General features: G+C 40.2%; 9 protein-coding genes across 15 annotated transcripts; 6 read left to right on the top strand and 3 right to left on the bottom strand.

The window, feature by feature from the left end:
* The first annotated feature begins 2,002 nt into the window (after positions 1 to 2,002).
* Positions 2,003 to 12,342, top strand: atcaya (ATCAY kinesin light chain interacting caytaxin a). Of its 3 annotated transcripts, none has more exons than XM_058639265.1 (14): positions 2,003 to 2,144; positions 2,268 to 2,647; positions 3,687 to 3,786; positions 7,164 to 7,222; positions 7,319 to 7,585; positions 8,041 to 8,214; positions 8,350 to 8,452; positions 8,565 to 8,696; positions 8,791 to 8,877; positions 9,191 to 9,289; positions 9,501 to 9,536; positions 9,632 to 9,703; positions 9,805 to 9,859; positions 11,546 to 12,342. In XM_058639265.1, exons 3-13 carry the CDS (start codon positions 3,710 to 3,712, stop codon positions 9,836 to 9,838), a joined length of 1,140 nt encoding a protein of 379 aa, XP_058495248.1. In that variant the 5' UTR covers positions 2,003 to 2,144; positions 2,268 to 2,647; positions 3,687 to 3,709; the 3' UTR covers positions 9,839 to 9,859; positions 11,546 to 12,342. The 3 variants fall into 3 exon arrangements, with proteins under 3 accessions (XP_058495248.1, XP_058495247.1, XP_058495250.1); XM_058639264.1 differs by having other exon boundaries at positions 2,003 to 2,164; XM_058639267.1 differs by lacking the exons at positions 2,003 to 2,144; positions 2,268 to 2,647; positions 3,687 to 3,786 and adding an exon at positions 4,778 to 5,074.
* Positions 12,343 to 16,580: 4,238 nt separating this feature from the next.
* Positions 16,581 to 21,139, top strand: mibp (muscle-specific beta 1 integrin binding protein). Its single transcript, XM_058639443.1, has 8 exons — positions 16,581 to 16,957; positions 18,057 to 18,147; positions 18,537 to 18,585; positions 18,879 to 19,053; positions 20,136 to 20,207; positions 20,315 to 20,421; positions 20,677 to 20,762; positions 20,860 to 21,139. Exons 1-7 carry the CDS (start codon positions 16,932 to 16,934, stop codon positions 20,760 to 20,762), a joined length of 606 nt encoding a protein of 201 aa, XP_058495426.1. The 5' UTR covers positions 16,581 to 16,931; the 3' UTR covers positions 20,860 to 21,139.
* Positions 21,140 to 25,772: 4,633 nt separating this feature from the next.
* Positions 25,773 to 29,086, top strand: loxl5a (lysyl oxidase-like 5a). Its single transcript, XM_058638763.1, has 7 exons — positions 25,773 to 26,892; positions 27,075 to 27,183; positions 27,696 to 27,833; positions 28,239 to 28,395; positions 28,557 to 28,652; positions 28,739 to 28,854; positions 28,937 to 29,086. Exons 1-7 carry the CDS (start codon positions 25,875 to 25,877, stop codon positions 28,941 to 28,943), a joined length of 1,641 nt encoding a protein of 546 aa, XP_058494746.1. The 5' UTR covers positions 25,773 to 25,874; the 3' UTR covers positions 28,944 to 29,086.
* Positions 29,087 to 34,926: 5,840 nt separating this feature from the next.
* mydgf (myeloid-derived growth factor) lies at positions 34,927 to 43,301 on the top strand. Its single transcript, XM_058638787.1, has 6 exons — positions 34,927 to 35,128; positions 36,364 to 36,414; positions 36,566 to 36,627; positions 36,900 to 36,981; positions 39,810 to 39,882; positions 41,991 to 43,301. Exons 1-6 carry the CDS (start codon positions 34,973 to 34,975, stop codon positions 42,068 to 42,070), a joined length of 504 nt encoding a protein of 167 aa, XP_058494770.1. The 5' UTR covers positions 34,927 to 34,972; the 3' UTR covers positions 42,071 to 43,301.
* On the bottom strand, positions 39,501 to 51,453 carry LOC131465844 (serine/arginine repetitive matrix protein 1). Of its 2 annotated transcripts, XM_058638785.1 has the most exons (5): positions 50,921 to 51,453; positions 47,289 to 48,412; positions 43,823 to 43,961; positions 43,688 to 43,749; positions 39,501 to 39,583 (listed from the first exon to the last, which is right to left on the bottom strand). In XM_058638785.1, the coding sequence occupies exons 1-2, from the start codon at positions 51,410 to 51,412 to the stop codon at positions 47,438 to 47,440; spliced, it is 1,467 nt and encodes a 488-aa protein (XP_058494768.1). In that variant the 5' UTR covers positions 51,413 to 51,453; the 3' UTR covers positions 39,501 to 39,583; positions 43,688 to 43,749; positions 43,823 to 43,961; positions 47,289 to 47,437. The 2 variants fall into 2 exon arrangements, with proteins under 2 accessions (XP_058494768.1, XP_058494769.1); XM_058638786.1 differs by lacking the exon at positions 43,688 to 43,749 and having other exon boundaries at positions 39,509 to 39,583.
* Positions 51,454 to 60,863: 9,410 nt separating this feature from the next.
* On the bottom strand, positions 60,864 to 80,215 carry tnfaip8l1 (tumor necrosis factor, alpha-induced protein 8-like 1). The gene is made up of 3 exons (XM_058639354.1): positions 79,821 to 80,215; positions 64,521 to 64,801; positions 60,864 to 63,450 (listed from the first exon to the last, which is right to left on the bottom strand). Exons 2-3 carry the CDS (start codon positions 64,790 to 64,792, stop codon positions 63,162 to 63,164), a joined length of 561 nt encoding a protein of 186 aa, XP_058495337.1. The 5' UTR covers positions 64,793 to 64,801; positions 79,821 to 80,215; the 3' UTR covers positions 60,864 to 63,161.
* A 2,315-nt stretch (positions 80,216 to 82,530) lies between these two features.
* On the top strand, positions 82,531 to 89,245 carry cope (COPI coat complex subunit epsilon). Its single transcript, XM_058637415.1, has 10 exons — positions 82,531 to 82,690; positions 82,895 to 82,957; positions 83,118 to 83,218; positions 84,123 to 84,275; positions 84,477 to 84,530; positions 85,318 to 85,399; positions 85,781 to 85,936; positions 87,796 to 87,864; positions 88,339 to 88,413; positions 88,675 to 89,245. Exons 1-10 carry the CDS (start codon positions 82,589 to 82,591, stop codon positions 88,726 to 88,728), a joined length of 909 nt encoding a protein of 302 aa, XP_058493398.1. The 5' UTR covers positions 82,531 to 82,588; the 3' UTR covers positions 88,729 to 89,245.
* Positions 89,246 to 89,778: 533 nt separating this feature from the next.
* Positions 89,779 to 113,525, top strand: cers1 (ceramide synthase 1). The gene is made up of 7 exons (XM_058637917.1): positions 89,779 to 90,946; positions 104,021 to 104,180; positions 106,056 to 106,236; positions 107,202 to 107,363; positions 107,974 to 108,121; positions 108,562 to 108,737; positions 110,739 to 113,525. The coding sequence occupies exons 1-7, from the start codon at positions 90,707 to 90,709 to the stop codon at positions 110,779 to 110,781; spliced, it is 1,110 nt and encodes a 369-aa protein (XP_058493900.1). The 5' UTR covers positions 89,779 to 90,706; the 3' UTR covers positions 110,782 to 113,525.
* Positions 113,526 to 114,367: 842 nt separating this feature from the next.
* Positions 114,368 to 124,088, bottom strand: ncln (nicalin). Of its 4 annotated transcripts, none has more exons than XM_058637912.1 (15): positions 123,782 to 124,088; positions 122,710 to 122,900; positions 122,101 to 122,245; positions 121,833 to 121,927; positions 121,468 to 121,548; positions 121,189 to 121,292; positions 119,458 to 119,546; positions 119,084 to 119,223; positions 118,522 to 118,748; positions 118,160 to 118,247; positions 118,023 to 118,064; positions 117,227 to 117,390; positions 116,712 to 116,765; positions 116,425 to 116,503; positions 114,368 to 116,331 (listed from the first exon to the last, which is right to left on the bottom strand). In XM_058637912.1, exons 1-15 carry the CDS (start codon positions 123,954 to 123,956, stop codon positions 116,269 to 116,271), a joined length of 1,737 nt encoding a protein of 578 aa, XP_058493895.1. In that variant the 5' UTR covers positions 123,957 to 124,088; the 3' UTR covers positions 114,368 to 116,268. The 4 variants fall into 4 exon arrangements, with proteins under 4 accessions (XP_058493895.1, XP_058493896.1, XP_058493897.1 ...); XM_058637913.1 differs by having other exon boundaries at positions 118,023 to 118,061; XM_058637914.1 differs by having other exon boundaries at positions 118,570 to 118,748.
* Positions 124,089 to 143,488: the final 19,400 nt, after the last annotated feature.

Here is a 143,488-nt window from a genome sequence, read left to right as displayed (position 1 = left end):
AAACGAATGGATGACTACCCTATATATATATATAAAACTTCTTTCTTGAAGTTCTCTAAATCATTCCCTCAATTTGTTCATTATTTGATGAAATGAACTGCATAATAAAACCATAAGATTTAACAGACGAAAGGTAATACCACCAGAGAAGTAACATGTTTCTATTGTTGTTTATTCATTTTTGTTTAGTTTTCTTTCCTTTTTTGGTTTTCTTATTTAAAAAATAATAATAATAATAAATGATTATTTATCAAAAGATCATTACCATATCAGTTATTTCAATAACAATTTCACAGAAGTTTCACAGAAAATATCAATATTTTCTAGTACAGTACATGTCATGTCAGATTGTACAGATTGACTGAATGTTTTATGTTACGTTATGTTTAATGTTTGTGAAGGTTTTGCTCATTATCATTTGTTGTGTTCTGCCATGAAATAATTTTAAAACCATGACCATTTTTTGTTTGTTTGTGTTTACTGAAATATGTCTTTAAATATCCAATATTAAATAAATATTAATAAAAAAATAAAAAAATACAAGTGTAAGCGAAGACGGAAGTAACTTGCAGTGAACCATCTTGTGCTCCAGTCTCCTGAGGTCTCTGCTGAATGTCAATCACGTTTGTATACAACATACATCAGAACGGCTAATGCTGTAGTTCATGGTTACGTGGTCAAACTACTGAATACTGTGTGCGCACGTGATTAAACGTTTACAGATCAACAGCACAAGGTGTGAGAGCTGTTATAGGAGTTTAGAATTCAGTCTGAAACAAAGGACATAAAGGGCAGTATGTGTGGATGGCAGTTTTCTATTACTTTCGTATAAGGAACAAAACTCATGATACAAAATCGTGTAAAAGGATGTGATTGAATTAATTCACAGAGGTAATAGTGTGGCCAACAGGTCACATGCAGCCCTCCAGTCGATTTCCTCTGGCCCACCACTTAATAGCTATTTAAATAATGAATTATTTCTGTATGTTTTTTAATACAAAGATTAATTTTACATCATTGATACATTTTTATTTTGAGTTATACAGTATATCTAGACTTTTGTTTTAAAATTCTCTGAAATATCATCAAAAATATTGTTATTGCAATATCAGAATATGGTGATATAATTGCTATATCGCCCACCCTTACTGGAGAACACTTCCTTTTACCCAAAATGCTGGACTTTTTTCACTTGACGGGCCCCCTCCTGACCACACTCAAAGCTCAGTGACCTCCATTTGAGTTTGCGACCCCTCCTGTACAGAGTACAGCCCACTGAGTCCTTTTAATTTATTAATGGTATTTTTAACACATCTTTTTTTGGCAATGCTTGTATAAGTATACAATGACTTTAAAATAAATAGCCTTTTATCATGTAAGGCGAACGCCTTGCTTCACAGAGGTTGCTATCTCGTGCTGTCAATACTACATTGGCCCTTATGGACAAACTGGCCAAAGGCAGCACTTTGTATTTTGTAGTACGGGAGCAATACTCATAATAATAAGAAGGACATCCTTTCTGGTATGTATAGGCCACTGTAGCTTCCTGATGGTGTGGGCAAGTTAATGCTTATATTTAATGATTTATGTTTATTTCATACTCCCATCACAAAAACTTGTAGTCTTTTATGATATATAATGATATTAAACAACATGCAGCAGGCTACTAATTCTTAAGGATCTTGTTTGAAAAGCTCCTCATTGTGTACAGCCCTTATCTGCAGTACCTACCATCAGACCCTTTAATTTCAGATTTCTCAAGAGTAAAAAGATAACTGTTACTACACAGCTTACTATTGCCACCAGAGAGACACAAAGCCCTTAAATAGAACGAGGCCCATGGCAGAAACATGCAGAGTAAATCATCGTGATATGGAGCAAAACTGTGAGCGAGCACAATTAACGTCTGTGCTGAGAGTTGGGGTATGGAGGGTATAAAATAAACTGGGGTGAGGAGACAGTAAGGGAGGGGAGGGGCTGTGAGATGCTGTTGCCAGGGAACTGCAGCCGTGTAGAGGACCAGTAACAGCTAATGGAGTGAAAGGACAGAGACTGGTGTTTGAATTTTCCCCCAAGTTGCTGTAGGGATTTCTTTTTAAGCCGCCTTCATGAAAGGATCTGGATGCAGACAAGAATCAAAGATGGTATTTAACTAAATGTTGAGGTGGGGAGGAAGGACACTCCAATCACGAGCAAAGAGAAGAAGAGATCGTGATGCACGAGCACATGCAGTCACATTTAAGGATTTTTGTGTCTCTGTGTTTTAGATGTAGGAGCTGAGACGCAGGCTGTCTTCTCACGCTTCACAGCCAGTCTTTCTCCGACAAAGGTGGACAGAGGCAGAGGGCAGGAGGAGGGGGGTTCCAGCACAGAGGTGCCCCCTGTCTTCAGACACCTGCTGCTGGCTACTGCTGACATTGAGGACAGTGTTCGACTGTGGCTGTGCATGAGTGTGTGTGCATGTGAATGAGTCAAAAGGACAGAGAGAGAGTGAGGAGAGGTTTCAGTGCCATGCCCATGCCTCTGTGTTAGTATCAGGGATCAGAACAGTCTTCACACCAACCGTTGCATCTGTAAGCGAGGAGGAGGGAGGACACGCTGTCACAGAGCAGCAAGACGTTTGTAGGGGAAGACTCACACCGCTCATGTGAGTATAATCTCTGCCTTTCTATTAACTGTTCCATTTGGGGGAAAGGTGTGTGACTACTTCCTTCGATTGTGGTAATGTGCTGCACATTTGAAATGTGAACATAATATAAGATGGAAGATGAGTGGTTTGTGGCGAGAACCATGGCATCAACTGGCTCTTTAAATGATGGAGATTATACACACTCATTTACATACACTACTATTTCCGAGTGTTTTTGTGGAAATGCTGTTAGACAATTTTACCCTCCAGGTCACATACACATCCTCCACCACCACCACCACCACCACACGTCTTCCAGTAATTAATTATTACACGCATGATTTTTCTCGCTGCCATCTTCTATATGCATCGCTGATAAACTTGTCATAATCATTCTCTGGTTGTCACATTACAGCATTTTGTGGCTATGCAGCCCATGTGTTTTGTTTCTAAGTATAACCTCCATCATAGACTAGGAATCCCCCGTCTCTTAGCAGAACCTGAGGATTTCACACATCATTAGATGATGAGAGGACAAGAGTGAAACTCAGAAACACTATTATTTATGCAAATCTGTGTGTAGCTGCTGTTGTGTACAAAAACAAAACAGAAACACTCATTATTATGTGAGTTCTCGAGCATAAATGAATGGATATTAGGTCTGGGCTGAGCTATTTGAACTATTTGTTCCATAAAACCTCTGTGCGAGTAGAGATCAAAAAGGCAGCAGCCACATCAGTGGGAGGATTAAGGAGCAGTGCGGGAGGATTAGGTTTTGAAAGTTGTCCCTGACACTTGTCTCCTGAATTCCACTAAGAATAAAATTTGTGTGTAATATTCGACTTTTAGGAGAGAACTCAGTCACATGCGTCTCACATGAGCTCCTGTGGGCAGGGGGAAAAAAGCCATGTGACCAGCAGTATCTGCCCTGAAACTGCATTAAAAAACTTAAACAAATTCAAACATGTGTGTCTGTGGTGCAGGCACTGAGCTCACTGTCTAGTGTTGTTTTATCTGACATTTTATAAATGGTCTTTATTCATGTTTTCACCTGCAGGCCCCTGATCTCCTCTCTGAGGGATGGGCACCACAGAGGCGACTCTACGAATGGAGAACATGGAAGTGAAAGATGAGTGGCAGGATGAAGACTTCCCCAGGTGGGTTCCTTTGCATTTCTATTGGTCATCATCAATCCTGCCAGATATCCATTTTAAATGTGGGCAGGAGATTAGACGTTGAAACTTAAACTGAGAAAAGAAGCTGTTCTTAAATAATCTCTTTGAGCTGTCTTGTGCTTCTTCTTCTTCTTTGTCTTTGGTGTTTTACGGCAGTTGGCATTACTGCCTCTTTCTCTTATCTCCTTAGTTTGTGTGGCTTTTAATGAGGGTAGGTAACTAATCATTTATTATTAAATGTATAATTAATTAATTACTGATTAATGTTTTGTTTTACATATACTGTTTTTGTCAAGGTGTATTCTTGAAATATAATAATTTAAGAAGGGTCCACACACTATTGCCTCATAATAAGACGAATCCCAGTTCGGCCAAGGGCTTTTCTGTTGTGCCCTCTGTGTGTTAAATCAATAAATCAATCAATGATTCATCCAAACTTTATTCATATACTGTTCACACAGTGTAATGCATCTCAAATTGCTTGTGGCAGATCTCAACAATAAGTGATGAGAAAACACCAGAGACTAGAAATACTATTATACCTGACCAAGAGACAGCAGGAATAGTAGAAGAGAAAATAAACAGTAAAACAGTAATTTAAAATGAAGATAATAAAAGGATATACTCACAGCTGTAAGCTCAATATGTAAAGATATGTATAGTCATGTTTGAGCAGTGACCTTCAGCGTCATGTTCACAGTGAGAGGCTCTAAAATAAGACGCGGGAAAGACGGATGAAGGAAAGACAAGTGATTCTTAGTAAACAGTAAAGAAAGCTGTAGAGACAGAGATGACAGCGTGTTGTTGATTGGATGTTAACAGGTTTAAATTGAATAGCTTGACAGGCAGAAAAAGAACAGAGGGGGTGTGAAGACAGTTTCTGCTGAGCTCCATCCTCCTCCCCCCCTCCCTCCCTCCTCCCTCCTCCCTTCCTCCTCCATGTGATGAGAATCAGGAAGCCAGGGAGCAGGTGCAACGCCTGTCTCCAAATGGTCTCAGTCCACGTCATGTGACGCAACAGCAGTCACAGATCAACAAAACAGCATTGCCAGGAAAATGGTGGGAGGTTTTGGTAGACGACGGAGGAATAGACAGCAGCATATGGATTATTAAGGAAGCGTCAGAGTGATGCTCTGCTCTAGCTTGTCTCCTATCAGCTGAGGAGACGGTGGATGATTAAGCAAACCAAACACAAAGATTTGTGAGATAAAAAAAAAAGCTTATTTGAATCGACTTTGACCAAAGCAGCCCCCTGTACTCTCTCCAGAAGGTAAGCGTCACTGCTTCATCCTGCTATTGATGTTGCAGAAAGACAATGCAGCTGCAAAAAAGGGGAAACCAAAGGGATTATCATGCTTTTGTTAAAAAGAGAGAAATCCTCATCAGTCTGTTGTGTCTGTAGAAAGCACTTCATTTGTGACAAAGGAAGCGTTAGACTATTAATCGCCGCAGGCTCCTCGGGGAATAGATTCAGACTGTTCACCAGTGCCTGTGTCTCTGGTCCAAAGCCAGTGTTTTTGGATCAGGAGGAGGCCACACTGTCACGCACTGTCCTCCTGCAGATGGGTGGGTGAAGCGGTTGGCTTTCACAGGAATGTAGCTATAAACCCACCTCTGCTGAAAAACACTGCACTGTCACTCTCTGCAGCTCCTTTTGTCCATTTAGCTGCGCATCACTGTTTACACTTGCTTGGTCTCATGTGGTGGTGTTGCTAATGGGGCACATGTGTGAGTGCGTCAGCCGTGTAATGTGCATGCATTCATCACTTATAAACAAACACACACACCATACACAAGTGAATTCACTGCTCCTTCTGTGCAGGTTGTCAACAGCAGAGCTGCTCAACTTAACTATATTCAAAGAGTAACTGATGACAGAAATTTGTGTCTCTTATTTCTTGTCCCCCTCCCCCCATTTCCCCCCCAGTCTCTGCTCTGCTTCACACCCCTGTCTGCCTGGCAGCTCTATAATCTTCATCTCTCCCCAGTGAGACATTAATTACCACCTCTATACTCCTCAGCTTGTGCTGTTCACTGCTTTGCCAGATCAGTGTCAACAATCGGTGCTCATGATCAAATGGACGCCATCCTAATCACAGTGTTTCTGTTTATTATGGGGCCAAATAAAGACCGTGTTTGAAGAAGAGCGTTCAGAGCTCGGAGAGTACAAAACTCTACCAAGGCTGCTCATTGTACAGTGTCAACAAACTCGAATTATGATCTCTATTTGCACCAAAAATCTAACAATGTCTGCCTTTGGCCATACATTGCTTACTATCCCCAGAAAATGTCATCAAAGTCTGCTCACAAACAGATGGACGGACATAACCAAAAACATAACCTCCTTGGGCGAGGTAATGGATTGAGTCAACCACATTTGAGGTTGCTTTTATTTGAAGAGCCAGAAAGTAGGTCAAGAGGCAGGTGCATGTTTGAATTGCTTTCCTGAACCTTGACTCTGACTTGATATATAGACCATCCAAGCACCCAGTGGAAAAAAACTGCACATACGGTCACCTTTTTACTGTAAAGATTGTATATTGTTATTATACATTGTATTTTTTATTATTCATTTTTTGTCTTATTTATCCTGTATTTTACCTACATTTTGTTTTTGTTTTCATTTCTATTCATATAATGTATTATCTTATCTTATCTTATCTTATCTTATCTTGGCTTATCTTATCTTATCTTACCTTATCTTATCCACAATACTCAATGCTTACATGTGTATGTCTGTGAAGGCAGACGCTTCAGTTGAAGCTAAACTTCAACTTAACACAAGCAAGTCCGGTTGCCCGTATCCAGTCCTGTATGAAATACCTAAAACATATCCAGAAAATGACTTTGGTAGAAGTTGAAGTCACTTTTTACTATATTACTTAAGTAGAAGTCTTAAAGTATCTGATATTTACTGTACTTAAGTATCAAAAGTAATGTTCTGTAGTAAACTTCTGAAGTAAATGTAAAAATATTAAAGAAAGAGAGGAGTAACTCATTGGTAGGGAGAGTTGTCTTTCAACTGGAAGGTTGTGGGTTCAATTCCTGGCTTTACTAGTCTATATGTGTCCTTGAGCAAGACACTGAACCCCATGTTGAAGCATGTGAATGGCTGAATGGCAAAACTAAAGCATAAAGCGGCTCATCAAGACTCACAAAGCACAATATAAATACAGAGACCATTACAGTGATATTAATAAGTAACAATGATAGGGGAAATGTAGTGGAATAAAAGTAAACGTTGCTGGAAATATAAAAACCAAAATAAAATACAGATAAGTGAATTTTCTACCTAAGTACAGTAACAAAGTATTTATACTTTCAACTTCAAGGACTTACCTGTGTATGTGTCTCTCCAGACCTCTGCCAGAGTACGAAGACATGGATGCCTCCTGTGGTCTCACAGACGACAGAGGCTGTAAGTATAACATCTTGATGATCACTGATGAGCCCAAAGTCCTGTTTCGTTAGTCGAGTCACAGTCTCACCTCCTCTCCTGGTCTTGCTGCTGTAGCCCCCCCTAACTCCCTGAATGTGAACCCACCTGGAGGAGGAGGAGGAGGAGGAGGAGGGTCTTCGTCCAGCCGTAAACGTCGTACGTTGCTGGCCCCAGACATGAACCTCTCCCTGGATCACAGCGAGGGATCTCTGCTGTCAGACTCTGCTGACGACTTCCTGGACACACCAGACGACCTGGACATTAATGTTGACGACATTGACACTCCGGATGAGACAGACTCACTGGAGTTCATCACCAATGGCAACGAACTAGAGTGGGAAGGTACAACACATCTATTTTATCCCCTGTGATCAAAATATTAAATACAACAAAGTTTTACTGCAGTTTTTAAGAACAAAAATCGGCCAGTGGCTAGAAAATTATATACAAATACAGGCAAAAAGTGCCTGGTCAATTAATAACTTGACCGATTAATCTGTGGATCACTATTCAAAGTTCTGTCTAATCTGACTCTAATGTTACAGGGTTCTACAGGATACTCTAAATGAATATGTAACATATTGTGCTATATGTTATTAGTCAGAGGCTTGCAGAATCAGAGGAATATCATATATTTATTACATGTTTCACTCTATTGTTGTATTCCATTCTATTCAATTTCTCCTTTTATGTAAAATATAAGTTAACTTGAAAGAAACTGCAAATATACTATGTCTTAAGTTAATTGTTTAATGTTTAGGAGGAGAATGTGTCTTTGTGTCTTTGTGTCTGTACAGATGACACACCGGTGGCCTCAGCCAAAGCAGGTCCATGTGACGGCTCAGCAGAAGTGGATGAAGATGGGAACCCCCACAACGGACGCCTCTGGAGAACAGTGATCATTGGAGAGCAGGAGCATCGTATTGACATGCAGGTCATCAGACCTTATATGCGGGTCATCACACATGGAGGTCAGTGAAGGGGCAGACTTTTATTTGATACCTCAAGGAAGACTCAGAACAGTATTCAGGGGAGTGAAATATTCACCACTGTCAGACATGAGTCTGCTAAAATAGTCATGTGTCATTTGTCCGTTCTCTCAACAGGTTATTATGGAGAAGGTCTCAATGCCATCATTGTGTTCTCTGCCTGTTACCTGCCTGACAGCAGCTGTCCAGACTATCACTACATGATGGAAAACCTCTTTCTGTGAGTTTTGCTTTTCAAATGCAGTTTGAACATGAAGTGGTGACTAAAAGTAAATAGTAAATACAGTATAGGCTGACAGAGGAAAGAACATACCTGTCCTCTTCTTCTCCAGGTATGTGGTGAGCAGTCTGGAGATGCTTGTGGCTGAAGATTACCTGATCATCTACATGAACGGAGCAACTCCTCGCAGTAAGATGCCTGGGATCAGCTGGCTTAAGAAATGTTACCAGATGATTGACAGAAGGTGATGAAAATTGTGGGTTTTTTTTTTACTTTGAATACTTTTGAAGCAACTCTCTGCTGAATAAATTCACTTGCTGTTTGTGTTGTGATGGCAGACTGAGGAAGAACCTGAAGTCTTTGGTCATCGCTCATCCCACATGGTTCATACGCACTGTCCTGGCTATATCCAGGCCTTTCATCAGGTGATACACACAAACACTAACACCTGTATGATTGTGTTTTAAAGCAGCAAATCCCCTATTCCTGGTGCACAATTTAATGTTTTACCTATTCCTGCCATTAATAATAATACGGAAATAGACTGTTATTGACTGAAAAGTATCCCATGTTTCTATAGATATTTCATTTGTTACCAGCTCTTAAAAAAATACATATTTGCTCCTAAATAATGTCACAAAAGAACATTTTTTTCCCCTCCAAAGCCTCTGTAGCCATGACGTCAGAACCATGAATCAAACTTTACTTGTGCTGTCATTCTCTCATAATTCTCCACAGTGTGAAGTTCATGAATAAGATCCAGTATGTCCACAGTCTGGATGAACTGGCAGAAATTGTCCCCATGGAGCATGTTCATGTCCCAGAGTGTGTGGTGCAGTAAGTACCTCTTACCACTAGATGGAGAAAATGAGCTGCTGTCAGCAGTTAACGCTGCTGTGATTAACATTGTGATGGTTCATGTAAATCTACTAGAGGACAAATTAACTTTCTTCTTATTTAAATAATGATTAAAAACATTATTAATGTTGACAGTAAAGTGGTTTAAATGAATTAAGAATGCAAATATTACACTGTCCCTTGTTTTCAGATTTGACGAGGAGAGGATTAAAGTCAGGAGGGAAAGGTAACTGAACAGTGGTTTTAACACACACTGGTTCTATACTGTTTATCTACACAAGTGTTTTAAATGTTTCCACCAAACAATAACTGTGTTTGCAGGATGGAGCAGGAGCAGAGACACCAGGAGCATCAGCAGTCAGTCCCACAGGAGACAATGAAAAAGTCTGCAAGGTGATGGTCCTCACTGATGTTCAGACTCACACATTTGTCATTGTCATGTATGTATCAAGCCTTTCATAAGATCTCTGTTCCTTTTGTTTTCTTGTTTCCAGGCCAAAGTCAGTGCTTGTGGATCAAGGCTTATGAGAAGAGGACAGAACTTTGCAGGTGAGGTGAAGGTTTTCTGCTTTTGTTTGCAACAAGGTGGCGCTGTGGTTTTACATTGACCAACTTCACGTGACATTTGTTTTCCCCTCTCCTAAATGGTTTCCACACTGCAGTGTATTCTTTTCATATTTATTCATTTTCATATTTTAGTACAGGAATGTGTATTAACTGCAATGCAGTATTCTAACTACATACAGTATCAAATGATACCTCAGATATTCTCTCTCATATGCCACAACAGACATTAAAGTGCAGCATATGCACAGGAAACACATGAATAGAAAAAGATCCACTAGAGTTTAGTTTAGTTATAGCCTAATCATCTTTATATTTCCCCATAATGAAATTTAGCTTACAACCTTTAACAACACAATTGGGTACATAGTTGATTCATCTCAAGTTATACAATTTCTCTTAATACATTCAGATGTAGTACATAATCTTCAAAACCAAACATATAACTTCTCTTGCCATTTCAAAAAGACTTGTGTCAAGTTAACACAAAACACTAACCAATAATACAATTGTCACACTCCTATCTGTTGCAAAACAAAACAACACCTTTGACTATCGACAAATGTCCTTACAGAAGCTGATGTCTCTAGATTGTTTCCTATCGGGTCTAAAATGAAGGTCAAACGATGTGAATAACACTTTCATAGACTAAACAACAACCACAAATGAGTCACAATAGGTTTTTATTGTCTGAGATGGCTGAAACCAGCTGGCCTGAGGATGTACATACAAGGTCATGGCAATGAAATGCCAACGATAATAGTTGTTTGTTGTTTTAAAAGCAATGATTCATGACCATGCAGTCCGTAAGACAGAATGAATAAACTTTCACATTTCTTTAGCATTAAATGTAGTCATGACAAAAGTCCTTTTTTCAATGTTATCACCAAGAGAATGACTCTTTTTTTGTGTCAGCTACATATTGATTCTATAAAATCAATAACTGGATCGCAACATGTATTTTTACCCATCCAGCCACCTTCTACTGTTTTATCTTCCACATGAGGTGTCGCAGAAAACCAGTAGAAAACCCACACACACGGGGAGAACATGCAAACTCCATGCAGAAAGGCCTTTGTTCTGACCAGGTCGCAAACCCAGGTCAAGGGCTACAGTGCTAACCACTACACCAACCGTGTGGCCCACGCACCATGTAATTGATTTCAAAACAGAAGAACTTCAGGCAGAGAGAAAGCTCATTAGATACTAATGACACCTCGTAAAGTCTCAGCTGTGGCACCTGGTGTGTGTTCAGAGATGGTTTTCTGCATTCACTGCTTGTAACAAGTGGTTTTTGAGTAACTGTTCACTCACTGGATATGTTCCCCTTTCACAGACATCTGCTCTGTAAATCCCAGTAAATCAGCAGTTTATGAAATACTCAGACCAACAACCATGCCATGTTCAAAGTCACTTAAGCCTTCAGCAGGTTGTCTTCACCATGTTTACATGCACTAAGATGCTGTCATGTGACTGACCGATTACATATTTGTAATAATGAGCAGTTGAACAGGTGTACCTCATAAAGTGGTCAGTGATTATACATCATTTTAGAAGTTTTAATTTGACTTGTGGACGCTATTTTAATGTTTTCATTTAACTTTATCCACTAGAGTTTAATAGTGCCATTTTGTTGTAATCGTCCACGATATTTTCCTTCTCTTGGTGCAGGGTGTGACAGAAGTCTGGAGCATGACATCTCTGATATATATACCTGTAAGAAGCAGATGGCCATCACGTCAACATGCACTCCCTCGTTTAATCAATATACCAACTGAAGATCACCGCTATCGTTTTTTCCAGTCAAAACGGTGAACGATCCATCTCTCTCCGTCCGCTCTGTCTGGACCCTTTGTCGTTCGTTCTTCCAGAGAGCTTCAGACATCACAATTTGAAGATCGTTAAGAGGAGATGCTGCTGCATTGAACTGTATCTTAGTGGAAACTGTTGCTGAGTAAATTCTGTTCATTACCTTGCTGTGTGTGCGGCACTGTGACCTTTTGACCAGACGTCATAACGTGATCCACATCATCATGAGGAGGCGGAGGCTCTGTAAGGACACAACATGGACATAAATGATCACTCTAGTCTACTAAAACTAAAAGGATGACACATTTTTTGCCGCATTAGATCGTTTTGTTTAATTATTCTACAGCTTGTCATTAATGCAAACGTAGATGTAAGTCCAAATTTTTTAACAACATTTATGACCTGACAAGAGGGAGCTGACATAACAGCTGATACTGAAGCTTGTGCCGGTGGGAGTGGTCACATGATGGTGGTGTTTGGTACATATCATTTACATGTTTGTCATTCTAATATATATATATACACAGTAATGATGGTTGTCAAACAGATCAGATGCCTTCCTCTTTATTATTGCGTTTTATTTGCCGTGACTCATTTTCAAATGCTGTCTTTTGCTGTATGAACATTCATCAACATATGAGCTATTCTGTCATGTTTCCTGAGACATGAACATCTAAAAGAATCCTATAGTGTGACACTGAGAAGCAATTACTCTTGTGTGTCATGAATTTGTGTCCACACAAACAGATGTCATACATCACAATGATGTTCTTTTTGAATGTGACAGTTGAGCATCACATTAAGAATACTTTCTATGCGTGGAAATTAGAGATACAAACCTAAAATATAATGAATAATGTGTGACCACAAAGTAACAAATGTTGCCCATTTGATTTTCAAATTCTAAAATGTAGTGCATATTTGAAAGAGAAAGTGTTTCTTGTTATATAGTTTGATCATTAAGGGGCAGCTGAGCTGTATTATACATTTAACTTTATCATCTTTTTTATTATTTTTTGTAGAAATGTGTTCTTACCACTAACCATATCAGCTCCAATAGAAAGGGCCCATACTAAGAGATTCTGATAGAAGTGCAGACAGACTATGTCAATGCAGCCGAAGCTGAGTCTCATTTTGCCATTTAAATTTTTGTTTGCATGCATAGTGTACATGGGACGGACCGTCCTTTATTTTTGTCACTCGACTTATTGTAGCAGCAGAGAAATTTTATTTTTGTAAAGAACTGCACACTGTGTTGCCTGTTAGCTGTTTTTTTCTTGCACTGTTGTCCCATAATGTGGGATGTACAGACTGTGGTAGATTTACGTTTAGGAGGTGATGAGTTATTTTTGTTGTAGAGAAGAATGACTCGTGTAGTTTATAGCTGTTAGCACAGCATGCACATGCGTATATGCATCTTTCATATAGAACAAATGAAACTCCGTCTTTTTTCTCCAGTTGTGATGTTTCTCTTGTTTTGTTGCCTTTTCATTGTGGGAAAAATACTTTGACGCCATTAAACAGAGCGACAGTTACATCAGACACTGCTTGTCATAGCGAGGGCTGCTCTGTCGTAGGTTTTTTGTTTTTGTTGTTGTTGTTTTGGCTGAACTGAGTGCCTATTTTTGAACCAAATGTTTAAAAGAAATCCATGAAGGAACTGAAGGAATTTAAAATGTAGCCTTTGTGTTTTTAGTGTTAGGATTTCATGGTTTAGTCTATCAAGTTATAGCCATTGTCAGTGACAAGGTTTGCATACAACTGAGGTTAACTTTCCAAAATTAAAATATGAATTCTCACTATTAAAGCACAATATGTACATTGCTACTAATTGTCTGCCTAGCATTTCTCTGCTGTAAAACATTTGCTCAGATTTAAGTGGATTCAAGATTATCAATAATTAGTGTTTCTGATGTTTATTCTGTTACCATGATTGATTCTTCCATGTAAATAAAAGCAAATAAACCATTCCTTCTGAATTCAGTTATGGAATCCGTTTTCATATTTCTAGTCTAAGTCTAATCTAAGATTTACAATCATCGTTTATTTTGATATATAATACAATCAAAGTAGCCAAGTTTGCAGTAACAAATCTACACAAAAATCATATTCTTTGACTTGAGAAAAACGTGCTTAAAATCACACCTTTTATCTGCTGTTGATTTATGGTTCCTTCAGAACAGACAAGGATGTAAGGAAGTTACAGCCTTTAAATGATATATTACTCAGATAATAAATAATAACGACATGCAGGTGTACTGCACGCCTTACACACAGACTTTCTTTCTTTTCATAGCTCATAAATCTACAGCAGTAAACATTTTCCTAAGTCCTTTTCCCCCATTCAAAATGAAAGGAACAGCTCTTTATTGTCATTATAAAGTTGCACAATGAAATTTCAAGGTCACATGGAGGTTTGATCAGAGCCGCCGCAACCGATGAGCCTAACCTGACCCCATATGTTTTGAGGAAAGCCAAAAAAGACACAGACATGAGCAGGAATCAAACCCAGACACCTTCTTGCCGTGGGGCATTAGTGCTAACCACTAACCCACCATACTGAAGTGCTGCTTTGGTGGATTTGTATGTGTGGAAAGGACCAAGGGCCATCTAATGGTGAGACTTCAAAGTGTTACAAACAGAGGAGTCCTCTGCTCACTCCTCCCTTCCTACGGTGTGTTAGGAAACTACGGTGGCCTTCACAGACTAATAAAGGATATCAACACATTCACAACTCCCTCCTCTCTTCACCATCACCGCCCTCACTTCCTTTACCTGGTTTTTGTGGGAGGATTAAACTCCCACTGAAAACACAAAACATACTTCTGTCTGAGGCATATTCATGTATAAAATAAGCTAAAGGGATTGTACACATATACAAACATATCTATGGGTAGTATATTCAATTTCTGCCAATCAATCCCACTAAATGTGACACACTGGGCATGTCATTACTGATTTTACACAGAATCTTCAATATTGTCACTAAATTAATAAGAGCATGATCAGTTCCTACAACAAAACAAAGTGAATGAATGACATGCAGTCATCTGTTCATGTTATCAATTTCCACAAAGATCCACATCTAAATGCAATGCATATGAAAAGTTGCTGCATCTTTTATAATCTTTTATAAAGGAAAGTGTGTATGTGCTTGAGGACAGGCTTCTGTTACTGTATGGCTGCATTTTTACACAATGCCAGAAATGCCCAAAGCTTAAGAGCTGTGACGGTGTTTAACATCAGGATGCACAAAGCAAATGTCCTTTTTTGGAATAAGACAGTCTTGTGACTTCAACCAATATAAGATTGTCAGCCGTCAGCCCTCTCACACTTCTCTCTTACAAACTAATGCTGACAGAGAGACCCAGACTATTGACCTCTGACGTCTGTGATGGGATTCACATTGCACATGCAGTCACACACACACAAATAGAACATCCATGCCACACACACACACCTACCTCTGTGGCATGAGAAACATACATTTACATTGCTAAAGCAAGTGTAAAAGTTTGTGTAGAGACAAACTGAAGACTGATTATTATATTTTTTTAAATGTATAAATATATATGTATAAAGTACATATAAAATAATATACATAAAAAGTAAAAACAAAATGCTGCTGTTTTAAAGAGAAAATATGAATAAGGACAATTGTATACTCTGTTTACTTTACAGATACATATATATGACCGTGTGGGACAATTGTACAGGATAGTTGCATTTTAACTGTACAACACACCTAGTGTGTGCATTTAAAATTAGATATAACTGCACTAAGAAAAAAAAAAAGTCTCTCTTCAACTCTATCTCCCTCTATCAACCTTTCACAGACTACAGTCATGGTTTAGGGGGTTAATAATAATGATATATGATAATAACAATAATAATAATAATAATAATAATAATAGGAAGAAGAAATACAGCATATCAATCGTCTATATTGAAAAATAAAACAACACAGGTAGGTAGGTAGGTCATCATAGCAGTGTTATCGTAAATAAATAAATGCAGGATTTGATAACATGAATTTTTAAAAATGAATTTGGTCACCTAAGGCAAAGACAGATTAGTCCCACAAATAAATATGAATATAATAAATACTAAAGTCAGTCAGTCAGTCATCATCTACCGCTTTTATCCTCAACCAGAGGGTCGCGGGGGGTGCCGTGCCAATCTCAGCTACATCCGGCGATAGGCGGGGTACACCCTGGACAGTTCGCCAGTCCATCGCAGGGCCACACACAGATAGAGACAAACAACCATTCACTCTCACACTCACGGTCAATTTTGGAGTGTCCAATTTACCTATCCCCACATTGCATGTTTTTGGACTGTGGGAGGAAGCCGGAGTACCCGGAGAGAACCCACGCACACACGGGGAGAACATGCAAACTCCATGCAGAAAGGCCCTTGTTCCAACCGGGGCTTGAACCCGGGTCTTCTCGCTGCAAGGCGAGAGTGCTAACCACTACACCACCGTGTGGCCCATAAATACTAAAGTGGTAAACTTAATTTAATCCTCTCTTGGATCAACAACACAATTGTAGATTTAACAGTAACGTAAAGGTCCAAAAACCTTTTTACACAAACCCTAGCACAGCTTCTAACACACCCACCGACACATATTTTCCAGTACATATCTACCTATCCCATAATCGATAGCTGTCCTTTATCTAAATAACATCAGGTCCACAAAGCCACGTTCCTTTCCTTTTACTCAAAGGCTTAAGTCCAACGGTTAACTACTTAACTGTTCACATATCACACTGTAATAAGTAATCCTGCATTAATCATTTGAACTCACTCTGAACTAAATTAACTCAATACTGGCTCGTACAAATATTAATATTTTTTCAAACAGAAGTTATAATGGTCATGTGTCGGTGGTAGTTTTCCACAGCACCTGGATCATCATCATCGTCAGCTTCATCATCATCGTCAGCTGCACAACGTTTTCGGCCAGAGCTCTTCGCGGCCTCTGATTGGTTCCCGCGAGGGGGCACGTACGAGTGGAAAATAGCGCGAGGACGTCCCGTGCCCGCGTGCCTGCTGACGTCATATGACGCAGCGTGAGTATAAGCGACTGTGACAGTGAGAAGAGCGACACAGTGATAAAAGACGCTAACCTCCACCTTAACTTCTACATTTCTGTGAAGAGCTTAATCTGTGGGATTTTTAACCTGCACTTTTAGTCAAGACTTCACTTCAAGGTTACTTGGCGCTCGACAGAAGAGACGAAAATATGAGATACATTATAGGAATTGGCGGGTAAGTGTGTGTTTACTGTTTTTAATCAAACTAGATAAAACTTAAAGTGTTTCTCAGTGTTTGGAAACGTATGTTACTGTTTAAAATACGACAGTGTTACAGTTTATATGGGACATATTACTTTATATCTGGTCTTTGCACTCATTCGTAGTATGAGTGTAAAGTGTCATGTAGTCACGTTTGTTTCAAACTAGTTGCTGAATTTAAGTACTTAATAAAATAGAAAATGCGTGGGTTTTGTTGATAGTTACTACTGTGCACGTGCCTTATCTTCTGCCCGCCACAACGTTAGACTGAGGCTGTTAAACCCAGTTAATAGTCACGTCCGCTGCGACTGTTGTCATAAATCGAGCGGGACATTTGAAAATTCACCGCGAGATTTAGCTCAAATGTGGAGGGAGAATTCACGTTAACGCTGTCTCCAACACCACATACACTTAGTTATGTTCACATCTGCTTTTTATGTATGAGCTTTTAATCAAGGGTGATTAACACACGTTTGTTACGTTCACTTTAGAACGTATTGATGTATTCTCTAAGAACAGCAGCGTGGTCTTTATTCAGCTCCAGCTTCTCTACTAAAATACTACTGTTTATTATCACAGTTGACCTTGTTTATCACTCAAAATGAGTCAATTTGGCAGTACATTTATCTCAAATTAAGACCAAATGTAGCTATTTTATACTCATTTAACCGTCAGACTTGAATACAATGATTTAGTGTACTCTAATATTCTTTTGCGTTAATGTGGCACCAAACAGTTTAATTTTAACACTGTTTAGAAGTGAGTTTGGCCCTAATCCGAATTTGAACTGTGTATGTGATTTTATTTATTCTGTTTTATGCCTTGCATTTGTGTCACTTTCTTTGTTTTCTACTCACAAGGAAGTTAAAATCCCAATTAACATGTTTCTTCACCTTTCACTGTGGAACAAAACTAACTTTTATCATGATATTTATAATCATCTACTAATATGAAACACTATACCATGATAATGCTGATCTGCACACATTAACAAAGAATGCCTCATGTCTTGTGATGGGAATTATCAGAATATTTATTTAACTAATGGTGTCTCTCTCTTTTTTTGTTTTTAGGATCACTAATGGTGGGAAAACCACTGTGACAAATAAATTGATCAAGACGTTGCCCAACTGCTGTGTTGTGCACCAAGATGACTTTTTCAAGGTGAGTTTTAGTTGATATGTAGTAGGAGTTATTCTTGTCGCAGCTTCCCCACCCTGCCTTTCCTTTCCCTTTCTCTTCAGTGAATGTCATTGTTGCATGTAAGGAAATGTAGTGAATGCTACCATTTCACACCCTAGTGCTGTTCTTTAGATATGGAAATAGGTTGTGCTTGCTAAAAAGTCTCCTGATATTATCTTTGCATGGCTTCATGCTTGACCCCTCCTTCTCCTGTCTCTAAATTCACTTTGAGTGCTTGCTATTGTTTTGCTCTGTGAGCCCATCCTATTCCCTGTGTTTGTGTTAGGCCTTGCTCGGGCATATGAGTGGGATCTGCAAGTGTTCAGAGCTGTGAGGTTGCAGCAATGTTTTATTGCTCACTGTTATTTCAGAAACCCGATCAGATAGAAGTCGGGGAGGACGGCTTTAAGCAATGGGATGGTAAGACTTCTCTGAAGACTACCAGTGACTCATCGTTGCGCTTCATTCACATTCATATCTTTTTTTTTTTTTTTTTAATTTTAATATGTTTATAATGTGAAAAGATACCCCAGTCTCTTTGACTACACACAGATTAGTCATTTAACATTCACACAACACAACATGTAGCTGATAATAACCTCCAGTTTCTGAAGAAACAAACCCTTTACCAACATTTTACAGTCTTTGTTTATCATTCTTCTCATTTTCTATCTTTTCTGCCATATCTCTGTTCTGTCAACCGTGCTCCACAGTGATCACATCTTTGGACATGGAGGCAATGACCAACACTGTGAAAGCCTGGATTGAGAACCCAGTGAAGTTTGCCCGTTCCCATGGTGTCGCTCTGTCTCCTGCCTCTGACGTGGCCACTACTGATGAGCAGACCCACATCCTGATCGTGGAGGGCTTCCTGCTCTACAACTACCAGTAAGTTCATTTAATTGAAGCCTTATCGTTGAACAAAGACAAGAAAGCTAGGGTTTTTATAGGTTTAAATGGAATATTTTTCATCAGTGTTCACTCAGAGGTCAAATAATTCTTCAATGCAAGCAGGGTTTAATTCATATCAGTAGTAATGAGAGAAGTCTCTAATTCCGTCTTTGTCTGCTCCATTTTGTCAGAGAGGCGCCTTTTTTTTGCTCAACATTACAAAATGCATTCATCCTCCAGCCATTATGTACATGTGAGCAGTCACGTTTGTAGCAATGCTTTGAGATAAGATAATCCTTTATTTGTCCCATAAGGGGAAATATGCAGTGTTACAGCAGCATACACTCACAGCAATGTAGGAAAGTAGAAATACGATGGGGAAAATGATTAAATATTTGCAAGGCGACAAATGAAACAAGGTAAACAATAACAATATTTCCAAGTAAACAGCGCACGCAAAGATGTCTGTTATAATTTGGCAGTATTGCACAGGGAATGAGGTAGTGTTGGTGTGGTCTACTGGCGGGGAGGAATGAGCTTCTTTCATTTTAAAACTTAGTAGTACTTAGTAGTACTTAATATCAACATTAGCAGGATCATCTAAAAGATTGATTTAAACTGAGTGTTTACAGTTTAAAAATCCTGTGTATAGCTGACTTTAGTATTGAGCAAACTTTTTTTTTTTTTACACTAAATGTGGTTTGTTTTTCAGCACAATTTGGTTTGCTATTGGAGCACATACCACAAAATAATTCCACTGAGTTGTCAAAGGTTATGCATATATGAGATGTGTCATTTGCTACCTCTACTAGCTTGCCACTGTTGCATATTCATAGACTCGTCCATCTAGTGTTGGGCAGGTCTTGCTATTGCAGAGATAAGGTGTTCGACAGAAAGAGGCTCTCTGAGTTGTCCTCAAAGTGCCGTGCTGGGTGATTGATACTGTGTACTAGGGCTGAATGTCAGGCATGCTGCAGACGTGTAGATAAGACGTGGGAACAGCTTCATAGCCTTACTTTAGCCTTACTACTTGTCATCACCTGTGACACTGTTGTTGGTTTGTTTTTTTCCCCCTCAAGGCCCCTTCTGGATGTTTTTAACATGTGCTATTACATCTCAATTCCCTATGAGGAGTGCAAAAGAAGGAGAAGGTGAGTTCATTCATAAAGACTAATGTCACCACAAGTGTAATTATTAATATTAATATTAGTATCACTGTTTCCATTTTTGATTGGGTTTACATTTGTGTTATCTTCAGTACAAGACAATACACTGTCCCCGACCCTCCCGGCCTGTTCGATGGCCATGTGTGGCCCATGTACTTGAAGCACAGGAAAGAGATGGAGAGCAGTGGCTTGAATATCAGTATGTTATTTATCTTCTTTATCATATTGATGTTTTTATTTGGTGCATATTGCACTTTCCTAAGGGGTCTTTTATTTTACTTTTTATTTTATATATATTTTTTTTTATGTCTTTCTTATAACTGTATATATCTTATACATATTTGGGTGGGCTTTTTTTTAAGTTCAAGTTTGTGTTTTTTGTTCGTTTTTTGCTCATAATTTTGCAAAATTTAGTACAATCTCATTTAGTATGATCACTTCCTGTGTGTTGCAGAGTACCTGGATGGTTTGAAAACCAAAGAGGAAATGTACAACCAGGTGTACGAGGACATTCAGAACAACCTGCTTAACTGTTTATAGGTGAGAAGTCGGTCACAGTTGTCAATACAATAAATAAACGTCATCTTGTTAAAGGGTTTAATTGCAGTCTGACATGGTTTTCTTCTGTTTCTTGCAGCAGGAGGACTCCTGTCCATTCCTGTACAGAATTTGTAAATAGTGCCAAGGATTCATTTTTTTATTCTTTTTTTTTGTATATAGAACAGAACAATGTTAACTTATCATTGTCTTTTTTATCATCTTCAGATGATCCATTTTTGTGATTGGTGATTGTATTGATCTATGTGACTGTTGCTTTAAACCACTGATTTGTTGTGGACTGTTTGTCTTTTGATAGAATTCCCCTTCAATCATACAAATAAACTATTTGTTGCTGTTTGTTGAAGCAGCACATTAAACATGAGTGTGTGTTTTTGTCACTTGCTGCAGACATAAAGGTGTTAGATTATGTTATGAAGGTTATAAAGATCTAGGTCACTGCTGAACTAGCAGTAGTTAATGCAATTATTTCATGTAATTTTACAACAAGCAAAACATAATTTACAGTTCTGCCTTCAAATGACATTACTGTTTTCATACTGGGGACTGGAGCAATATATTCTCAACCTGGATGTCACAACCTTTGACAAATTATATTAATTAGGATAAAACCCTTGACTAGTCACTAAAACACTGTATATACTGTATTACATTTTCAGTACACAAACAGCCATGAGCCAAAACTAATGTGTACAGGCTTTTGTCAAAGGTGTAGAAAATGGGTCATTTTGAAGTTTTGATAAATGGTGTGTGTTGGCTACATTCAGGATTAGCACATCTTGCAAGTCAAATTTAGAAACCGTTTCCCCTTGGAGATGTTCACCTGTAGCTCTTAAATAGTTGCCCTCACTTGCATCAAGCAGATGCCTGAGTCGTTCTTAGACTAACCACAAGATTTGGGGTATATGTGAGGCACATGCTCATATCACTATGTTCCTACACAAAAATAGGTCACTATAACTTGTCACTTCCCCTTAGAGAATAACTTTCCATTACAGAACAGACTGAACCTCTGCTCAGCATACCACACGACCGCTAAATAAAGATCAGAGCAGGTAGATGTATACAGTATATTGTAAGGGTCGGTACTTTCCAGCCTGAGTGGATGAAATTGAAGTATTTATTCTTTAATTAAAGGGACAAAGGGGTCTTTACATGCCGCAGTCAAGGATCAAGTGTGTCTGCATAGTTGGTGGCCTTGACCCTCCTCGGATGTGACTGCCCATATATGGTGTGGGTAATTTTGAGGACCCAGTTCAGCCATTTTAACATGTTTAAAATTAAAGAACACGTTATGAATACTTGATTGATTTAAGAAATAATGTAATCTTTGTTGCTCAACATTTGATTTTTTCTTTTGTTGTGGCTATACCATGCTACTAGAACAGTGTTTTACAAACACATGTAGGAAATTGTAGGTTGTCTGTCTGTCTATATATATATACAAACAACTGTTTTCTCTCTGCTGGCTACGTGATAGTTCCTCACTGTTCCCGTGTTCTGTTGACACAGCAACACCCAGATTTCCAGTGTGTCTCATCAGCTGCAGGTACTTGTAATGTGTCACGTGCGTGTCATGTGGAAATGGAGAGGCAAGGTGAAGGTTGTGACGGTCTAGCAGATGGGCGTCGACTAAACCGCACAGTGGACTGGACTCTGGTGCTAAAAATGACAGCTGTGTGTGTGTGATGATTGTGCAACCACACACACACACAATGAGAGATAACACCCCTAATGAAATGGATATAGTATTTTTTTTTTACATTAGCTAGTGACTGTTTTAATGCATGCAGACAGGCCAGTGTGCAACTGTGGCTTTTCTTAAGGACTTACCAGCAACATTAAGACATTTTCCAAAACAAACATCACGTCACTACTCGCAGCTTTGGTGAAGTGTGTGACTGAGGCGCCTCCTTCAACAGCATGAGCATGTCTGAAGTCAGGTACACAAGAAGTTGTTGCCTACTTGGAAGAAGTCCCCTTCAGTGTTGCTTCATGTGAACTTTGCACATTTCACATTTACGTTCCGTATCAGTTGGAGAGTAAGAGGGGCATAGGGGAAATACGTTGGTCAGTTACATGTCTCACATGTCATGTTATCTTTGATTACTCTACAAATGACAGCTACTGCCTGATAGAGGATGCAGGTTATGGTTGTGAGTCGTCCAGGTCATAGTAATCTCAAGTGTTTTAAGGAATAGGCCGATCTCCAAACGTCCTTGAATCACTTGGCAACTGGACTTGTAGACTGTAGATTTATCGGAGCTGCAAGTCTTTGCTACACATTCATTGACTTTTTGGAGAACTGTGACATGGATGAATGTCAGTCTGTCATTTCTCTTCATTACCGGGCCTTTACAGCATCTATTTTAACAGATTTAGCAGGAAAGGCACATATTATGTTACTGATTATATTAACAGTGACTCTGTTAAGTGCATCTAAGTCAGGACAGTATAATACGTACTCTGAGGAAACTGAGGAAGCCAAATGGAACTTTGATTATTTACACATGTGATGTTCCTACTGTGGTCAGATATAAACACAGAGAGTTATAAACACTGGGTTAATCTGATAATTATGAGCGACTGTGAAAGGTGAAGGTGAATACTGTATGTGTCACAGAGTTAGGGGACGAGAGAATGACAACCATGCAGTTTCAGCCTTTCTGATTCAAGAAGACCTCGACCCTGTGTGACGTATGCACACGGCAGTCACATTCCACTCCTGTTTCTCACACTCAGGGATTTACCCTCACTCATTGTTGAGAGGGTCTGAGTGCCTGCCAGGGTGTGTGGGTATATTTGGAGGTTGGGGTGAGGCGGGGCAGGCTTTTAGGGCAGGAGAAGAGTTTATACAGTTAAACTGCCTGTGGTCATCAGTGTGGTGACCGTCGTTGTTACAATGCACACGGAATTAGCGCCGTGTCGCTGGCTGCAAGTGTGTGAGCACGTCCAAGCAGCCACAATTGCAGTTGCAGTGGCAGTGAGGAAGCATGGGACGCCCTGTCACCTAGTTCAGGGCAGCTGACGACAATTAAATGCTAATCCTGCCAGACGTATAACAGCCTGTGTGATGCGTAGACTGGCTCGTCACACATTCCGTTTATTGGACGTTATCTGTAACCTTCAGGCAGGCATATGTTACAGAAAGAACACATTTAAAACCAACACAGAATTTCAACTTCTTTCACTCTACTCAACAAGGAAACATGTTGTTTCTGACATGTATCTCTGTAAGCACCAGCACTTTGTACTCATGTACAATTTGCTCTGTGTTTACAGGTTATTGCAGTGTTTTGAGTCTCATGCTCATACCTATATTAATATTATATATTATAGTTCATTTTCTTTACCTTAGGATAAACCCCAATGGGCAGCACAGCTATACAAGATGTAAAACAACAAACAAACACCAAAATTACAAACGGAAATTTGTACCTGAGAATAAACAACAAGCAACAGCAACAGGGGCCCATGTGGTTCATATAGGGGTTTAAAATGTGCCCCTATTGTTTAATCCACAGGTTTGAAAATGACCCATTTTACATTTTAAATGTATCCATTCTGTTATTGGAGTAGAACAAACCTCTTCATTGCTCATAAATACTGAATGTTCAAAGTGGCCTATATTTATGGTCTGCAGCAGTGGCATGCACAGACATTTGGAAGGGCAAGTGGGGCAGGTACCACTTGTATATCATTTACCACATTCTCACACACTGTACATTTTCTATTCAGCACTGAATATCATTTCCTCTAAGGACAGCCTTTTAGTAGGCGACTTTATAAAGACACTCCTTTTGATTGGAAGAACCACCATAGGAAAGAAAGTTGCAAGGGCGTCTTATAGGGCACTGCATAATTTTTTAATTTACATTATGCTTTAGAGGGCATAAATGAATGGCAGCCAGCCTTCCTCATGTTTTATGATGCTAGAGGGCACTTTAGTGTGTGTCTTGTGACTCAACTTTTAGGGAGACAAGTTACATTTATTAAGGAAGTTGGACATTAACCAAGATTAATGAACACACGTTTGTTTGAATTACAACAAATAGATTTGTCTTCATCAAAAACATTTGAGCACAACTTTCATTTTGTTTTTTTGTTTTTTTTAAACAGAAGAAGGCAACATAAATAGAAATGATCACAGCAGAACAGACTGTGTCATACAGTACAACAGTCTCATAAGTGAGAAGACTTTTAAATAGTTTTGACTCAGGAGAGGAAAAAAGAAAAGGTTTTGACTCAGGAGACACTGACATCTTGTGGTGAAGAGGGGGTCACAACAGCAGCACTGAAAACTCCAGTGACAACTAACTATCATTGCATCAACATGTTCATATAACTATAAACTGATCAAATATCCACCCAGAGAGAAAACACTATTATTTTCTCCTCCAAAAACAGGGAACACGTCAGTAGACAAAGGGGAAAAAAGGTAATAAATAGTAAACAAATAAGAAACATTTACAAGACAAACATAGAATAATATATTCATTAGCCTACAATGTATTCATTCAACAATTTCGTACGTATTTATTTATTTCAATAGCTTGACACAAGTTGACTTTCAACAAGTTCCTTAAAAATTACTGAGTAAAAAAAAACGTGAATGCAATTTATAATGGAAAGCTTTTTGTCAACTACTGAGATACCTTTGTGTCATTATCATTATTAGAGTAGAAATGATAGATATCAGTACTGATCATTGATTAGACTGATTTTTTTGATTGAGAATTGACCTTTAGGTTCCGTAAAATTGCTTGAAACTTGAGAGACAGTTGGGGAGGTCAGGATTAAAAATCTAGTAAAGTTTCTTGGCACTTAAATATTTGAATTATTGATGTCAGTGTTGAACAATTAATTATGAATGTGAAGAAAACTGTGAACTGTGACCGCGCTGCGTGTCCTGGGCGTGGATTTACTCCCACATGCCAGTGTCTCAAACATAACTCTCTGTGATAATATTGTGCGCAACTGCATGTCAGGGTTAAGAGATTGAAAAGACCTCATGACAAACTCAACTCTTAGTCGTTAAATGTTTTGGCTCTGGGAATATTCAGCCAGATAGCGACGCCACCACAAAGCTGCACCATGGGGCAGTTTTCCTTTGTATTAATGTTCCTACTTGATGTCCTGGTGCGTTTGGGTACCGGTCAACAACATTTACGCGCACGTGTCGAACCTTGGAGACACCGGATTCAGTGGGAGAATAACGGTCAGCTGTACAGTCTGCTGAGCACGGGGACTCAGTACCGTCCCCCTGCACAGTCCAGAAGACGCACTCAACTTTTATTAACAACCAAGAACAGTTTTAACCGAGTTAACCACCTTGTTGCACCCAGTAGACCCGGCAGAGTCAGATCTGGAGAACCCGAGGACGCAGTCAGGGTTCATTCTCTACAAAACGACCACGGTCTAAATGATGCAGCTGTTCTTGTTCCTGATGCTGGTCAGTACTTTGTCGTTTCTGGACATCCTGGGGCACCCGGTCAGGCTCCTCAGCGAACGGCAAATGCAGGAGGAGAGACTGAGGCTTTTGGATACCGTTCACATCGCGCTGCGTCAAACAGCAACGCTGCGTCCGTGTATGAGTTCTCTGGTAGCGGAGTCCCGCGAGGTGGCCGCAGTGCAGCTGGGGATGATGCCGGTGCTCATCAGGCCGCTGCGCCACCGATTAGATCAACAGATTTTACGCACAGCCGAGGTGCAGGGATTAGACCCGAGAGCTCGGATTTAACTGCCCGATCACCTGCCACATCTGGACCGGTCACCATGGCCGAGGAGGACAGTGCGGACGCACGACGCATGTCTCAGCAGAGCAGACTGGTTTTCTCGGGTGATGCTCGCACTGCGCACGGAAGTTCAGCGGAGTCAAATATATTTTCTCCCACAGCGCCGTCCGGCAACGCTGTAGACGTAGAAATACGCTTTCCTCGTGCGAGGCCAGAGCAAACACGGACTACAGATGTGAGTGACCCGCGAGATCCACACAGTATTCATCACAGAAACTCGGTGTTCTACAACGTTTATCCACCAGACAGACTGAACAGGGGTCCTGCGCGCACTCCACCTGGAACCGGCGGCTATGGCACCAGATTATTCCACAATGGTGAGGCAGAGGGATGAGAGATCGTTTAAATAACAACAACAATAGGCTATAGGTCATAGAACACTTTAAATATTAGTATTTTCATTGTATTTGTATTGTCTGTCTGTATAGTTTCCCATCAGGGACAATACATGACTGAACTGATAATAATAATAATTTTCAACCACCATGATTTACTGCAGGTCTGCCAGACCTGGTTCCTGATCCTTACTACATCCAGGCGGCCTCTTACATCCAAAGAGTGCAGATGTATGCACTTCGCTGTGCTGCTGAAGAGAACTGTCTATCCAGGTGCACATCATTATTAATTTTGACATAACACCAGTCAGTCAAGTGAAACCAGTTGGTATTTGGTCATTATCTAACTGTGTTCATCTGTGTTGTTGTGGTGCTGCTTCAGCTGTGTGGTCAGTCTGGTTCACATGTGCAAATACAAATCAAGATAATCCCTCTGAGGTTGCAACATTAGGATGTGCTGGACCCTGTTTTCTGTTTGGACACTACAGCTGAATGGCAGTGAAGTGTAGAGTGACTGGACAATGTGGCAATCGCCCAAGATTCTCTCCTCTGATGTGTGCAGCCACTTTGCCAAGTCAAAGAAGCTGTGAAATGAAAGGCAAAGGATTCCTGATGTGAATGCAAACAACTAGTGAGGCAAGACCAGACAGCACCTGTGCCACTGTGACGGTGGATTACTATTTGTGTGGCCAGACAGAAGGTTTTATTGTGTGGATATTGTTAAAATGCCACAAACACAAAGGTGAACTGGGCACTCATTCCTTTCCTGTTTCCTTTTCCCTTAGGTCTGCGTATCATTCGAGTGTGAGGGACCTTGACTACAGAGTACTGCTGCGGTTCCCACAGCGAGTGAAGAACCAAGGAACAGCAGACTTCCTCCCAGTGAGGCCCAGACATGAGTGGGAATGGCACAGCTGTCACCAGTGAGTTCACCTCATAAATGACACAGTTCAAATGTATTCAGTCATTTTTCTTACAATATTTTCAATGCGAGAAAATAGTTAAGTGCTGAAACTTTATTGAAAGGAGACAGTGACTTATATAAGGGGCAATATCTTAGGGCTGGATATCGATACTGTTTGTGTTTTAGTGAGAACTAACAGTGTTCATGACGGGCTGTCTCAAACTGTGCAGAAGCTTAATGTCTTTTGTGTGTATTTGTATTTGTATACTCAATAAGGCACACAAGGAAAGACTTAGACAGAACTTAAAGCACAACGTAAAGAAAACCGTTCATTAAAAGGTCCAACAGAAGACACAGTAGTGTAAATGACACACAGTTACTGCACAGCATCACTTACATCTGCAGTATCTCTGTTTCTCTGCAGGCATTACCACAGCATGGAGGCCTTTAGCAACTACGACCTGCTGGACGTCTCCACTGGTCAGAAGGTGGCTGAGGGACACAAGGCCAGTTTCTGTCTGGAGGACACGTCATGTGACCCGGGAACAAGACGCCGCTTTGCCTGCACTGCTCACACACAGGTTGGTCAGCACAGTCTGTAATTGATGAGATCATTTTTCCATAGATCCACCCAGAGTCACTATTTACTATTTGCTCATTTGGTTGTTTCGTGGCATTTAAGGAATACACATGAAGTCAAAAGAAGGTTTATAATCCAAGACTACATTGTTTTTTTTAACAGGGGCTCGGTCCTGGTTGCTATGATACATATCATGCAAACATTGACTGCCAGTGGATTGATATCACGGATGTACCACCAGGAAACTACATACTGAAGGTGGGCTCTGTTTCATGAACAGGACATGTTCAAATATAAAAGATAAATACGTTGTATTAGTAATAATGATACTTGCTGTTTTTCAGGTGACAGTAAATCCCTCTCAGCTCGTCCAGGAGTCAGATTTTTCCAACAATGAGGTTCGCTGTGACATCACATACACAGGAACCCACGTCCAGGCAAGAAACTGCAGGATCACTGGGTAAGTAAGAGCGTAAGAACGATTTAAATAACTAAGTCAGAGACATTAATAAAACCTGATCACTATCCACTGTTTTTAACAGAAGCTGACCTGACTGAAGACTGAACACTTTCCCCTCACAGAAATACATATTTCTTATATTTAATACCGTCTTGTTGCTCTTGGTATAAAGTTGCTGCTCAGCTGTGCAGCTGTTTGCACATGTTTGTATTTATGGCATAATATTTTGTAGCTACATATCTTAGCTACTTATCTTTTTGGTTGGATTATCCTTTTTTACTTGTACTGGTATTTGAGGAAAGGGAGACTTCAGGACTTTGAGGAAAACCTGTTTGTACAATTCACGAAAACAAGAAACGTGTCTTCAATTAATTTGTACCCTCTGACTACAATGGTGCATTTCAATTCAATTGACTGTATCTGTATTGTGCATGTGCTACATAGAACGGAGGAAGTGCCCTACTGTATTTAAAACAGTAATTGTCTGTGTTTCTGCCGCTCAGTATCAGCGACAATGCACATGTATTTCTTCGTCTGAATGGTTTCTAATGCTTGTCCTTTTCAGCATTTTATAATAAAGTTTCTTTTTGATTTTTGGAAACAAAATTGTCTCTGATATTGTGTCTTGACAATCTGGTGACAGGTTTCAATAATCAATAACTTTTTCCTACAAAGCGCTTAACAAATTTATTAGACCAGTGTTTTGCAGTCCGGGTCCTTGGGGATCACCGTCCTGCACAGTTTTGATTTAGTTTCCCTTCTCCAACACACGTGATTCAAATGAATGGATCGTTACCAGGCTGTTGCAGAGCTTGATGACGAGATGACAGTTTGAATCAGGTGTGTTGGAGCAGGGAAACATTTAAAACATGCAGGACAGGGTCCCTGATGAACCATGAAACACTGTATTAGACCAACTGTCATAAAAATAAGAAAACATAAAAAAAAAAATGTTTATTGTTATTTATTTGCCAAATAACAAAATGAAACAGTGACTTTGGAAATTCATGGATATCAATAATAATTATATAGAAACATCAATGATTTTGATAATTAACCATTACAGAAACATCAATGATTTTGATAATTACCAAAGCTGGTGTTGGGTGGTGGTCTAGTAAAAATATGTGTTAAGCACTGTGTACACTTTCAAGTCAACTTTAGTACAAAGACGAAGAAGGAAAAAGGAAGAAGAACTAAACAAAGCAAAACACACACACACAACAAAATGAAGAAAGAATACAAATAAAGAAAGAAAACAAATATACACAGATTTAACTCAGTTGCGTAATAGTTATAATAAAGCAGTCACCAGGAAAAATATTTTTCTTGAGGGTCCCAAGAGTCATTCAAAACAACATGTTTGTGTCTGGTGGCTAATTTAATATTATGCATAACTTCCCATGTCCACTGACGGTAAGAAGGACAGTGATAACTGAAACATGAAGTCATGCCTCTGCACATTTATCATGAATATCCTCTCTGTTAATAATAACCCGAGCTTCGTGCCGTCAGACCGTGGACTGGTACATTTGTTAAATGCTTCTGGAGTAACACACTTAAGACGCACACGTGAAAAGGGTTCCACTTTGCATGTGTTTGCCTCTTGGAAATAGCAGCAGAAGACGTGTAGCGTCAAACCGTGAGCCTGCTGTTGTTTGTCATGTTGTGTTACAGCGGGTGAGTGATTGGCCAAACATTTATTCACCTGGCAGTGACTCCAAATGAGGTGTCTGGGAATGCTTCGCTCTGTTTGCACTTTGTCACCACATTTATTCTGTGTGATTGGTGGGCGAGGGTGATTATTTGTGTAAATACTCACCACAACCATATTTTCTTAAACACAATTCATTCCTTTTGCAGCAGAAGAGCTGTTTGTCATCCAACATAAATACATCACCTCATGGTCTTCCTGTGGTAAATATCCACCAGAAAGAGGTTTCACTGTTTTTGACTGTGTGAACGCAGAATGTTCAGCACCACATTTCTCTTTTCACCATTCTTTGTGAACATACAAAGCAAACCTGTGATGGTTGACATTAAACATAAGAACTGAGGAGATTTGTTCCTCAACAGTGATCCTTGTGAAGTGGAACATTTCAGCGACTTTGATGTAAGAAAATGGTCAGGAACCAGGTCTGGCAGACCTGCAGTAAATCATGGTGGTTGAAAATGGTGTATTATTATTATCAGTTCAGTCATTTATTGTCCCTGATGGGAAACTATACAGACAGACAATACAAATACAATGAAATACTCATATTTAACGTGTTCTCAAGGAAATGAGAAGGAAACGGTTTCAGGATGATTAATATTTCGGCAGATTAGAGGCAAGAGCATAGCGACTGTTGTACTTATTGCAGTGCATCGTCTGTTACTGTACGATGAACACAGTACTGTCCACAACAAACACATGCTCATGACCACCGGGCCCACGTGAGGACACTTGTGGACACTTGAAACTGGCGGAAGTATAGCTAATTTATTATTACAGTGTTGTTATTTTTGTCTCTGGTTCCAAACTCAAAACAAATGAGGATGATTAAGAGACGAATGATGGAGGTTGAAAAAGGAGAATACATTCATTTTTCAGATTTTCTTGCCTTATTTTTGTTTTTTGTAAATTCCTGAAAATACAAACTACTCCATATTACAAAAAACTAACATTAAAGCTAATAAACACACAAAAAACATCCAAAACTATTATAACCTTGGTTCCATCTTAAACACGAGACAACAAGAATACATTTAATAGTGTTTTTAATTATTACTATAATTTATCGTTTGTAATCTGTCTTTTGTATTTATTATGTATTATAGATTTATTATTGTAAAACAGATCTTGATCTCAGTGGGTCTTTACCTGGTTAAATAAAGGTTAAATTATCAATAAAAAATGTGTGTTGCTGACTTCTTGGCCAGATAAAAAGATCACGCTCTTGATGGAACTTTATCTGGTTAAATACAGGTTAAATAAATAAAAAATTCCCAGATTCTCTCTGTGGAGCCCACACCATGTTTGGATACTGAGCTCCCTGATGAGAGTGTAATGACAGAGGGTCAGGACAGAGCCATGGCTCCTCCACAGCTCCAGGTGCTGTTTGCTCAGCACAGGCCAGAGTGCTAAGCCTGCAGGGCCTGCAGGATGGGGAGAGGTGCCGGTCGCTCCTATCCGGCCCTGCTGGAGATGACAAGGAGGAGAGAAATTCCACAGATCCACAGACAGCCAGGAAAACTTGACTGCAAACTGCTGACATCAGCAGCACCACCGCGACTAAAGCATCCTTATCATGAGCTGACTGTCTGTGAGGCTGTGCCCGAAACAGCTTAACTGTCTGAGACTCCCAGTCAACAAGTGTCCGAGCCAACAGACGAGAATGCACTGACACAAAGTATGATGGAGGCCAGTTTGTTGCTTGTACAGACAAAATGTCAATAGTGAGCGTATTAGTGTTCCATCTCCTGATATTTCATTTCAATCTGTGCCATCAGGCCCCTGGTTTTTATTTATATAAACATAAAGACTATGCTATAAGATAAACATTGTAACATAGTGATAATGGCTTTTTTGGACAGTGGGCTGCCAGTGGATCACAGCGTGATTTCACCTGACTTGCTCACATTATTGATTCATCATGATGCATGAGTATATTCAGCAGGTATTAAACATTAAAATATTAAAGTTATAATGAAATAGATTAATAAAACAACGAGTAAAAAAATAAACTGCAACATTAATTGGAAAAACAAAAATAAATCTAAAAATAATTAACTTTTGAAAACGACTTCAAAAAACAACAATGTGCTTGCCTGATCTCCACCGGTCATTCCACAACTGAGGAGCTGAACAGAGAATACCTCTAGTTTTGAGGTCAGACAATGAAAGAATAAAGTTACAAGTTTACACACACTTATGTTGTCTTTTTGTTTTTTTCTTCAGTGTTTTTATGACTGGTCTAAGAGCCCTTGAATTGCTCCCTTTGGACAAATAAAGTATTTTTTTAATTGAATTGAACAAAATGGAACATTTATCACTGATGACTACTCAGCCAAAGATGTTGAGCAATGTTGTTAAAAAAACAAATGAAAGAAGAGAAGCAGAGTGATGTTCCTGTGCAGCTTCCATCTCATGCTGATTTGATAAAGACAGAATAGAAACATGTTTTCATGGTTGAGCTCTCTAGTTGTTGTTCTGCTCTAAAAAGTGTTATATTAACTCAAATCTGATGCATCAAAGTGTTGATTATTAGCACTTGTTGCTGTTTTTGTGGACTGGAATATGAACCTCAGTGTAGGTGTTCTGTTCATGTTCACTTTTTAGAGAATAGTTTGTTTATGGCAAAGAGAAGAAGCTATTTATGTGAGAACGGTGGAAATGACTGACTATTTTCTCTCCTCCTGGTATTACACAGCTGGGCACTTGACATCCTGACGGAGGACACAATGTTTTTCTGGGCAGGACAAGGACTCCCTAAGTCTGCCTATTTACACATCATTATAGACGCAGTTTTCCCTGTTCGAAATAGAAGAATGTGTGCCCAATAATCCTCGTACTTTCCCTGGAGGCGCTGCTGTGTAAATATAAAAACACTCAGCAGACTGTGTCAGTGAATACATGCTGGTATTAATCCTGTTATTGTATAATCTTTGGGCTGGGAAGTGGAACTGGACAGGGAGGACGTCTGAGTGAGGCTGCAGAGGCTGCAGGGAACATGGGGCAGGCAGTTGGTTTTTGGTCTGAATTTAAGTCTAAATGTCTGTATTGTTTTATGATTTTTACACAAGAGTGTCTGACTATGTTCAGCAGTCTCCTCACGTACCAAACATCAGTTCACAACGTTACACTTCACATGGAGGTTCCAGACACAGAAAAACACAACATTTTACAGACATGCAGGAGCAGACGCATATGCTGTCGCCTCTCACACAAAGTGATGTTCTACTGTGAAAACAAGAGGAATGTAAACGCACAGCAAACATGTTTGCATAAGAACATGATGCTTGTACTGAGTTGAATGTATTGTGCAACAAACCTGGATACAAGTATCTACAAGTAAATATCCCCTAAAGGTTTATGGGTTTTAATTTATTAGAGGATATACAGTACAAATAATATATATATTTTGTGCTTTACAAACACTAAAATCGTTTTAAAAAGACATTTTTGATTTGTTATGGATTTGTTATAGATTTGTTCTTTGTTTTTTAATTTAATTTGATTTTAGCTAATCCCACTGAATTTCAATCTCAATAACTTTACATCAAATCACTGTTGTAAATCTCAGCAGGCTGTAAATAACTGTTTATGCACTTTTTACTGTACATGTCACATTGTGACACATCAAAGCAACACTTACATGTTACATCAAAAGCGTTGCCAAGACATCATTTACTATTTACTATTACTTTTGTTGTATGGGAAGAGAGAAAGATGAGATCATTTAACGAGACAAGAAATGTCTATCTATAAATACTGTCAGTTTATATTGCATTGATTTGCATTTACCTTTCATCGATACACCAAGTTTTTCAGCTTCTTCAAGCATAAAAACGTTTAAGCAATATTTGAAACTTGGATGAAAAAAAACCTTCAATAAATAATTATTATAATTATTTTGTATTTTTCCTTGTACATATGGCACCAATACTTAAATACAGTATAATATGGTAATTTATTTAAATGTAATTAATTTCCACGACTATTCCCAGATAATTACATTAATAGTTTGGCACTTTTAAGATGGTTGATATAGTGTTGTTCTACAAATACAGTTGTTACAGTGCTATGTTTCATCCCTGTTTTCACAGTCGTATATAAGCAGTAGAAAAGTGGTTGTTTGGCGACACCGTGTGGCCAGTAAGGGTAATGCTGCGATTCTGTACAAACATTTTTATTATTACGATATATGTATGTATGATTTTACGTCTGTAACTGTGTAAAATTGTGGAGTTTTTATTTGTTAAGCCATGGAGTCAGGAAACGTGTGTTTTCTGTCTTTATGTTTATATTTTGGTTTTGTTTAGTGACGGGGGGAGGTGACGTTACTCACATGCGACGGGACACACGGCGCTGTTTCTGAACACCAGTAACAGTAACAGTAACAGACAGCAGGAAGACATGGCGAAACTCTGTGTTTATATCAACTGTGCTTTTGTGCTTGTGTTCGGGTTGTCCTCCGTGTCTGTCCCGGCTGAGGCTTCTCCTGAGCAGACGAAGACGGTGGAGTTCAACGTTAGACCGGGAGGAGTGGTGTACACATTCTCCGAGGCATTTGTGAGTGACTTAAATTTAAATTAAACTTAACATCTCTGTCATTTTCACTCTGTTTCCCCCTCGCCTTCAAACACCTGCTTATACTCTGCTGCTGCAGCGATGCTCGAACTAAAGTTTAACTGTTCAATTCGCCATGTTATTGTTATTCTCTCCGTTGTTGCTCGTCAGTCGACGACCAAAAACTCGTCACAGCAAACATATCACGAACTGGTGATGCATTAATGTATTGTGTTCCTATCTTTGTCACACATTTAGTTTATTTGATATTTTATAACCACATAATGGAAAAACTACATTTAGCTGGCGCAGGTTGATGACGACACAGCCCGTGAGAGGCTGACACGTCGTTGCCACACTGGCTTCTCTGATTGGCTGAGCTTAAATGAACGAGAGCTACTGTTCTAGTTTGAAAGTCTACATTTCATGTCTGTGCATTAAAACTTATGACTATTTTTTTACTGACACTAATATTTTGTATTTAACATACTTTGATTAATGTCTTAAGCTAAATAATAACAAATGTCCATCACAATAGATCCCTTATCTACTACAGCAGCCATTTTGACTTGCCATCGCAGGAATAGCACAGGTGTTTCTATTAACATTAATGACTTTTTTAAAGATTTAATTAGATCGTTGTATAATATGTCCTACAAGAATGTATGAGATCATTGGGAGACAGGGAATACTGTTTGCCTTATGGCGTATTTAATTTTTGATTCACGATTCAAGGATCAGACTGTAAAGAGAGCTACTAATTTGTCAGCATCAGAATAAGCCATTATCTTTTTGATATTTTATAATATTGATATGGATCATAATTTAACTTTTATTGTGACAAAATAGTATATGTGTATATATATATATATGTATATATAGATGTATATATGTATATATATATATATACTATTATGTTTGATTAAAAGCTGTGTTTTTGCAATGTTTTGGTCCTCAGACCTTCATCAACAACCTCAACATTAAATCAGCCAAATATTTTTCTGTCAATCAGGTTGAAAAAGGAAACACATTCATGTACATTCTAACTCTAACCCATGTATCTCTAGAGCGCAGTTAAGATAAACTCTGAAGTTATTTTTATTTTTAACCTTCAGCTGAACACTGACACTTAATTAACAGTGGGGGTTATTGAACTGCATTCAAAGTAACTGATTGGTTAATAATGGCTGTCATAGTAATATGCAGGATCAATGCACTAACTACCACTCTCATCACAGAGGGATTATGAATGTTCCTTCACTTACGCTTCACAAGGGGGAACCAATGAGGTGAGTCTCTCACTTATTCATCATCATCATCATCATCATCATCATATTATTATTATTTTTATTATTAGAATTATTATTATTATTCTTGTTATTATTAACTTTTATTTACAGCAGGTTTGAAGCAAATTTCTCTTCTGTTTATACTTAACAGCAATGGCTGATGAGCGTTGGCCTGAGTGATGATGACACTCTGTTTTCCTGTTCTGTGTGGAGGTGACACACACACACACACACACACACACACACACAGACACAGACAAAACAAACTTGTTTTTTATATTTTAGTTAGGGCACAGGACACATTGCATTTCCTAGCCCCTTACGTTAACCATAACCATCACATCTAAATGCCTAACCCTGAACCTATACGCAATTCTAACCCTAAACTTTAAACCAGGTCTTAACCCTTTAAAGTTGTGGGGCCCAGACAAAAGCTTGCTGAAACATAATTATGACGACTGAATATTTTCCCACATTTCCTCCAGGCCTCAGGGGAAATCTTACCTGTTTTTCACTCAGTTCAAAGCTGAACTCAAGGGAACCAAGATTGAATACGCCAACGCTTATGTAAGTATAAAGAAACACTCTTCAATGTTACGTAACATTGTTAACTTTGTAAGTTTGTATTATAGTGTCAACTGCTCCTGGTTGCCAGCAGCCAGTTTCACCATCGATATCTTTCTACCTAGATTTGGTAACTTGAGACCCAGCAATGCATTTTGTCCCATGTGACGGACAATGGTTTCACAGCTTTATTTCAAAAACAAAACGGTCTACAAGAATCATTTGTTGGGCTTTGTCCAATGGAACAGGAGATCTGTCTCTCCAAAATGGCTGCCATACCGACCAGCATGTCACAAGAAAAGTAAAATGAATCCAGATATCCAGATATATATTTAAGGTAAAAAAAAGTGTGTTTTTTAAGCATTAGTTTTTAATCGATAGTTTGAGGTGGTTTTGGTAACATATGTGTATGTATATTTAAAGGTCTACTGTGTAAGAAACTACGGAGGCCCTCACATCCCAGAGGGTTATCATTCTTCTTTTCATAGTATTGCTATTGTAGAAACACAATGCTGCCACGAAAGCCAAATGATATTTATTTTAAAGTGATTTATACAAACATATTATGGGAAGTATATTCAATTTCTGCCTTACAACCCTTATAAATGTAACCCACTGGACCTTTAATGGTAATCCCATACAACATAGATTAACATAATCACATTTTAGAATATGTGAAATGATTATTTGTATCTTTAAACAAGTTAAAACACATTAAATGGGTTTAATGTTGAACAACAGCATAAATGATTTAACCATTTATGCAACTAAAGAAAAGCTCATTAAAAAAGTAAAAAAAATAAAAACCTGACACTGATCTTCAGTGTTGTGGAGGATAGACTGCACTATAATATGCACAATATATTTATATAATACTGTTGGTGCAACACATAATGAACCTCCCCCTGTGTTTTTGCTTCTTAGCACTTTGCTGAATGATTAGTTGGAGTGGAGCTTGTGTTGGACAGCAAAAAGCTCACAGGACTTTATGACCTAACAAAGACAAAGTGCAGTAATGACTTTTTCCTTGATATTGCCTCACTACCTCAGGCAGCCTGTCAGTGCAGAGATTAAGCTTCTCATTTTGAGCCAAAGTAAGTTAAAAAATGTAGAATTCAATGTGTCTGCACAAATGTCAGAAGTCAGGGGTATTGATTTGATGTTGATGATGAACATTTCTGCAAAACCTGCAAGTAATAAACCAGCCACCTGCACACCAGCAAGACATTTATCAGAGTAAAGGCTGAGATCTTAGGCAGATTTGTTTGTGCTGCACTTTTCTCACCTGATGGAAACAGCTGTCACTGTGCTGTCTCAGTTTCTATGACAGAGACGATTACTGTCACGCGTAATGTCACTGTTTATTGTTTTACAGCGGTGGGCTTCTTACTTACACATGCATATGTAAATTGCATTACAATGTATGCATAAATGGGGTCAGGTTTCTCCAAGCTCACAGAGATATGGACTTACCACATAGCTACAACTGACTTTTTATTTATCATCAAGTACTGATGATAAATTGCTTTCAATAAAAATAGAAAATTGTGCATCGCCAATTATAAAGAGATGTGTCAATGGAAGTGTAATATAATATTGATAATTATGTTTTTATTTATGAATTGTGGAGACCTTTTTTTTTGCTTAAAGCGTTTTCAAAGAAACTATGATGAGAATAAATGGCAAGAAATTGCCAATCATTTGGTGGTGCAATTCAACGCATCTTCTTCAAGTGTAACACAATTAAGTGAACAGATCATAAGGAGCAGAAAGATCACTGTAATGCGTCGAGTCAGCATCTCGCAGTGATGAGCTGGTGCTCAGTCAATTTACTGAAAGGAGGAGAGGAGAGGAGAGGGATCCCTTAGGATGCAGATGGGCAGTTTGAAGATTTGAGGAAGACACTTTTTGTTCATAAACAGTCTTAGCTGTGTGCTTTTGTTTAGTTGGATATGTTTAATGTCACAGCATCAAAAAAAGTCAACCTCGTTCCAGAATTATAAAAGCTGCAATATTAAAGTGAAATGACATCACTGATGTGAAAGCTTGCCTTGACACTGGTTCAAAAATGAATACATAAAAAAAAAACCTGTGTGGTGTTCAAACGCCTTAAAAATCAAAAGATTTCCTCCATTTAATGTGACAAGCTTCAACAAAATTGTTTATTTTTTATTTTTCATTTATTCAGAATAAACATACCAAACTCTGTCTCTAGAGACGGCCACATGTGTTTCTCTGTTACCCGAGCGACACCTTTGTTTCACCATTTGATGCCACTAAATCCTATACACTGACTGTTTGAATGTCACCTCACAACATCAGCTGAAAGGTTTTTAAACAACAACTTTGCACTGGTATTGTTTGACAGTTTGCTACAAATGCTTCAGTGTGTCCAGAGTGCAAGAATTAATGAGACTCCTACCTTCACCTCTCCATTATCCAAAAGTGTCAGGAAACTACAGTGGCCTTTACAAAAAGGATTTCAATACAGAACAATTTCCTTTCTTCCGCTCTCCAGACTGTCCTCCAGCAAGGACAGTCTCCTGACACACAGTCCTTAATGAGAGCACATGATTCAGCCTCCTGCCTGCTCATGCTCGGTGCCCTGCAAATAAAAAAAACAAACGCAAATAACTTCACTATGTGACGGGACTGTAATAACCTTGCATACACAAACACACCTGCCACCCCCACGCACGATCTACTTGACCTTGTTGTCGCAACCTCCAGCTTTCCTGCCTGTCTGCTGCACCACCTCTTATCCTGTTAATTTTTCTCCTTTTCTCCTTGTTCCTTGTCCTCCACATCACTTCCGCTGTACGTGTCTCCAGTCGCAGTCTGCAGCAGCAGGACACAGTGACGTTCCCTTGAGGCCGGAGGAATTTGCCATCAAAGACTCAACAGGTGAGAAATTGGTGAACGTCAACTGCTTGTCACGTCAATCTCTCACTCCACCTCCCTGGCTCCCTCCCTCTCCTTCATTTTTGCGAGTTCCCTGCTGATTTCCCTTTAAGCATATGTGCCAGCAGTGAGTGGGTTTTCATTTGTCCCTGTAGATTATTTGTTGTTTTTTAGTTTCTTCCCCACTGTGTGCCTTCAGTTCCAGACGTTGACTAAGTCTAACTGAGAGCAATTTACTGTAACTGCCATTTTCTGCAGATACGACTCTGCAGTAAAGAAGCATACTGACTGAAAAACTCAACATCACACACTTAAACATAATCCCATTTCTGGAAAACAATGTAACTTTGCAGCAGATACATTTCCTTTTTAGATGCTTTAGAAGTTCTTAAGTTCACAGTTAGAGTTTCCGTAAGGGGGGGCTGTAGAGTCATGGCTAGACTCAATTTACAACACCAAGAATTGAAAACTAGAAAACAAGTAATGGCAGTTGAGACCTTCAGAGAACGACACTGTCGCCATCTACAGGCAAAGAATGTTAACCTTTTTGCCACCTGCAGACAATGAGTGTGACAAAATAAATGTTTTTGGCTACATGTGTTTTTGTGTGAAACACATTTAGGATACATTGTATTTACTTAAACTAGCACTTTGCCGTATCTTGAGATAAGACTCTAGCTCTGTACTTGATGGACAGTCATGAGACTGATTTCAGTGTTTATTAGACAGTCGGATATTGAAGTAAATCTTTCAGAATCCTGAATTTCATCTGTAATATTTCAGAAGCATGGATATTAGACAAAGTTTGCTTTTCAATAGAATTAATCACCTAACCAGAGCGAACAGCATATTAACATAGAGTAAGACCCATGTTCATATACAAGGTGAGGCACCAAGATGAACACAGATAACCCAGGTTTCTCATTTACTTTGTTATCTCTGTATCTGTGCCCCGTTTCTTTTTCTTAGGAAATGAAAACTGGTTTGTTCTCCCCTCCCCTTTCATCCAAAGTAATGAAGGACAACAGATACACTATAGGCACAATGTACACGGAGGTTTTTCTCAGTCAGCAAGAAAAAAAAAAAAATGCTGTAGAGAGCAGAATATTTTTAGGTTGAATATCTTAAACAAAAAAACTTGAGCACAAAACAGCAGCTCTTAAAGAAAACAAATGCAGTTGTAGGGATAGCATAGACCATTCTTACCATCAAGACATGATGAGTTCAGGGTAATGTCAGGGAATGTGGGTGCAGACATTCTCTGGATTTTTCCATTCGCATATGACAGTTCAGTTCGCGATTTTCTGAGTGGGACACGTTGACAACAGCAGGAGATTGTCCACAGGATACACGCAAGGGGTGTGACATCTGGTTTGAGCAAACAAGACACACGTCTGTCCCTCTAACTGGGAATCCTTTGGAGCTTCTGCTGCTGCATTCTCATATAAGCTTATTCAGCCACTAACCAGGTTTTATGAGGGAGCCGACAGGTGAATAACTGGAGCGACTCTTGCAGGCGTCTGAAAGCAGCTATATTTGTTTGAGGGCAAACTGTAAGTTAGCATCAGCCTGATTCCTTCAACAAAACAGCCTGCTCTGCAGCAAATTAGCTCCGACACTTTGGAAAAGTATTAATGGTTTAGGAGAGTGGCAGACTGTAAAGGTGCACCAGTGAATACATTTGTCTTCATGTTCATGGTGACTTATACTGTCTCCGGTGGTTTCATTCAGCCACTTCTTAGTAACCACCTTTTTAAATATGCATACAAGCTTAAAAAAGAAAAATGTGGAATTTTTTCAGTTTCTCGTTTCCACAGACCTTATTTCAAGTGTCTGTCCACAAACTGATCCATAAATGTTTTAAGAATCATTCCTGCAGCAGCTTTATTACCGTCCGTGCCTATAGATGGTTCACATCTACGTCTGTTTGTTGAACTCTTTCTGCTGTTACTTTAAAAACAGGCAGTGCAGGTCAGACTGGACCTGCAGCTTTGAAAATGCTGCCTCTGCAGCTCTGTGGTCAGATGATGCAGAATGAGTTCAGGCTTTGCGTGTCCTTATTTCTGTGATAATGTCAGTGACAGAGGTGTACTCTCCCTTCTGACTTCTAGTGACCCACAACGAAGGAAGGTTCAGTGCTCAACTCTCCAAATTGATCGCCATCGGACGGACACGACACGACGAGCTGTAAGCGGTCAGAAGGGTGACCTGGCTTTGTTCATGCTGTGACCAGTCACGGCTCTGAGTTGGGGGCTCAGTGTCCGTCCCTCATCAATGAGGGGTGGATTTGGAAAATGTTCCTCCTAAATGACAAGTCAAAAATTGAAGTAGGACAATACTGATGCTCTGATACGGCCTATGCAGCAGTTTGTGTGTGGTGAATTATTATTTTTTTTTTTTTCCAAGATGGTAGATTTATGCTACTTTTGACAAAAATAATTAAACAGCAAGCAGCTGGTGGAGTATCCCATTTTCCCTCGCTCTCTTTTTTTTTTTTTACATAATGTCCTAGTTAAATTTATGCCACAAGATTAAGTGTTTCCATAGTTTGTGAGGCTCTTATATTTACAGCAAATAAATCTGCCCTGATCCACCGGGGACGTATGTGAATGTATAGGGGATTGGAGTCTGGAGGTTTTGTTGAGTATAGATAACACATTTAGAATTGGGAAAGGATTTATCCATCTTGTGTAATCCTGAGAGGAAAGTGAGTAATCCCCAATATCGTCATGGCACACACATAAACAATTACATTTTGCCCAGTCTCATTCTGTTCTAAAGCTGCTGTTGAGCCAACGCCCCAGTCTCTGTTTATCTTCATCTGTTCCAGATAACTCACATTTGATCCTCCATAATCACAATTCAGTATTATTTGTGATAAGTCTTTGTTTTGTGCTTGCTTTTTGGGCCAGAAGTGATACTTATCATATGGAATTAAAGGTCCAGTTTAAAACAATTAGTTGGGTTTATGGTCATAAACTGAATATACTTCTCATAAGTGTAAAAAAATACTTTAAAATACCTTTATAGTAAGATTCCTACACACACGTTAGGCAGGGGCCTTACTTTACAGGCTGACATTTCGCACTGCCAGTTTCTGTAGTAACCCAAATGGAAGTAGCAGAAGCTTGCCATGCAAACAAAAACGGCTCCACCCACATAAACCAGATGCATAAACTAATTAAGGAGAAAGTGGAGAGCGGAAGAAAGGAAATTGTTCTGTATTGAAATCCTTTTTGTAAAGGCCACTGTAGTTTCCTGACACTTTTGGATAATGGAGAGGTGAAGGTAGGAGTCTCATTAATTCTTGCACTCTGGACACACTGAAGCATTTGTAGCAAACTGTCAAACAATACCAGTGCAAAGTTGTTGTTTAAAAACCTGAAATTACAAAGAAATATAAAAGTTCTCAAACCTCCAAAGTTTTGAAATATGTTTTCTTTTTCATTTTGTGCCCGCAAGATTACAAATCGAACACAGTCCATATAAACGAAATCAGGCACACAGTCGATCGTTGGTCCTCATTTTGCCCAAAAAATGTGGACATTTTTAGAAGCTTAGCAAGTAAATCAATTAAATCCGTTACATTTTATTGAAAATAACCCCTTAACATTGTCCCTTAGCAATAATGACCACACATCTGTAATAATCTGTTTCAAATATGTATGGTGTGCACATAGAGGATTGACTTTCATCGTTGAGTGTCACGTGTGGATCAGTGAGTTTATTGTGCATGTCTCAGAGCTTCATCATTATATCACATCTGCTCCCTCTCGTCTCACTGCTCTTATGTAACAAGTAGGATTACCTTTATCTCCCTTACACTGATCCAGCCCTCTTAGATCCACACAACAGTCCAGAGGATGATGTCTGGGGATAGATTTCAGATTTGAGTATTGTGCTGCTTTGTCTCTGTGGTGGGATTATGGTCTGAGGTTCGTACCTTTCTTTGGTCTTGGTTTGCTTTCCATTGTCTGGCGTGTAGAGTTAAGGGAAATGCTCATCAGGGATGTTTGTGTGTCCCTCTTGTCACCATCGAGGCACCCTCTGGGGTTTCCACAGGAAATGACCACGTTCAGCGCCTGAGTGGAAATGGACAAGATCTTACTTGCTTTATATTTTTAATTCTTTTTCTACTTCTTGATTGTTCTCATTTCATGGTGGAATGATAAGTACAGTCTGTTTCAATAAAGACATCTTGGCACTGCTCTTGAAATACGCCCGTTCTTCACTTCACTAATGATTTGACTAAACTGCACCACCCGTGGCTTCATTAAAAGATAACAAGAAGAGAAACAAGCAAAGGCATTAAATGTCCTGAGTGCTTCGGCCTTGTGAGAGCAAATATGGCCAAAAACAATTTTTAATGCCCCCGTCATATCTGTCCAAAATATCAGTTTTACAGTTTTAGTACCAGTGCTAATGCATTCCTAATTTATATCCAGTTTGTATTTTGCATAAAAAAAGCCAGGTGTTCTGCATACAAATGAGACGTCATATGAAGCCTCATATTATTGAAGGCATAATGAAGAGTTTTCTTCAAAAAGTATTCTGCAAGCGTGCTCAATTAAAATATATTGTTCTGGGATAAATGTTTCCATGAGATAAAACGCTTCCATTGTTTCCTCTTGATTTCTGGGGGGAGAAAAGCTTTGCAGAGAGGATCCGCTAAATCCAGAGCTTTTCATATACAGTCTAAGATTCAGAGGCACATATGGGAGTGTACGGAGCGGTGATCTATGAGGGCTTATAGAGATATAGAATCAGGAGGGATTTATTCATCTGATGTTAAACCAAGAGAAAATTAGTAGTCTTGATCGTCCTCGAATTGGCATCGGCAGTTTACAATTTACCAAACCGTGCGCAATTCAGCAGCGTTTTAATGGCTCTAACTATAAAACTTGTGAATGTAATGCAGAGAGAGTCTGTTGTATGGTCGCACTAGCAAAGCTGTTACAATAGAATCACAACCTGTGCCAAGAAACGCCCACGGCCTCCTGCTCGCAATTAAAGCAACGTACGGCAAAGCAGAAAGACTCGTTTCCAGTTTTGTGGCCTTGTGGGAAGAAAAACTGACACTTTTGTTCTCTGGATTGTTGTTCCACTGAGTAATACGTCTCCGTAGCACAATAGCTCTTTGTTTACCAACAGTTCAGTCTGTCTCTGGGATCCAGAGCTGTCTAAGCTGTCATCCAAACCCTAAACAAATATCACTCCTGTTTACCATCACACACCTGTGTAGATGTGTAGCTTTCAGCTTGTCTGCCCACAGCGCGACCATCGGGAAAATATAAACCCGGTGCTGCAGGACACAGGTTTACAAAAAGCTCGTCCAAGACCTTAAATTGGAGGCATTTTTATTCATGTTAGCAGTGAATAGCTGGTTGGGCCACAAGTGACCTGTGGCGAGTGGTGAAAAGGGTACTTTTAAAAAACAAGAAAACATTCTGTGCTTCCAGCATTCCCATCAGACACAGCCATATTGTGCATTCAACACACCAGTGAGTAATTGTCTGCCCCACACCAGAGGGCTTTCAAATCTGATTAGATTTTTAAAATGTGCGAGACCAGAGACACAACAAACTTAACTGTAACTGCTTTTAACTTGATGTTTTAATCCTGAGAGAGCACGGACTGGACGATCCAGTCAAGACGCAGGACCACACATTTGGCCTTTAATGAAACCATTTCAGGGAGGAGTTTCCAGGGATTTGGAATCTCACGGAAACTTGTGTGATTTAACGTGACGTAAACAGACACAGAGGCTGACTGTTGTGTGTGTGTGAGCGATGTTTTGTGCTGAGAAATGCCAAAAACAGTGGGCGAAGTCATGGCTGAGATTCAACGGGGCTTGAACAACGCTTACGCTCTAAACAAAAGTACGTTTCCCGGTCAACTCGCTCTCATTGGTTATGGTGGGGTCCTGTTCACGCCCCATGTTTCATAGTTGCATAGTTTGACAAGATAATCTGTTCCAATCAGAGGGTACCCAGGGTTGTTGGAAGGGCCAGATCAGGACCGAAATGTGGCCAGTTATCCTCTAGTTCATTCAAATCACATTCAAAGATCAGAATTAAAAAAAGTAACTGTGGAAAAACTATTCTGAAAACTATTAAAATCACATCAATGAAGCTGATGACTCTCAGGCTGAGGCCTTCTGCATGCAGTGTGCACGTTTGCCTCACTCTTCCCCCCCCCCCCCCCCCCGTTTAACAAGTCTAATCTAATGAAAGCTAAAATGCCCCAGAAATATCTTTTAAAAATCAATATACATAGTCTTCAGATATATTCTATTGGTGTGTATTAATCTGCAGTGACATTCCCAATAACAACTCTACCCGTGACATTTGTTTGAAAACACTTAAGGGAGTTGGGGCTAAAATGTTGAAAATCTATATGAAATTTCTTTGTGATTGCTTCAGTAGGAATAAACGGGCCGGAGGTGCATTGCCTCAAAAGTCAGAAAGAAATGAGAAATGGTCTAACTATTGTTGTTCTGGGTTTTTTTTTTCTTTCTTCTACAACTAGAAACAGATTTCCCCAACAAGAAATCACTTGAGTAACATTTCAAAGAAGATGACATCAGATGACTTAAATTAATAAACCATTGATTTGTGTGCTGTATTTGTGTAATGAATCCAGCTGGCACTCCACATTTTTTCCCCCCTCTCTCTCTTCTCACACACACCTGCCCCCTGTTTCTTTCTCTTTGCATGTCCTGACATTTGGAGGGGAACAGATGGAGACTGTGGTCAGGTCGGTCATGCCAGAAGCAGAGAGGTAGATGGGATTTTTTGAAACACCAGGGGCCTGTTGAAGGGTACAGTGAATAGCTGGCTGCCCCCCCCCCATACACTCATCCTGATGCTGGGCTGCAGTGACCCAGTCAGAACAGAGCCACTTGGTCTGCTCACTTCTTATCTGGCCTTGTTAAATGTACCGTCTCGAGATGTGTCGCAGAGCTTTAGCCTTTCTGACCCTGCATTTGTCTTTCATACTCCTGAGCCTTAGTCGTCCGACTGGCACTGAGCTCACAATATTGTGTCTCGACCCCTGACAACAATTATCTGACCCTGACAATGTTAATACATGATAGTCGCAGTGTCTGGTCGCCTCTGTTGAAGTGAACAAAAGTCGTTATCTCTCACTTCATCTTGTCATTTTACAATAATTACAAATCCCTTCATATTTCTGTCTAATTAGCCCTTTCCCCTTTAACTGTGCAATCTGTGGCCATCAGAGCTGGAGTGCAAAGTGAGCATCTGTATGGAGGCTCTTGTTACCAGAGCAGTAACCCAGACAGATGTTACAGTGCCCCGTGCATGTTCACCACACTCAAGAGAAGTGTCTAGAAGGAGAGAGGGAGAAGGACGTCAGCAGAGCCAAGCTGTTCCTCCTGACATACTCACCCCAAGTTGCATCTTTATCCTGTCACCTTGGAAACTTGGTCTCAGCTCAACTTGGTGACCCTGAAATCAGTCTTCACACTTGCAGAACGCGTGGCTGGTGCTGTGAATGTGGTTGTGTTCCATCAGCCTCCCACTCCTGCTGCATTGTCTCACACCGTGGTCGAGAGCAGCCTTCTTTTCTCTGGGTACGGAGGTGTTTTACGCGTCTCCTTCACTTTCTTTGTCGGTTCAGAGAGTCTGTGATGCGGATATGGTGGAGGTTTGCGGCCTCTGCGGCCCTTTGCTGGCGCTTTAGCTGTGGCTGCAGAGGCAATGCACACCTGTGAAGCTGCATGAGCGACTCCTGCTGAGGATGCTTGCCTCTCTTGATCAGCACTGGATACAGTTTGCATTTCTGAGTCGGTGGGTGGGCAGCTGGCAGATGGAGGCTGAGTTGATGATGTGGAGAGCAGGCCAGCACATAGGTGGTCGCTTTGTGAGGTCTGATAAGAACCTACTTGTGTTTCTATGATGACAGATGGGCTAAGGACAGGGGGTGGGTGAGGCTTTGGAGATAGAGTGGAGGGAGGGGAGATCGGGCTGACTCTGGTGGAGGAGGATGGACCAGGGGAATGAGGCCGAGAGACGGGGCTTATGGGGGGATGGAGGTTTACCGTTAGAGGAGATAGACCAGGAGTGGGAGGTCGAACAGGGAGGCTTCTTTGGAGTGGCAATGTGAGGTCACGGGTGGTGAAGTTTTGAAGCTGAGGTGGACCAGATAAAGGGAGATTATTGTTGTCCGGCAGCGCGCCATCTTTTCTGGGAGAACACCCAACACCACAGGTGAACCGAAGAGATCGCCTCCTCTCTGATGAGAATGGGCACAGCTGCACACTTGGAGGAGACTGGCTCCTGCTATGCTGATCTCTCCTGAGGACGCCAGATGAGACTGTGGTTCCTGGCTGTCTTTCGGACTGTGAGGGCCTCTGATGATCACTGCCTAATCTCACCTCACTGGAACTGGAACCTGAACTGGAGCTAGTATCGCTCGGAGGCCTGGCACTGTCGCCTCCTCTAATCTCCTGTTGCTGCTCCTCCTCATTCAGAACAATGGAAGACGTTAAGTAGTCAATCTGCTGCACCACCTACAAAAAAAATATAGACAGTGATGAACAAATAAACAATGGAAACATCCCACAGTCTTTTTCTCAGGCAGATCAGTGAATAATTACTAATCAAAGTATAATTTGCTGTGGTTCTGAAAGGAGCTTTTTAGTCTGAGTTCTGCTTTAAAAACTCAAGTTTTAAAATAAGCTTCAGACAAGGGCCTTGCTTTATGGAGTTTCTACAGCAGCCCAAATTGAAAAACCGGCTAGAGCATGTGTTTTGCAGTTCTAAAGCAGAAGCTTACTACGTAGTAGTGAAGGAGTCCTCTGTTTGTTACAATTTGCCGTCTCACCATAAGGTGTCATTAATCCTTACACAGTGCACCTTTAAGTTGCATTACTGGACATGTTTGAGTCCACTATATCTGGACCCAACCTCTGCTATACCCTGACTAGAATATTATTCAATTTTCTTCATTTAATAGTAGATAAAGTGTAGGACTCGCTGCTCACAGTTAAGCTCAAGGTCTAATCTTAAAGATGTTCAATTTATAGCTGCTGGAATCTGGAAGCAGATCCTTTTTTTTTTTTTTTGCATTTCTTGTATTATTTGGAGATTATACAGTTTTGGGTGATTCCTTTTTTTCCGCTTCATGCTACATTTATAATTTAAAGCAATTTTTTTTGCAATGGACTCGAACCAGATGTATAGCTCTAATCTGCAAGTATGTCACATTAGCTTGTACTACGGAGTGGAAAAATGTGTACCTCAGCCAAGAGCATATGAGAGTTTATAGCAGGAGCAGGATTTGTGAGCTAAATTTAAGTGTGTATGTCCCTTAATACCTTACACTGGATTGTGAAAAGTGCTCATGCACATATGTGCATGTCTAGATGCACGTAGCTTAATGTATGCAGTATATAAGTGTACAGTGTACACATCCTTCCATGAGTCAGAGTCAGGTTGGTGGACACACACATGCATGCACACACACACAAATAACAAAGGCTGGAGAGATTGGAGGAAATTACACTGGGGGAAATGTTTGACCTATCTCTCCACCTGCACTGTGTTCACAGATAAATCCTTGGCCCATGCAACAACAAATGAATTATTGTTTTGTTCTGTATGTTCAACAACATCCTCTCTGAAGTCAAAAGATGACCTGTTTTTTTCATGCTGTAGCTTTCCTGGCCGAGGCAATTCCCATTACTTTGAAGTCCACATCAAGTGACTCAGGGAAGGTGCTGCTTGTTAATGTCAGAAATCAGAGGAGATAAAAGAGCAGGGGACATCAGTTTTCATCTGCCACTCCCAAGAGTGAGAAACAATGTTTTTGATCCCTCAAGTCTTCATATACAGTATATAATGAGTGCTAAGGGATATTGTTGTGAACTCTGCTGTTGTTTACTTGACGTTCTGAGTCATACAGTTGTGTCTGATGTGCCACAATGTCTCAGCAGAAGGTCATCTTTTCTCATGAGAGATATTTAGTGTTGCTGTATTTATTGTGTGTCTAAAAGTCCTAAAAGAAGAAGAATCACTCCAATTTATCTTCAAATAAAAAAAAAAACATGGGTTGCTGCTCATGCAACAGAATGATAAAACAAGGTTGTGAGGGGAAACAAGATTGCGACCAAAGTGTTCTCTCGTGCCTTGTCTTCCTTTGATCTGTCGTCTCTGCCATTAAAATGTGGGACTTTCTATCACAGTGCCTGTTTGCTCGCTCTTGTTCTTCCCTTCTTTCTGTGCAGCCTACATGTCTTTCATCAGTCCTGTCAAGCACAAAAGCTCACAGCCACGGGATGATGAGGTTCATATATTCTATTTAACTGCAACCCTTCAGATCAAATAACCAGAGGTAAAGATGTTCACGTCATTTATGCTGGATGAGGACTATGAGGCAGTGATGCTCATAGACATAAATGGATTATTAAGACGCATCGGACGCTATCCAGCTGTGTCTGCATGGAGCAGCAACTGTCAATAAGGAGGGAGAGAGGAGACGGGATGCGGAGCGGGAGGCTTTGCCTAATGTCACACAGCATCATCTCAGCAACCTCTGAATGCATCAGGCCAATGGGGCATGACTATTGTCTCATTTTACCTCAATGAAAAAGGAATGCATTAACTGAAGACGAGTGCGATTAATGCCTGCAGACAGACGATGACAGAGGGGAGTTGGAGAAACACTTTGCAGACTTCAGTGAAGTCGTGCAAACCCTGCTACTGACTTTTTAATACATGTTAAATTCTGCTGAGGATGTGCATTTATTATCCATGTGGATGTGAGCCCCCCAGCCTTTTTAAACATATGCTTGACTATTTCCTGCATGAGGAGAATGTATGAATTAATGTCAGAGGATGCAGTAAGCTCCCTCTCTCTCCCTCACTATTCTTCACTGATTGTAGGTCAGTACTGAAGAGAAATATGACGCTTTAGTGGGTAAAATGGTCGACTATGCGACACTATAGTTTTTGTCTGGTGTGACTTTCTCGCTCTGTCTTATGAGCACAGCAGTATCAACAAAAATCTGTTGCCTTACCTCTTTCATTTCCTGGTGAACATCTCTCAGTGCGGTGAGCACCTGCTCTAGATTATCCATCACCCGTTTAATCTGATGTTGCACTGCCTTCCTGCTGCAGCCTGCCTCTTTCTTCTGGGACTCTCCTTCACTGTTGGGTCTGCGCCGAATCAATGTCTGGTTCTGGCCCAGGACGGCAATATGCTCCGAGCTTGGTCTTGGTTTCCTGGGGTGTCGTAGAGTTGCGGTGCAGCCTTTATTAGGAACCTCAGTGGGGAAGATGACTCCATTGACGGCCCCGTTGAAACCCTCTACAGGTGGTTCCCTCAGTGCCGTCAGGCTCTGGGAGTTCCTGCTCTGTTGTGTGATGTAGCTGAAGCTGGAGCTGAACCCTTGCTGCCTCTCTATTAGTCCCTGAGTGTCTGGGCTGACCCAGCTGGATGAATGGAGGTCTCTCTGGTGGAAAGTGGCATGGCTGGCATAGTCCCATACTTTCCCCCTCCTGTCCTCCATACATACCGTAACAGGCCCCTTACAGTGGGGCTCCTCAGTCAGCAGTGCAGGAACAGGAACAGGAGGGGGTCCCACTAGTGGTCCATATTTCCTCACTGAAGTACTAGTCCTGTCATTCTGTGACTGACTCAAATGACTGCTGTCGTTCCTACCAAAGGTGTGGTTATCCTGTGCAGAGTTGCAGCTGTTGGTCAGACCTTGTGACCCGTCCCCTGGGCTGATCTGTGTGTCAGGGTCTGGGACTAACTCTCGAGACTGGTTCCACCTAATAGGACTGTCCTCCCTCTGCTTCCCCAGACTCCCTGGAAGGATGTGTGGCCCCCTTAGCACCACTGGTAGCATCCTTGCCATCGCCATGCCATTACACTTAAAGTCACCCTTCTTCCCACGGTCCTTTCCCTGGAAGGAGAAGAATCCAATCCCTTTGGGTCTCTCCAGAGGGGTCAGGTTGTTGCGGGCCTCGGAGTTGGATTTGTGCAGCCTGCTGAGCCCCAGGTCACTGCTGTGGTGGGACTTCAGACTATTGCGCAGCCATGGGATGAATTGAGGGGCATGTGGCTTGAAGCCTTTTTGCTCCCCAGAAGCTGGAGCCCTGCTGTCAGAGAACATGGTGATGGTGGATGTCCAGCAGCCTCACAGGCAGACGAAGAAGCAAGAAGAGGAACAGGAGGACTCCTGAGATGCAGAGAGCTTCCTCCTCTTTTTCCATGAATCTCCTCCTACCTTTGCCATTAACGTAGACTCTTGGACAGCGTGTCTTAAGTCTCTTTTCCTCCTTCGCTCTGTCTTTCCTACTCTCTTTTCAAAACTTTTATCAACCTTTTCCCTGCTCAGCTCACATTTCACACATCTGCTGCCCTTTTCCTACTGAAGCCTGTTTCTGATTGTATCACCCTGCCTTTTTCTCTCTGGTTCTGTGTCTCCTCCCACAATCCTCTCTGTTGTAGTGCTCCTGAGCCTCTCACCCCCTCATTGGGTCGGCCTTGGAGACGTGGATGGCCTCTGTCTCTCCGTCTTCTCTCTCTGCCTGCCTGCGTATCACTGGCTCAGTAGTACTGGAGGCTTCTCTCTCCCTCTCCCTCCCTCTCCCTCTCTCTCTCCCTCTCCCTTTCTATCTCCCTCTCCCCCTGCACTGCGCTGCTCTGCTCTGCCTCCTATCCTTTTTCTTTCTTCCTCCCACTCCCTCTCATTGCTTTAACTCACTTTCTGTTTCCCTCTTTTCTCCCCATCTGTCTCTTCTCCGTTTCTCTCTGCTCTCATCTGAGAACCTTTTATCATCCTGTCTTTGCAACTCTCTTCTCTTTTGCTCCCTGCTCTGTCACTCTCTTTTGCTCCCTCTCTTTCCCCACATTCCCTTTGCCAGATAGAGCAGCTCAACTTCAATCAAAAGCCAGTATTATTAATCCCCCGTTAGCCGATGTATATCCATGTGATTCCCCCTGCCATTGTTCTCATCTGATTACTCCTTCCTTGACTCAGCTCTCCACAATTAAACAATGCTTATGAGATTCCAGAGGGGTTTTAAAGGAGAAGAGGAGGATGCCAGCAGGAAGGGATGTGGGAGGAGCAGTGGGGGGGCATAGGAGCACATAATTGCGACCTACAAGATCAGAGCTCAGCACCAGTTTGACAGGAACTATAAGCTGCCCAGCTACAAACAACAGCCTGAGAGTGGCACAGTCCTCCCCAGTCTGTTGTCAGCAAACAGTATCGTGTAACACCCTAGTTGTGCTCTTGTTTTATTCTCTGCCACATATCCAACTTGCGTTTGCTCCAATTATGCAGAGACAGCTGCTATTTTCAAGTTTTATTATTCACAGGCCCATTCTTTTCTGTCTGGATTAGATTTCTTGCGTCTGACAAGCCTAAAGATGCCTCCTAGGTGCCTTTACACTCAACTGCCACTGCATGGATGAGTCCCCTCCTCTCCGGCAGCATCTGAAATGAAAAGACAGCAGCAGAGCCGCACAAAAGACCCAGTAGTTTGCTGTCACTCAGCAGTGAGACACTCAAGGCAATGGTCTTGCTGTTAGTCAGCATGGCAATTTATTCATCCGGTGGTGCCCTGTTAAAATATCCATTCACGCACTTACATATTCCACAACACAGGTAAACAGGAGAAGAGGAAACAGACACAGGCCTGGCGTAATCTGCAGGCTAGGAAGATTCCTGCCTGCAAGTCGACAGACTGCTGTCATCGACCACTAGTCAGAAAAAAGAAAAGACACAAACAATAAGCAGTAGAAGTCGTAGGGCAGCCACTGTTAACCCATAACAGAGCCTTTTCTTTCTTGGTTGCTTTCATATTTAAGGATATAGCTGTGAATGCATTGTATGTCTGTTTCTCCTTTTTTATTTCAGCAATTTTAAACCGAATTTCATTTTAACTTGTTGTTGGTGATGTTATCATTCTGCCCCTGTTTGGTCTTTGTGTAATATTATTATTGTGTAATATGCTGCATCTTCATCCACAAACACACTGTCATGCAATACTATCAGACCTGACTGAGTGAGTGTTTGTGTCTTTATCCCAGAACTGATGTTTTAAGCAGCAGAATTTGCAGTGCATGAATGTCACCGGGCGACATGAAATCTAAACACCACTGAAACACAGAGAGAGTGGTGTGGAGCTGATGGGCTTCGTCAACATTGTGTGAGCTCATCGTCTGGTACGAATATGATGGACATTTCACACTGCAGTTTTAAAATTCTTCCACTTGGTCAAATGAAGGATTATTGATGCTGATGTTTGTTTAATTCGACCAACTTTGACCAGTTTTTTTTTTTACTTGTAAAACTTGACAGACACACAGTAAACAGTGTAGGGCTTTTATTTTCTTTGAAGGAAGTGACTTTGACATCGACTTTTTTTTCCATTTTATTTATTTTCGTCTCAATCCCAACTTCCTCTGTTGTTGTGGGAATGGGACTTGTATATTTTAGATCCACTGTGTGATGATCAAATAACACATCTATCTCTCTTATTAGGAAATTAGGAAAAAATGAATGTTAAGTTGGAGCTTTCTCTTTCACAATTATATTGCGGAAAAAATAACAGTATATAATTATAATAAAAGATTAACTAAAAGCTAAAGTCAACAGATTGGCCTTCTGTTAAGGTTTTTCATTGGTAAACAGTTTACAGTTTACAAAGAGCAATGTGTTTATGGTACACAAACGTCTGCCACATTGGTCAGCCATTTGGTTGGCTGTTGCCTTTTAAACTGAATGGACACAAAACGTTTCTATAACTGACTGCATTTGCAGTACAGAAAGCACTGCAAACTTTTCAGGAGCCCTTTCAAACCTATAGTGGCAATTTTCATTTATTTTTTTTATTTTTATTTTTTATTTTTTTTTTAAAAAGCTCAGCTTAGAAGAGGATTGTTGGTACTACCACATGACTGCACAGCCAGATCACACTTTTCCTCTTAGATTTGAAATGTACATCCATGTACATTCACATAAAACAAAAAGACATTTGATTTCATTAAACCAAATTTCACCGAAAAAACAGAGTAAGTTTATCTTTCCTTTTAATCCTTTTGATCTGCCTAAACCTCTGTGAGTCTCCTGTCCCTTACTTAGGTCATTAAATAAAATGTATGGAGCAGGAACCTCTGTGTGGAAGATGTGTTATGAATGGTTGCCAAATCACATTATTCTCTGATGTCTTTTAAGACATCTCCTATTCTTCCCACAGTAAATGTCATATATTGGTTGGATCATGGAGCCACATTTTGTTTGGCGTCTGGAAACAGACACCTGCAGCTTCATTTGGTATTTGGCAATATTACAATACTGTGTATATAGATTATGTTAGTCCAGAGAGTAAGAGAGACAAATTGTGCCGTGGATATATTAATTAGGGTATTTCATCATTTAGCAACACTTTTCACGCTGATGTTACCCTCTTTACACTGAACAGTGGTCCTCAAGTAGCATCGTAATCATACACAGTCCCAACATGTTGTTCTTTTTTGATCTCAATCAAGGTTTGATATTTTATTTATAAAGCTAAAGATACAGCTTACAGCAAACTGGAGCACTGCACATTTAGTTAATCTTAGCATGAGTGATTGTCTTTAAAAGGAAAAACCCTTACCTGAATGTGTGTCCAGACGTGCATGTGTGTCTGCAATGCATTTGTGTTAATCCATGTCTCTTAAAAGTCTCCCTTTTCTCTAATCAGCCACCCACTTTGTGTGGCCCATAAATAACATGGCGGTGAAACACACAATCATTGCTCATTTTAAAGTCAATGTGGAATAATAAGTAGCTGTCACAGTTGCTGTCCATTTAAGGCTGGCTCGACAGCCTCTTAAGTCCGCTGGCCTTTCCTCCATCTATTATATTAATGTGTTGAAAATGTGTGCAAATAAATGCACTACAAATCAGCACAGGAAGGGTTTTAAAGTCAAGGAAATTAAATAAAAGGACTTTTTCACTTAAATGTCGGCAAACCCTGCTTGTCATGCAACCTTTTGTCACCGTCATGTAGTTTTCAGTATAGGTGGGACAGCTGGGTGAAGACAATCGGGGCATAAAGCCTCCCTGTAACCTTGTCTCCTGCCTCCTGTAGTGCTCCCTCGCTTGCTTTGAGTCATGTAAGAGTCCGACTGCCCGCTGAGACGCAGCAGAGCATGCGTGTCAGGGCACTTCAGCTCCACGCGTGTGATTGCTCAGCCTCTGTAGGTTGAATTTCTTTGAGGGGAAACAGACTGTCAGAAAAAGGAGAGAGGGACAGAGAGAGCAGTGCCTTACCAACCTAGGTGGTAAACATCGATGTAAAAGTGGAGCTTTGAAAGGCAAGGCCTCATGTCTGTCAAAATGTCCTGTGCAAAATGGCTTTTAGTCACAGTGTGAACACCTTAGGGCACGTTAAAGGGAACTTTCCGTGCTATGGTCACCTGCCATTTCTTCACACAATTGTGTTTGAAGCTGCATTTTCATAAAGTTAAAATGAGAAGTTCCCAGAGAACACAATGTTCTTTTTTTGCAGTATTAAATATGAAAGTGAGCAGATGCTGTCTCCCCTGAAGTGTCCAGTGTCACGCTGGTGATGATCCTTGGGGCTTCGCTGTGTGTGTGTCTGTTCTTGTATTCGTCACCTCTTTAGGATCATTTATGGCATAAACACTTACCTTGTCAGGACCAGGACCAGTCCTCACAGGGACCAAAACCTGGTCTTGAAGAGGCAGAACCTCAAGGTCAAGTTTAGAGCTAAGATTATGGTAGTTAGGTTAAGGCTGGGCATCAACTGGTTATGGTTAAGGTTAGGGTAAGTCTCCAGGAAATGAATGTAAGTCAATGCAATGTCCTCTGGATTCATGGAAACCAGTGTGTGTGTGTGTGTGTGTTTCTGTGTGTGTGCACGCATGTGAGAACATCTCTGCCGTTCCTGTCCTCCCGTGTATTTTTGCATTGTTTGCTCATTCGATTCCCCTCTGTCGTGCTTTTCATCCTTGAACAACACATCAGTCAGGTGCTCTCTGAGGACTAGAGAGAGGAAAGTGACTGACATGGGGACGCGGAGAAAGAGAAGAAGTGAGATGGAGAAAAGGGGAGAAAGACAGGGGGTAAAAAAGGAGTTTTGAAAGACTTCTAACTTGGAAGTTGACATCATAGCTGTGCTTGCCAGAGGGGAGAGCACCTTTAAGCATACCGGATGAGTAACGATGTGGAGGGACTACAAAAGCAAGGTAATACATGGGCAATGCTCTGCCTGCTAACCTTCATGAGATTGGTGTTGAGAAAAAATTTGCAGAAAAGGTCAGCAAAGGCCTCTTGTAAATGGCTATTCCGATTTAACACTGTGAGCAGACTAATGGGATTCAGGGAGCATCGACGTCACTGTTAGACTGAGATGTCCACGAGCAACACATGGACAGCAGACACTGTCGTGACAAACTGCTTATTATACAATATGTAACCACAGCAACATCAGGCAATATTTACTTGTATCTGCTGCTGAATACATTTCATTTTTCAATCTTTCAATAAAACACGCGTGTTATTTTGCACTTTCCTTTTCAGAGCCACTCATCTTTTGACAGCAGCACCACCACCTTCTCTCGTTAGGCCAAACAAGTCAAAATTGGAGCCAGTTTCTCATTTTTCTCTCACAAAATCAAATTGAATCAGATTTTATTTGTATAGTTTTTTTGCACAGTAAAAAAAAAAAATATCAATGAACTATTAAGATTCAGAAACCTGTATTGTCCCTGTTGATGAAAAGCCAACTTATAGTACTGTGCAAAAGTCTTCGGTCACCAGATTTGTTGTTTTAGCAATGCTACAAGGACCATAAAGTTGAACTATTTTCAATCACTTTACTGGAACACATACAGAAAATACAGGAATCATGGATTCAGTTAAAATAACACATTAAGGGTTACACATTATTGCAGTACAGTATTTCTGGTAAGACCTGTGTTTGTCCAACTGTCAAGAAAACTGTCAAGAAAGAGCTGCTGTACAAAAGGTTTATAACACCAGGTTTATTCAAGTCATGCTTGAGCATCACATGCACACGTAGTATGAGATAATCTGTCTGTTAATATATAACACTAACTTTCAGCCATGTCATTCCAACTCAAATGTCAGCGATCACGGAATTTTACAGACATAGAAACAACAAAGCTGCTGGCATCCTAAGAAGAAAAGCACAACAGTTAAAAGACGACCAAATTAAAAGAGGCATCTGTTTGTTTAGATGTTAAAAAAACCTTTTGTAATGGAAACCATAAAGCGCTGCAAACAGTGTAAGTTGAGTGCATTTATTGCACTTGGCACAAAGGCAAACTTGAGTTTGTTGCACTTAACTCTGGGGTAAATGAAAATGTATTTACTATTCATTTTACCCTGTGTCTCATCATTTTAATGGATGAATCTGGAAACTTTTCCTGGATCACCTGGCAGTGAGCCACCAACACTCAGAACAACTTTATTGTCAGACTGAGTTTCAGCTTATATTGTTCATCAGAGTCCGCTTAAAAAAAAACTAAAAAAACACACATTTCACAAGCAAGCGTGAAGGCATGTAGGAGGCAGAGAACAATTGTACACATCCCTATACCGAATATATCCGAAAATAGAGCTTGGCATTTTTGGCCCAGGCTAAGATAAGAGGTGTCCACTGATTCACAAACTTTTTATATGGGTCCACTTTTTAAAGATGACATGTTTGACTATTTTACTGCCATTTCTAATACACCTAATATTGGTTTGAACATGTAAATCGGCCATTTTCAAGAGATATATCCATTGTTTACTGTTTTATCTTCCACAACAGGGTCGTGGCAGCCTCAAGGTGAAAGGCAGTGTACACACTGGACGGCCCACCAGTGTCATCGCAGGGCAAACACACGGAGACAAGCAACAATTTACTCTCACACTCACACTTATGGTAAATTTAGAGTGTTCAATCAACCTCTGTGTGTTTTTGGACCGTGGGAGGAAACTGGAGAACCTGGAAAAAAACCACACACACACACGAGAGGGGAGAACATCAGAGTCAGTCTTTTTACTAGAGAGATGTATTTGATAAATGAATCACAATTTCATTAAATGCATATTATTTAAAACATATGCACATATACGTCTTAAAAGATGCAAATGTAGATCAGTTGGCAAGCCCTTGGCCAAGTGGAAAGGGAACTTGGCTTGTAACTGGAGGGTTTCTGGTTTGAGTCCCCACCAGGTCAAAAAAAAAAAGGGCCGGGGTACCCCTGAGCAAGGTATCCAAACCCCCATTGCTCCCCGGGCAGGAAGTTTTCTAGTAGAGAATGGGCTAAATGCAGAGAAGGAATTTTCCCCTGCAGGACTGATAAAGGGCTCATTTATACAATTTAATTTAAATTTATAAATTGATTTGGCAATCACAAAAAAATCTCCCGTGACGCAGCTGTGGAGAACGACTTTAGTAGAGGACAGAGATGACATGTCCTCTCCTGGACGCCGACATCCAGTCTGGATATCAATTAACTTATTTGATATGCTACAAGTGTTTCTGGAATTTCTTCTTTGGAGATTTTATCTCTTCTCCTTGGGAAGTAAGTTGAAAAACCTGTAGTCACTCATTTGGCCTAAAAAGCATTTATATCACTAGCATCCATCTGCCACTTATGACTGTTGTATGGAAGGAGAGAATTGCCTGCTGTTTGAACACAATGCTCGGTGGTTTGTTTTGTTGCACCACCCAGAACTCAAACATTAGGGTGTTTGTGCCTGGCTGTGTTGACAGACAGCCAGACTTTGCACTACTATGCCAAAACTAACTGCCTGTATCCTTGCAGTGACAGACTGGGAAAATCAGGCTCAGTTTGTCCTTTTGTTGCAGGGTTGTATGTGCACGCTGCCAAACATGACACTCGTCCTTTTGTCATATTTGATCCTACGGAGAGGCATGGTGCAACAATTCTGCTCAACCTTGTTTAGTGCAGGTTAAAAGCCCGCACTCCCAATAATATGAAGTAATTTGGGCTTGAGCATGAGTTGAAAGAGTGGCGCGTGTCCTCTCTCAAGGCTTCATCTCTTCAGCTTCTTAGGATGCAGGACAGCTCCTCTGTTGTCACTTCATTATGTGGAAATGATAATTATGCCCCGGTGAAAGCTAGCTTCACAAAAATGTATTAGGGCCCTCAGTCACATCCACTGATAATGAAGTCGTGACAGTCATTTATGCAGTTTTAATTTTCTTTATGTGTTTGAGAGCGACATGGAGGGGAAAGTAATCAAAAATAATGAAATTCAACTCTACCCCCTTAAATATTTCACAATTGCCCTAAAAGAGAAAACAGGCACAATCTGATGTTTTAATTGTATTTGACTTCACCATGCAATGAGATGAAGAGGAAGTGGGCAAAGACAACACAAGCTTCCACTGAGCTGAACTGTACCAAGTCATAACTCATAAGGATGTATTCCCCACATAATACATGTTGAAATAATGACCATTAGAGGATAATTGGACACTTGGTACCGCAGTAGCCTTTCAAATATGCTGCAGATAAGATGTGCAGGCATGCTACAGGCCAAATTACCACTCCAAAGTCAAAGACTAAAGTGAATTCACACACCGAATATTACCCACTTGGAATTGAATTGCAGCCAAGTTGAATGATTACGTTTCCAAAAAAAAAAAAAGAAGAAGCAAGAAGCATTTCTGTCTCACTCATTTCCTGTTTTACCTTTGACCACAGCATGGGCTTGTGGAAAGAAATGACCCACACTTGAATTGTTTGTCCGTTGGATGGGTTTGTGTTTGCTTTCATGGTGACTGAACAATGCCGGGAGAGAGAGAGAGGACGGGATTTGGCCAAGTTAATCCAGGTCAGCCATAGTCAGATTACCCTTTTGATCTGGCAAGAAAATTCCATCATTCAACATATAATCAGGAAATACACACAGTGCTCAATCCTCAATCGAGGAAAGAAAAGATGACTAGAAATCTATTGTTTTAAAAAAGTAAATTGTATTATATTTGCTGTGAATGGATACAATACAGAGACACAAAACAATCATATGTACATAAGTGAAAGTAAAAACTTCACAAAAGTAAAAATGCAACGTGAAAAGTTTGCTTCATTTGGAGAAAAGTAAAATAAGTGAGGCTGTTGCCGGAGTTCCCTAATCTTTCAATTGTCATGGATTTTAAATGGGGGAGAATTAAACCAACCCTGAGATGTGGAGGGATTCAAGAAAATGGCATCCAAAGACAATTAAAGTCAACTGTTTACAGGGACTTAAGGAAAAGGATTTAGCTCAAAGCCCTCAAAAAATGGTCCAGTCAGAGTCACATACTCGATAATGTCTGCTAAGAAAATGAAAAGATGAATTTAACATCAACAAAAAAAAAGGCTGAAAGCACAATTTCACAATTTTCAATCACATTTGTCTTCATTGATCAGGATTAGCAGGGCTATAAGAATCAAGTGCATTCTGTTTTCTGAAGTGTTCTCCGGGATAATACAACTACATTTTGAGTAACATCAGTCATATTTTCTTTGGCAGAGTTGCTGTGGATGAAGCTGAAGTTTCAGCAATCCTATCTGGAAAAGCACAGTGCTTATTACACGGCTCAATTTCCAATTCTCTCACAGGTATGCACACGGATACACTCGCACAAACACACACACACAGAATACAAAATGAGGCCGCGGCACAAAACACTCTCCCACACAGGCTCAATGATACAAAGGCAAAGACGCAAAGGTAGAGACAAGAAGAGAGCCATTATGTGAGGTTGGAGAGCATTAAAAGTGACTATTCATACGAGTCTTTATAAGGAAGAAATCCCAAATCTTTCACTCCATTAAAAGGACGTATGTCGCACAGAGATGGTTATCTCCATCACTTTACATGAGGCTGCTGTGTGGTGAAATGGAGTGACTAACCGACAGAGGCAGGCACTACAGGCCATTATATAGCCACAGAGTAGAGCTCTATAATTGCAGAGGGAGAGAGTACAATCAGGTGCTGCGTTTGTCTCTGCTCTAATAACTGCACACTGTCTGGCCTCTCTCATAGAAACCAAGCTGCCTTTTTGTCCAGTCTTTCATCCGACTGCTCATGGGGAGTATTTGTACTTCATATCCGTCAGATTTCAAACCAGAATTTAGTGCTTTTAGGGTGAACCTGAGGCAAGGGGAAAAAAAAATAAAAGCACAGATGTGAAACCCAGCTGACCTCAGGCTCCAACATCTGTCATTATAGTGCTTTAGTCCCCCGTCTGATAAAATGCCAGAGCAACCTTTGCACCTGGTGCATCAGTGTGCTGCTCCCTCACTGTGAAGATGGTATTTTTTATCGACACAAATGTGAGGTTGTGAAGAGCAGTCGAGGAGCGTCTGAACATGGACTCAACGAGACATACCGGTCAGTGCAGGGACAATCGAAGACACACAGCACAAATTCCTTCATGTTTATGGTCTTCTCGACCTAAATACGTCTTTGTTTGTGAACTTTGTTTCGGCAGCTATAAACCAGACTGTAACGAGGGGAAACTGGGTTTATAGGTGCCTTCTAAACAACGGCCTTGCCTCTCTACAAAGTTGAGTTCAGTGCATGATGGCGAGAGCTTGAAAACACTAGCCTAAGCAGGATTTAACCGCCATGCTTCACATAGTCACACTTCTGTAGGAAAGTACATTACAGCGCTTGTTCACGAGTGAGTGCAATATTACTTTGAGAAAAACAAAAAACAAAAAAAAACAAAAACACTTTATTTCCTTAGGTATTTGGAAAAGATGAAAATTCACTTTCTTTCCTCTGCTGATGCACCCGGAAACATTGTCGCCCATTAAAAAGGCACCCAACAGAGAGTAAGCTAGAGGCCTGTGCCTGCATTCATGTCTTTTTGATTAGGTAAAAGAGCCAGGACAGCACCCTCGGAATGAAACTGATGAGCTTTTTCAAGGCACAATTGTCAAGGTTCCTACAGCGGAATATACTGAAGAGCATGACGTTTTACATTCATTTTGAAAAAGAAAACAGAGTAAATGCTGAGTTTTGTTAGCTGTGAAATAACAGAAAGTCAGGCTGGTGAAGACACAGACTTTGGACTAACTAGCCAAAAAAATGCCAGTGTTACAGTAATATCTGAACGGCACACACAAACACAAACCAACAAAAGGAAAACAAAATCAAATAAAAATGTTCATGATTGTCACCTTTAAAAAAAGAAATCCTACGAAATACATGAGGGGTGACTGGAGGTAAAGGTGCCTGATGATGAGGCAAACCGAGGTCAGAGGTTCCCATCATCGAGCATCTTGTTGACCCCGTTACAGATTCTCTGCAGGTGAGCGCGATAAACCTCCGACGGCCCGTAGAGAGCGGCCAGGAAGTCACAGTCGGCAAAATGATTGAAGACATGGTTGACTCTCGAGTGGCTCTTGGCCGTCAGGTGGCGTCTGATGGCCTGGTGCAGCAGTTCGCGGCACTCGTTCAAAATGGCGCTCATGACGCGGCGGTCAAAGGTGAACTCGATCTGGTGGAAACTGACCGCCGTCATGGCTAAAGTGTGGACTTTCTTCCTGTGAGGCGACAAGAGACAGAGAGAGGAGGGGCCGTCAGGTTTTAATTCTGACTGGAGCAGCAGCAGCAAGTAAAAATAGAAACTGCTGCCTTGTGGTTTTGCCAACCCACATAGATCAGTTCTACTATTGTCTTCCACAGCGATGCAACTTCATGCTAATATAAGCATCGAGCTGAGTTTTGTTGTTTCAGTGGAAACTGGAAGCACAAACTGATGTAAAAGTCCATCGACAGTTGCACTTGAACTGCAGGCCTCCATATAGATGAAGTTAGACCTCAATCCTTTGTTTCTTAATGATTGTACATTTTGGAAACATAGTTAAACATTTAATTATAGAGTTTTATATTAAGAAAACATGTCAGAATATATGCTTGTCTGTCTTCTTTGAGTGTTTGATTAAAGTCAACCTAAGCGTTGATCAAAAGGTTTCAGTTGTCTCCATACACCTCGTCCTTGTTCACATTGTTTGTCCTTTTGATAATTAATGGATTTGATGAGACCAGGAGTCTGCAACCTTTAGTATAAAAGGACATTTTTGTTCCCTCTCCACCCAAATAGCCAAAAAACCTGTTTGACACAGGTCCATACTGCACATGTATGAAAAATAACAATAGTTTGTTGCATTTATGTAAATTTAAATTAAGAACTACAGTAAGACAAATGTTGACATTTTAATTGCTGTTTACACACGACCTCTTATAAAGTTGAGCAAAATCTGCTTTGAAATATAACACAGAATTATGTAGACCTTGTCCTTCCATTGTTTTTAGAAAATTTCACTTCAGATAGGCTGAAGAGCCACATGTGGCTCTAGAACCGCAGGTTGCAGACCCGAGAACTAGATGATTGAACAGAGGAGGAAGAGAGTTTGAATTTACTTACATAGAGAAACACAGGAGTGCAAGAAACAGTAGTCAGAGCATCACTTGAAACAATCAAGGAAATCGTGACACACAGAAATGTGTCATAGTTTTAAGAACTTAAAATGAACTGAAATGAATCTTTATTTCATGTTTTCATCTGCCGTAGAGACTGAGAAGTATAGTAGTGGTCATAGTGGGAAGTTACCTGAAGTTCTCCACCAGGAGCAGCTCCTCACTGTTGAACTGGTTGTTTCTGTAGAGCACTCCCAGCTTCACCACAACCTTGATCAAGTTCTTGATGATCTTCTGCGACTCTTTGCGGTTGCGGGTGTATTCCTTGGTGACTCGGTACAGCTCGTCCAGTAGTTCGCTGCTGGTGTCGTCGATGAAGAGGTTGGCCATGCTTTTGGTGGCCATCTTGCTCATCAGCTTCTTCTGCGCCTGCAGGGCTAGGTTCTTTGTGCTGAAGGAGTCCATGGTCAAAGTCTAGGTCAAGACAAGACACAGAAACAGGAAAGAGAGGAAAACAGTCTTTAGTTAGTAACGCTTGAAAGCAGACAAAATGTCTTTCTGCAGAAGCCATAACACTAGGAATGAAAGGAGAGGGACGTCTGCTTAATCTTTCTCGGGCTCATATCAACCAGACAGCTGACAATGTGTAAGATTATTACAAACAACATCTACCCTAATACTGTTTAAACTGCAGGGCCAAGAGCTGTCTCCTCTATCAGATAATGAGCCGTGGCGGCTGTCAAATTAGTCCCACCAAGTCTCTGGGCTGTAAAAGTAGTTGGTGAAGAATATATCATTACACGTGTAGGTGTGAAGTCAGGCACAGCATGACCACAGAGCCGACGATGAAATCTGGAATTTTTATATTCTGAGAACAAGGTGTATATGTGTGTGTGTGTAAGTAGACAGTGTCAACTTACTCACTGCATGAATGCAGCTCGATTTATACATGATGCTGGTTGTGACTGCGTGTTTGTGTTTATTGGTGTTTGTGTGACAAAGCAGTGACTCACTGTGTGTGTGTGTGTGTGTGTGTGTGTGTCATCAGCTGCATCTCAATGCACTCTGCAGGTCACTATTCAGGTTTCTTCTTTCTGTTGAAGAATAAGACTAATATATTTCACTGTGCACTTACCCTCACCTTCACATTTCTGAGGATAACCTCAGATTAGAGGGGAGCGAGCAACAAAAAGCAACGATATTTGCACACACTGAAATTTGCTCAAGATATTCATGATGATTTGGCTTAATTCCTGCAAAGCCACGTATGAATAGTTTATGTTCATTTGAGTGCTTTCCTGCTAAGCAAAAGCAATGAACATGGATACCTTTAGTCACACTTGACATTATCGCTCTGAGCTGATAGTATGGCTGCAAATTATTAACGTCGATAATTGCATTGAACAAACTAAATATCAAAGTATTCATTCATTCAGAATCAACTAGCAATTATTTATTTATTTCTTGAAAACTACCTGTTGACAGTCTGCTTCAGCTCAGAGTTTGTCACGTAAAATGATACTGTAAGGTCAGCACACGCACACACACACACACACACACACACACACACACACACACACACACACACACACACACGCAGCAACACTTACAGAATATTCCACTGAAGAAAAAAAAAAAAAAAAACAGGAAGCGGGAGAGAAGTTCAACTGACAAAGAGCGGAAGGCCTTAACCCTCGCATGTATTTAACGTTTAACAATGAGTGCATGCACCAATGTTTGCCTCTTTGCCGTTTTTCATTTACACACTCATTTTCCCAAAGTGGTCAAAGTTCTTTAAAGACTGCTCATGTCTAAGGTATATAACTTTATATATAGATATTTGGGTTGCCAGTTGATTAATTACATTAACTAGGAATAGGGCTGGGTTATCACAATAAAATGTTACCATGGGTTAATGGGTTGAACAATGAAAGCTATTATGTGCTGTGACTCACAGTGTGTTTGCACAGCACATAAACATTAAATCAATATATATTGAGCCTTTGTTATTTGATATTGAATGAAGTTATATCACACTATATCTTCTTATTCCATTACAGCCCACCTTTAACTAGGAACAAAAAGACTTTCACCAGTGTAGATCTCTAGTCTACCGATAGAATTCTGTGCGGACATCTTCGTGTGCGTTTCTCTTCCACTCTAACGCAACGACAACTGTCACAGTCAGACTGACCAGTGACGGCAGAGACAGCAGTGAGAGAAATCCTGCTGCATTGTTGGGTCATCAAAACCACCATTAAATGTTTTATCTCGACGCACAGGCAGCCAGACCTCATCATCATGGTTTCATGCGCAACATGAGATCTCAGAGAGAATAAAGCTCTGGGAAACGCTTGACTGCAAACTCATAGGATGGAAAAATGACACCCAGGCATATTGTGAGAATTACAGGGAATCATGTGTGCAAACCAGTGGCGAACCGTGAGCACTACAGCTGGACCTTCACGCGCAATGCTTGTTCCAAAGACCATGGTGTCACTTTGCTGCCCTTTCTGGGCTTTCAGGTGTCGCCACCGTTGGAACGCATCACTGATGTTCACTCTGGTCTTGGGTCACTCTGCATCAGCCTTTTTCTTAGCAGCTTTTCCCGAAACCCGTCTTTCGTTTTTTTTGTGTGTGTTTTCAACACCTGTTGTTGGCACCTTTTCTTGTGTTGGCACGTTGCTGCAACTGTCTCGTTGAATTTTTAGCAGGCTAGCTTAAGCTCTGGCGTTGTTTTCTGGGCATACACGATTATTGAGGGGTTCGCACATAGGATTTGATTGACGCATCATGATCTGATACGGTTGTTCGCACGGTGTTTTTACTGTCCGACATTTTTCAGTGAAATATGATCTACTACCCAACCCAAACCTGTGGTGTAAAGGTTCATTATTGATGCAGCTCTCCTTGTGTTATGTTGAAGGAGGTGGAGCTCCATTACAACAAAACCTGCCGGGGAGAAATGCTGATGGCTGCAGTCTCCTCTGAAAGACAACATGACTGAAGCGGAGTAATACATGGTCTACAAAGACAGAGCCTCACATACTTCGAGGGATTCACTTTCCGCCCAGATGATGTTGTTATTGCGACATATCCGAAGTCCGGTGAGTGTATGCAGGTTTTCCATAGATCTTTTCTGAATGCCGTACGTGCTCATGCCCACACTCTTCTGCAAGCCATGGCTGCAGGTGCAACAGATGTGAAGTCTGTTGAGTCACTTCATAACTGGGACCGTGTTCCCTGGTTGGAGGAGCACCAAGCCTGCCAACTGAATCTGGAGGAGAGTCCGTCTCCATGCGTTTTAATGACTCACTTCCAATACAACATAATACCTCCAAGCTTCTTTGAAGTGAAGTCACCGTGTCAGATTAACAATCCCAAGGATACGGGTTCTTGCCGTGTCTTGTTTGGGGGACTGACGACACTACAGGTATACACCCAACCGATCATCATTCAAAGTCATAGGTCATCGGGGAGTCGGGGCAAAGGTGTTGTCGATCATTACTCCCCAAGTTGCTTAAGTGCCTATAGTTTATTTTATCACCAACATTTTAGGTTTCATTAGCTGATCAAAAACATTTTAACGTCAAACGTTTTTTTTTATTTTGTCGTGGCTCAGGTGGGATGTTGCAGGGGGACATCCCTCATGACTGAAGGCCATCGTCTGTGTGGCCATCATCACCCTCAGGATCTTTTAAGAAGTTTAAAATGACTGTCTTACTGCGTCCAACCTCAGCAGCAATGGCGCGCTGCGAGAGGCCTTGCTGATGCAGTTCAACAATCCGACCGCGTTCAAAGATCCACATTTTTGTGAAGATTTTGGCTTTTAAAGGCTGTGGTCTTCAATTTTTGATCAGCTAATGAACAGCCTATTTCAGTTTAATGGTTGTTTGCAATAAATTGCGTACTCCAATTCTTTTTCTTCTTTTTGCATTTTGAAGAACTACTTAGAACCTTCTTAAGATCCAACAGTGCAAAATGTAAATTCTTGCAATTTTTCAACTGGTCTTAAAATTTTGATCAGGAGTGTATATGTATTATTTAATACTCATATTTTATGGTCCGGAATTAATGTTGGGCATTCTCTGAAGGTGTACAAGGCCCTGAAGGTTCCCCACTGGTGCAAACATGAAAAACACTTATTCACCTCAGGAGAGAAACATACAAACAAGCTCAACAATCAGACCTTATTTTCTTAATAGATTCCCCACTGCCAAATGTCTGCCACAGTGAAAACAACATAATTATATTTAAACAAAATCTCCCATTCACATCACAATAAAGGGATTAATCTTAATGCAACATTATTACACATGAAAGTAACCTTGACGCTTAACAGAGAATCTGTGTGACTGGCAAATTGCCCGTCCACATGCTGGAGAGTAATAAAAAAAAACATCCAAAGCAGGAGAAATGCGATTAGTGCTGCAGACAAAATGAGCAGTGACATATTCCTGCTGGGTGACTTGTGATTTTTACAGTTGTTGGTACTAGAAGGCAGTGTGTCTGCTGCCGCTTCAATGTGTGACTTTCATTCCCATCTCTCTCGCTCTCTCTCACTCTCCAATGCCTCTCCAAGAATATCAATAAGACTCCTTAGAGAGAGTGTCAGCAGGATGCTTCCCAGGGAGGAGACACAAGAGCAAAGACAGAGCCACAGACAAAGAGAGGAGAAAAGGGGCAGGTGTGTGTATATGTGTGTGTGTGTGTTAGATATCAGTCATGCAACATCAGAGGGGCTAAATGAGGGGGTCATTTATACACTGTTTGATGCTGAATCTGCCTCCCCTGCTGCAGTAGCTGGATGTTTCATTGGGCCTCTTGCTGTATTGCTGAAGGATCGTCTAGCAGATCCCCCTTCACCATGAATATTCCTTTAAACTTGACAATGGCACTTACAGAAAGCTGTGCCAAGATGCAATGTGCATGAAATGTAGTAGGGGTGGGAATCGGTACCGGTCATATACATGCAAAATCTGACAATCCAAAAATCCTACACATCACATGCTTCACTGTGCACAGACTGTAATAATGTAAATAAAAATCAGCAAAAGCATTTTAGCTGAGTCATGTTTGGGCGGTTTATTTCTTCTTATTTGTTACACAGTTGGAGAACTATCTGTCTTCGCGATGACTCAGCAAGTGTGTTGTTTACAGCTTCATAGTTCATAACTCGTCTAAAATGACTGTATCTCTAGTTTGTGATATCGATATTGGACACAAAAAAGTGGTATCGTCCCACCTCTAAAAATGTAGGGCTTCAACTAATGATTATATCCATAATCAATAAATCTATCGAGTATTTTCTTTTGTCAGCTTCCAACCACAACAGTCCTTGAAAGGAGAAAGGCTTGTAGCAACACTACCTCCTCTCCACACCTGTGTTGATGAACGCACAAGACTTTGGAAAAGTGGATAATGGGCGCATTAGGAAAAGCCACTTCTTTTTCAAATTTGAGAGCAATTTCTTCGTGCTCATTAAATTTCACTCTCGCTGGAGACCAGAAACATCATAGCTGTCAATTAAAAAAAAAAAAATAAGTAACAAAGAAAAGAGGCAGGGAAGGAAGGTAAAAGAGAAATGGAGGAGTGATTGCCTCTAATACCCTGAAAAACAAATACAAATTGCTACCCCCCTCCATGTTCTCAACAAAAGGAAACTAGGAAAAGAAAGAAAAGGCCTCATGAAAAAAGTTCATTTAAGGGACAAGTGCTCAGAGTGACAAGACGACAAGTTTTTCGATTGTGCAATCCTTTTTTTTTGGTGACTTTGCAGTTTAAGAGTGGATAGTGCTAAATCGAAATGGCCTGTGAGGTCTGGTTGCCAGGAACAGCCTGACCGACCCCAACACAGCATCTCCGTATATAGAGGAGCGGTGTCTTAATGGATTTAAGGCAGAGAAAGACATGATAGAAGCTCACGCTGCCGAGTACTGCTTCAAAATACCCAACCCACAATCATCACAGCACTAACAGCCGCACACGCATGTATCCACATTACTAATGGGCCCGTCTTGCTGTGCAGCTGAAAATGTAATGGAAAACAAAGACAGGCGGCAGAAGCCAGCAGCTCCTCGGCATAATTACAGCATACAAGCTCCAAACACATCAGTTCACTCAAAACAAGCCAGGATGGATTCAATCACAAAGACAAGTATGCAAAAGCTCAGCAAACATGACTCCATGGAAATGAAATTGGACCCGACAGAGTGTTAGAGAGATGCCTCATGACAGTGAGGGAGTGTAGGTAATTCTCTATTTCTACTGCAGGTGCAAACAACACTGTCAAGTCCGGCCACGAGACAGTCAGGGAGAAATAGGTGGACAGAAGCGGCTGACAAAGACATAACCAACATTTGACATGGGGTCAGATGAAGCCGGAAAGGCTCTGAATTATAAAGGTTTCCTTTGCTTTTCCTCTCTGGACTTCAGAGGCGGGGAAGCTGAAATCTGCTATAAGGACACGAGCCGGAAGCTTCTCACCACTGCATTCAAAATGAGAATGAGTGGGACGACAACTCCTACTAGCTGTCATTTTCTTCCATCACGTTCCCATTGTCAAGACCTTTGAGTCTGATGCAGTGATATTATAATACAGACCTAGTTGGCTCCTATATGTCAATTGATTATGTTGATTTTTACTTCAGCCACTATTATTATTATTATTATGTGTCGGAATAACAGGATACCTCACGATACAATACGATGTATATGGTCCATGATACCATAATTTCTGTGTAATTCTGTGATAATAATATATTGCAAGACAATCATAAAGCAATACTGAAGAAACTAAAACGTCCATGAAAAGTTAAAAGTGCAGGATTTCTCTATTTATTCACAACATAGAGAACAAAGTGCATAAAGTCTATGTATTGAACATGGATGAAGCATCTCTTAATGTAGCTTTCTATGCCATTATCCTGCTGTAAACGCCCTCTTCTTCAGGCAGGTAACTTAAGCCCAAGTTTCCCACATTCATTTGAGCAGCGCCACCACAAGGAGACATGAAGTAGTGACGCCTGGCGAGTGAAACTGGAACTGGTGCTACTTCAGAGTGCCTTTATTTGTTCATTAAAATATGAACATTAGAGCTGGCGTATCGATTATCGTATTGCACAGGGATGGACGACTACATATCACCAAATCGATATTTTTACCCACCCCCAATTATAATCCATTATTTCGGACTTTTCTCTATATAAGCTTTTTTTTGTGAAATACTGGTTAGCTAAATTAAAATATGAAGCTGCAGCCAGCTTAACACATCAAGCCTGGAAAACAAAAGGAAAACAACAAGTCGAACTCTAACAAAAGGTAATACAATCAAACTAACAGCATCGCTAAAGCTCACTAATTAAATTGTTAAATGCTGTTTGTTTAATCCATAAAGAAACTGTTGTTTGTAGTGTGTGTAGTGACTTAAAGAAAAACATAACAAAAAAACAATCAAGTACACCAGGCAGCTGCTGAATGTAACATTATATTCTATTATTATTTAAAAATATCCAATACTCAGAATGGGTATGGTTGAAAATCAATGGAAAAATACAATTTGTAAACACTTAATATAAAATGCTTCACTCAGCACAGGCAAAATTCTGTAAAGGGGACGTGAGTGAGGGCTATGTGTGTTTTCCACACTAATGGAGCTGTGCTTTTATAGCAGTGGTCAAAGTTAAAGTGGTCCATACATTAGCCAAATTATGTCAATCAACAGCTTAGTTGTTTTTTTTTAATTTAACGACTGTATGGGACCGATATTGGTCTTATTAAATCCTCACATAAACAATGTACAGGGAAAAACATCCTCAAATTAAAAATGATTGATTTTAACTGACAAATCAGTTGTTTCGGGTCAGTGTAGGACAAACTAATGTACCAGTTGCAGTATTTGTATTTCTTTTATTCATTTCTATTTCTGGCACACCACTTTGAAAAAGCCTTGAAGCAGATGTTGCACTCAGCACAGACAGTCAACACATGACACTTCATAAACTCACATATTTGCCTTTTTGTCTGCTCATATTAAGGCCATATACAACATAAAATGAGCTTGACAGTGGTTTTGCAAAAGGCGCCAAGACGCAGCCTCTGCATCCATTCTACTCGCTTGTCAATCAAACTAGCACTGAGGCGTGACAGGTGAGAAAGGACCAAAAATTGGTTACACCCGTATCTTCTACCCACTCTAAATGATGCATCACATCTTTTGAGGATGGAGAGGCCACAGCACCCAAAATATCACCAGTGTAACACCTGCTGCCAATCTAAAGAGCTTGTTGGATGCTGATAACAGACAGCACAAAGAGCAAATCAGTAACAGGCGTGTTTCATCATGAGTTTGGACACCATGGGTTGCTAAAAAAAGCTTTGGCAGACATTGCAGAACTTTCCATGACACTTCATCCTTTAAGTGATTGGTTGATGGCAGCAGAAAGTGTCACGACGCTTATGCTCTTCAGGGATCACTGGTCACATGCAGTGGGGCACTGTGACCCTGATAAGAGACAGCAGAGAAAATATCCACTGCTGTAGAAACAAAATCAATAACTAAGCCCTTTTTCACACAGAAACGGGACTTCCCCTAAACAATGTTTTTCTTTGTCTTAAAGTCAAAGTTTTCTGTGAACACAGCATTGTTTCATGGAAATGTCTTTATCCACATGAAACGCCCAAAACAACTCTAAACGCTGTAGTACATATGCCGGAGACAAAATGAAGCAAACCAGGGCGACTAAGGAAAGGAAATAAAAGTTATTATAAAGCAAACCGACCAAACAAACTCCAAACAGAAGAAAAGGATGACGACAACGAAGACAGCGACAGTAAATGACAGAGTAAGAGAGAGCGAGAGAGAGAGAGAGCTGGGACTGTGACATCATTGTTTTGGTTGCCTGACATGAAAACACAAGGGTGGCGTTTTGAGATTTTCCCACTCTGGAACCCGTTTTCAAAAACATCGCATTTCTGTGAGGGCAAAAAAAACTTAAGTGGATTCACCTGAACTCATTTTGATGTGTACGGCCCCTTAGAGCAGCTGTGTATTCTGCTGTGCACTCAAAATAAAATGCAAATATGTAGACGCAAAAATTGAATTTTCTCCTCTCTCTGACCTTGATTTTCTCCTTCACATTTTCTAAAGAGTCAATCATGGTGACCCAGATATTGAAGACTCCAACCATGCAACTAAGATGTCTCCAGTTTGAGTCAAATCAAAGACCTTTACCATATGTTCCCCCCCTGTCTCTCCCTCAAACCCCCCCCCCCCCCGTCACTTCTCTCCTGCTGTTTCCTGCGACTGTCAACTGTCCAACAGATGCAAAACACCAGAAATAGAGTATTTCTTTAAAGCTCAAAATAGGTCAAAAGATAAATACATTTCCCAAGACCCGGGCTGACATGTATTTGTTCAGTTTTTCTGTCACAACCATCCATCCAAAACCCAAAATTATCCAGGTCAGTGTCAAAAAAGAAAAAGAAAAATGATTAAAATGGATTGTTTTTCTGTCAACCAACTAACGACTACTGATGTAATAATTTCAGAGACCAGTAGTTTTGTGAAACACTGCCAGGCGCGTGCTGATTGGAATATTTTCTCATTCAAAAAGTCCATCATTGTTTTGAGGAGCATTTTTGAAGTTTTGATAATGCTATAATGAGCATACAGTGTGATTATTTCTCAATCACTTTATTGGAACCCAGCCATGGGAAATGTATGCAGTTATAAAAGACACATTTTTAAGGAAAGAAGAAAAAAACCCTGCTTCTACAGCGTCAAGTATTGAGTGTGATCTACCCTTACACTTGAACAATAACAAGCCTGGCTCTGTACGTCACTCGTAAAATCCGTGTTTGTCCTACTATTTCATGTCAAGACACGTCTGCTGTGAAAAAGGTCTATTACGCCCGGTTTATTCAGGCATTACATAATCATGTTGTACGAGTTGAACGTATTGACAGCGTGTTAATATACACATCAACAAAGATTTCATCAGGCGCCCTGAGACTTTGACATAACGCTGTAACCGACAAAATTGTTTCAACACAATACAACTGACACAATACAAGCGTTCTGAAAGGGTGCTAACAAAACCATGACAAGAGTCATGCAGGTCATATTTATTACAGATACGCTGAACTGGTTTGGACATCCAATTTAAAAGCCAGAGCAAGCAGTCTCTGCTGTCCTCTTGAAAATATCTGTAGATCCTGCCACTCTAATGAGGACATGTGGTCTATACTTTAGAGGCATTAGAAGAAAAGAAAAGCCTGTGTAGCATCTACATATTCTGACCATATTGTATTTGCTGTGCCGCCTATAAGTAGAATTCCCACAAGTAAAATGTATATAAAAAATTGCCAGTGTGTGTCTTCTATAGTGCTGACCTACCTTTTCTAATGGCAACAGGGAAGAAAATGCCTACACTGCACAGTTGCCAGGAAAACAAAATAACAAGAGTGGGTAGTGTCAACAAAATGCTTCTTGATCACGACCAAATGCATTACAGATGCCATTCTAAAAAATAAATATTATCAGGGAAATCTTGAATGAGGAAAAACTTCTTCCTCCACAGTTTGTGCCCAGCTGTACGATAGGATCTGTCTCTGATTTGAGAAACAATAGTCAGTCCTGGCTGTTATATAAGGTGCATCCGTGCTTTGTGTTCAGAGAGGACTCAAATGAGCTGTGCTACAGGAACCACTCCACTGTTAGGGAATCAGCAGCAGGATTTCAGGACAAATGAATGCTCCAATTTAAAACTTTCATCAAGTTTTGCTGTGTTTGTCTCTTTCTTCTCCTGAGATGGCGCATAACAGAGGAGGCGCTGACTGCAAAGCACAGAGCCACTGCTTGGGAACGTTGTGCATGTCAACAATGGTACAATACGGTGGGCGTCTCAGTCTTTGTACTGGTCACTTTATGTTCCACACTCATTAGCTCTGACATAAGTGCCTTGTTGTGTTGCACCACGTACAGATGTAGAGCATATACTACAGCTTTTACATACAATGGATTTTTGTGTGATGCTTATGTGGTGTCACGTTCCCATCTTCCCACACAGTCATCATCAGTGTGCAGATCTGCTGAGAGGAGGTAATCAGTGCCATCATGGTCCATCCTTCCCTTTTATTAACAGTTTTCTTAGAGCTGCCAGATCCTGCTGAACAATTAATAATTAACACATCAGCACATAAAGAATCGTGGATAAATAATTCAGCCAGCCAATTTGGACTAAAATAGAGCTGTGGCAAAGAGGAGTCTGCTACGATGCAACAGGTTGAGGCAGAAAATATGAGACGGGGATAAAGGTTGGACTATGCTAATAGAGTAGATACAGTGGCTGTGTGCTGATAATGTGAATTTACAGACATCAGTCAGTTATGCATCTATAATAAGCCTGAGAATACAGTAACTGTTGCGTTGCCCAACACCATGCTCACTAACTAGCATTTGTTCAAGCACAGAAATTCAGAGGAGAGTGGTTGTTTTTATGGCGACCACTGAGCTGATTTTGAATAACACAAAAATGAGAACGGAGACAAAACAATAAAAGAACGAAAAAGGCCACAGACCACTCTACCAATTTCACTTTTAACTGCCATGTCCAAGTTTTAAATTACTCATTATTTACAATATAATTAGGATCTGAAGAGTGCTGCAAATAATGCAAGACATAATCAAGGTGCTAACTGGTGCTTGAGCCATGACTGATGACTTGGACTGTATGACATTTTAATTAAGGCCACCATAAGAGCCGGGCACATTATAACTAATTTTCTTCACCTCAAGCCCAGAGAGCATAATTTGTTAACTCAGTATGTTAATGGAATGGCAAACACTAGTGTGCTTGGCTGCAAGAACATCATGGATGGAGTTGAGTGAAAACAGAAGGGGACCAATATGAAAGGACATGACTGTGACTAACAGATGACTCGAGAGGGGTCGCGAGTGAGCCCAGTTCATTGGCATATAACACCAACCCTCAGTGTCTCCATTTCAAACAATACCATGATATTTGCAGGTCACGCTGCTTTGCTCTGCCAGACAAGGCCACATGCTCTGAGTGTTTTGGGTTTCCAGGGAAACTGAAGGCCACTTGCCTGCTAGGCTGAACTTTGCAACAGAGCAGACGCGGGTCAAACACCACTCTTGTCGCGTCAATGAGTTACCATGGATTCTCCTCAACAAGAACAGCGACTCAAGCACTGCCGCTGCAGTTGAAAGCGTTGTCCATGATTGAAATACACGGGCAATGTCTGGAAATGAGCCTGCGCTGTTCTGTCCTTGACCAAGATGAAAAGGAACGATGCAGAGAGAGTTAGAGGGAAATATCCACAGCTCAAGTTAATCTGCCTTAATCCTGCCAAGTCGTTACATTTTAATTTATGGTCTTATCAGAATCATAATGTGCTGAAACAATGATGAAACCTTTGTGACACACAACACCATGATTAATGAAGCAAAGCAAATACTCATTAAAACAGATCATGGATGAAATCTAAAACAAATGGACTTTTAATTGTACCTCACTGCACTGTATTAAACTTCCTCTATATTGCCATGCTGCCCTGGGTGATTGACACAGATTTGCTTAAATCCATAAAGGTTTTTTTAAAAAAAACATAATCTGTTATCAGTGATAAATATATAAATCCGTTATACAACAAATGGTGAAAAATGGTCCTCACAAGCTCAGGGTATCAGATTGGACATTCACAATGAAGACATTCCTTCTTTTACTAAAGGTCACACGTCAGAGAGGTTGAGAACCAGTAGTTTAACCCAGAAAATGTCAGGGGAATTTAAGTCAAAGAAATGCCTGGAACATTGTCCTGGGAGACAACATGAAAGAGCCAATTATAAAACCAACTACTACAACAGTTAATCAAGTATTAGTTAGTGAGTTTTCTATCACTCAGCTGTTCTACATCTCAATTGTTGAGCCTGAGACTTAATATATGACATTGACTGACATGATTATGCACACAGCAGCATGATATTCATTTTGGCCTTGCCTCAGCTCACTGGTTCTTAGCTGATGGCACCCACAACAAAGACACAAACAAAGCCATGGCAACTAAAATAGAGTAGGCTGAAAAAAACACACCAATTATCACAGCACTGACACAGCTAAGGAAAGCAGAGAGAGTCAACTCCAAGTCCCAATCCAAGGCCATAATTCAGCCGACATGTCTGTCGAGGCCGAGCATGATAATGTGTGCTATTACCTGCCAGAGCTCTGGCTGCACAGTGGAGCTATTCATCCACACTACAGCCTTGTTCTAGAGAGAAGCTTTACAATGTAAACACAGCAATGTGTTACAAAACATATGAGTGTTTGCAAAACACATGTCTTCACCCTTTTCTGTCTTGGTTTGCAGAGTGGAACGGCAAGGAGGCTCACTAAGTGTTTACACAAGCAGGAACAAATCCATTTTTATCTTTCATTCTTTCTTCTTCTGCCACAGTTCCTCAATTTCTTGTGATATTGTGGGGTAAAATAAAGGCGGCTTTGTTCCGTTTTAACACATGCAACACAAGAGTCTTGAGAAATTGTCTCCACTCACGGTTTTGTGGGAGATCTACAAAGTCATCCAATGCTTGTAAAAGTGAATGTGATTTAAAAGAAAGAAAAAGGACACACACACAAAATCATTTCAATAACGTCCACATTACATTCACTAAATTTGCTCCAAAAGAAAATAAAAATCTGGATGTTACTGGTGAAAAAGGGTGTGCCACTCAAAAAGCTATCCAACTTTCCAAGCTTTTGTTTCACATTACACTACATGGTGAGACTGTCTACAATGTTCTACTTAATCTTTTTTATATCAGCTACTAATAAACCAACATGGAAATCCTGATAAATATGGATTTGGAAACCCTGAGAATGTAATTGTTCTGTTTAAGACCAGAGTGGTATTTTTTTTTTATCTTTATTTTTCTCTCACATACATTATAATTAAAAATAATAATAATAATAATAATAATAATAATGATAAAAATGACGAAATAAATAAACTAAACCCAGAGACAACTCATGTATCCCCTTGGAATCAATATATTTATTTACATTATTTAATTAAAAGGTTATCAATGAACTACTTAGCTTCATTGTCACTCTAGGGGGAAACTTGGTTTGCAGTGAGTGAACGCAAAAACCACAATCACAACACAAAGACATGATCACACACAATTAAAAGGCTGTGGTCACTTTACCGGCCACTTTGTTCAAAAATATGTTCTCTTCCCATTAAATACAGACCAGATTTGACAGTGTCTTACATGTGACTTTCATGTCCTCTTTGTAAACTCTCCTCTATTGTTGTTTGGCTTTGCCACACTGCTGTTGCAGGTGGATGACGACAACGGTCAGCGCATACATACGGGCAAATATGCACGTGGATTCTAATATGACTGTTCATGCAAATTGTGCAAATGAAGTTTAAAACTGAGCATCAGAATGGAGAAGAAGAAATGTGACTCAGGGTGACTTTGAATGTGCCATGGTTGCTGGTTGCTGGTGGACTGGCACACTGGTCTGAGTATTTCATATTTCAACATATTTCAACGATCTACTGGGGTTTTCTAGAGAAGGGTGTGGAAAAAAGAGGAAAAGAAATCCAGTGAGCAGCAGTTGTCTGAGGGAAATGTCAATGCCAGAGGTCAGAGGTGAATTGCCAGACTGTAATTTAAAGCACCCACTGTCTACAATCAATGCATGCAGAAGATCATCTCTGAACACGAACACCACAGCACGCTATACTGCTGTCACTTCCGTGGGTGTTCTGTGTACCTAATAAAGTGTCTGGTGACCGTGTATCTCATCTAGGAGCCAGGACATAATGAAAATCAGAAGTGAAAATTCAGAATGAGAATAAGTATTTAGATTATTATTATAATGACAACAACAATAATAATTACAACATATCAAGATAAATTTAAGGAATGAATCTGGAAACTATTCACTAAAAATCCCTGGGAGTTTCCCACTGACACTCACTTCTGAGAACCACTGTTCTATTCCTTTACCAACGTTAGAAGTGTATGATAGCACCTAATAAAACAATATTTATTATTATTAAAACAGCAGGAACCATGTTCATTACCAAAGTTAGCTTCATCATCAAAATGCTGGGTAGATTTTTTTTTTTTAGGAAACACGTCTTCACTGATAAACTGTTAAAAACAACCGTTACTTCCGCTAAACTAAACTAACAGAGACACATTAACTTAACTTTTAACGTCACATTTTAGTTTGCTGGTTGTCCCGAACTCTGAAGTAACCTGGTTAAAGTTTAGTTTCACTGGTCAAACACACTCGGGGGCCTTCAATGATTATTAAACTTAAAAATAAACAATTGTGATCGTTAGTGACGTGTTTGTTGTGGTCAAGTCTGATGAGATGTTTCATGAAAAGCTTCTCCAGCGTTAATGTGAACAGCAGTCGCAGCAGAGACATGGAGGACTCACTCACTCACTCACCTTCTTCCTCTCCGCAGTGATCGGCCAACGAGATGATCAGTTTAATCTGAATTCAAAAAACCAGGTCTCAGGTCTCCATCCTGGCAGCAGCGCAGGGAACAGTCGCTTCACAGCATGTTCTCCTTGTTTTGTTTGTTCTGTTTTAAAAAAGAAAGAAACAACAAACTTCCTCTCCTAGTTGCTCCTTTTTTTTGCTCGTGTACCAGGCATTGATGTGTGAATTATTGAGTGTTTTCTTCCCTCGGCTCCTGCTGTCGCTGCTGCTGTGAGATCGGTTACAAGAGTTTGTTGTAACCAGATTCCTCCCACTTGTGAAAAAAAAGAAAAAAGAAAAAAAGTTTCAAACTTGAGGAGGGGATGTGGAAATGGACAGATTGATGGTGGTTTGGGCCAATGAACGAGAGAAACGAGTGGGAGGGCACCAGCAGCCCAATCAAGCCAAAAAGAAAGGAGTATTTTACAGCCACAGACTTGAGTTCCCTGCCCCCGTTTTTAGGGTTTCCAGTAATTATCCTGGTCCAGTTCACAGTCCCCAAGGACGGACATTTCCCGGAGGAAATGGTGTTAAAGGAACAATGAGCAGGAACTGTGGGTATAGGCAGCTCTCTGTGCTGCAGACACAAGACAAAGACTGTCTGGTTAACACTTTTATAAAAAAAAAAGAAAACAGCTACACATTTTTATTTTATCACAACATTACACTTGTACATTTATTCTGAGCACCATTGAATGAATACTTTTATATGTATATGTATATGTATATCCTTGTGAGGACCAATGACATATTAACCACAGGAAGCAAAGGACATTTGACTGAGAGTGAGGACGCACTGGCTCTAAGAGTAAGGGTTAGAATTAGGCTTTTGTCAGGTCAAAGGTTAAGGTTAGGGCAATAAGGGCCTAGGGGAAATGCATTTTGTCCTCACTAAAGTAGCTGCACAAGAATGTGTGTTTTTGTTCTTCTAAACAGCCTAAGGACCTCTCTGGCACAAACACTGAGCTTGTCTGTAATATGTAATCCTTATGGAGACCAAGACCTGGTCCTAATAAGCCAGAACGTAAATGTAAGGTAAATTAGGGTTAGGTTAGGCTGCACAAATGTATGGTAACCAATACAGTATCTTTACAGGACCAGTAGTCTTCATGAAGACCAAGACCTGGTCAAAAATGAGGCTGTGCTCAGGAATTGGTTAAGTTTAGGGTACGTTTTGAATTTTGGTTGGGGTTAAGGTTATGTTTAAGGTGGGGATACTGTTTATATTGTCCAAATAAATGGAAATCAATGCAGTGTGTGTGTGTGTGTGTGTGTGCGCGCGTGTGTGTGCCAGGTATTATTCATGTTAAGGGGACCCATGTTTATTTACACAGTCAAATTGTGGGCACCTGTCTTCATTATGGGGGTAAAAAGCAAGTCCCACAATGTAAATTATTACATTTTAAGACATGTGAAGACATGTTGAATGGTTTGGATTAGGTTAGGGTTAGGGTTAGGTCATCAGTAGTTATGGTTAAGGTAAATCTACAGGGAATGAATGTATGAATGGAAACCAGACTCTCTCTCTCTCTCTCTCTCTCTCTCTCTCTCCGTGTGTGTGTGTGTGTGTGTGTGTGTGATGTTGTCTGCGGATGTTTTCAGGGGAGGGGAAGTTTGTCCTCATCTGTCTAATGAGGACACCGGAATTCCTGCAGTCAAAATAACCTTCTTGCAATGCATTGTTATTTAAACGATGATGTCATAATAATGATGTTAAACATTACGTCCTACATTACTAGAAACCTTAGGTTAGGGTTAGGCACTGTGATAGTACCTCACAGGCTAAGCATATTATCATTATTCTCTAGCCAACTATGTCATAGTATTATGTTGCTGAAGGTCAGTTATAATAAAAAAAATCAACAGAGCAGCTGGAACGCACCTGCAATGGTGAGTGGATTCGGCGCGCCCTCTAGTGGTTAAACATGAGAGCGTTCGATGTCTGTTTTGAAGTCTCACTAAATTCCCACTCTAATGGGTAAAACATGCAAAAAGTGAATGAGATATGTAAAAATCTTCAGGTAAAAACAAATTTGTATTTGTTTTGACAGATTTAAGTTACGTGTAAACATGTTTTGAGTTGCATTTCATGTTTTATTATAGATAAACAACAAACTCTTTACAAATTCTTCACTTTATATTTATTTTTACTTTATGAAATGCCAAAAAGTTACTTCAAATATTAGGCACATTTAGTCTGTGCCCAATGGAATGTGTTCAGATCAACTGATGTTTCTGACTGACAATCTAAATGTTAACAAATTGTCACAGAGATAGAGCGTGATGATGAAATACAGCATTTTCATTCATTTCTCTTCAACTTACAGTATCTATCTAATGCATTTGCTGTTCTGCCTTTCTGGTTGTCCATAAAAATATATAGACATGTTATTTTACTACTTAAAATATTTATTTGAATGGGTAGTGTGGTGAATTATCTTACATCCATTTTCTACAGCTTTATCCTCCACTAAAACCCAGGAAAAAATCCATATCACATATGCCTTGTAAACAAGTAAGATATTTGTTTATTTTACACCAAAACCATATTTTATGACTATATATTATTTCTCCGCCATAATAAGTCTTGATTGAGTGTCTTGTATATCCAAACGTGCGTTTTTTGCTGTTCTCGCTTGATCACAGCCATGAACTCCACTTCCCACAATCCTTGATACCAGCAGGAAGTGGTGACGTATTTTTGCTACGTGTCAGGAAGTGGTGTGTAGGCAACATGGCGGCGCAACAGAACGATGTTGACGAACTCTTCGATGTTAAAAACGCTTATTACATCGGTAGTTATCAACAATGTATTAACGAGGCTCAGAAGGTGAAGGTAAGTAACGAATATTAGCACTTCACTTCATCTGAAATCTTACATTTTGACCATTCTCTGCCTCACTGGCTCACAACAGCTCAACATTTAGCATGTTTACTCAGAGCAGCCAACACTGCGTTTTAGAGCAACAGCGCTAATAATTGTGTATGCAATATTTATCTCACTGCATTACAACCTTTATGTTTTGTTTTGTCTGTGAAGCCGTCGTCACCAGAGAAAGATACCGAGAGGGACGTGTTTTTGTACAGAGCCTACATTGCCCAGGTAAGTAAGCTAAGTTCTTTTTTTCTCAGGTTGAAATGTCTACCATGTATCTGATTGAGCTCTGTTTCTTATCATTAGCTGAGAACGCGTAACTATTTATACTGTTTATACTGTAACACGCTCAGCCTAATCTAACCTGCTGTGTTCTGTGCCACTGTAGAGAAAGTACGCTGTTGTTCTGGATGACATCAAGGACACCTCATCACCTGAGCTTCAAGCTGTCAAGTTGTTTGCCGACTATCTGTCAAATGAAGGGAAAAGGTTAGAGTTTGCATTTGACATTTAACTGAACATAAAACATATGCATCACCTCATATATATTTAAGTTTATTTAAAACGTTGAATAGAATAGTATACAAGTTAGGGGTGGGTCAAAAATATCAATTTGGTGACATATCGTTGTCCTTTCTTGTGCAATATGATAGTCGAAACAACTGGTCAAATATTGATATTTTAATTAATAAATTAAGTAAACAGTCCCTGCCACTTTCACTCGCTGGGCATTGCTACTTCATATCTCAAAGGAATACTCCATCCACGTTCAATACATAGACCATATACACTTTGTTCTCTGTGTTGTGAGTAAATAAAGAAACCCTGCTCTTTTAACTTTTCATGGACATTTCGTTTTTTTTCAGTTAGACAGATGGCACAGAATTGTTGTATTGTGATATTATTGGTACCGTGGACCATGTATTGTGTATCGTATCATGGGGTACTCTGTGATTCCCACCCTTTATTGTCATTGTCCAGAATTGCATTTTACTGGAGTTATTTGAGTTTTGATTCCCCAGGAAATTAAGCTGTTCATTAGTCTGTTGTAGCGCTCCCCAGGTGGTATTAAACAGCCTTTTTCACTGTTAGACTCCTATTGTTAGTATAAAATACATGTGTAGTCATTTCAACGCACTGACTTTATAAATTGACAGTTGTAATGTGAGCTTCAGCTATTACATTCTCTACAAATTACTGATAAAAACCAATTTAAAGAGACACTATACAGCAATAATTGTTACCAGCTCTTACTGTGCAAGTAGAATATGAGACAATCAGTTACTGATGAGACAGTCAGTTACAAAAGTTTACACCATCATTGTAACTGATTGTCTCATCTTTTACTTTAGAAGAACTTTCTAACTTCTTATGTTGAACATTTTTTATGCAGGGATTTCATTGTTGCTGATCTAGACAAGCAGATGGGTAAGAGTGTGGATGCTGCCAACACCACATTCCTTCTCATGGCAGCCTCCATCTACTATCATGAAATGAACACCGATGCAGCTCTCAGGACTCTGCACCAAGGAGAAAGCCTGGAGTGGTAAGATGGATCCAGATTTTATTTTATTTTACCACTTCCATCCAAGAGGAAAAAGCAAATGTGTGTTATAACTGTAGCATCTTTGTGGTTTGCTTTGTACGTTGAAAAGTTGTGAGACCTTTATGTTGCCTCAATTTAAAAGACACCAACATGCGACTGAGTAATTGTATATATATTTATGTTTTTGTTTTGTTTTTTCAGCATGTCTATGACCATTCAGGTGTTACTGAGTCTGGATCGAGTTGATTTGGCAAGGTAAGAATAAGTACAAAAGCAGTGAATAATCTGTATAGAATTGTTTGGACAGCTTTATTATGTGGGGTAACAAAAATGCCCTTTATAAATATGTTTACTGATGTAGAACAAGACCAGAAGTTTGGTTCTTAGCAGTAACATCACCGAAATTCAGTCGCCAATACCAAAATAAGTACCAGGGAGAAAAGTAAACCATAATTTAACTGAATTCACAAACAATAACATTTCGAGATATGTACATTTAGACTGCAGGTTAATTTAAAGTAAAAAGATAAATGTTATTGTTTTTATTATTGCCTCAGTACACCTGCTGCTGCACCATGCATATACCTTAGCTGTGTCCCAATAGTCAAGGCTGTATCCTCCAAGTGTGCATGTTGTCACAATGCGCCAAATCACCACGTCGTGGGCTGCCCCAATTGTCGCATGAATTGTTGGCTCCTTTTATAATTATTATTTATTATTCACAGCAGATAATTTTACCTTATTTTTTATATGAAGTAAAAGTTTTCATCAGGTAAAAATAAATGTGTTTCAGCTTCTTCTTCTTGTTAATGTTTTATCTACAAATGTAGGTTCTATGAGTTGAAATTACTTAGTAAGTCCCTGTCCAATATTAAATGACAAAAAGCTTCAAAATGTGGCAATATGTTATTTTATTTTAGTTTATTTATCTATTCATTGTTTGCATTTTCCCACCAAAACTGTTGTGTTATTATTGTGTTGTGTTTCGATTTGGGACTGTGCTCTTCTCGTGATCATTTTTATGACTCTTTCTTGTCGACAGGAAAGAGCTGAAGAAGATGCAGGATCAGGATGAGGATGCCACTCTAACCCAGTTGGCTACAGCCTGGGTTAATATTGCTATGGTGAGGAGAGAAGTTTTTATTAATTTGTATCAGCATTCATAGTGGATTCATGATTTAAATTTTATAATAATATCAATGAATAATTTGTTTACCCCCTGTACATATTCAGTATATTCAATGTCAGTTGCATGGTGTTTGTTCATACAAGGAAATGATACTGAAACTGATTAACTGAAGCTGGAATTAGATTTGCCAGAATTATGAATTGTATTGTGCAGCAATTGTTGATGCAGTTTATTGCTATACTAAATATTGCAAACTATAGTGCTTACAATTCTTGAGGAGCAGTGTCTATCCCAGATGCAGTCAAGCATCATAACAACAGGAAACACCCTTGGAGTGTTTCTTCTCACCTCTATCTCATTATGCTTGTTGTTCTAGGGTGGAGAGAAGCTGCAGGATGCCTACTACATTTTCCAGGAGATGTCAGACAAGTACTCGTCCACATTGCTGCTTCTAAATGGGCAGGCAGCCAGTTACATGGCTCAGAATAAGTGGGAGGAGGCAGAGGGAGTACTACAAGAGGCACTTGACAAGGTTAGAGGGCAGAAGAGTCTTTGTTTTTCGACTCCCTTGTTTTCGCTCAAAGATTAACTGACACACTGACTGTATGGGTTTGAATGCTTGAAGAGTTATTTATTGAGCTAAAGCTCTCAGTGGCCTGTTTGAAAGGGAGACAGTGATTCAAATTCAGCTAAGCACTGGTGGTTGTGCCAGAGGTAATATGGACATAGGGTCAAACCTTGGTATACTATGGACATAAAAAATGTATTAGAGAAGGCATTAAAGAAAGGAATCAATCCAGCCGACATAGTGCGATAGTCGGGGTACACCTAGAGACAAACAACCATTCACTCTCACACCTATGGTCAATTTAGAGTGACCAATTTACCTAATCCCCATATTGCATGTTTTGGACTATGGGAGGAAGTCAGAGAATCCAGAGAAAACCCACGCACACGCGGGGAGAACAAACTCCATGCAGAAAGGCCCTTGTTCCAACTGGGGCTCGAACACGGGTCTTCTTGCTGCAAAGGCAAGATTGTTAACCACTACACCAACCGTGTGGCTTTAGGAAGGGATATTATGGATAATATAGAGATTGTGCTAATTAGGTTAGTGCAGTTAAAACATTAAGTCTTTGTGTCAACAAAGCACAGTTATAACAGGCTAATCTTAACTTTCCCTCAGTTTAATGTCACAACCTGAAAATAATATTATCCATAACTTGTGTAAGTGCTAACTCTCAATATAATGAGTTGGTGGGATATAATGACAAGCTGGTAAAGCAGTAAAGTAAAGCTTAAAGCCCAATATCAGATGTCTCAAAAATTATTCATTCATTCATTCATATTTGGCCACAGCAAAAAAGTACTTGCATTGTAACAGCAGATGGCAGTAATGTGCCAATTTAGTTGTCACTCTTCTCACTCTTGGTTAAGCACCGGTCTTTGGTTGTAAACATTGCAGGTATGATACACATATACTGTTGATACGAGGCCTGACTTATGCAGACAACATTAACTGCGAGATGGCTTAAAACTAAATAGGCTTTTTAGGTTAATTTAGTTTGCTTTTTTTTATATCATTATTCTGTTTCTGCTACCAAGTACTTTTCATGAGGTACCATAAGTTATAGACTGTAGGCTGTATACTGTGAGTGGAGGTTATATTGCAGTATCAATTGGTCACATTTTTACACAGTAATCCCTTTACTGCTTCTCTAAAAGAACATAGCAGAATTATTCTGTGAATGTACTTGCTTAGCATTATTTGTACGTCCATATTATTTTAAGCTGAATTTATGTTTATATATACTTTATATAACAACCACAATTTCTTTACTGACGGATGTTAATATTAGACTGGGTCACAGCACAAAAGCTGTCGGCACTATCTTGTTGTGTGGTGTGCACATGGCAGAGGACATTAAGCTCATGTCATTCAATTATTTTTCTCTGTAACAGACTTGTAACATGCTAGACATAATGTACTATATGTTCTCTGTGATCCCGTCTCCACTTGTCTGCTTTGTGAGAATAAATTATCGTTTTTGTTCTGTGTAGAATCATCATAGTAAGCACTTATACACGCTGCAGAGAGGCGTCTGTGATGAGTTAATTTTTTTTAACTTTACATAACCAATGCTGTTGGAGCTAGTAAATATTAATTTTACTGAAATAAAACTAAAATCAGAGGAGATAGTGATTATGAATAGTGAACCAGTTCAATAGGAAGGAGGCTGAATTCTCTATTGTCTGGTCACTGAGAGATATGGCATCACTTCTACAAAGAAGAATAAAATATCATTGCAGCTGTGTGTATTACAAAGGTCAATGTAGATTAGTAAGTAAGGATTTTCTGGTAATCTCTGTTTTTCTGTCTTCCCATTTTAGGACAGCAGCCACCCTGAGACGTTGATCAACCTCATAGTGCTGACCCAGCACCTGGGCAAAGCTCCTGAGGTGAGACTTTGGACTCAAATCTGTTAACAAAGGCACTACCTTAATATCATTTTTTTTGTCCAAAGAGGTCTTGAATAATATGCCTATGACTGCAAAATTTACCGCTCAGCAATTTTAAATGTGTTGGCGTTAATTAAACCTGTCAAATGTATTCACGCTAGCAGTTTCTTGATGGTGTTTGTTTTCTAAAATAGAAAGTCTATTCATGTCTACTGGTTTGTGCAGGGTGAACACCCTAGTTGTTGGTTTACTGAGGTGAACTCAGAGTTCACGAGATAAAGACTCCGTTATCTCTTAACATTTGACAAGATAGTAACGCAATATAATTCTGACCATTGGCCCAAAGCTGTAATCAAAATATTTACAGGTGTGATAACCCCTGTTTTCCACACCCCACTCAACGTTACAGAAGAACATGTAACATACTTATGCCACTTCATCATTTTTGTGTGATCTGTTTCTTTTTATCTTCAGGTAACCAATCGGTACCTCTCTCAGCTGAAAGACGCTCACAGAGCCCACCCATTCCTCAAGGACTACTTAGCCAAGGTAACTTGGTTACAATGTGTTATTTGTTGCTCTTTTTTTAGCTTTGATCTTTGGGGGCTACGTGGGTTCAAATCTTTGATCACTTTGATAATCAGGCTGCAGGTGATCTCACAGTGAAGCCAGGTACATGAAAACTTAAAATGTTAGTCTTTGTCACACATTTGTATTTGCAGATTTACACCAGTAAGTGTTGCACAGCTCGTCCTACAGTCAGATGTGTTGCTGGTGTAACTGTTCCCTTTGCTCTTTGTTTTTGTGCAGGAGAATGAGTTTGACAGACTAACGATGCAGTACGCCCCCACTGCTACAGCATAAGATACCTGCTTCTGCTGAAATGCTTCAATAATGGATTGAAGTGTAACACCATGAGGATAACACTCTCTCTCTCACACACACACGCACACACACACACACACACACACACACACAAACACACACACACACCTACACTTTTGTTTCGACATTTTTTGTAAGAAAAATGTGCTTACTATTTAAACCAGATCAGACAACATGAAACATGTCCACATTGGTGTTCATTCTTTATACATTTGCATTTCTCTCTCTTTAATGTAATCATTCCTTTGAAATTATTATAAATGTTTAATACATGTGATATGTTTGAAGTGAGGTTTTGTCAACAAACAAATGTCTACTCGTGCAGGAAGATACTGGGTTTATAATGGTAGAAATGTGGGCTAGCATTTGATTCTATCTTCAAGACCTCACACAGCAGGTCTTGAAGAAAGAGTCTGTCATATTTTAGTTCATATTGAGAATGGACCTGATACTGATCTGCTGTCGTTTTTAATAACCAATTAAAGTAGAAAATGTCCAGGGTTAGTGAATATTTTCCACTTTTTGTCTGTTCAGCTTACATGACAGTTACAATACAAAACAAGTAATAAAAACAAACCGAACAGATAAAAGAGGGTACTGTATATGCACATTCAAAGTGAGCTGAAAGAAGAAATGCATGACTTTGTCATTCTTAAGTTTTTCAATATAAGGTTTCATTTCATTTCTTCATTGGTGGAAGTTGGGTTTACTTTCAGACAGTTTCCATTAATGAATACTTTCCATCTAAAATAAGAATCGAGGCCCACATTATCCACATGTGGGCTATAGATCAATATTTAAACACAAATGCATTTATTTTTGTTTGACCCTTTTGTTTTTAAGAAATTAGTTTGATGTGTGAATTAATGTAAAGAAAATGAAATCAACTTTTTAAAATTGTATTATTGACTCAATACTTGTCAGAAATAATGTTCCCCTCATTACTTCTGATTCAGCTGGGAGTTAAAAAAGATAGCGGTCCTTATGACGCCACGCCCCCCACGGCTTTCCCCCTTTACTGGCCCATAAACGTGCGCTCGTCACCAGTTGATTCCCGTAGAACGCACAGCGCGGTGAGTCAAACTGACGCTGCCTCGGCCACATTGGAGCGCAGCTGCGGCGGCAACGGACGGCAGAGGAGGAGACGTATGGCTACACTCTTCTCCTTCATCTCCTTCCTTTTTTTTTACTAGATATTCTCGTGAATTAACCTGCCCGACGCTCTCGCTCACAAGCGGCACAGAATCGTTATATACGGCGAGTAACGGACCTGCATGAGGCCGTACGCGACCGCAGCGGCACAATAACTGCATGTGCTGGCTGATGAGCTCGGCGCTGCGACACAGAAGACCGGAGACCTCCAGCTGAAACCGTCTGTGTGTGTTTTTGTGCGCCATCACGTTTTTGGGTTTAATTATTCAACTAGCGAGCTTCCTAGCGGCCAATGCTGGTCAATACACGATTGCACGCTTTTTTATTGAACTTAGCTAGGTGGCTAACGATCACGCACCGCCGCCGCTGATGAGCTCGCGTGCGTAGCGGAATGATGAGGAGAAATCTTCAACAGACAGGCGGAGAGACACACACTACTGGCTCAGATTAACGGTCAAGTCCCCATTTATTAATTGGTTTGTGTGATTATTGGAGCCCCGCAGCCGTTGAGTATGAGGTCAGACCCGGTGGGCCCAGCTACCATTCATAAAATGATCCTTAACGCTATGTATGGGCCCATCTCTTAATGTGGAAAACAAAGAATTAGGCTGCCGAACAGTGTAAGCTGGTTATATAAGCTTAGTTATCTAGCGTTTTAGGCGCGCGAGCAGCCTGTGTGTCGGATTAGAGGCACAGGCAAGACTGAACTCCTCCCTGGACGCGCACTCACCCTCAATTGGATTATTTTTTATTCATTTTTTTAACCACGGCTTCAGCGCGCTTGTTGTTCCCGTGACTCACCACAATGAGCGGTAACACCGGCCCCGCAGAAGTGGAGCCCATGCCGGGATACTTGGACCTCATCACCAGAGCCTCGTCGGTCATGCTGGGCGCATGGAGAGACTGTGGCCGCTGCGGTCTGGAGCTCTCCAAACGGACTCTGCTGGATAACGCGTACATTACTTGGACCGAAATCGCCCTGTTCATCTTTTGCGCCTTTCTGTGCACGCAGGTCAGGCGGGCACTGACAGAAAGTCTGTTTCAGGTAAGTGACACAGAATCACAATTATAGCCATGGGGGCGACATGTGACACTACCCTGTCACGGTTATCCTGACCAAAATGATTGCCATTCACGATAATATTACGATATCTGTAAAAATGTTAGTGTAGATTTACAGATAAACAGACGGGTTCTTATTCTTAAACCCTCAGAAAATGTGCACATATTTTGATTTTAGCAGGTGAACTAATGTTACAGAAAACATTAACATTACCCAAAAGTGTTGCAAATGTGTTGAAATGTTACAAACATGTTACTAATTACTTATGGTGTAATCACTTATGGTTATGGTTACAATATTTTAAAACATTGTGATTCACAATGTTGTGATAATTGTAAAAAGATGCTTTAATATAACTTAAGAAGCGTCTTAAATGCAAACTACTCTACTTTCGCTCTTTGCATTTTGTAAAAGCTTATTCAGATACAGAGGAAAGAGATGGACTATTGTTACTAATGTTAAAAAATGTATTTTTTTCTTGGAATGACTGGAAAGATGCTGGTGAGCAGTTTCAAGTCACTCACCTGAAATAATGACTTTCCCCATTCACTATTGTCCCGATAATGAAAAGTCACCAAATCAACTATTGTTAGTGCTTTTTTTTTATCATGAATCAATATAAGATCATAGATACTTTGTCTTATCCCTAATCATAACACATAACCAATCCCCTGGTATCTCATGAGTAATTTATTTACATCCTTAATTAATGGATCTAGAAGTTCATTTCTCTAATTAGAGCCTCTGCTCAGCAGGAGGTGCCTCTGAGGATGCATCTCACAGGAGTTGTCACTGAAGGCACACACATCATGCTTTTTTTGCTTGCACAGCTGTTTGAATGTGAGGCAACGGTTCCAAGAAATCTGAAAAAAATGCTAGATTCAGGTGGAGGTTTAATATACAGTGAATCAAATAATCAAATCACAATGAAGAGATCGTCTTCACTGACACTACTTCAACATAGCTATAATGTCAGAAAACATTAACCCAACCCTCACTCAACTCAAACAGCTCCTGCACACAGAATTTCCCATGCATAGCTTGTCATTTGGGTATAGTGAGTCATTCAAGATGGTGGCAGTTTTAGTACGATAAGGAAGTGTGCACATGCAAACCCCAGTCAGCTCTTACAAAATAAGAGGTAGTATGAAATAAGACTCTGTGTGTTAGTGTTAGTTTATGTGTGTGTGTGTGTGTGTGTCACTGAATACAATCCCTCTGTTTAATATTCTTTCATATTCCAGCCCTTTTAAAGAATTTCAGATATCGAAGCATTTACATTTTTGGTGGTGCTTTTAGGTGTGGTCAATTCAGTAATTGTATTATTGAAAATGATGCAAATGCCCTCTCCTCTCTCTTTGTGCTTCTTACACAATCTATCATTCTGTTAATTGCATAACTGCCCAATGGTTTGCTTCACAGGCTTCAAACTTGGCAGTTGACTTACTAAGGACACCTGTGTGCAGTACCGACTTTGACATTGTTTGGTTAGGAAATGCTAGAGAACAGGTATGGGTACTGCACACAGTAGGTCCACAAATTGAAATACATCTATGCAATAAAATTACATTTTGGCCAAGTTTAGTAAGCATTTTATAATGCTTAATAAAGAGACACCAAAATACAATATTATCACGATATTTCCGTCATATTATCACAATATTTAAGTCACGATACAGTATTTGTGAAGTAATTTATTGCGATATACTCACACAATAGCTGAGAGTGAGAACTTAGCACATCTAGTGGACTGAAATCTTAATTGTTTTTTTTCATGCTAATTCACAAAAACCTAAAAAAATCTATACTTGGTGTTTCAAAAGCGATATAGTATTGCTGAGTAAGATATTTCACAGCTCGACCCCCCCACCCAAGTTTATGGTAAAAAATATTTTCATCATATACATGCAACTTTGATATGCAACTTTTCTTCCTCTGATGGAATCACAGATGATAATTATACCATTATCTTATTTGTGTATGCTTTACTAATTTGAGCTTTTGCAATTAAAATAATTTGCTAGCTTTATTTTTGGAAATAAGACCAAGAGACTGTGAGACATTAGACACATGCTGCTACCATAAAGTAAGAAAATAGCTTTACTTAGTCACTTAAGGACCAGGAGAGTGCACTTGTGAGACTGCAGTGCCCCTAAAAGCAGCATTACTACTTTGTTTTTAACAGTAACAAGCTTCTCAGAGGGCAGATGTTCAGGCTGTACTCTGACACATTGGCTCCTTGCCCAGGTCTCTGATATTGGCTTAACCCATCCAACTCCTGAGTACCTCCACCCTCTTGGTGCAGACAGGGAAGGGCCCTCTATAGTGTGGATGTGGCCTCCAGCTTATTACTCTGCCATTATTGTGGGTGGGGGTGTGTGGTTTCCCGCAGTAAATTGCTACAACATTGATGGTGGCATGCCATTGCTCATTGCCCTGTGTGTAAAAGGCAGATGTGGCCTGGGAATGCAAAGAATGAGGCCTGTTTCCCCTTTCTCACATTATGTTTGTATGTGTGTGACTCATTGACTCGTTACGTTTTTCAACTTATTGCTGGTATTCATCCCAAAAGCAGAGCTGGGTTGTCAGACATAACGGTCATCATATATCTCTGACATGAACACAATAGACAATTTCCCCATTTTTTAAAGTTGGGAATATTCGATAAACCACAATGCATTTAATATCATGTCTGTAATGATTTAAATGGTTTTTACATTGTTGTTTTTGGCTGTTTTAGGATTTCTTGTCAAGTGAAATCATAGAACATCAAATAACTGCAGACAATCTTAAGTACACATACTTAACTAGGTCTAGACCTCATGAGACCTCTGATATTAAATGTTAGCTTACACACCAATGGAGAAATGAATGTTTGTTCCATTGAACTGAATGTTTGTTCCACTGACATGCTATTTAAAGACTTCAAACAACGATGCACTAAAGCAATTATTCATTCATAAAGCTTTCAGTTAAAGAGATGGGTATCTGTCAGTCAGGTCATGGTAAAGTTTTTATACATTTGTTTTTTGTTGCAGAGGTTGCAGGCATCATTTAGAATCTATCTGCAAGGAGAGCTGATGGATAAAAATAGTTTCCTGTTTTGTTACTTACAGGACCTCCAGTCAAACGTTGAAAAAATGTTGAACCACTTATAGCGTGGCTTACTCTGGTGAGCATTGTTTTCCACAGTACAGATCATGTTCGTGGAAGCAGTCCTTGTAATACTGGTGTGCCTGGTGAAAGCCAGTGGCCAGACAGAGGCATTTATTTTTGGGTTGTCCTTCTGTCCATCTCTTTCATTCTTGTGAACACAATGTCTTAAGCGCATGTCAAAGACGTTTCTTCATATTTGGTACAAACTTTCAGTTGGAAGTAAGGATGAACTGATTTGACACTAACCAAGTCTGTGTGACACTTTCGACCTGTCTATGGTCAGAGGACCAGGTAATGAGGTCATGCTTGCAAAACCGGAGGTTTTCTAAATTACTAGTAGTTTTGAATCGGTCTGGTCTGTATGTTTCAGCCTTTTCGGTTTCAGCCCCATTTCCATACGTGACTCACTGCCATGTTGCCAGGAAAATCTTCTGAAAAATGAATGGCACCAGTGCTGTTTTCAAGCTTTAAGAGCTGACTGCAAATCCACGGAGATTGAGCAGTATATCACACAGAGCTCCTTACAATACCTGGGGAGCTTTATAGTAAGTATAGCAAGAGCTGGAGTGGACATTATCCTGTGTATTCTATCTTTCTGATGAGCTTTTTCTTCATACTTCAATGCTTAAACATCACAGTAAAAGTTGACTATCGGGAAGTTGTGAATCTGGATGCCAACTTCAGCGTTGAGATTCCCGACAGAACCTGAAATGAAGTGATCACTCTACAGAATCTGCGGGTTCCCATCACACAAATTGTGTTTAATAGCATTGATCCACCTCTGTTAACATGTATACACATATATTAATTCTGGTCTTAGTTGGACTAACAGTGATTTTGTTAGTGTTTTTCTTATTTCATGTAAAAGTACTGAGTAAACATTCTGTAAACTGGTGATGTGTACTGTAAAGTAGAATGTTGTAGTTCTTTTAGTGGCACCAGAAATCAGACGTTCCATAGTGCCACTGCCAATGCAGACGATGCAGACCTGCTCATGCTTTAACAGAGGTGACATTCACCCTGTTGTGAGTTGATGTACCATCCAAATAGTCCTGCAGACATTATTTGAAGGTTGAAATCCTACATTGTTTAGCTTTAAAGCCCCTCTTTATAAACATGCTTTATCAAAGTATTTGTATTTGATTCTGATATTTATTGTATGTTTGTCTTCACTAATGCCTACTGTAACAGTGTAGGAGGATGAGCGCATGGGTGATTTCGGTAAAGGAAGTAGAGAGAAAAAGAACAGAGTTAAAATGATCTCACTACAAAGGTGGAAAAATAGATGGCTTAATCAGAGAGGATGAATGAAAAAAGGAGAGAGGGAGCCAGAGGAAGGAAGGAAGAAAGAAAGGAAGGAACTGCAAAGTGAAGTGAACTGAGGGGTTGTGTGTCTTGGCTGATGCCTGCTGAATCAGCATGCAGCAGGCAATCATTGACAAAACGCACACACACACACACACACACACACACCATAAGCATATAAGCACACATTTTCTTTCATGCATATTCATACAGCTGCAAATGCAAGGCATCTGTCCACTAGGGCTGCACAACGTTAAGAAAACATGTGCTATGCAATAATATTGTGGAATATTGTTAGTGTGATATGACTTGCAATAAATCAACAAATACCTGTCTCTTTCTGTGCTGGGTTTGCTGCCGACAAAGACCAAGACCAAGAGTAGAGCAGCCAGTGCAGCCATTGATGGCATGGTTTTATTGAAGACATTTTCTGCTACCCTAAACAAAAACATCCTTTACTATCTTGATTATTGGTTTTCTAACTGCAGCTCTCAAACTAATTCTCTTCTTATATCTCTGGTCAAAATGATTTAAGAAAAGTAAAGCGGTAGGGAATGGATGGATGCCATATTAAGCCCAACCTGTAAGATAAGTTCTTGATCAAATAACACTAGCACAAAGAACAATTTTCATTTGTCATTGATCAATCACTCTCTGCGATTTATATCTTGTAATATGTGTATTGCACATATTGATATTGAGATTATCATATATATACTGTATATAATATTGGGCAGCCCTACTGGCTACCGCCCAACTATTCTGTGCATCACACTACAGACAAGCAAGACAGGCAGTGGTCATATCCTGCCAGCATCAGCAGATATGTATGACCACTGTAACTGTTCTCATAAACGCCACCCATATCCTTTCACACACACACACACACACACACACATGCACACACACACACACACTCTAATACATGGAAAGGAGAGTAGCAGCATCAGTGTGCTCGCTATCTCTAGCCATGTTGAGTGCTTATCTCCCTGCAGAGAACTGCACAGTGCCTCATCCCCTGCTGTTGTTCTAAATGGGAACGCAGCCTGAGGTTTGACAAGGTCCCCAACCACGGATCCTGGATCACCCTTCACTAAGCCCCCGCTCATTGTTGTGCACTACAGCCCAGAGAGAAACCTGATACAGGATTTGTGGTAAAGGGGAAGTGCTGTCCATTCAGCCAAAAGTCCCCCCTCATGTGAAACTGCTTGTAATTTTGAATTGCAAAGGCACTTGTTCTAAAGTTAGGTCATTACTAGTATAGTCATATCCTCTTCTCAGTTCTCTAATTCATCATGTGGCATATTGTTGAGCAGCATATTCATGAGCTTCAGCCTGTCAAACATTGTAAAGAAGTTGTACTTTAAGGTTCACAAAACTGTCAGCATCACTGATTCTGACACTGAGCCTTTGCTGCAATTGATCATAATTTGACACTAGTGTGATTGTTTCAATGTGTGTGTTTGTTTAGATTTATAATATGCCTAATGATGCCTAATGATGCATAATGTTTCTGACATTGTGTGTCTGTAGAAGGTGGGCTGTATGATGCCTTTCTGCATTGTTACTGGTCTTTGTGCACTTGGGGGGCTGCCTGGAGGGTTATTTCTGCTTATAATGCACCCAGCATAAAATGTAGCAGTGACATTGAAAATAATTAATAGATGAAAGATACATCAATCAGTACATTTCCATGTACAGTTACAGTTGTACAGTTGTAGCTTGCTTTTACCATTTCATTTGGCTACTTTCCTTGTCCAATTACACAAACACTAGTGGGGAATTGGTTTATTGAATATAGTGAGTTGAAGTTGAGGTGGCGATATGCCCCTTCTCACCTTGTTAGTATTAGCTATTTTCCACTTGGAACCAAGTCGAGCACCATTCTGTATACCACCCATTACCATGAAAACATTTAACCTTTTCCTTTTAAAAAGAAAAAAACACTATTGTCTTTGTCTTCTAAGTACTGACTTCTGCAATTATTTCTGGGTCAAAGTGGGGGGTGGGAACTGTGGAGCATGTGTAGAGCCCCTAGGCCAGTTTGAGTCATACAAATGCAATAATTAATACATTCTGAGAAATCTGATTTAGTACAATTTCACATGGATTTTAAAAGTTCTGTTCTTCAGTACAAGAGCCTTCATGTGTGTACGTTGGTATATCTGATATACACACACACACACACACACACACACATATATATGTGCAGTACCTTAAAAATATTTGTTACAGCCCTTAACCCTAACACAGAATTGACCGTAGAGGAGAGATGAGACACTGGATGAGACACCACCTTATAGTGGTGAATCGTAGCTGGAGCAGCCACATATACTTTACATCCAGCTCCAAAACAGGGTCATGTATCAGCTCTGTTTGTGGACTGTGACAGTTCCTGCTGCTCAGCTGGAATGTGTCATTAGGCCTTGACTGCAACAGTGAGACGCTGTTGCCGGCCTCTCAATCTTTTTCCTCTTCCCCGCTCTCTCTGTCTCACTTGTTTTCCTCCAGATGGACACTGTGAACAGTCTTTAATAAGACAGCCCTCTCACTGTTGTATTCTTACTTGACACTTTACACTGTCTCTGTTCTAACAAGGACACTGACTCCTTAACAGTATCAGAGAAAGCTGAAGCTTATTTTTGTCTGCACAGCTCACATCATGCATCATGTTTCATGTGCTTTTAAGTGTTAAGGGGTGTGTGTGTGTGTGTGTGTGTGTGTGTGTGTGTGTGTATGTGTTCTTGTATGTGTTACCTTTTAAGGGCTATTTCTGGTATCATCACTGACCTTGTCAAGAGAGTTTGTCCTCATGGGAATCAAAACCTGGTCTTTATTGGGTAGAACTGGTTAAGTAAATTGTGGTTAGGTTAGGGTTAGGCATTAATTGGTCATGGTTAAAGTTAAGGAATCACGCTTTGCTTAGGCTGTCTGAATGAATAGATCTGCCTCCTGTGAAAAGTAAAAAAAATGATAACCACTGGTTTATATAGATTTATTTTGATTATTATCAAAGTGACTAAAAGGTAATGTTTCCAGCTGACATGCACAGTTAAGTTTACCTACAATTTTAGCTTGCATTTACCATTTCATTTAGCTACTTTCCTTGTTCCATTATATATTATACAAACACTAGTGGGGAATTGGTTAATTGAATTAAGTGTGTCTGACTCCACTATGCTAGCTGGTCTTTGAAAGTACTCTGCAACACTGGTTTGAGGATGCTCTAACCTTTTCCTGAGGACAAAGCTATGTTATTATAATCTTTTTTATTTTTCAAGCAAATGTTTGTCTGTTTGAATATACTTTCTGTTTGTATTTGTCCTTATTTTACTCGATTTGACTTTTTTTACTGACATTGAGTTCCACAGTTTGACACAGGAAAGGGCCGGTGTATCATTATTTTTTTAGGACAAAACATGTTTTTATTTTCCCTGTGAAATAAGCAATGTGATGATTTTTATTTTTTTTTCTTCATTTTCCATAAAACAATTGTGAGAAAATGGTATCGTGAGCCCAGAATGGTGAATCGTATCGCATCAGGATTCCTTTTTGGGGAATCATTACATCCCTACCGTCCACTTTTGTTCGGATGAGAATGGTTCAAATGGGGCCATATAGTTATTTAGCCTGTTAAAAATACACATGCATGCATAGATCAGTACTAATTCTCTGTGTGCTGCCAGTCGCATGCAAACTGCATTATAAATGACAACCATATGTCATATAGCTGTAACTATAGCAGACAGGGGGCAGCTTCAGTGAATGTCTCAATGTCTTCATCTTTTATTATTCCGCTCTGTCTCTCCAGAAATGTGTAGATTTGACACTGTATTGCTTTCATGAGGGATGTAGTGTACTGTACAAGAAGGCAGAGTAAATGTTTTTTACATCAAATAAAGAACATGCTGGCTTATTGGCATGTGGCTTATTTGCTAGACTGTGCAAACTAAATTTACAGGTTTTTTTTTTTGCATTTCAGTGAACATTTAGGCTTAATCACGTGAAATAATTTTTTCTGTGAGGTTACGTTCATTGACTTTGATACTCAAAGGATTCATTTACATGACATTACATTCATTTAGCAGACGCTTTTATCCAAAGCAACAATAAGTGCATTTCAACATTTGGGTACAAACAAGAGCTAGAAGTAAGTAAGTGATTAATCTGAGAACTAAGTGTGGTGTTAGTTCCTCTTCTGGTGTCATCTTAAAGGCTAAACCAGGTGAATTCATGCATGCACACACACACACACACACACACACTCTCTCTCTTTCGCTCTATCTCTCTATCTCTGTTTCTCTGCCTCAAACCCATTCCTTATTTGAATATATTCAAGGTTAAGTCATGGCTGCCTGTCTCTTAATTTTCTATTCTGACTCTAATCATTTGGGTGTGCTACCATGGGTCATCAGTATCTCACTTGTGTGCACGTTCGTTTTGTCAAAGATGGCAGTGGCTGTCCTAATTGTGGTTTTAATCAAATCATGTTCAAATGTGCAGCTCTTCAGCCAGCCTCTTGGTTCAACATTAGTGTTACATTGGCGTTACAAACTCACAAACTCACATCAACTTAGCCACTTCCTGTGAGTAAGCATGGTATGTGTGTAAGGGAGCCATGATTCAAACATTATTCAACATTAGTCATTTAAAAGGAGGTTGGGAAAGGAGAGAAAATGAGCCTAGACTACTAGGGTAACATGGGGAGGAATTTTAAAAGTCCCAGACCTGGTTATATTAAATATTTAATAATTGCTTTGTCCATTCAGAACAATGAGACTTGGGATAGATAGTATTGGGCTGCCACATTTTTGCTTGCTGTCCTGCCATGAAATATGAAATATAGTAGCTGAAAAACCCTGCTCTACATGGATCATGAAACCCTCTTGGTTAAATCAGTAACTCAAAAAAACTAACTAAAGCATCATCAAAAAATAATCAGCAATTAAAGTTCATAAACATTGTACTGTAGGGCTGTCAAATGACAGTATATGCAGTGATAAAATGATGAGTAAAAGATGACTTGCCCAAAACATCCAATAGATTTAACTTCAGTAGTTGATCACTGTGATAGACTTAAGGTTAACCACTAATAGCAAACTACTTCCACAGCATCTATGTGAACTGAAAATGACTGCAAGGATGAATATATCACTGACAAGAGCCTTATCCCAAAGACAGCTGTCTTTCTCTTCTTAAGAACCAGGGGTAGGTTTATATATATATATATATATATATATATATATATATATATATATATATGTGTGTATATATATATATATGTGTATATATATATGTATATAGATATTCATTCTGTTTAGAATGCAAAAATATATGTTAGTTATGAGAGAACAGAAACTGATACATTTCAAGTAAGAGATACAGAGATCAGGCTTAGACAGCTACTGTGTCTTTGATGAAGGATGAAGAATGATGGATCAGATGGACAGTGGGGTGGTGGAGGGTGAACATGATAGCAGAGCAGAGGAAAAGGGAAAACATATATAACAAAAAAAAGATGCAGGCATGGTCACATGAGACCAGCTTATCACAACATTGACACCACGGGGAAATAGCAGCTAGGAAATGAGAGTGTGCATGTCTGGTAGGAGATGACAACAGAAAGTGAGAAACAATGAACCTGCAAGTCTTCCTGACTGAACTTGCACAAGAGCTTCATATAAGGTGGTCTTTAAAAATAAATCCAGCTACCTATTGAATTGGAAAAATCGAATCTGAAAAAAATTTGCAAAGAAAGCATCTACTACTGAATTGGGTTAAGTGGAACTACGGTGATCAGCGTGATGTCAAAGCCTCGTTAGAGATCAAAGCTGCCCAGAACCACAAGAATGGGAGAGAATGAGTGAAAGAACTGGCCTTATTGAACAAATCCACACATGAGCCAGCATCCTGACTGCCCTAGTTAATGTTTCTATGTCACAGGCCTGTGGAGCCTCTCATCTCTTGTCACAAGGGCATGGGTGGGGGGGAGTAAGTGGGAACTTTGTGTGCAGGGCGAAAGATTAATGGGGAAAGAGAGGAAAGGCAGAAAGTGGAAAAGAGAGTTTTTAGCCACACTGTAGGGCTTTTTCAGCATCCCTTCATGGTTGCCAAGGCAAGTACTTATTTGTCATCAAGCCTCTTTTGCTCTCAGACACTCTGCCTTTCTGATTTCATTGCTGTTTCTGTTCCATTTCCTTTTCTGCTTCTGTTTTAAAGCTGCTTTTAAGGAGGAGGAAAGTAGTGTGCAGTGAAAGCTGGTGATGCCTTGAGCTAGAGTTCAGTCAAAGTGTCTGTTTGTTAGTTGGGGAGGGGGGGGGGGGTCATGGGTCCCAGCTGAGTGTCATTCGAGGATATCATTTATTTGAGGACCAGTGGATTTTCTCAGTGTTCATGACGCACTATAACCCTACATTCTCTTTTCCTACCATAGAAAACTAAAAGGTTGATGGATGGATAAGAATATACAATCTGTATTTTGTCCCTGCATTTACGTTTTGGTGGAAGTCATAGACTAGCTCCATCCCAAAAATACAATCATTGCATCAAGTGAGGAAGAGGAAAAAGTCTCAAAATAACTTATCTGTAACATGAATATGCCAGTTTTTGTGTTTAACTAACTGATTTATCACAAATTATAACATGCATGCGTAGTATCCCGGACATACATCCGGACAAGGACTGTGCATACCATAGTAGGCTGGATTTACATCACATGCACCAAAGCAGACCTCTGTAGACTCGTGGCCTAACTCACAGATAGAGTAGAAGGCGGGGATAGTTATGATGATGTAGAAATAGGAACAAACAGTTGGTGGAAAATAGTGAGGTAAACAGAACAGATACTGATAGAGTGATACTGCAGTAATGGTGATTTACAAGTAAGATATGAGTTACAGAGTATGCTGTGTGCTGACAGCTGGCTTCTATAAATATATATCACAGGCAGGGGGAAGACACGAGTTTGGAGAGTAACAGAAGAAAGTGGAAATCCATACAGAGTGAGAAGTAATGATGAAGGTGGAGGAGGATGGGTGGCCTAGGAAAGAAGGACTTAAAATAAAGTGACAGACTTTTAAAGAAGGTGGTAAGTGTACTACACTCTCCGGACATTACTTCACATGGAGCGGAAGCTGCTACCATCTCAACCAATCAGCAGTCACCAGTGTGGTCTTGTGTTTCCCGCATCCCTGTGTGTCACTATTGAAGACCTCAAGCTTCCTTCCTTGTTGTATTTTGACAAATGTGAACAAAATGAACAAGAGACAAAGAATAACATGAGGGCAAAAGGAGTAAATGTTTGTTCAGAAGCAACAGATCAAAAACAGAAAAGAGTCCAAAAATAAACGATGGATTTAGATAAGGGTGTAAAAATGGAAGATATTTGGAGCAAATAAAAATGTGTTAACCTTGCGGGGTAGGGGATTGAATTGACACTGTGGGAAACTGAGCAGCCTTGGCAGAGGTTTGCTCTCTATGAGTGCTCGCTGTAGGTTGTCATTTAATCAGTCACTGAGCCTTGTCAGATCGTATCCTGTAGACGAGCTACTTGATAACGAAGTGAACGAGAAGGACTGTATCACTCACATGGGCAACTTTCACTTTCCTACCTCTAGTTATACTGTTTGATTGCTTTCCAAAGTACTGTCTGTGTGTGTGTGTGGATTTATGTTTTATGAGGCAGTGAGTTTAATTTGGTTTTCCTGTGGCTACAATTGTTGTTCTTACTTCACCTCTGATGTACCTAACTTACCTATGTTCACTTGTCTTTATGCCTTTGTGTGTTAATGCATATTTCAGAGGTGGGGGAGAGTGGGGAGGAAATGAGGAACATAGCCTCATAGTGAGCATGTGGGTGGGGCGATGTTATCATCAGGACATCAGTAGCTCTGACTTCCGCTGTTTCTGCTTGCATAGCAAACCAGCAGCAGACTCCTGGAAGACATTTGTCTGTCACGAGTCACATGTTTGTAATTACGCTAAGTGTTGATGGGCACATGTATCAGGAGTAGAAACACACAGAGAGAAGGAGGGAGGGATTGTAAAGTGAGATAAATACTTACATGTTCAAACAACATCCTGACTGTGTTAGTAGCACTGGCTGCTGGCCACCTTACACTTCCTGTCTCAGTATATACCACTATAACATACAATTAAACAATCTGAAGTTTACGTTGTGTGTATTTTGGTTTTCTTTTTAAGTGATTTGTCATGTGGTTTCAACTCCCGTTTTGGCTCTTTAGTTTTCTGTCGCCAATATTTGATTAGAAAAATGTAATGTTGCAGTTAAAGCCACTGTAAGACGTCTCTCCGCTGTATTTCCCTGTTAAATTTAGGAAAACTATTTACAATAAAATAGATAAGAAGACACAAACGTGCACTGGATTTCCTTTAGTGAATTGCTTCCTTCACCACACATCAAATGCAGAACCGTTTAAAAGAACCATTTAAAATACTGTTTAAGAATGCCTTCTTAATGAACATGTTATCCCAGCAGTTCACTCTTACACATGCCTGAAGGAACAGCTAAGTCATATGAGTGTCTCTTTATCCCACTGTCTGACCCTGGTTCCTGTCTCTGCTCTGTCCCTGCAGCCTTTAGCACAGTGGTGCAGGCTGCTGCCCAAAGATGCTGCCAAGATGCCGGAGAGTGCGTGGAAGCTTGGCTTCTACACCATGTCGTGGTCCTACAGCACCTACCTGCTCTTCTTCAGCTCCTACTCCTTTTTCCATGACCCACCCTCTGTCTTCTACAGTAAGCTCCACAACAACAACAAAAAACTTGCAAAGGGCAACATTAAATAGAATATCTATTTTCTGAAGATGTCAAGTCAAATTTGAAAATTGCTGTATCGTAACCTTAGCCATATTTGGAACGGGTCCACTTTAAAAAAGACATTAACCTTAGGAAATGTGTTTAATAGCATATGTTTCAGTTAACCTCAGAGGGCAGATAAGGAGTGGAAGTCATTTTAATCCAGCCGACAGTGGTCTACAGAGGCTCTGTGGGGGTAAAGTGAATGTACAATTGGGTCGTGTTTTATGGAAGTGCACACAGGATGTAGAGCCCAGTGGTTTGTGCCTATTCTGAGCCTTGTTATTAAAGTTATTAAAGTGTAAGCTATGTTCTTTTTGTAATCATACAAGGGCACACATCATCTAATAGACACATTTTAAATTAAAAGTTATATTGTTTAGGTGTGTATTATTGTGCCTGGAGCTTGGATTAGTCACAATTAGAAACCTTTAAGATGTTTTATTGATTGATGCCTTTCAAAAGACCCAAGGTGACCTTACAAGGCAGAGGTAAACTACAATGTGCAATATACAATAGAGCAATACATTATTATAATATACAATAGAGCAATACATCATTATAATATACAATAGAGGAATGAAATTGACTAATGTATTAGGACACCTGCCCAACTTTACTGCTCTGACTTGAGCTCTAGCTAAGTGATCATTCAAGAACAGCTGCATCACCTCTCGTATGTGTCAGCCTGAACAGAAGCGGTGTAATGTGACTGGACTGAAGAAAATGTGGTAGAAGAAAAAGAGAGGAAAAAAAAGGCTTTAGGATCCAGTTCCCATGCCTTCGCTTGGCAGCTCTTCTGTTGTGATCCATCTAACAGCCCTCTTCTCAATGTTTAATGATAGAAGGTCCAATCAATAAACATTACACGCGGCCAGAGCGTAACCTCATCCCACTAGAGACCAACCTCTTCAAACATAGGAGGAGAGAGTTTCCGTTCAACATCTGATAGGTTTCAGAGAAATTAGTGAGCCTCACAGCCTCGGCATTCATTTGCTTGACTATCCTCAGGTACTTGAGAAACCTTGTGTAATTCTCTCCAGGATCAACTGGATCATGAAAGTGCAGCTAAAGTTCATAGTGTGAGAAGAAACTACGTAAAAAAAAGAGGAGGCACAGAAGCAGAACCCATTTTATAAAGCATTAACAGAGTACATACCACGACCAAAGACTAGAGAAGTGTCCACATTTATTTTCAGAACACTAACTCGCACCTTTCATATACATGCTAATGTAAAAAAGTGTTGCATAACCAGTTAATGCCTAACCCTTGCCTTAACCTATTTCAGATCTTAGCCCTAAACATAGTTCCTCAGAAACTAGGTTTTGCCTTATTATGACCAGGTTTTGGTCCCCATGAGGACTACTTGTCCTGACAAGGACAGTATTTATGTCAGACAAGGTAACAAGTAGTGTGCACACACATACACACACTAACACGCTTAATATATAAATAAATCATATAATACAGGAAATTATAATAATAATTGCAATTAAAAATTAGATGGAAAGAAATCAAATTCAAGAAATAAAAGAAATACATTTATTTGTAAAAAAGGGTTTGATAGAAACAAAACACAATTATGGAAAATACCCTAGAGTTAATCAATTAAAATGTAAATAAATGAGTGAATGAATTAATAAATATTAAAAGCAAGAATAGAAATTAAAAATAAAAAGGGAATTTTCTTTTAAAAAAAACATCAACTTTCTGTTCTTTCTGTTGAAAGTGGATTTGAAAGATATGAGCTCCTTGATGTTTGGTATCAGTCATCAGCCCCTGTCACGCCCAACATCTCCCTCTTGCTCCCACAGACTGGAAGAGTGGTATGTCAGTGCCTGCAGATATCGCCATTGCCTACCTGATCCAGGGAAGCTTCTATGGCCACTCCATCTATGCCACAATCTACATGGACGCATGGAGAAAAGACTCTGCCGTCATGGTGGTGCACCACATCATCACACTGGCACTCATCAGCTTCTCCTACGCCTTCAGGTGATTATCTGTGTCATCTTTAGCCTGTTAAGTCAATAAAGAGATGTTTTTATTTCAGACTCCAGGTACATTTGAATTTTATAATTCAGCTCTTAGAAACCCTGTGGGTTAACTGCACAATTTTATATAAAACCATAGCAATTACATGTGTCTGTACCATTAAATATAAAGACTGTTTTAGCAAATCAATTTTATATCTGGGAAATTACATTTCTAATGCTGGATATCTAATATGTGTTCCTACCTTACTCTGTTATTTTACTGTTCTTAGACTGCATTTATATTATATTAGGATCGAGGACATACTGTATGTCTTGCCATGTTTATATTTCTAATGCTTATATTTGATGATTTTATACCTTGTTTTTCTGTGTGTTATTTCTATACTTGATAGACTACTTTTATTCTGATTCTGATTAAGATTGAGCAAATGTAATTTAGCAGCTGCCGCATCGGATATTTAAGACTTTATTTCAAATTGTCCCATCACTGTCATGTTACTGCATCATGACAGAGCAGAGACACAGCCACACAAAGGAGCAAATGTGAACTCAGTCTTATGAGCCATGAATTACAGGAAAGTCTTTGTACTTCTTTAACATGCTTTCAGCATCTAGTAGCATGAAATACAGTTTCATGCATTACTGAACCCAAGACAATTCTGTACAAAAGCAAATTTATTTGGTTGATTGTCATTTATAACCCGCAGCACTGACTGTCTGTGAGGCTGTCAGCTTTGTGTCTGAGACAGGAACAACAGTTATCATGGTTCAGAGAAAACTGTGGTTGCAGAGCAGCAGAAAATAGACAGATTCTTACTCCTGAGGTCTGACAGAGACAGATTATTTTCACTTGTGCAATATCTCAAATACAGTTATGCATGTATTATACCGAGTTTGGTATTAGGAATAAGCCTGTATGTGCTATTTATACCCATATTGTACTGTATGTTCTGTGCTCCACAGATACCACAATGTAGGGATCCTGGTGTTGTTCCTCCATGACATCAATGACATCCAGCTGGAGTTCACTAAGCTCAACATCTACCTAAAGAACCGAGGTGGAGGCTATCACCTGCTTAACGACATTCTGTCCAACTCAGGTTCTGTCAGCTTCAGCATCACTTGGTGAGACTCAACAAACAAGCAAACAAACACATACTGTACACACACCAAAGGCCTTTGCACACCAGACACATATTTTCATGCAATTTAATCACATGTTGAACATGTTTTTCAAAACTGCACCCAGTCAATGTGAGCCTTCTTATCAGCCAAGGAAGTTCACTGCTACTTTTATTTTTGACTATACTGACTAATCCAATTAGTAAATGTGCCCAGTTGAGACCTTTCTTAAAACTCTTCAAACTGTCTGATGGACGTCCTGAATTCTGTGCTGATGCAGTGAAGTGGTAAATGTTAAGCTTCTAAACCAATCAAGCTCTCCTCTCTTCTTCAGTGTTGGCTATATTCAGGTATTTATCACTGAGCACTTGGCTGCTCACTCTCTAACTGTGAACCAACTTTGTTCTGGTCTGGTCTATGAATAAAGAAGGTGTGGTGAAATTCACCTTTTGAGTTATTTCGCAATATCATGCCAGTTATTCACGTCACTGTTGATTAAACTTTAGTCATCCCCATGGCTTCATGATTGTTCTGCATGCCTCTTTATTCTTAGTCATGAACAGTCAGACGTGTATGATGATTGTGTCCCTGGTCTTCTCTGTGTCTCTCTCAGGTTCTGGTTCCGTCTCTACTGGTTCCCTCTCAAAGTGCTGTATGCCACATGTGTGTCCAGCCTCCAGTCTGGGCCCAACATCCCCTTCTATTTCTTCTTCAATGCCCTTCTCTTGGCCCTGCTGCTCATGAACATTTACTGGTTTCTGGTGAGGAGACACACAGACACACCTACTGTATAAAGACACACACACAGGACTTTGTCAGTATGAATTACAGCGGTGACACTGAGTGATGTGTTTTACATCATCACTGACGGAGGGAAAGTGGAAGCGTAACAGCTACACCGGTAAAGTGAGACGGGGGCAAAGTTTAGGTTACGGAATTATCCTCTGTCCTCTGAAACATGAGTTAGTGAGAGTTGACTGTGAACGGTCGGAATATGGAGTGGTCCTTTCAGGAAGCTCTGCAGGCTCACCTGAGGCGTGAGTTAAGTCTGGGGGCGGAAAGTGAGATTCCGACACTAGCAATGTTCTGGTGACAGGAGTTACACACAAAGCATTTATGGCTACTGTTTGTTTGTTTTAAGGAAAACTGGTACAAAACATGACATTTTGCATTCCGTGTGTCCCAACCCTCTCTTTTGCAGTTCATCGTTATTTTTGTAGTGAAGGTGCTAAAGGTTAAGGAGGTGAATGACGTCAGGGAGTACGAGGACGAGGAGGAGAGCAAAGCAACAAAAGGCCGGCACATGGAGCCTCGGTCAGCAAACAATGATGATGATGATGATGATGATGATGCTGGACATCACAACTCTACCCGGAGGTGAGCAGCAACGTCAGGCTCGGCCATTCTAGACCACAGTCTCCATTCATCGTGTTTTCCCTTTAAATGTTGACTTTATTTTTAGCAGCAGGCAGTTTGGCAGAAAACCAAAGCTGCTGTTATAAGAGGCTATTTGTAGAATTTCTTCATCATTAAATGATTGGTTTTAAGGCAGGACATTAACAGGAGACATTACCTCTGTGCGGAGCAGGAATGCTGCAGTGGGACAGGCTCTCGCACCAGTTTTAAAGGAATAGTTCTGTTATTTGAGCGTGGTTTTATGCGGTACTGACACATACTGTAGATACGGATGCTTGCTTTCACTGAAAACTTACACACGGCACCAATTGAATTGTTCATTTCCTGCTGCCAAGTTCAAGTATGTTACTTTGGGATTTTGGTACCTCATACAACCACACGTTTAAAAAAAAACATGAACTAAAGGTACATTACATGAAGGTACATTTTTTAGGATTGATAGATACAATTTAAAATTCTATACTTTGTGAGCTTAAGAACAAATAACATTTTTTTCCCACCTAAAATGTACTACTGACAAAAAATGGGTGCATATAGCAACAACTGTGGATTTGAAAGTAATAGAGTTAAATTATGATTGTAGTTTGATAAGAGGAATACAGAAGAACATAATGAAGCACAGCTAATTTCTTGATTATTATTCTTTACATTTTCTAGCAGAGAAGCCACTGTATTGCGTAATGCAGTGGTGTGTAAATGAGCAACTCAGCACTTTTAAATAGTAAGCTTTAAATCAGAATGTGCTAACTTGAGTAAACCCAAAGCCCGACTGTCTGTGGCTTTATCGGAAGTTATGGATTCCTCTGTTTTTATCTGTGAAGTTACTTTTAGCCTTGCGCCTGACTGACATGTGTCCCCCTATCATCCTCTGATGATGATCACAGCAGCCTGCGGTCCCTCCCTTTAGATTCAGACAAGTCAGAGATGAAAAACCTGTGGTAGAATCGAAAGAGTGAGGGAAGGTGTAGACACAGGAGGAGCACATCTCCACCCGAGGTTGTGTAATAAGTGGCCATCGTGGACAGATGGTACAGTATCAACAAAGAGGCGGACACCATATGGGCGTGTGATTATGTGACACTGCTTATCTCACTGGCCTTGAACACTGCTGATATTCCCTCTATCTGCTTAAACCACCTGAGGAGCTTACACTGATTCCTAAGACTCATGTTCCTCCATCTCTCTCATTTGGTCTATTTTTAAATTTAGAGAGGTAGTAACCGTGTTGAACTAAATCCCATATAAATATAGGGACTTGAAGTATAATGTGTATTTTAATCCAGTGTTTTTATTTTAATGAAATTACAACACACAGAAGTATTTAAGTGGTTCAATTATTGATAGTGTTTCATTAGTTTTTTTCTAAGTCATTTTAGCTTGTAACCAAGGAACAAACAAAGTTAGTGTGGAAGATGTCAAAGCAGTGGGTCAGAGTCATGCTTTAGACCTGAGAGGTTAAATCTGATGCACAATAAATGCAGATTGTTTTTTTTTTTTCTTTGCATGGACTTTGCATGTCTCCCCGGCTTCTCCGGTTTCCTCCTATAGCCCAAAAACATACAATACAGGGATTAGGTAAATGGGACACTCTAAACTGACCTCACTGTAGGTGTGAGTGTGAGAGTGAGTGTTTGTTTGTCCCAGTGATGGACTCGCGTTCTGTCCAGGGATGGATGGGCTCTTTTTACGCAGCAGCCATTTTGAAAGGTCACAATATGAAAATCACAGGTGTAAATAATCAAATTACTGACGGATGAGTTCCAATCTTCTTACAGTGGCTGTGACAGGCAGACACGTGCTGTATTTATCAGCTTGAGCAGCTGTTGTTAACAAGCTCGATCTGAAGGTTTTTCTTTGGGTACATTTCAGGCATTTTCTTTGTCAGGTGGAAACAGAGATGCATTTCCTTTTCTCCTCATCTCATTAACTCTCTCCTCCCTCTCTCTCTGTCTGTCTTTGCAGGAAGCACGTGCAAAACGGGGTCACCAAAGAGAAGCATCTATAATGGGCTCTCTGTCGCCACACCTAGCACTAGGCTACAACTACAAGCAAGACAAGGCGCCCTCCTGGGACAGCTCATGTTCCAGAGCAAAGCTCTGAAGGGAAGAGTGTCTAAAAAAAAACAGAAAAGGGGAAGGGGAAAAAAAAAGTTAGGGCACGATGACTTTTTATTCTTTTTATTTGTTTCAGAACATTTATCACTGTTGTTTTGTTCTCCGTGTTGGTTTATTCAAATTAGAGCACTATGAATGTTACTTCAGGTGACTTTTTTGTCTTATTGTTCCTAACTATACATTCATATGAAAACAAAGCAGCCGTAGTGAGAGTTAGGCTGTTATTGTATTAGGGAGTGTCATTATCAATGGATGGCACTGAAACACCCAGACTAGGCAAATGGTTTAGGGCTTGCAGTGAGGTTTTTAAGACTGTGAGACCTACACTAACCTTACATTACCCCCACAGATGGTACGTACACTGATTCTGTCAGGGTGAGACTGGTTTCCCCCCCCCCCCCCCCCCCCCTCTCTAAACCCTGTCTGCAGTGATGATGAGCTTGCCTGTTGCTGTTGCACCACATGTATTGATTTCCATATTATTGCACAAGTCAGTGGTGGCGTCAGCACAGCAGCTCTGGCCCCTCTGCATCCATTAGTTTGATATGAAAAACCACATTGTTGTGTGTGTGTGTGATGAGTATGGATGTAGCTGACTGTTAAACTCACAACATTTCACCTCTCGGTTTTTCTTTTGTGATGATAATCGACAGACATGAGGAACATTCGTGTATCATTCCTGTACAGAAAAAAAAAGCTGTTCTTTTTCTTTTTCTTTCTTTTTATTATTATTATTTTTGTTTCATCTTTATCCAGTGTGTGTTGCGAAGCATCGGCCGCTGCACTGACATGAAGGCAAACAAGCGTCGTGCTGGTTTAATGACAGCAAAGAGCGAGAATTGATTGACTGAATTACGTGTACGACCAACTTTAGTGGTGGTGGCCGTTTCAAGTCTCACGGGTAATTTGGAAACAGTAGCCCAGAACTTGTTTTTAACATAAAAATAAATCAATAATAACAATAGTAAGTATATTGATAATAGGAAAAACATTATGTATGCACTCATTATGGTATTCAGGAATGCATGTCATTGGAATGATTTTGGAAATGTGCTATGAAATTGTCTTACCATCAAATAATTGAAGAAAAAAGAAAAAGCATCCATGTAATCAAATGTTTTTTTTTTTATATTTAATTTATATAAATGTCTAAGACTTCTCCTAAATGTGAGCAGCAGTGACCAAGGAACACACAAACACACACAAACCAGTAGTCATTCATAAATGCAACTTTATCAATATCACAAATATGTACATCAGTGGTTTTTACATCTTTTTCACAACTAAGCTGTGAACACTTTACATCCGGTTAAACTTGTCAATTGACGAACAGGAACAAACATTCTGCATTTGATTTCACCGCGATCTTGACCTGTATCAGACCGATACTGACACTGAGCTTTGTATCGGCCTGAAAAAGTCAGTCCGTGTGTGTGTGTGTGTGTGTGTGTGTGTTCTCACACTGCTGCGTCTGTAGACATTAAAGGGATATTTCTATTCTTCCTACCTCTCGATCAAAGTTCCAGCTCTTGTTTGGATGAACAGCAGGCTTGTTCTGCTGGAGCAGAAGCCGCAGGAGAAGAAGCGTTGTCGTCTTTTACTCCCATTTGTTCGTCTTCCACACTCCTCACCTCAGCTCTTTGAGGTGCTGAAAATACTTGTCATACGTTTCATTCATCTCTCTATTTTATTTCTTTAGTTCAGGTAATAGTTGTTGATTTGTTTTTGGAATTGCTGCTGTTTTTATTTGTGTATTTTCCTCCTCTGAGAGCACTGTTTGTATTCCAGTTGTTGTTGTTTTTTTCTGCTGTGTAGGAATCAGATATTTCCTGGGACCAGGAAGAGCCACGTGTGCATCTACATTACAAATGCTGATTTAGTCTGAGAATATCTGTTCCTTTGAATCCGAACGCTGGTTCACGCTCATTCTGCTGTAGTCGTCATCGTCATCATCACACATCTGTCACTGCATGGTGTTATGGCAGGAAGTGACCTCACTGGTCACTGCTCAACTCATACACACCATTGTTTTTAATGGTTGTATGATAACTGGTGACTAAAATGAGATTTTTCCCCACTTAACAGACTTAAAGCTCACATGACCCCCAGGTCATTAAGTGCTGTGCTGATGTGAACAGTCTGAAGGTTGGATTTGGAATACTATCAACATCTGTGGATTCTATATATACTATATCTTGAATTTCAGTTTCTGGGCTAATTCATGTTTTGTTTTTATTCCATTTTACTGGATCACAGAACACTGATTATTTGTTGTGTTGTTACATTAACCATCAATGATATCTGAAAATCATTACGAAAAAAATGTTTGAAAATGTTTCACCTGTAGACTGACACTGGCTTATTTCCCTAAACAGTCGTCTACTAGGTCACAAATTTGTGCTATTACAATGAAAATGTGGGTAACAGTTTTCATTTAAAAAAAAAAAAATGGTAATAGAATGGCAATCATTTTGAAATAGGAATTAATAATACAATAGAACCATCTTATTGTTCTAGTAGGATGAAGTTCAACATGGCATACTGTAATAGTGTCTCCTTATTCCCTGACTGAAAAAAACCCAAGTTGGTAAAATTCTCTTAATGTATGATATTACAAAATGATTACCATGTTGTTGCTGTAAAATGTTGCCCATAAACACATTTACTTTAAATCACAAATATTGTTCACCCCCTAACTACTGTCCACAACTGATGAAATTATCCAAAATTGTAATTATTTAGAGAACGTCATGTTGTTTTATTGGCAGATTATAAGTTATGAATATTTGATACGACATTGGCTCACACATCAGGTCATGTTTGTGGGTTGTTTTGTGTTCAGTCAGACAATTCACGTGGGGCTGATTTGAATCAGTGATTGTACAGTGATTTAGACGAGACATCAGCGGCACAGAAAATATCATGTCGGAGTGGAGATGAAAGTTCAGCAGCACTGACAGAAAGACCTCGTCGGTTTTGTCTGTACTAACTCATTCATGTCATCACGACACATAGTTTCTCCATGATCCTTTTGATTTGTGCCAAAATCCCCCCCCCCCCCTCAAATTATGAGATAAGCAGTGTTTGTGGAGCCTGGTGACAGAAAGTGGAAAGACGGAACCCAGTGGGCATAGAAGTCTTGCAACTGCACTATAATTTATTAGTATTGTTTTTAATGTTTATTAGTAGTTTAAAATAGAAAAGGGAAGGGGGAATTTGGGAATTTTTTAAATGACTTTCTGGGGTAATAATTAATCAAATCTATTTGAATGATACCACTTTTGTTGGACTGTGTATACAACTGTAAACTTTACCAAATGCCTCATTTGTCCCCCTCCCCGCCCCAACTGTTTTACAATTTGACAGCTTAATGAAGACTTGCTCTTTTGTAGTAGTTTCAATACCATTCAGACAATGTTATAGTTTAACTCCACCCCCCCCGCCCGTCAAATAAAACATGTCATGAAACGAAACATGTGGACTTTTTATACTTTATTTTTAATCATAACTGATGTCATTTTCATTGCAAAGATCAAGTTTTGTGTCGGAGATGAAACGCGAGGTCAAACCAGAGGCGAGTTCATCTCACTGTACACATGAAAACTGTTTCAATAAATTATAAAATTCATATGTACCACAGTATTTCCCTCCTATTAATACAAATGTCCTCTGTTAGTGGGGAGGGCGGGATGTTACAGGGTCATGTAGTAACACGTGGTGGAAAAAACAAACAAACACACAAGACAAAACCAGAGTTGACTGGAGGTCAAGGAAACAACAAATATGACCAAATATTCTGTGTGTTCACAATATTTACCCAAATTTAATCCAAAACCTTCCGTGTTTTCTTCTCATCATAAGACATTTCATTTATAAATACCGCTGTGCTGGCCTGAACAAAAAATCTTCACACAGCATCAAAATTTAAAGTCACATTCCTGCCACAGTCGGCAAAAGTTCACAATCAACACACACACACACACACACACACGACTTCTACTGATAATCAAGGAGTAAAGGGGGAGAGTTATCTTGTCCTGATGTGTTGGCGCTGAACTCTTCTCACAGTAAATAACTCACATGCTCTGATTAGACAAGAAAACACGAGTGCTGCGCGTGACCTCCTGTAACGTGAGCTCTTTACAGCAGAGAAATTCACCAGCATCATTTTGTTTTAATCAAATCATGGGGTTGCATTGAAAATAAGATGCACCGTGTTTCAACAGCATCAGAGAAACAAACCTGGAGAAAGGAGAAGCAAAAAAAAAAGAGAAGGTAAAGATCATAGTGGGGTTTGCACTATTCTATATTAATTATATTAATATGTTAAGTGAGCAGAGGAGGACATTTTTACACACAAAAAAATGATTTGGCAATTATTTATCTTCCTTTCATCTCTACGATTCCGTTGATTAATTCACTACACGCGTTTATTTAACTCGTACTTCACATTTTATTCAGACTTTTTTTACTCGGGTTTTCAAGTGAAATTATTTCCGTTTGGGAGACATGGAGTGAAAATAATCATACTGTTGATTTTTTTTTGCTTGAACAATCACCTAAATGTTTGGATTTTTGTTTTAATATCCACAGAATGAGCCTTTTTATTGACGAGAGAAGCAGGTCTCATCGATGCAGGCCGCGATTGAGTTTTACTGATAACTGAAGACTAACCGTAGATTCTCCTACATGCTTGGAAGGGGAAGATGAGGTAAGAGACATTAGATGTTGCTAAATCCTACACACTGCACCTCTAAGTCTGCAGAGGGCAGCGCTCACACGTCCACAAACTTATGTGACAGTTCCTCAAGTTCATAACGGCTGTGAAGAGCTTCCTGAAGCTGAAGCAATAGGTCAAAAGAAACAGGAAGCCTCTGCAGAAACCAGTCAATCTGAGTGTGAGTTTAGTTTGGCCAACGCATCTTTCAACAAAATTAATTCAACTCCATGTGTTCTGTTTTGTCCTCTAGCTGCCCAAGGAAAACATTATCACTCGATAGTGTAGTACAGTAAGAAAAGGAATGAAGAGCAATCGGCCGATCACAAACATCTGATCTCGTCTGAACCTCTGAGGCGCGACGACATCGTTTCAAATCAATTGCGAGAGTCGAATCGTGAAATATTCTCAGTGCAAAAGGAACAGTTCCTGATTATTCTGGTCTGCGGGACCAAATTGAAGAAAGTTGGCAGCAGGACAGGATCTGACATCATAGCTTGCGGAGCAGGATTGAGGACGTGGAAGTGATTCTGCTGGTTTGAAAACCGGGAGAACTGCAGCTCGACCCAGCTACTGTGTTCTGACTGGCTTGAGTTTGACGATGTCAGTGGAGAGGAGGAGGAGGAGGAGGAGTAAGGGGAAGAAGAGAGTTGGGTTGATCTTAGTGGGCTTTGGCCTTGGGTTGGGTGATTCTACGCACAACACTGTAGAGGATGCCAAAGTTCTGTGGAGAGACAAGAACAGTCGTTTGTGATAATGTCACTTTCTGTTACAGTGTTACTCTGCACTTGTGTGTTGCATGAACACAGGCACTTACCTGGATAGCTAGATACATCACTCCTAAGTAGGCCGCGATGCAGACGGCCAGCAGCAGGTCAAAAATAGCAGGTTTCACTCTGAGGGAAAGAAAAAGGAAGAGTGACTCTTTATGTGGTGGCTGCTTCTTTAATTCATTTAATTATATCTATTGAAAGCCAAAAAAAAGGATGAAATGAAAGCCTCTCCATTTTACAGATGAAAGCTGAGGGCTTTTACAGAGCTACAGTAAATCAGTGTGAGCAGCAGAGTGTGTGAAAGGAAGGGGGAGAGCGAATGAAAGCGTACCTGTAAGCATTCATAGTTTGCTTGAGCTGGTCATAGAAAACAAACTCTGGATCTCTGAGATGGACAAAGGAAAAAACTTTGAAGTTAATATCATGAGCAGAAACATTATTGTGCTCCAACTAACACTCTTTTTACATATTGATTTTCTCTATTAATGAGCTGTTTGGTCCATTAAACGTGAGAAAATGATGATGCTCTCAAGCATCTTCTTTTGTCCACAAACCAAAATGTATCACTTATGATTTGTTAAATGGAGCAAAGAAACCAGACGATATTCACATTTAAGACGCTTTTCTAGACTTACTTGCAAATAATAATTACTGGCTATAATGCAGTGTCAGCATATTTTAACATTTAAATTCACAATGTTACAGTCAAACACGTGCTTGTGTAGCACATTTAGGTTTTTGACAGTTATGTCTTCAGCTAGATTTGCCTGTTTTCTTTCTAGATGACACTAAACCAAAACTCTTCTTCGTCTCATTAATGTTTACTCTGTTAAACCTAACGTTTACCTTTTGTCTGCTTTCACGTAGTGTTTCTTGACGTCTTTGAGGTAGCGTGTGAGGTGGTACTCCAGAGTGGACACCACGCTGCTGTCTTTGTCCAGCAGCTGAGCGGCTCGCGGCTGCGCTGTGAGCCACTCCACCACCGCTGATAACTGCTCCTCCTGCACCTGCTGATGTGTGTATAATATACACGTTACAAAGACAACGTACCAGTGTGAACAATGACCTGTACATGTACACAGACTCACCAGCAGGTGGAAAACACTGGAAAATTATTACTTTTTTCCCACAAATCCAGTTCAAACTAATATTATGTTGACATTATATCCACCTCCTGGATCTAAGGCTGGGCTCTGCTGAGAGCGCCCTCTGCTGGACAGTCTGATGAGTCTCCTCTAGGTTGTACGTTTCAAACACAAACTCATTTTGAAGGATCATATTTAATGTTTTAGAGTAATAAGATCAAGTTGGTTTCATATTTCACAACTCATACCTTTTAGTGTATAGAAATCTGACATTTTGTATGCACTTAAACAAAGGTTTTCAGTTTCAGCCAAATGCAGGTTTAACACACAGCTTTAACTTTAACCCTAACTGATGTAAATACGAGATAAGATAAGATAGACCTTATTAAAGTTACTATGTTGTCAAAAGTAAAGGTAATATAAAATAGATTTAACCTATTGATTAAATGTAATTCAATTTAGATTTAACATACAATCCTAACACAGTCTCTGCGTCCCCCTCTGGTTTACAAAGTTAATGTGAGGCCAATTAATACCTAAAAGTCACTGTGACTTACCATTTGTTCAGTGAAGATCTCCAAGTCTGCAGGTGCTCCCTGCTCAAGAGCACAAGAGCAAAAATACCACATCACAGAGAGGAAACAGACAAAGCTTGTACAGTTTCAACACATTATATCCATCTGTTAATAGATACCTTCTCTGTGAGGTTGTATATGACCCTGGCCAACACCTCTGCCACCACCTTTGTGTTCCTGCTTAGTTTCTTTACATCAACGTGAGGCCTGCGAGACAGAAACACACGTTTGAAGACGTTAGAGGAGGAAGAAAAACTCGGAACCATCAGATGGAAAAAAGCAAACAGGGACAGAAGAAAAACCTCAACACACCACAAGCAAGTCGGAAAAAAGAAGAAGAGGAGGATTAAGGATTGGAGAGGACAAAATGTTTTTCTACCACACTGGAGAAACATCATGTCACACACCAACAAAAGCTCCAACACAGCAGATCTAACAGAATGGACACTTGCGATGCAGAGACTTGCAGTGATAAACCCACCCAGCAGGGGGCTCTCCCGCTCCTTGGCGAGAGAAGGGGGACACTGACCGCACGTCCATAATGCTGGAGCGCTGGGGCAGACGGTGCGAGGGCAGGTGGGACAGAGTGAACGCTGGCAGGCGGCGGATCCCGAAGCGCTCGTGCTCCCAGGCCAGCATGTCGTCGGCCAGGTTTATTTTCTTGTGAACCATGGAAAACTTCACCTCCGGATACTGACTGCTCACCACCTGGGATTAGGATTAAGAACGGAAGACGACAGTGTCAATTTCCCAGATGTGTGATGATTTGCCAATCTGTAAAAGATGACCAGCACATGTGCTCTGATTGCACGACGTATATAATTGCGTGTCATGTGCCGTTTATACAACGTCATTTAGAGATGCTATCAGAATGTGAAGAGGATTTTAAATAAGATAAAAAAGTGTTTCACAAACAAGTTACGGACTATAGGTTTAAAACACTGTCAGGAGGCTACGTAAAACTAGTGTGAAAAAATCCAACATGAATATAAACTGGCCAACCCATCAGGTACAACTGGTGTATAAAGCCTCAGCACGCTTACCGTCTCTAGCTCCTTTAGCAGAGAAAACTGAGGAGTTCCCTCTTTAGGAGGTTTGGACACATGGAGGTGCAGAGAGTCTCCGTTCCCTAGAGTGTCCAGACACAGCACGAAAGCTACGTTGTCCTGCAGCAGACTAGAGTCTATCACCAAAGGCAGCGAAAAGCACAACAGAGGAGCGAGTTAATATATATATATATATATATATATATATATATATATATATATATATTATATCAATTGAAAATGTATGGAGGGAGGAGGGGAAAGGAAGTGCACATGAGAGTTTAAGCACAGAAATTAAACTGGCACAGAGCAAAAGAACGGTTTGTTCAACTGCATAAATTAGCATCTATTTTAAGACGGACTAACGGTACCTGTGTGGTCTAGATTCTCCTCCAGCCACCGTTTGGTGCCCTGATAGTTAAACTTCCCTCCACCGGACACAAAGAACAGCAGGTTGTACCTGAAAACACGATTCACAAATGAGTCAAAGTTGGAGGGACATCACTAGAGAGAAGCATCTACAGGAGGATGTGTAAAACAAGACAGATCAGCATGGAGGCGTCATAAGTGACAGACATGTCAAGTAAGAAATGCTGACTTTGATCCTATTGAGACAACTTTATTATATGCAATGCACTTACAGTAAAGTCCATTAGTCCTTCACTAACTGCTTTCAGGGTCTCACTCAGCTACTCTTAAGTACATTTCGACATAAGACCTGACCATTTTAGGTGTTTAACACAGGGTGCACAGATAATGTCCACATGCTTCTCAAAAAGACACTTAGACTTCTTACTACGACTAGATGAGGCAATCGATACAACGTCTAATGTTTCATCATGTATGAACCGCATTAAGCGAGTGTGCGGTGCAAAGCTTCACTCAGGCGACTGTGTTGTTAGCACAAATGGAATGTGTAAGACAACCGGATGCTGGGATACCACTTAAAAATCATCGGAATCTGAGAACCGGTATTAGATTGATACCAGTCAATACCAAGGAATTGATAAGAGCCTGGACAAGCAATAACGCTATCTATATTTATATTACGGTAATTCTAACTCCACTTTAGAACAGTGCGGGAATCACAGGATTGGCTAGCATTTTCTGCTTCACAGCTGTCCCTCAATGATGATGAAGCAGCGACATCATACGATTATGTGGGAAGAAGCGTCTTATGTGTAAAAATGTGCTGGCAAATAACACTCACAAATAGGGGTGGGAATCCCAGGGTACCTCACGATGTGATACAATACAGGCTACATGGTCCACGGTACCAATAATATCACAATACAATGATTCTGTGATTATCTATATATTGTTAGACAATCATATAGTGATACATCACGACATCTGTCTGAACTGAAGAAAACAAAACCCGAATAGTTAAAAGAGCAGGATTTTTCTCTTTATTCACAACATAGAGAAAAAAGTGCATAAAGTCTATGTATTGAAAGTGGATGGAGCATTTCTTCTCCAGCCGTAAACTGTGTCTTCTTCAACCAGGTAACTTCTGGCCAAGTTTCCCTCATTCATTTGTGCTACGCTGCCATGAGGAGACATCAAGTAGCGACGCCCAGCCTTAATTTGTTAATTAAAATATTAATATTTGCACGTTGATAAGTTTCTCCTGCTGTTTCTCCTGCTGCTAATGACTGAATCGTTCTCAGTGAAGCTTCCTGGCTCCAACAATGATGGAAATCTGAACCTGCAGCTGCTTACTCCTAACTCCATTGGTATCACTTTTAAGAACTTAAAACACGTATGCTAGATGATCCGAAGCTAACTTTTAACAGCATTCTGTGCAGCCTCCAACACTGGCTGTATAATGGCCAAGTTTATTGGAACAGATTGACAGCCCTTCAATACAGTGGAGTCTATTGGTTTAAACAGCAGAGCCTGCCCACTTGTGGTGACTGAAGATGCACACTCTTCTACTCCGCTCTCCACCAGCTCTGTAATAAGTTGTCCTCAGCATCAAATTACAGAAAAGTAAGTATCAGTATTGGTATCGATAAATACCCCCATGACAACCCACTCCTTTTCATGAGACACAAAAGACCAATAACAATCTGAAGGTGAATGTTGGTGTCATTACTCACGCGGCATGTGTCCTCTTGTAAGTATAGAGTTTTGAGAAGAGACGAGCCAGCTCCAGTAACATGGACACACCACTACCGTTCGAGTCAGCTCCATATGACAGCCACTGGACAACACACACAGTCAGATTAGTCTTCTTATTACAGTTTTATTTTCTTAAATATCACTGAAGGTCATATCAGTTTTTGGACTGTGAGCTAAGAGAGGATATTTCTGCTGCTCCTCACGTTACTAAATGTTTTGAAAGTGTGGTGAAAAGGAGAAAGAAGCAGTGGACCTACTGGAGCAACACCAAAGGAGTCATAGTGAGCCACCACAACAATTGTGGGAAGGTCCTCTCCTCCAACTCCAGCCAAACGACCCTGATAAACAACAACAGAGTTATTCGACGCGGCAGAAACACTGAAAACAGAACACTAAAAATCTGTAGCTTTGGAATGAACTAATCCAATAGTAAAAGTGTGTGAGCATATGACTGCAAAGCTGAAGTGAGTCACAGTCAACTCTCTGACCACAGAATGTGTCTGTCTTCAAGCGCACTGCACAAACCCCTTTTTCCTTCTGGTTTGAACATGAAGTCACTTTAATCAGTACACTGACATTACAGTACAGTTTGGAAGCACTGAGCAATTGGAAAGCATCTCACCTCTAAACTGGTGATGGCCCAGTCACTGACAGCTTTGCTCTGAGCTCCACTGGTGACCATCTGAAAGCCGTTAGCTGTGGCTGTGTGCAGCAACACTAATGGAAACACAAGAAGAAAGTGAAGTTAATCTTTGATCTTAAATGTTGACTGAATGAAGTGATTTGTGCATTATCGCAACACAAGGCATACTCATTCCATGTGTGCTGTTTTTGTGTGTACAACGCAACGCAAACAGATTACATCAGCAGGTGAATACTGAAGTCTCTACCTTCAGCTGCTGATAATGAGCCCTGTGAGGAGGACGAGATTAGGGTTTGGGTGTAGATGGACAGCAGCTCATTATCCTCCATGGCAAAGTACACAGGGACAATGGTCTCAGTGGCCAACATCTCTGGCTCCAGCTCCATGAACTGCTACAGAGGATGAAGAGAGGGGCATAACATGTTTAGCATGTGAGCACAGCAGCTGATCAATTAAAGTTGGTCTCTTGTCATCTTAGGTGAAATCAGTAATTGACTTAGTTAACTTATTTAATGCCAACTATTGCTGTTTTTGCAGTAATTTCAAAGATAATACAAAATATCAGCAAAATGGATAACAGAAAAGGAGCCATTAAGTATGACTGATGATGGATAGCTATCATTTGTATTTCTTATGCAGCTGTCAATCTGTAGATCAAGTGCATTAAATTGTACTTCACTTCTGTCTGGTTATTCAACTGTGTCATGGATAGAACAGGATAGGACATATTGTATTATTGTATTATTCTCCAGAGTAAAACCTAAAAACCAACTGAAGCACAGCATTTCACCTGAACACACAATGCAAACAGTTGTTGGTATATAACAAATATGTGTTTTGAAGTGTGTGTCAATACCTGCACTATGTCCTGGGGCACAGCAGACATGTTCTTGGGCAGAGTTATGACCACTGCTCCTGCTGACTGTCGCAGGGCTTTCTGGTACTGATCATAGGAGAAGTCTGCCAGCCGCATGATTACACATCGACGACTTAGTACTTCAGCCTCCACCGTACGAGCCTCAGTGTTCAGGATGGCATTCCTCGTACCTGAGGATACCACAATCAACAATCAGCACTTTTCACCATACTCCTGTCTTTATGCCGTCGGGTGAATAACACTGTAACTGGTCATGTTTGGGATTTCTGATCAATGTGTCAAGTTTGGTAGTTTTGAACGATTTCCAATACAAATAACAGACAAAACACCTAGACCATATATTTGACAAGGAAAAAAACAAAAGGTCATATTCACTATCTCTAATTGTGTGTGTAAAAATAACTGCTTATATTATTATTTGTATTATTCTGTCAATCAAATTCAAATTCTCATCAAATTAATCATGAAAATTAAATACTGGTTGACTAATAATCAAAACAATATTGTTTTGTAATCCACTACTACAAAAGCAGAACAACCACGGTGCATCCAGTACACGAGGAATCGAGTAAAACCCAGGAATAAGACTGTGAACATGTTAGCCTACGTTTTGTTAATGATGGAATCACAATTTTGCATAGTGGTTTGTCTTCTGTGATTGTCTTGCTCAGCGATTTACTAAAAATATGTTGACATTTCATTAATAACGTATCGATTGTATTATGTGATAAATTATAGCTACGCAGTCATTCATAGTATTAGATTCAACACTGCACATGGGACTTTTGACGCAAGAAAATAAAATAATCTGTATTTTCAGTTTGTCTTCTACTTTTATCTATTTATCTGAATTCTTCACACTGACCTCAGATCACTGATCTGATGCTAAGCTATGATAGCAGCTAGTTAGCCATAGCTGCCCAGCGTGCTGTCATTCAGCAGGCTAGCTTGATAAAGCTAATGGCGATCGAGCTAATCATTGAGCCAATCAGTGCAGTGAGGTAAACTCTTATTTACAGCCGAGAGAGAAACGGGACAAACGCTCACTCACCGTACGGCTGTCCCTGCAGGTCATACTGCTGCATGCGGTACACCGTGAACTCATGTGCCGCCTCGGCCGGGAGCGGAGACACCAGGATCAGCACCGCGGGGATAAATACGATGAAGGTGAGGGGAAACGACGACTTAAACATGTTGTCAAACACTTCACTAGCCTCCTCGAACATTTTGTCGGTCGTGTGTTGTTTACAGCCTGGAATAAAACGGTATTTGATTTGACTGTCGCCGCTTTCCAATACTGACAGCCGGGTACCTGCAGGTCAGCTAACCGACCCCGAGCAAAAGCTACACAATTCTGATCAGGCAAATCATCGGACATCCTTTTACTCTGAACTAGAAATCAGTAACAGGTTTTTGAAAACACACCATTGCATTTTAATATGAATTTGAAAGTAAATCTATACTCGTGATTATAACCTGATAATCAAATATTTCTAAAGCGAATCAGAGGTCCTTCAGGAATCTTGTAGGACATCCACAAATACAGAGAGACACGTTTAACTCATGTCACTAGATGGCGCAATAGCACCACAATGTAACAATGTGGAGTAATAATGTGGGTAGTAATAATACGAATAATAATAATAACAATAAAGATCATTTTTATTATTATATATGGAAGAGAACTGAGTTGCCACTTCATAAAAATAACAATCATTATTATAATTATTATTGTGTATTATTAAGTCAAATTTATTTGTAGAGCACCTTTCTCAAATATGGAATATACATAAATAAATATACATAAAATACTGATAGTTTAAACAGAAAACAACCATAGTTTAAACTAAAAGCCTGATTAAAAAGAGGCTTCAAAGGAGCGTTCACCTTGCCTCTTAAAATGTGTCATTGGGACCACAAGTAACATCTGACCTGCTGACCTCAGACTGTGGGCCGGGGTGTGAAGCTGTAGCAGGTCAGAGCCGGACCAAGGAGTTGGACCATGCAACGCTTTAAAAAGGGTTGCATCAGGAAGGGCATTCAGTGTAGAAATCAAATACACGGAAATCAAATACACGGATCATCCGTTGTGGTGACCCTAAGAGAGGTAGAAGCTAAAAGGGAAAACAATGATTATATTAAGTGTGCCTTTAAAATGGCTTCTAGTGTAGTGGTTATAATGTCTGACTGTCCTGGGCTTGAGCTCCAGTGGGATGTATGTGGAAGAGAATTGAGTTGTCACTTCAATATCTGTGGACAGGCCATGGCCAAGAGGAGAGGAAGTGGGCTTGTAACTGGAAAGTAGCTTGTTTGAGTCAAGGGCTTGGTTGCCCCTGAGCAAGGCACCCAATTCCCATTGCTCCCAGAGAAGTGCTGCTCACTGCTCCTGTGTCCAGCTTGTGTGTGTTCACTACTGTGTGGAAAAAGAAAGGGTTCAATTCACTATCACTAATTGGTGTGTGTGCAAAAATAACTAATTCTAGTATTATTATTATTATTATTATTATTATTATTAGAAGAAGACTGGGGAATTCTCATTTTACAGACATCAAATTAAAGATGAAAATGAAATGCTGGTAGATCAACAATCAAAAATGATAGGAGATTGGAGCTGAAGCCATTAGCTGTTACCCCTGAAGTTTTATTTTGAAGGATTGTTTGTTGTTAAAAACCCTTTTCTTATGGATAGTGGTGACATCTTGTGGTTCATTAAAGTGCACCTTAAAATTTTACCACTGACAGGAGAAGAAATTTGAGGAGGGAATATTATTTGCTACACTGTGGTGCTAAAAAGAAAAGTAATGATCTCACAAGTATCCATTTGTTTCCACCAGAAACTTCTGACTTAAATATTTCACACAAAAAATATATACATACACGCACCATATATACAGTATATGTGTGTGTCTGTGTGTGTGTGCAGCTGCAAGAGCTGAAAATCATATTCTCTGTCTCTCTCGATCTCTTTTCTCCTCCCTCCTGGGGCTGCTCTGCTAAGTGGGAGATTAATGCTGATATGATGTCCTGCCATTGCACTTAATGGACCTTGGCGTCATTATTTCCTGTAGTATGAGTAATCCAGGCCCAGTCTGGTGAGAGGGCAAGCATCACACAAAGCATAAAACCAATTTTACATGGACGCTGAAACTCAGTGTAACGAGTTTACGTTATTGAGAAATTATCATTCGGCCGTTCGGATGACTCATCGTCATCTGAGGACAATACGGCCACTCTTTGACATACGGACAAAAATGGAGTGCGAGATAGATAGATAGATAGATAGATAGATAGATAGATAGATAGATAGATAGATAGATAGATAGATAGATAGATAGATAGATAGATAGATAGATAGATAGATAGATAGATAGATAGATAGATAGTACAAACAGTTATATTAGTGTGCTGATAGGATCTACACAATGATGACAATGACACACATACACACACAATGCATGGGCTGTTCAGTGTCCTCATTTCTTTCCAGTGCTCCTGGGAATGTCCTGAGTCAGACCAGTCTTTGCTCCTGACCTCCGGCCACAGAAAAACACTTTCACTGTGCGACCACACAAAAGGTGCAGTCACTGTGTTTGTGGGTAAGTGCCATGGATTAATGAGAGATTAGCTGCACAGTGGTACAGTTTCTATCTGTGAGCTGCCCCCCTCTCCCTCTACAGTTCATCATCCCTTCCCATTCTTAGAGGGTGCCGTCATTTTCTCACCATGCCGACAGGTTTCTGAAACAGTGGCTGCAATGAAGTGCTTAAACCACCCGGCGACTGTAGGTCAGAATCACAGAATACCAAAGATGTACCGTAAGAGGGAGTGCTCTTTGGTGTGATCTCTCCACACTAAAACCACTATCTCCGCACCGCGATGGTCTCGAAGAGTCTAGATGTGTGGAGCAGGCCCTCTGAGTCATTCAATATAATCCTCCTGATAATGAATGGGAGCTTAAAAACACAGCAAGTCCCTGCTTGATGGATAGAGTTGCCAATAAGGGATGGGTGGATCAGTGATTAGTACACACACTGTGAACAGTAACACACTGAATCTCCTTTGTTAAAGCTTGTACATTAAATGAAGAATGTCAATCATTTATTTTTCTGTAAAAAAACCTGCATGCTCTAGTAACTGGATAAAAGTGATTACAGTTGCTAATTTGATTTATGAAGCCATCTTATTTCATTCAAATGCTAATTCAATTTATATTGCAATTGTGATTTATAGCAATTTCTTTTCTTCCTTAAACCAATATTGAATGATGTATTTTTTGGCGACAATGACCCATGAGTCATGTTTCCAAAATCAATGCACATGCTCAGTTAGTCTGACATTTATCTAAATCGAATGGGACGGTGGTACTTAACATGTATAACGTTTTTCCTTTTTCTTTTAAGTTAACTGCAACATAGAGCTGCCCCTGCTAATAATAAAATAAATACAATATAAATACTTTTCCTACTCTATGTTGACTGAGCTCGTGCTGTAAAAAAAATTAAATAAAAGTAATTATAAAAATAAAAAGTGTTAAAAAGAGTCTCTCATATGCGTCAGATTTGAAAAAGCTTTTTTTGAACACTGATAAACAGAACTTCCAATACAACTGCTGCTTTTGTTCATCAAGCCAGTGAAAATGTCACAATTCCACAGGAGAAAGCAAGTTTCAAAATTGTCTTTCTGTTTAATTGTAGTGTTGTTATTCATTTAAAACATTTCAAGTGTTTGCACTGCACTTCTCTCAACATGACTTGGCAATAATGGATCTGGTGTGTGAACTGAGGCGACGGCTGCCTCTCTATTCAAAATATGACCATTGTTTTCCTTTCCTCTCCTGCTGATTTGCAGTGATTTGTGGCCACGGGCCTGATGGAGGCAATATTGCCCAGGCTTCTTTATGTACCAGGCAATTGGTTTACCAATCATTTTCATTAAGGCCAGAGGAAATAAGACAAGGAAAAGGGAGAACATTGAGTATGACAGCTGAGCTGCAGCCACTGAGACCATGAACCTATTTGGTTGCGCAGGGCAACAGTCAGATAATGGATGACGAGGCCTCATGGAGCCAGCCGTTCCATTAGGTTTCGTTAATGCGGTCAGAGGAGGTTGGCGTGGCTCATCTGCCTTCAAATCCACTTTCAGAGACGCTCACTCATGCTGGACAGTGGATTCAGCCTATCCCTTGCTTTTTCTCCAGCTCTCTCCACTGTTTGAACTTCCTCTTGTGCCTTACAGTAAATATATGCTACTTTTCTCCTCTCTGTTGTTTATCATTTTCTCTCCCGCCTTCTCACCCCTTCTCGCTCCTTTTCCCCGATCGTTTTTGGAGTCCCATCCATTTAGGGCTGCTGTTTTAGATTAGCTTGTGGTGTTCTTGCAGTTCCGTCACAGTCGTTGCAAAAGAGTAAGAGGCTTCACAATGTCCCTGAATTATTACACCGAGGGATTTGTGGCGGATGCACGCTTTTGCAATACAGAAATCTTGGAAGCTTATTTTAAAATCTCAATGCTTCTCTAATGCTATATAAGCATGTCACTGCAACATGTGTGGCAACATGGGAACTCCGGGCTTGTGAAACAGGTGTATGTGTTATGACCGGCTGTGTGAACTGTACATTTAGTGGGCGGAAAGAGAGAAATTCATGAATGGAGACACGGATGTGTGCGTGTATGTGGCAATCGTGTTCTGCATTGTGCTGGGAATAAGTGTGATGAGACACAATCGTGTCAAATGCTTTTCTAATTCTATCTCTGTCTGTCTGTCTGTCTGTGTAAAGCTTCTGTGTGTAGCGTTGGAGCAGGTATTTGTGAAACGACAACTCAGACCACAGAAATGTTGACCGATGGGTGCCACCTCTTCACATGCTTCTCAGTGTTCCACTTAATGGCACTGATCTTTCAAGGCTGCCAGAACAATCAGTCCGTGTTCCCAAAGTTTTCTCCACCTGGAAGGCACAAGTTCTTCAGGAATTGTCCGTTTATAACACCTTTCTCAAACAGCAGGAATGTTTGGAACAAATCTGTTGCCTGGTCGGACATAATAAACGTATACCTTTTACCCTAATGAAGGTCTAATGACAAAAAGGCTGATTGTCTTTACAGTAAAAACATAACTGTGAATAGTCTTCTTATACTTCAGCATGTTGATAGTGTGGTCTTCCCAGAGTTCCAAGAAAACTCATGGGCTACTGTAAGAGCTTTGATAAAACATCTGCAAAGAATCTCATGCAGTAAATGTGGTATTTTATTGATAAAAAAACAAAGTTGGCTGAAACAAACTCTGTCTATATGCCAAATCACTCACTGGTTTTAACTTTTGAACTTCACACTCTTTGCTTCCCTCTCTCATTTCATCACATTTTCTTCATTTCCTGCTTCCTGCAAGCAGATGGATCTGACTTTCTGGCTAAGGCCCGAGTGTTATCTGCGCTGAGTGAGAGCGGGGCTTCCTGGTAGCTTCAAAGCCAGCAGATGTTTTGAGTCCCTCCAAACCAGGGAACTTCGCTGCCTTCATGATTACAGTTTCTCACTGAGGTGGTCAGTTGGCTTTATGACGACCGGCAGCACAGATGTTTTGTGTTTGTGTGGGTTAATGCCCCTGTGCTGATACTGTGCAAGCAGCTATAGTGATAATGTGTGGGTCGGTACTGAGAAATCCACAGAGACAGATAAAGGACTAGTGTGCACCATGTGGCAAAAACAGTCTAATTTCACACAAATCTCACCGCAAGTGCAAACAGAAGCAGAAGGAAACCATTCACTACGTCCCGTGTGTCCTGGTTCAGATTACTTCCTTGGGGAGGGTTCCCTAGAATTTCAATCATACTGCCCCTCCTCACTTACTGTCCCACTTGTACATCTGGCAAATGCCAACCGATATTTATATACATAACAAACAATGGGTGCACACAGACAGAGGAGCCACAATGATTTAAATAGCTCAGGAGGCTGACGCTGTAGCAGCAATGCTGTGATGAGCTGGTGGCAGATAGCGGGCTTCCTTTATAAACCTCCTCCAGCAGGATGGACAACAACGCCTTCAACAGCACATGTTCGACCCCACATCATCCCATCAGCAGCACGGCCAGTTACAAACCAGATGTGATGAAACCCTGTGGATCAGGCCCTCCTCGTTCACATTTGAATCTGGTTCTTGATTTTAACCCTGTAGCCCCACAACTCTCTCTGTGTCATACTGTCCATCAGAAAATATTCAAGAAACGGATACATGTGTTGGTGAATATATTAATTTGAGCGTGAGGGGGAAAAAAAGTTCCATCCAAACAGAAAATCCACCTTTCACGATGACGACGCTCCATTTCGTTTGTTATGACCGTGTCCCAGAATGCTTTTCAATGATTAGATTAATACAGCAAGATGTAACGGTAAGTGATGGAGCAGTGTAAATTGGATTCCTTTCAACACACTGTAGAAGATTAATCTCGATTAAATGTGATTATGAGGAGAAGCGGCAGACTACTGCAATAAAAAATACACAACCAGACATTGAGATCAAAAAATATATCAAGTATACACACTACACTAAACTCTCAGCTTGACTCCTGTTTCAATAACCTGAACCTGGTCGGCAATCAGTCAGCAATCAGGCTAATCAGGCCAATCAGGGTGGCAAACAACCAAAACAAACAGCGGGAGTGTGAGCGATGGTACAAGAGTGTGACCTCTGGCCGAGGCTGCCTCATGACTAATTGGTGTTTGAGCTCAATCACAGTCGGCACACTTCCTACTCCTGTGAGCCTGCTAAATGGTAGTATTCTCTCTTTCAGCCTCCATTCTCTTTCTGTGTCTCTCCCTCCTGGGTCTCTAACACCCCACCTTTCAGTCCGTCTGTCTGGGCCAGAGGGAGGCACCGTGGGAGTTTAATTGCCTTGTATTTCCACAAAGCCAAGTTCATTACATTAACAGCAACAGCCCACGCTGCATACTTCTAACCTGCTGCAATTTGTTTTTGTATTTATTAGGCTGGCAGAGAGGCAACTGGGGGAGAGAGAGAGCACGCTGGGTGAGGGAGAAGGTCAGAGGGAGCTCAGCAGGCATAAGCGTCCATTGTGCCAAGAAATGAAAACATGACACAGGGGTAAGAACAAGGCTTGCAGGGCCTGAACAGACTACTGTAGGAGGAATCAGGCACTCGGGCATAGATACAAAGGCATGAGATATTGAGAACGATGCAGGGAAGGTCACGTTTTGCTTCAACCTTAACAGATAATGCAGGTTGCCTATAACAACGGCAGTGTCTTGGCTAATGAAGACTGACTGGCCACTTTATCTAATCTATCTAATCTAATCCACCAACCATGGTCGCTGAAATTCAAATCAAGCATCAGAAAAGGGAAGAAAGCTGATTTATGTGACTTTGAAGAGGGTTAACAGAGGATGAGTGTGCAGTGTGATAGAAAAGTAGCAGTAACTCAAATACCATAGACTAGAAAACCTCGTCATCAAACTCAGTCTGCTTTATATTTTTCAGTAGATTTTAAAATCAGTACCATCGCCAATGATAGTCTCATAATCTTCGCTCTGTACTTTAACATTACGACAGTGAGGGGCAGACTATTTGTCACTGTACTTCTCATCTTGCCACAGGAGATGAGTTATATTTTAAAGTAAAACACAGGCTGACAGTGACGCTCGTCTCCTCCTGTGGCTGAATTCCAGATGTGAAAGTGTTGTGGACCTGACAGCGGTCTATTCATCATCCCTCACGGGTCATCCATCACAAGTGGCAGACGCTGAGCTCCATGAAAGTCCAGCACTCTGCTCTGAGTGCCCCACTGGCTGTACCAGTCCAGTGTGTGTGTGTGTGTGCTTCAGAACGCTTCCTGTAGTGCAGTGATTTATTCACTCTGTGAAACGTTCATGTGCTGAGGTGATTCATCGGTAAAATCAGAAAACGGGCAGCAGTTATAGCACATCTATTAATGTCACGACCCAAGAAGAAATGCAGAGTCCATGGTGTCATAAGTGACAGAGAATGAGTATGAATGGGTGAATGGCAAACCTGTAGTGTAAAGCAGCTTTGAGTGATCATCAAGACTAGAAAGGTGCTATATAAATACAAATGATTTAAAAAAAAAAAAAAAAAAAAAAATATGTTAGAAGCAGTGGAGGAGGTGAGGAGTTTCTATGTTTATTTTTATTTATTATTGTCCAGTAATGTGGTCACCCTCGGATTTCACCCATCATCAAATGTGTTGTCCAGAGTAACAAACAAACTCCACCTCATCTCTTTTCTGTTGAAACTGAGGTCACACTAATATTTACATTATGAAATGAGAGAAATGTGTATTTGCAAACGCCACAAAACAATGTCCAAAATGTGTGTGCAAACTACAGCATCTTACCTCTCTCAGTCGGTGGATTTCCACCTGTTGCATTAACTTTTTCTCTTTAAAAAAATAAAAAAATGATTAAAAATGCATGTAAAACACTGCAAACAAAAACATCTCATATGTGCGTACATGTATCACGTATGTGCATGCACGTGTGCAGGTGTTGTACATACAGTAGCATATATGTGAGTCTCAGTCGTCCTCCCACGGCACCTGTGTGGCATCTGCTGTGTGCTCTGCTTTGAAGCTGGCCAGTGGTGATTCATCCAGATGTGGCTCGAGAGGAGCAAAGACTTAAGGGAGTCCCAGGGGATTTTCCCCTCCTCGATGGCATTAGCAATATAGTTGACGTGTGTGTGTGTGTGTGTGTGTGTGTGTCTTATAGCTTCTCCTTCTACCTTTCATTGTTGTATGACTCTTCTTTAACTACTTGCAATTTCTGCTACTCCTCCCGTTCCCTTCTATTACTTTCGCTTTCTCTCCTGAGCTAAATTTGCTTCACTTCACTGCATGTGTTTGTCTTTATATCATTGTGCCGCCGCAGGTTTCAATAGCGTCTGTGTTGATTTCAAAGCAGGAGAAGAACCCGTTTAATGTTTGTATTGCTCATTACAATGTTTACACGCTGTTTATACCATCGACGACTACACCTGTGCTTCAGCTGTGACAGATCGAAACGTCTGTTGTGAAGAACAAAGCTGGTTGCAAAGCGAAACAGGAAAAAAGGGTTAAAGTGATTAAAATAATAAAGGTGCAATCCATCGCATTAGCCAGAGTGAGGGAGGGAGAGTGTGAGAGATGAACACTCGTGTGGCTGTTATAACGTTACAAGCTGAGATATAGATGACTCTGTGCTTTAGAAATATGGGAAATAATAGAATGAGTGAACTTGAACGCAGAGCCCTGCAGGCCACATGCACATTCCCTCTCTTTAACGGCTTACAGCAAAAAACTGCCCACGCTTCAGGGAACACGTGTCTATTTTCACTGTCGTTTTTTTTTTTTTTTGGACATTCTGTGGAAGAAACGCCAACCTTGATGGGACCAGTGGTCCTCACGGAGACCAAAGCCTGTTCATAGTGAGGCAGAAACTAATTGTTGGGGCTCTGACTAAGATTAAGGCTACGATTTGAATTGTGGTTAGGTAAAGGTTAGAGTTAGGCCATGGTTGTTTTGGTTAGGCTGTCCATATGAGTGAAATTCAGTGCAGTGTCCTTACAAGAATAACTGCACAAACCTGTGTGTGTGCGTGTATGTGTGTGTGTTTACTGACCAGTAGTCCTCATAGAGACCAAAAGCTGATCCTAATAAGGCAGAACCTCATTTCTGAGGAACTGGTTATGTTTACATTGTGGTTTGGTTGAGGTTAGGGTTTAGGTTAGGCATTAACTGGTTATGGTTAAAGATTTTTTTAGGCTGTCCAAATGAGTGCGTGTTGCTTTTTCTAAATAATTTAGCCAAACTTTGAGAGCAGCTAAAGAAAGGGAGCTCCTCGGAAAGTGGAAATATAACTGAAATGTCTATAGCTTGATGATCTGAGGTCTGTCTCAGCAACATCCTGCTATGCCTTAACTTCCCCTGAGTAACAAACTGAATTACACACTCTCATGTCTGCTGGGTAGGGAAAATGGATGTATGTGTGTGTGTGTGTGTGTTTGTGTGTGAATGAAGCTTATACAGTATATGCAGATGTAAATACCTGGGCATGATTTACAAGGGATTGGAAGTCATCACATTTTCATATTTAGAGAGAAAACAGAGGTGATAAACACTGAAAACCTCTCTTTCATCAGTGTCATTTTTCATCTGCGGCCCTGCCACTGCCCCGTCGGTGCCTCTGGAAAAGCCGAGCACTGGTTCAGTCTGGAAACAGGATGTGGGCAGGAGGATTGGGCATCTGCCACATGCCATGGAGCCTCTTGAGCTCATTTGCATAGGTTATGTGTGTGTGTGTGTATGTGTGCGTGAGTGTGAGTGTTTTTATAAAAGCTTAGTTTGTAACTGGGTGTCCATGGAAATCCCTGCATGTGCGTGTGTTTGTGTGCATGCATATCATAGTTTCACGTCCCTGAAATCCCTGCATATAACAAGTGTCAGGCAAGTGTAAGTGTGCGCATGAATGTGTGTCTGTGTCTGTGTGTGTTGCCTCCCCCGTTTATTGCGTAGGTTTCTTTTCCCGGCACAGCACCATGCATGGCATCCCTGCTGGCACTGTCTTCAGCCCACCCTGGAAAAGTCAAAGACCGGCCGCCAGGCTGTCTGTCTCCATCAATCTGTCATCGGCCTCACCTCCCGATCTTTCCGCTCAGTCAGTGTGTGATGCCATATCAAAACACAGGAGCAATAGGACAGAAGCAGAACAAATATTTACTGCAACAAGTGAATAAATCTTGGCCTGATCTGAGATTTACAAGTCTGTAAACAAAAACAAGCATTCAGAAAGAAAAAAAAAAACCTTGATCACAGAAGTGCAGACTTGAGAACTGGATATCATGCAGCAACAAGAAGATTTGAGGAAGGTCCTTTTTGTAAGCTTTTTGTCAAAAACATGTGTAATCGACATAAGTGAAACTGAGAAAACAGCTGCTGATGTGACAGCTGTATACGTGTTTGAAACTTATTCATGACGTGCAAATACTTTGTAAGAGAAAAACATCTGGCATGGGAAGTCCCTTTTACTTGACTTATGTGGGTTATTCAAGCTATAAAGTTGCATTATTTAGTCATCAGGCTTATATGTACGGTGGGGACTCAGGCCCAGCCTTATTTTTCATGTTTACTATTGAACCTTGAAACTGAGTTACAAGGGGTAGAATGCACAAGACACTCCAAACAGGTTATGTTGTGGTTAACATAACTACATAACCAGTGTTGCTATATGCGTTTCCTTAAATTTGGATGATGTGGGAAATATCTATGGCCTTCCACATGAAGTATGCCCCCACTAAATATCTGTATGAAAGGAACAACTCAATCCCATTGTGAGTCTCGTGTGGTGAACAAACAAACAAACACATGTATTGTGATAAATAAGGTTGTGACTCTGTCTGTCTGTGCAAACACTGGCTGGTTTGCTGAGAGAAACCAAGGTTCTGGATGGAACTACAGCAGAACATGAGTTCAACACTAATTTAGACTATTTTCTCCTTTACCATTGCATGCAGCTACAGTAAGTGTGTGTTGACCACTGACTGCTGCTAAACACATATGACCTACACTCAGTCCTAAATACATTCTGGTCAGACAATGATAGGAGACTGAAGTAACTTTAGACACTGTAATAGAAAACTCTTGGTTAAGGCACCCGATCAGGGACCTTTGATGCATGTCATCAGTCTGCTGTCCAATATATAATAATCCCCAAAGTATGTTAGAAAGGACTCTTCAGGTCTGCTCCTCTTAATGGATGGTAGATCTGACTTGAGATTTAGTTTGACAAGTTTGCCACAAAAGACAGCTCAGCAACGCCTGTCAGTTCAGTAGACAGAGTTTCCTTATGTAACAATGTGACATTACCTTAAAAAAAGGCTGAACCCTCCTGCACATGAAGATGATGCCACGTTGGAAACAAGACACTTCAACCTCTTCTTCCCTGACCCTCTTTTTGTCCCTGCTCGAAAATGACACTTGTGAGATTCCACCAGAAGGGTAAGCATCACTGTAGATGCCACGGTGTCAGAGTAAATGCAGATGGAACCCAGCATAAATAAAGTAAACATCACCTTTAAAATATGCAGTAGTAGTAGAAGCAAAGCAAAATTGCAGAGGTTTTAGTAGAGAGATTGGCACCATCTGTGCCATTTGTACCAAATTATTAAACCCATTTAATTTTATTTACACGTCACTATTGGTCTATAAAAACTTGATTTGAATTAAGGACTCTTATGCTATAATATATTGTAACATACACATATCCTGCACTGCTGGTTTATTGTGTAGAGGTGAATCCTCAGAGCACAGGTGTTTTATTTAAGGCCACATTATACACACATGATGTGACATAAGCCCTTACATAGAAATGTGAAGCGTTGCTCTGTACAATGACGTGTAAATGAGGGTGTGATCCCAGTCAGTCACCGTGTCTCACCCTGCCCTAATCCTGGCTCAGACTGCTGGAAACTCTGAATGCTTCAGACTAGTTTAAACAAACAAATAACCACAGAGGGAAACTATGAGAAGTATAGGCAGCCATCAGCACCTTGGCCTGAGTAATGATCACCCATTACTGAGTTGAAAGATAGCGTGTTTTGTGCTGAGACGGCATCGGTGATTAATGTTGTCATGCCACGTCCAGTTCCATCACCGTGAAGCTTTTGCTCTCATAAGTGCTAATTAATTTTATGCAGTTTTAAGAGTGGGCAGTAATTTCTTACAGTCAGGCTTTATTTGCTGGGTTTAAGATATCCATAAGATGTCTGCCTCCTCCCTAATACAGGGAATGTCAATAAAGTTGTACTTTTGTGGTACTTAAAGTATTAAATAATTACTGCAAGATATGTCTTATGCTGTGCTAGAACGGCTGTTGATTTGAAAAATGTCAAAAACCATCATTGTTAATAATCATTCATTATTAATTCTTGAACATTTATCAAGCATTTGCCTCTTTACACATTCAGCCATTAGGAAGCTGCGCTAATGTTCATGTGGAGTCATGTTACGTGTTCAATAATCACTCTCCTTTTAGCTTTGTTGTTGTTGTTGTTGTTGTTGTTGTTGTTCTTTATGAGGGAAATGTATGTTTATGTAGCCACTGATTGCTGCACTGTGTTATGGGTAATGTTTACAGTAAAGATTTTTCACTGAACACAGCTGCAGCTAAGTGGATTGATGAGAGCAATGAACCACACACAAGTACAGTCGAAGTTGCAGGTTGATGATAATCAGATCAGCTGGAAAATAACAAGAACTGCTGGGCCAATTGATAAATGTCTGTAACTTTATCAGTAAAACTATACCCTTAATGTCTTAAAGTCATTAATCAAATGTGACTGTAATATAGGACTATTAAAGCTATGGTTCATAATTTGTTCGAGAAATATTTTTTTTATCTAACTCATAAATTCAGTATTTTATCGTATGAGATGCATCGGTTGCAGCGTAGCCTGCTGTTGGCCCTTTTGCGCCAGCAGCCATTTTGCTGTTTGAGCAAGAAAAGCTCAGGTGTTACCCGACACATCCACACTGCTTAGTTAATGTAAAGTAGGGCAGTGCAACAGGGATCCAGCGTACATTCCAAAACTGAAGCTAAATGGAACCAAGCCCTAATTCATGCAATTATGTCCATATTGATTTTGCTATTGTCACCTGTCAAAATGGCTGCCGTCATTCCAAATGAATGAATTCCTACACTGACCAAAGAACGAGTGAATGATCGACTACATGCTGATCATGTTTATCATTTGGATGGAGAAACTCCTGCATCATTAGCCTCCATTGCAGTGAACTCTGTGAAAGACAGTGAAATGTAATTACAGTATCTGCAGTGAAGTGATAGGTCACACTGAGAAAGCTGTGAGTTATGAAATGGACAGACGGCTCCAAGAACATTGCAGGGGCTGCAGTTCTCTTCCCCCCCAAATGGTTTTGGTATATTATCTAACTTCAAAGCGCACACAAGAGTTTAATTAATGAATGTTATGTCTGGACATGTAATACTCTTTGAAATACAGTCTCATCTTTGATGCTGCCCTGTTCTCCTTTTAGATTTACAGCAGGGAGCCACCAGGAGCCATGTTTCTCCCTGAAAAGGACATCATTAGGATGTCCCTGCTGAGTGTTTTTAAGTAGTTGCCACATATTCTGTATTTTAATGGCAAATTACTTCCACGTGTCACTTTATCACGGCTGTTTTTATGTACTGCGTGGGAGTGTAAGGGGTTTAGAATCTTTTTAAAGACACCACAGAAGAATGGAAAATCTGTTTTGGACACACTGTGGTGATCAAACCTGTGACTTTCTGCGTACAGGTTGCTCCCTCCACTGGGCCTCCTGTCACTCTCCAGTGCCAGACTGAAAGGCCAATAGCCAAGCTGCTTCAGCGTGCCTACTTAAACACTGTCAGACCTCCAGTTTCAGAGTTGAACAAATTAACGCCTCGGTATTTGGGACAGGAGTAGATTTGGCTGTGTCAAATGGTTTTATAACATTTTTGTAAGACAAACGACATCTGACTGACAATTCCTGGTTGAAGAAAAATACATTTGATCAACAACTGCCTATTCCCCCCATTAGTCAAGCATAGCTTAGCAACCGTAACTAGGCACAGCTTCCATGTGATCATGATGTAGTGTGCATGGGGCTGATTTCCATGACTTTAACACAATTTACATAATGTCTCTGTTGTTTTGTCTCTTTTTGGTGACTTTTGTACAGTAATTGCTTTTGTCTATTTAATCTGCCTGAATTTAAATGTGTTGATCCTTCTTTAATCTTTAATCATATTTCTTCTTGTTACTGTGTTTATTCTGCACCAAAACACCAAAGCAAATCCCCTTTTTGCTAATAACAACTCGGCAATAAACTGATTCTGATCTAAATAGTTTATTACCTATACAAGTACAACTTTCAAAACTGAAGAAGCACATCAATAAATTAGTATATTAAATTGCAGGGCTGCATCTGCTGCCATCATTGGAGCTAATATTAGCAGCTTTGTCTGACTCTATTGGATTTGGAGACATTTACACTCCAGCCATCCAGCAAATTATATCAAAATATTGCATTACATTTGTCCTAAATATAGTAGGTGAAACACGGTTATGAATTAATGACATAACAGCCTGTTTTTTGGACAACATAATACAACATAATACAACACAGCAGTTTCTTTATTAGTCTTCACCAGAGTTGGAAAAAATACTGAAATATTCTACTCAAGTAAAAGTACCACTATTTTTGTTTAGATTTGACTTAAGTACAAGTAAAAGTACTGGTCTAAAAATGTACTCAAGTTAAAGTAAAAATGTAGCTTGTTTAAAATGTACTAAACGTTACTTAGATACATTTTCTTGTGTAGTTGCAAAAAGGGGCACACAAATCTCACATGAGTTGTTTTAATTAAAGGCAAACCTTTACAAAAGTGCTGACTAAATAAAATATGGTATCAGTCAAAGTGGGTCAAAGGTCACAAATGTCACTCACTCAGGGACCTTAATTAGTGCCAATTCACCTGTCCTTATCATTCACTGCCAAAATTTCCAGTGTGTGAAGTTTCTTTTTTAAATTCAGGCAGACAACTTTTTTTTTTCCTCTCAGTAACAGATGTGATTTAAAACGTAGTGAAATATAGTACTTCTAAAAAACATACTTAAGTAAAATGACAGATTTTAAACAGTAACAGGTAATTGTAATTCATTACTAATTAATTAATGACCTCTGGTCCTCACCGGGAATCATTAAAGGGGAGTGGAGAGAAGTTTTCTGGCTGAGGACAACTCGGGAATAAGAATATAATGAATAGCCACTAGGGGGCGACTCCTCTGATTGCAAAAATAAGTCCTGTAGAATTGAGGACTATGGGAAAATGAGCCTTACTCTCACGTGATTTATAACATCAGTCAACATGTTCCTGACGAGTTAATAGTCTCAATCGCTATGTTAGGGTCTTCTTTAATTCTCACTTAGAGGAAAATAGACGGCACATATGAGTGGACAGCAGCATCATTGACAGCTGGTATCATTCATTAGGGACCTGATTGCAATGAATCAATCCCAAATCCAGAGACAATGGGAGTTCAGATTCTTGTGGTTGACGTCACAACTGGTTGCCACTTGTCTGTAACTTCAGAGTTTGCGAGCTAAAAACATCTCTTTGAAATGAAACCTAGAGAACCAGCAGTTACATGGTCAAATTAGCATTTCCTTTCTCTTACTGCTGCCATCAAACTCAAAGAGGTTAAATTTTTTTTTTTTCTGTCATGTCATTGACTCTCCACACGGCTCCTGCAGTGGCACAGCAGACCATTCACTCTGTAACGGCGGGTCAACATTTCAGACAATTACAAAGCAAACACAGAAACACAATCGATGCTTCTCAGCCCCAAGAAATATGATCCTGCACCTGGACTCTTTTAAAGTAGCTCAGCACCTCCATTAATGAGGGAAAAGAGAGACATTGTCCCTTTAAGCGATAACTCACAAGAAGGAGGAAAAGCTGGAAAGAGAGGAGGTGTGTGTGTGTGTGTGTGTTTATGTGACGTGTACATGTCAAACTGATAGACACTTGAGAGAGAGAGAGAGAGAGAAAGAGAGAGAGCGGGAGAGAGCGAAAGAGAGAGCGGAGAAAGAGAGACAGAGACAGACAGACACATTACATTAGGCACTAAGAGCCAGTCCTCGCTCGCTAAAGACTAATGCAATTTCACCAATAAGAGTTTCTCAGCAGAGGCTGTAAAAAAACTGAAGAGAGAATGAAAGAGGAGAGGCAGGGAGGGAGAGAGAGAGAGAGAGAACAAGGAGGGAGGGAGGGAGGGAAGGAGGAAAGCTGGCATGCTGCTTTAGGCTCTCATATGGACAGTGGATCTCTTGGGACAACTGACTCAAAGTCTCTCTCTGTCTCTACTGTTTCTCCTGGCTGTGTGTGAGTGGCTGAGTGGGTCGCTGCTCCCCACAGTGATTTATCAGGTTTGCAGGGAGGAGAAAGGGGGAGGGAGGGGAGGGAGGGTGACTTCAGTTGCAGGTAGGCAGCAGTTACCAGCCTGCCTGCCGGCTGGCTGGGTGGGTGGGTTAACTCCACATCTCCTGACCTCTATGGGAACAGAGCAGCCTCCACTCCTTTCCTCCTGACAGACTGTGGGAACATGGGTGGACAGATCTTCACTTTCATCCCTCTCTCTCTCTTTCTCTCTCTGGGCTTTTTGAGCTCAGGGAACCTGCAGCCGACGGACAGAGCAGGACATGACAGGACAGCTTTTTGCACAAAGATCTCAGTAGAAGACCTGGGCTCTGAGGATTGCAATGCCAAATTATTCATGGATCTGAAATGGCACAGTTGGCACAGTCGAGCAGCCATGCAGTTGTCTAGTCAAACATTAGGCAGTCAGATGGTTAGTTAGTGAGTCAGGAAATTGGTCAGCTGGGTTCCTCCCAAAGGGTCAAGTCTTCCATATCCTCATGTGAACTCTAAAGTGACTCAGATCTGCCGGGTAGTGGATCTGTGGGCATGGTGAGTGGCAAACCCTCCTCTTATTTTCACTCACATTTCTCACACATGTTTTCTTGGAGTCTTTTCCTTGAGAACATTTTCAAATTGTATTTGTTTTGCTGTGTTGTGCCTTCTCCTTATTCTTCCATGCTTTTTTTAACCCTCCCACTTAAACACAAAGCTAACCAGTTGGTTTGAATCATCAATATAAGATTATGGTGTTTATGATCTTTCGGTGACTTGAAAAGACATTTTGTTCAAATAGCAAACAAGTGGCTGCTTTTACTGCTGTCATTTTCCCACCAATTTCACGTGGATGGAAAATGTAATTAATGCAATGAACCTAATAGAATGTCAGTAAAAGTTTAACAACCTTTAATGACACACACACCTGCATGACTTTTGGCTATTGTATCAACACTTTTTCCCAGCAGACTCATGACTGTGGGGGGTTTGTAGAACACCATAATCTCACCACTGTTTAGAAAAGGAGTTTGGTTCAATAAACTCACCCTAAAGTCAAGCGCACAGAACATTTCTGTACAAATAGTTCAAATATTTGAGCACGCTCCAAGCGTTTATCTGGATCTGCTAAGTCAGTAAGTTGTTCCCATGTGTAAGAAACATGGACAAGAAGTGGTGAATGCTTTTAGACGAGTTTTGCGCCTGTGAGCATAAAATTAGGGTTAGGGTTAGGGTTAGCACCATATGGAAAAAATCTATACATGTTTAAAGCTCCACTTAGTTATATTTTGGTATCAACACAATCTAACGTAGCATGGAGCAATTCACACACAACTGTGCAGCTGTGAAGTATGTAACTCTATGATAATCACAACCTGTGTTTTTTCCACTTCAGTCTGTAAACCTGTTAAGAGATTATTAGTTCACAAAAACATATGACCTTCAGAGGAGCACCAGTGCTGTTCTATCTAGTATAAATGTTAGTGTGGCTATCAGTCCCACCCTGGTCAAAATAACAAATGCTCCACTGGGTACAATTCAAATCACTTTATTTATCACCCTGGGGGCAACTTGAAAGGTCATGAAAGTCGCTAAAAACTAAATCCACACACACACACACACAGTCCATCAGGTAAAAAAACACAGACTGTAGTCTGGAGTGAGTAAAAATCAGCAACAGCATTTAACTGAATAATTTATTGGAGAAGAATATATGTAAGACATTTGGCGCATTGTGTTTTTGAAATGACTGTTGTGTCTTTGTGGCGATGCTTCAGCAGAAACGTGTTAACAGCTTATTAGTTTAACACATGTGAAACAGCTGTATCGGGCCGTTGGTTGACATCCGTAGAAAAATCGCCTGTCCTCGTTTGAAAAACGCGCATGTTATTGCCACCATGTTAGCTGTCATCTCTCCTTGTGGCCTCTCACGGCCAAATATAGTGTAAATTAGCTTTAAATCTATCTAAGCTCGTACAGAATAAACCAAACATTGCATGTGCGCCATGATCTATGGCAGATGTTGAAATGGGCGTTGTCTCAAGCTCCACGAGCACATGTTCGTTATTAAGTTTCGGCTGCTAATTCTGCTGTCATCAATCACTTTTATATGTGAGCGAGCACATGCCTCACACATGCCTCACACATGCTCAAGTGGTGCATGTTTGACTGCAGAAAGTGCACCTGTGTGACTCCAGGCTAGTTTGCAGTAGTTGTGTGCGATGGTGTCCTGTGTGCAGCCACATGCCCTCCTCCTCCTCCTCCTCCTCCTCCTCCTCCTCCTCTCTCATGGTTCCCCTGCACTCTGTGTGTCCGCTGGTTCGCCTCAGATCAACTGCAGAGTGTTTAAGTGTACAGGACAGCAGCGTTTCCCTCAGCCCTTTCAGCCTGGCCGTGCATCCACCACAGAGAATTTCTGTCTGAGCCGAGGCAATTACAGCACATATCCACAAGCCATCTTAGCCGGGAACCAAATGAAGGAGCCTTTGATAGGCCCCGACTGTTGCATATTTACTTTTTACGACCAACCAAGTAGTAAACAGCTTGCCTTGTTGGCGCTGGAGTGAGACATTTAATATAGGCCTGTACACACACACACACACACGCACGCACATATGTATATGCATGAAAGCGCCTACAGAAATACAGACTTTTTAATATATAAATAAATGAAACAGGGAGAAAGACAAGTCAATTTCTTTGTTCTGCTACCAGTCACTGATTTCATAATCAGATTTGTTAAGCTATACCTGGTTGGGTTTGTGGGTTGTTTTTTTTTGCCTGAGCTGTAGACACAGCA

This window comes from Solea solea, chromosome 9 (genome assembly GCF_958295425.1).
Source record: "Solea solea chromosome 9, fSolSol10.1, whole genome shotgun sequence".
In the NCBI taxonomy this organism is placed as follows: domain Eukaryota; kingdom Metazoa; phylum Chordata; class Actinopteri; order Pleuronectiformes; family Soleidae; genus Solea; species Solea solea.
This window is presented reverse-complemented; position numbering and strand designations above follow the sequence as displayed.

Bases quoted from the DNA above. Each gene is read 5' to 3' on its own strand.
- LOC131465844 (XM_058638785.1), bottom strand. From the start codon at position 51,412: ATGGAGGACAGGAGGGGGAAAGTATGGGACTATGCCAGCCATGCCACT. The intron at 48,413-50,920 runs GTAAGGCAACAG...TTTTTTTTGTAG, and splicing joins TTCACCAGGAAATGAAAGAG to GTGGTGCAGCAGATTGACTA.
- cers1 (XM_058637917.1), top strand. From the start codon at position 90,707: ATGAGCGGTAACACCGGCCCCGCAGAAGTGGAGCCCATGCCGGGATAC. The intron at 90,947-104,020 runs GTAAGTGACACA...CTGTCCCTGCAG, and splicing joins TGACAGAAAGTCTGTTTCAG to CCTTTAGCACAGTGGTGCAG. The intron at 104,181-106,055 runs GTAAGCTCCACA...TTGCTCCCACAG, and splicing joins CCCACCCTCTGTCTTCTACA to ACTGGAAGAGTGGTATGTCA.
- tnfaip8l1 (XM_058639354.1), bottom strand. From the start codon at position 64,792: ATGGACTCCTTCAGCACAAAGAACCTAGCCCTGCAGGCGCAGAAGAAG. The intron at 63,451-64,520 runs GTAACTTCCCAC...GTCGCCTCACAG, and splicing joins CTCCTGGTGGAGAACTTCAG to GAAGAAAGTCCACACTTTAG.
- loxl5a (XM_058638763.1), top strand. From the start codon at position 25,875: ATGGGGCAGTTTTCCTTTGTATTAATGTTCCTACTTGATGTCCTGGTG. The intron at 27,184-27,695 runs GTGCACATCATT...CTTTTCCCTTAG, and splicing joins GAAGAGAACTGTCTATCCAG to GTCTGCGTATCATTCGAGTG. The intron at 28,653-28,738 runs GTGGGCTCTGTT...GCTGTTTTTCAG, and splicing joins CAGGAAACTACATACTGAAG to GTGACAGTAAATCCCTCTCA.
- mibp (XM_058639443.1), top strand. From the start codon at position 16,932: ATGAGATACATTATAGGAATTGGCGG. The intron at 16,958-18,056 runs GTAAGTGTGTGT...TTTTGTTTTTAG, and splicing joins TACATTATAGGAATTGGCGG to GATCACTAATGGTGGGAAAA. The intron at 20,422-20,676 runs GTATGTTATTTA...TGTGTGTTGCAG, and splicing joins GAGCAGTGGCTTGAATATCA to AGTACCTGGATGGTTTGAAA.
- mydgf (XM_058638787.1), top strand. From the start codon at position 34,973: ATGGCGAAACTCTGTGTTTATATCAACTGTGCTTTTGTGCTTGTGTTC. The intron at 36,628-36,899 runs GTGACACACACA...CATTTCCTCCAG, and splicing joins TTTTCCTGTTCTGTGTGGAG to GCCTCAGGGGAAATCTTACC. The intron at 36,982-39,809 runs GTAAGTATAAAG...ACGTGTCTCCAG, and splicing joins TTGAATACGCCAACGCTTAT to TCGCAGTCTGCAGCAGCAGG.
- ncln (XM_058637912.1), bottom strand. From the start codon at position 123,956: ATGTTCGAGGAGGCTAGTGAAGTGTTTGACAACATGTTTAAGTCGTCG. The intron at 121,928-122,100 runs GTAGAGACTTCA...TGTTTCCATTAG, and splicing joins CTCATTATCAGCAGCTGAAG to TGTTGCTGCACACAGCCACA. The intron at 119,224-119,457 runs GTACCGTTAGTC...CTTTGGTGATAG, and splicing joins GGAGAATCTAGACCACACAG to ACTCTAGTCTGCTGCAGGAC.
- atcaya (XM_058639265.1), top strand. From the start codon at position 3,710: ATGGGCACCACAGAGGCGACTCTACGAATGGAGAACATGGAAGTGAAA. The intron at 8,878-9,190 runs GTGATACACACA...AATTCTCCACAG, and splicing joins ATATCCAGGCCTTTCATCAG to TGTGAAGTTCATGAATAAGA. The intron at 9,537-9,631 runs GTAACTGAACAG...CTGTGTTTGCAG, and splicing joins ATTAAAGTCAGGAGGGAAAG to GATGGAGCAGGAGCAGAGAC.
- cope (XM_058637415.1), top strand. From the start codon at position 82,589: ATGGCGGCGCAACAGAACGATGTTGACGAACTCTTCGATGTTAAAAAC. The intron at 84,276-84,476 runs GTAAGATGGATC...TTGTTTTTTCAG, and splicing joins CAAGGAGAAAGCCTGGAGTG to CATGTCTATGACCATTCAGG. The intron at 84,531-85,317 runs GTAAGAATAAGT...TCTTGTCGACAG, and splicing joins GATCGAGTTGATTTGGCAAG to GAAAGAGCTGAAGAAGATGC.